The following is a 144,179-nucleotide window of genomic DNA, read 5'->3' on the forward strand; positions in this document are numbered from 1 at the left end:
TACCTTTTGATGGTTTTTAATGATGTCATAATTTATGATTTATATATTTATAATTACTCATAATAATTTATTAAATTACAATTTCTATGCATCAATTATTATTGTTTATTCATGATTTATAATTTATAATAATAAACTAATTACAAGTTTATATAATTATATCAATACAATTAAGTTGTATTGGTGTGTTGAATAATGAAGTGTGAGTTAGTTCTTAGAATCAGCAACTAGATATTTTTTCGACAACGACTACTTACACATATTATGTCTATATTATGTAATGGTATCTTTCAGTATAATTATATGAATTTGTTGGTTAATTAATAGGATGTTTAATCAAACGACATAAAATTCCGTTATCAAATAACAAAAACGACTTCTATAAACTATTAGATTTAAATGTTGGAGTTACTGTGGAGTTTTATGGAAAACAGTTTAAAATAATTGGCACTGATAGTTTCACTAGAGATTTTTTGAAGAAAAACGGCGTTGATGTACCCGAAAACTTATCAATGCCTGATGATCCTCACTTCACTAGAAGAGAAAAAGTAATACTAATATTGTTTAAAATATAAATAATGATTATAATTGTTTAATAATATGATAATTTGTTTTCTTTGCTTTTTATGTATTTTTTTACAAATAATGTATAGACACAAAATAAAAAACAATCGGTGAATAAAATAATGTCACCCGTCTATAAACAAGGATTCGATGGCATTTTAAATTTTAAAGGTTTTTGGGATGATCGTTACAATGTTGATGGTGACTTACATATTTTAGAAGTTCGTTACTTTTTGGTGGACGATACAATACAGATTGTTGAACATAATTCAGATGGCGGTTTAAAAACATTTCTCAAAAGACAAAAACTTCCAAAAGTATTAAACTGTATATAGAACTTTATAACTAATTATTGTGATGCATTGCATTTTGTTATAGGACCAAATTTATGTAAAACCACCGGGCTTTAGCGAACAAAATGATTTATTGAATGTATTGGCTATAAATTCAATGAATCAATGGTACGCTTTTGATCCTCTGGGTAATTTGAACGATGTACAAGACTCTTATTATCATTGGTCAAATTTACATGTGGGAGCTGAAATTGATGTTTATAGCCGAAAAATAGTTTTATCTAGTTGTGACGAGTTTACCAAGCAATATTATTTAGATCATGGTTTGAGTAGGTTATAAAAATGTTTTAATATAATTTTAATGTATGAAATTCTGGTACTTTAATATTTTATGTATTATGATTGTAACTGTAGATAATTTCCCATCTATTATTGAGACTCCAAAAGTTGTAGAAGAAAAAGAAAAAGAAAATGTTCAAACCATACCAGTGTGTCACGATGAAAATATTTTGAATAAACTACTTAATCATTCAAAAATTGAAGCTTTAGTTTTTAAAGCAAACATTTTACCTAAAGAACCGAACAATTTAAATCAAGAATTTATCGTAAAATGTTTTTTAAACGATCAAAGTTTGTCTGTTTCTGAAATGAAAATACAGACTGCTGGTAAGTTTAATTATCTTTATATATGTATTGGCATGTATAAACTTACTGACTTTTTGATTTTGTTTATATTATTTAGGCGCAATAGGTTGTAGATTTTTTTCAAAACGGAAAATTCCTAAAGAAAATCCAAATGAACTTAATGTAATATTTAAATTATATGTCGGTGTTAAATTAATTATAGATGGTTTTCAATTTGTGCTTGTTGATGTCGAAGATAGGACATTAAGGTTTATGATGGATCATCCAAAAGAAGTAAGTTTGCATTGTACTAATCAATTATCATGGGTTAGTTATGGTCAAAAATCCAAAACTTATTTAAATACATTTTTAACAGTTTCCTCATAGTGATGTTTATTATGTAATGAATCAAATATCAAAAGCATTACAAACTGATATAGATACGTTTCACATGAAATATTTGCAAAATAAAACTGAAATCGAAAGAAATGAATTTATCGAAATAATGCTAAACGAGTTTCCAAATTTAAGTCGTCATGGCATATTTGTTTTAGCATTACAGTACAAAAAACATGAAAAGTATAAAGAAGTATCTGAAAATTTATTCAGAAGCATTTTGCAGGATGAGTTGAAGCGAGAATTGTTTGTAGGTTTTGAGGGACTTGAAATTAATTTTAAACAAAGAAATTTGGATAAAAAGGACGGATATCTTGAACGTAGTAGTGCATTTAAAGCTTTAAAAAGTGCAAAACTACCATTTTCCACCGAAATTATAAATATGTTATTAGACAGGTAAGATTTATTATAATATATTTTTTTAAATATTTATACATAAAAATAAATCTTTATAATACATAAAATAAATTATATTTACTAGTTCATTTTACTAATTAGTAAAAACTATGTGTATAATTCTATTCATATTAAATTAATAACATATTTTAGAATTTTCATAATATAGTTTGGGCTTACAATTATTTCTTTTTTTTATAATTTGTTATTTGTAGTAAATTATTCTGGTTAAACACAATTTAATGGGCTTGTTATTTTTTTTTTTTATTATTTTAAAATCGTTCATCCTATAACGCAGGTAGTTGGTACATCATTTTGAAAATGTATTGATTTTATTTTATACGATCTTAACACCGAAAATGTAATATATTAAGTTTCAAGTATCTATATTGGTGCATGTTTTTCTAAATGTTATATTATTATTAATTATTTGTTGTAAAAGTTTTTTTAGACAAAATAATATGTCATTTTGTGCCATTTTGGCCTACTTTTTTTTATTAAATAATCCTCTTCCTGCCCGATAAAAATAAACTCTACGGTGTTTTTGAACAAATCAGTTTCCAATAAAGATTTAAAACTCAAAGTTTATATGCCATATAATTAATAATAACACAAAATATGTTTTATTTTAGATTTGTTCATCACGAGACAAATAAAGTGAATTACGTGGAATTATTGGAGTATTTAAATTATACTATAAACCCTACTCCCGGATCACAAGGTTTTTCAAAGGTAGGTAGTTCAGAATAATAAATTAGAATAAATATCACAATAAACGTATAAACCTTAAAATATATTGAAATGTTATCAATAATTTTCCCTCCAGGATATATTATTATACAGGAAGCCAAGTGAAACATTTATCAGAGTCGGCGAGTTCATCAGCGATTTACGGAAATTATTATAATAATAACAGTATATTATTATGATGTACGTTATATACGGCCATACGAGTCACCCCCACTCAATAGTTTTATTGGTTTCCAATATTGTTACGAGATCCAGTGAACTGATGACGCGTCAAACTGGTTTGTTTGGTAACCACTCAACATGTGGTGTTGCTGCGACAGTGACGTGCATTCAAGGGCGTTACGGGATGTATTGTATATTTGTGTGCAGTGTGAGAGTGACTAGTGAGTAGTGAGTGCTGAGTCGTTCATTTGAAACGTTTCGATGAGTAAGTGTTGTACTCAAATCTCAAATGAGAACTGTGTGATTTTAACTGCAACTATTTACTTTTGAATTATATTTTAAGAGTGTTTTTTAGCAAAATATTTATCTGATTATTATTGTAATTTTTTTTTTTTTAATTTTTCATAGTTAATTTTAAAGTATTTAAGATCTTGTGATAGTCTTGTTCATTTGGATAAATACAGTTTGTGCAAAATTTGTAAAATACACTTTACTTAGATGGTGGTTGTACAAGTTTAAAATCTATTGGACACATAGCGTGGATAAAAGGTAGTTATTTTAAGCTTTTAATCATATTATTGTTTTTACGCAGTATGTACCTACTTAGTTGTTACCTGTATGATAAGATACAATATTATTTGATCCATTTACTTTTCGTATATACTTAATAATAATTTGCGCTGAAAAAAAACAATATTTTTATGTAGGTACTTATTAAAATAATACTATGATTATGAATTATTAATATGAAAAAAACCTTGATAAACTGGTATTTTTAGAAGTATCTATTTCGATAAAAACTGATTATTTAGATAAAACTGAACATGATTTTTAAATGTATTAAGGTAACGGCTAATAACCAATAAATGTATTTATATAAAATATACTTCGTATTATTTCTTCTAAAGTTCTATTATAAAAGAATATTACATTTATTAATTCAAAAGAAAATAGGTAGGTACACACGTGTATATGGCTTATTTATGCATTATGTTTAAATAGTTTGTTATAATTTGAATTGGTTTTAATAATATATTCAATAAAATATTATTATTCTCAAATTTGTGAATTGTATTAATTATTTATTTATCAATTTGCACTTTAACACTATCTACCTGTAGAAGTATTGAAGATATTCTATATTTATGTTAACAAATAACAAGCTCAGTCATCACTCTATTGTGACGTCGACACGTACTTCAAAACTATAATAATCATCATATTATTATGTTTGTAATTAATTTTATAACTTTTTATTTCATAATTATCTTGTTATTAATAGAAAAAAAAAAATTAAAAAAGAAATTTATAGGTTTAAGTTAATAACTTATTGAATATTGCCGATATTGCATTAGCATTTTAAATTGAAAAATTAATATTATCAAAAAACATATTTATAGATTATATGTTTTGTTTTAAATTGTTTTTTTTTGCAAATTATAGCTTCTTATCGGTGGATATTTAAACTACTTTTTTATTGCATAAAATTACAAATTAGTTTTTTTATTTCCCCCTGCGTTTTCCTCATCTATATTAACCATAATAAACTAGCATGCTGAAATACGTATTAATTGTATCTCGAGATGGTAATAATATCTGAAGTTAAAAATTGTTAAGATTTAACGAAGCTTAAATAGTGAATATTGAATTTGTCATTCGCGTATCTACTTCACAAGAAAATAGTTACTAAACGTTATTAGATGTTTAACGTTTGTTCGTCAATAATAAAAATATACTTATTAAAACTTTTCAACAATAATATTTTGAATTAAAAGTATTATTAATACATTTTAAAACATTATATCGCACAAAGTATAACATATATATTATAATATTACACATAAGCACAGATACACAATAATATATAGTTTTTGTTATACCGACAGGTGACAATTTAAATACTCGTTTCTTGTACGCGCAACATAGTAAAACACATTCATATAGGTTGATTTAAGTTGTTCATAAATGAATAGAAATAAGGAAATGATTCTAGAGAAATTATTTTTACTTTAAAAACGTCCCTAGATGCTTTCAAAAATAATAATTGTATATGTATATATATATACTTGTTTTATATGTGTTGATATTTCAAAAGCATAGTGTTAAAAATATTTAACTATTGTAATATAGGCTATTGCTAATATTTTATTGAGGATAAATAAATAACACTAATAATACTGCTTATTGAAGGAAACATATAATAATGTAGTGTGTTATAATTTATGAATAATAGCATTGGTTTTGAATACTATGTATTTTATCCTCGGCATTATTTATAATTGTATTTATAACACCTCATAATCGTGTAAATATTTTGAAAAATATTATAAAAATAAAAATTATAGTAACCTGTAACATCAAGCACACAGATTAGTTAATATTTTTATTTACGAAATTATTTGGTGACCTAAGATATAAGTCACAACATTTTGATACCTACCTATAAATTTACTATATTGTAAGATTATTACGAGTATGCGTAGCGTATGGTTACTTTGATTTTTCTATAGAAAATGGTTGTTTTGAGAATTCATATTGAAAGTTTCTAGCATACTAAATAATATTATATATTATCTGTGTATTTTTTTAGAAATAAAGAATTATTAAAAATAAAAATTAACAGCTCTATATAAAATATTTATATGAAATGCATTTTTTAACCGAAATTAGTTTCGTGTATATTAAACATATTATTAATTTAAATGTTTTTCTCATGAAAAATATTTTATTAACCCTAATAATGGCAGAATAATAATTAATATTAAACCGAAAGCAATCAGATATCTAATCAATTTTATATTATAGATTATTTTGGTTTTTTTTTATATATTCAATATATATACTCTTTGAAAGAATGATTATGATAAGTGTTATTTTACATAATTTTCGAGAAACTAAATGGATGTATTTTTCAATTTATGAAACAATGATATTTACTATTTATCATTCACTATTCATTATTTATAAAAATTCTCTAAAATATTTTATAACCGGGGTAATTTTAATGCATTTTTATTTTGAATAATAATACTAAATGTTAAGTTATTAAATCATTAATTATTAATTTTATATTAAAATTTAAATTTCTTAAACCGTAAAACGTATGTGATACTAATGTAGGTAAATGTATCTATCATAACCATAAATAAATAAGTTCTGTACGCTATAATAATATGTACTTGTGAGTTGTAAGTGGATTGTAATACACCTATTTATTCTAAGTTTTCGAATCCGCCGTTAAAAATATGAACACACGCATCGTGTTCATTTAACCAGCGTTTTTATTCGCTTCGATGTTACCTATTATTGTTGAACAATAATATGCAATTATAAAAGTGAAACTTTATTGTTCTGCTATTTAAGCGTTTTATATAGCCGAATGCCACATAATCACAATGATAAAAATTCGTATCGGCTGGGTGACTGGTCGATTTATCATCTGGACAAATCGATAGCTGTTATTCGTTATTATTTCTCATTTTGTCACGTACCTATTTAGTAAATTGAACCCACATGCGCGCAAATCATTCAATATGGTTTAGAGTCGTGGCATCCGCGATGTCGTCCAAAACCCCTTGATTTGTTGTGGAAAATTACGTCAGATTAATAACTCTAAACTGAAATAATCAATATTGTACTTTTGCACTGTTTTCAATCAATTAATAAAATATTTTTAAATCGAAAAATAATATCAATCGATTACAATATTTATCGCGTGCGTTAGCGTACTCTTTTCAATAATCGTCAAAACTAATATACAGACATACAGTTTATGTACATACCTACTTGTTTCATGTTGAGTAGGATATTTTGATCGTACAGAGTCGTTTCCGAGTTTTTATATAAAACATAAGTGAGTTAAATGTATTAGCATTTCAATTTATCGGTTTTAAGGAATTTCCTTTTCGAAATATTTATATTTTTAATTTATGAAATGTGTAGTATATTAAAGTGTTATAATTCCAAATAATTTGTTCAGTATAATTTATAAGTATATATTAAAGACTTAAGGATTTATCGGGTATCTGTTTTAATAAAACTGTATATTATTTATAACAATTTAGATTTAGGTATAGTACCTGTAATTCTAATACATGATTTTTAAAATCTATTTTATTTTCAATTATATCGTGTTTTAATATACTATATTATTTGCATTAAAGAATTATTTAATGTAAGAAATTTAATATTAAACCTTTAATTTGAATAGCGTACAAATAAATACACTTGACACAATTATTGGATAATAACTACATTACATTATCCAAAATTTCATTAAATTTTGACGTTGGTCTACAATGATAGGGATCGAGTAAAAATTGATAAAAAATTTACTTTTATTTTATAATCAATATACACTTTGTAATGAATAGTAATGTGGTACAAGAAAAAAACAACCAGCTCACATTTTTCGTGTTCACTGTTAAATATTGGTTATTAAATCGAAAGAAAAAAACGATAGCGTTACATCTGTTTTCAATTTGGAATTATTGAAATGCTTGTGTGTTGCTACAGTAGCAGTTACAGTAATACCTACGTTAGTTGAAAAAAAAATATTGACTAACTGACTTACTATGTAAATAAAATTTTCATAGTATACCCATAAGATTAAATGAAACAAGAATAAAACTTATAAAAACACAATTATGTTACATTATATTTTAATATTAGATAACTACTTCCTATGTATTCTGTTTTAAATTCTAAGCAGGCGATTATTGTGTTAGTTTTAAATGTGGTCTTTCATAATCTTTTGAAGTAGTAAAAATGTTTTAATCTTCAACGTCGAGGGTAGTTTCTGGTAGCAAATGTTGGGATTAAAATTTAACACATCCAGTGATCCATTCAATTACGAGGTAGGTACACTCAAAACCTACTCCAGCGAACAGTGAAACCTCTCTACAGCAGACAGCATATTGGCGAATTCAAATATATTCACTAATAAGGGTTATTCACCATTACTATTTAGTATTTACTGATTTATACCTGGATATAATATGCCCACGTTATTGAAGCGTATTCGTGAACAGAGTTTTCGTTGTAATACTGAATACCTACAGAAGAGCGACTTCCCTGGCTAATTTTTTGAATTAGTTCGTATAAGATGTCTTACGTTTAATGTAAATAATACTGGTGTTATGTAATTGAAGTTGAAATTGATAGTTAAATATTTTAGCGAATTCTAGTTTTAGTAATTGTTCAGTTAATCGTGAACCGGTTGTGGTGTTCGTTTTACAATCTAATATTGTAATAATTGCTAATTATTACCAGAAGAATGTTGCTCAATCGTGTTTTTAAAATATTTAAACCTCGGGCTCTATGTTTCTTCCACGAATTCCGCAAAGAATAATAATTACCTATCGATTACTATAATTGAACATATTGTTTCTCATTTAATATATGCCCTACAACGTACGTAGGTAATACAGCGAGCCAAATACCAGGATCGTATTGATTCCCGGCGGGAAGCCTAAACATTGTTCGTGGCCGTCTAGTTCCTACGTCACTGAGGGATAATTACACACCGGACCAAATGGAATAGGTAAACCCTCATAAAACCATCAGTCTTTGTAAAACAAAATCCTTTCAAAGCGTTCGCCTTCTTTTTGATGTAGTTTCACGTATAATATTCAAGTGGGAAAACATACTTCTGCGGTAATCGTTATTAAATTTTTTCTGTTTTCTTTTTAACAATTCAGAGAATTTTCATACTCGTAATATTATATACACGATATAATATATACATGTACTCGTATTCATAGATGCCCTACGTTTATTTTGCAGCGCGCGCACTTATTATAAAATACGGTAAAATGTACGTTCGTTTACATGGACGTTATTATTGACATAATATCATAGAGTGTTACAGGTCTATTATGTACAGGGCGATTCTTTAAGCATATTAACACTTATACCCGTATTTTATTTAAATATTGAATTTATTCAAATTTTAAGCGTTCCATTATATTTTTGAATTACTTCGATTTTTATACCACTTAAATAGTGTTCCAAGACGTACTACAAAAAAAAAAAAAATCAATACCACGCTTTTTTACTATACAAATTTTTATTTATATTTTATGTAAGATTACTAAATTTGTTATTAATTACCGAATATTATTCTATTTGTAAGAATTTTAATAATTCAGAAGCTAATACAAGTCTGAATTTCTATCTAGGTAGATGCATCCAATATTTTCAATAAAATATTAAATGCTTAAACACATAGGTATTGTTATAAAAGAGTAATTCTAATTTGAAAAAATTAGTTTGTATTGTCACTGGATACTCTCAAGTATTTTTTTTAAATCTATATATTTATAACTATGAGGAGAAGGGAAGGGGTAGACAATAAGTATATTTGGTGAATCACCCTCTATATTTATTTGTATTAATTTGCTCGAGTCTCTGTTGTACCTACACAGTTATTGACGAATGCATAATGTTTTGTATTATTATTTAATAAAGTGAAAAACTATTCGTAAACCCTGCGCTTGAATACAAAATATATTTATGTTTGGCCGTCTGGTGCTATACTGATTTATTTTTATTGTTATCTCGGAAAGAATTATCATTGCGATTCAATTTGAATGGCATTATGAAAATATCACGTCGGTGTATTTTCGTAAATATTTATAAGGAGTAATAATAATTATTATTACTATTGACGCCGAAGGTTCGAGAAGACAACTGACAAACTTGATGGGAACAATACATTCATCATTTTTTGTTTATTATTATTATTATTTTATAAATTTATATCGAGGGACATGGGCACTGCGCGTACGGATAACACGAAAAAAGTCGTAAATTATCTAATCAATGTCGTTGTTGCAAAACAAAGACACACGTAAACAATACGTTGTAGGTATTCTTTGTCGTCGTGTGCTAAAATATCACACATATAATATGTATATTGTATATATATATATTATTTATTAGTATTATACGCGTATGTAGACATTAGACCTTGGTTTAGTGAATTTATAATTTGACGAAAAAAAAAGTAACGCACACCTCCGCATAATATATATAATAGGTAATAATAGCCCGTGAACGATATTATAATTGCGACTGCAGTGCTCTGTAATATTTTTTCTCGAGTTCGGTCTCTTCCGTTTACGAGACGGTAATATTTATTATTATTGCATTAACCAACCGTTGAACATGAACGACCACGTGCAGCAGAGGCGTTTTCGTTTTATTATTATTATTTTTACTTTTAATATTTGGCGCACGATGATGCAATGGACGTTTAATTCATTGACAGGGAGCAATCACCTTTAATTGACACACTTAAACTTCAACTATACTGCACCGTCAGTATGTTGTTATTATATTACGTACGTATACGCCACAAACAGGAACTATAACATCCTCGTAATATTATATAGGATAGTCGGTAGGTACTTACCAATCGGCCACACGATACAGAGCAGCGAGCACCACGCCTCCCTCCTGAGTACGGTCTAGATCGGTTTGAAATTGCATTACGATTGTGTTCGTTTAAGTTTTCGTGGAGCTAAAAACAAAAAAAAAAAAAAAATAATAAAATAACGTATAGATGGTTTACGTAGGTACTGAAAGTTTGACCGCCGCCACTCGTATGATTTTCATACCGATAAATTTTAATACTTCACGTCGCAGTATGACGACGGTCCAAATTTTAATGTACTACCACACGCATACATCATATTTTATCATAATCGTGTACGACGTGTATCATATCCGTCATTATGTCAATACACGTCTCATATTAGTCATATTATAAAAATAACAACTCGCCGTGTTTCGGTTACTACGAATCTCCAATAAATTTTCTAATTGTATGATTGGCGTTAGGAAAATACACTGGTTTGAACAACTTTTTATGGATCCATTCCTACTTATTTTCATCTTAATATCATACAGATATGCCTTGTTTTCAACGATTATTTACAAACCTCGACGGCGTAATGTTCTATAATACTTTTATTTTTTAATCTTCAGCCCGTTAGACGAGTAACAACAGCTAACAAGTGCACTGCAGTAGAGTGATGTCCAATCTATTTGTGTATACGTTAATCAGCGGTACGATGACTTATGTAGATATATGGTGATGGTTTTATTTTACGCGTAGTGTGTGTGCGTTGTACATAAATTCACTATCTGACACTATTATTGTTTCCTGTTCGAGAGAAGTGTGCATTCGATTCGTTTCAAATGTGTAACGAGTACAATATATTATCATTTATCAGTTAAAAAACTATACAACAACAAAATATTTTGTATTAGTAACACTGTTATTGTTTTTATATTATATTTGCGAACATGTCTTAATATAAGTGTCAGAAACATGCAGTTTCGTCTTCGGGATTCCTCTTATTCTCTGATTATATCGCCACAACAATAGACGGATTTTGCGTCATTTTTCGACAGGAATTAATCGTATTGTATATTCGCGCCAAACTAATATGGACGTATAATTATTAGTTGTACGAAAGTACTCATGTGTTCCAAATCAATTAAATAATTTGATTTCATAACTTGTAATACATCTAAATTGTATAGCGACACTTATCTTAAAAAAAAGTTTTAAACTAGCTGTGGATAGGGTAAAGCGTGACAAAATAAGCTTGCAAAGAACTCAGTTTAACAATTATTAACTCTAATTACTTGGCGGCGACATCGTTGCTGTTGGCGATCTGTGGTGCGTATGATGACCTCTAAGTTCCGTGTTTTTGTATTCACGACATGTGCCGTCACCTGTATCGTAATCCATGGGCGGCCACATACGCCGCCGGCTATGAATTAATATTGTGATCAGCACATCTTTCCGGCTGCGACCGTAAGTCGACCCCCACCCATATTAACCCTGGTCTACAGGGTATCTGTCTCGTCGAATTTTTCATTATAGTATTGCGACGTTATTTCTAATTTATATTATTTATGAAATACTATTTTAGAAATTTTTCACCGCGTGTCATACGGTTAACCGCAAGTCATTATTCGCAGTAATTTTCGGATCAAAACTCGAAACAAAATCAAATCATATTAGTCGTTTTCGCGTTTATTAAAAACCCGTCGATCGCCATGGCTATCGATTAATAATGTATATAAAAAGGTTAACATTTTACAAGACAGTTTACCACTACAATTACCGTTGTTGGGGGTTCAAAAAATTAAAGGAGATTCTCAAAAAAATAAGCTTCTGATAAAAGAATATGTTATATTATATTGTATTATACAGATGTGGCCCGCAAGAACAACCACACGGTGAAACACCCTATATAGTTACTTTTAATATACCACACTTCCTTTCCCTTAATCACGTATGGGCTGGGAAACACCAGACTTGAATATTAAAATGCGCCGTATGTTTACATTTGTTTTTACTCACTTTCGTCGGGCATGCATTACATACACACTCACATTTATATAATATTATATCACATTTATCACGAGACTCGATGCGCCGAGTGAAATACAAATTAAACCCGTAATGGAAGTTGAGGTTTCTTTTGAATAATTTCGTTTCATATCTTACCACTCGCACTACTCCATGCAGTATACAGATACACACACATGCACACTCGTGAATAGACACCGACGGGAACGTGAGAGCTCCCAGTGTATATACTCACGTGTTGCACGTGTAACGAGATCATAACCGGAAACGGGGAGGGTGTATAATAAATAATAGAAATCCTTTTCCCGTGCGATCTGGGGCAGCTGAAGACGCGCCCTTTAGACGCGTATGGTTCATATCGATCTAGATTTTAACGGAGATCGTCTTCCTGTTCGATTTTTTTCCTTTTTGTGTTGTTTGTCCGCGTTACGCGGATTCACATCCGTTGGCAGCGACCAAATGTTTCCAACGTGAACATTTTGTATTACTTTAATGCGTGCTGTGATTCGCAGGTATTTAACCATGGGAGCCGAATCTCAATATAGCGACACTCTCAGATCGTCCAAGAAATGCAGCAAGTTGAGGCCATTGAAGATAACCGCAGTCGGCGACGGAATGGTTGGAAAAACTTGCATGCTCATCACTTACACAACTAAGCAGTTTCCTACGGAATACGTGCCCACCGTGTAAGTGAAAACGACCTTTTTTTATAATAGTTATATTATGTAAATTTATAAACAAGCAAAGCAATTATAATGCAGTTGTAGTGGGTACATAGTATACCTACAGTTAACACGTTGATTTTATTTTAATCAGTGGTTGACAATTTATTGTAGTTGGTCATAACTTACTATATATAATATTATGTGTAAAAACACAATATTGTTGTGACTCATAATAATGTTATTTATTATTATTTTAATATTCTATTTAATATTATTGGCCTACTGGATAGTTGAAATAATCTCGGCTGTTTTAAAATGCTATTACAACTAATGCCATATTTGTGGTGTAATAATGATTAATGATTTGAATGTGTATACCAGTGTTATCTACACTTTGTTCTATATTGATAATTATATTCTTATGGAGAAAAAATAAACAGTTTAGCTGCCGTTTCATAAAAATTAAAAAGTGATATCAAAATACAATCCCACATTTGAGGTACATCCTGTTGATTACTTGTTGATCGTAAAAATGTGAAGCATATGAATTTCTATTAAAAATATAGTTTTTTAATGATCAGGCTTGTAATTTATTTATTGTTTGGATTACATTTTAGAATTTTTAGCTAAAATTATAAATATTTTATTTTCATTATTGATGCTATTGTTATCTATCACATATTCGTTACCAATAGAAAATCATTCAAAACATTTCTTGTCTTGTCGAACTGTTAAAGAAAACACTGCCTATTGCAAAAAATGCGGAGTTATTTAAAGTACATTTTTTTAATATTTAAATTTTAATAGAATTTAATAGTATTCATAATAAGTTTTAATTTCTCAATTACAAAAATCAAAATATTGTAAAGATCATTAGCTGGGACCCACTAATTGTGTTCATTATTAGTACCTATATTTTGCGACTACTTAATTGGTTTGTAAAATTTGACTATGAAATGAAAAACCTAAAGAGTAATTTTGTTACAGTTTGAGTTATTTGTTAGACGATAAGACAGATGTTAAGCTTGTGTACTTCGTGTAAGTTATCCATTGTTAAAATTAAAGTACAAACGTAGTACAATCAAAAACTATAAAGCGTGGGTACTGGGTGTGATTTTTTTGGTGATAAATTAATATATATTTGGAGAATATTCTAAAAGTTACTTAAGTTACTGTATTTAAACGTTGAAAGTACTTCGGAGAAGAACATTTTAAAATTGTTCAGTAGCTACAGAGAAAATCGCAAAAACACAATTCACAATAACCTATATTATACTATAATATAAAGGTGAATAATACAATATGTGTGAGTATTATTTATTGATGTAATTACTCCTTTTTTAATACGAGTTTGATCATATTTTTAGATTTACCAGATAAAACTGTTGCTCGTAGTAAAGTATATTATTTTCAAATTTAAAGACATCTGTCCTATTGAGCGCACCAAATAACTCTAACAACTATACGCAAGTGATGAATATTGCATTTTGTTTTATTTTGTTAACGGTTCATAGTTACCTAATAGGTTATTTATTACATTTATTCATACGATATTCTATTTTTTAATTTTTATAAACTTAAAAATAAACAGCGTAAATTATTATATTGATTTTCATGTGGCATAAGTGTTCATGAACCACGTTAATAATTAAAATATGTAGGTATTAGAGAAAGTATGTCAGAAATGAGTCATCTTATTTGTGACTAAATAATACCTGAGAAGGTTCTTTTTATTTAAATGTTAACTATAAAGCGACCTATATTAAGATTTGACGTTGTTATATTTACTTATTGTATAGCATTACCTTTAAATTGGAGAATATAAATATAAATCATATTATTTAAATTAGTTATTTAGTGTGTTAAAAGTGTGTAAACGTTGCAATACCTTTCCTTTATTTAGGTTTTCATAAATAAAAATATTTTAATTTATTTTTAAAAATGTAATATTAAGATTTAAAAAATCTATTATAAAAATATGAAAGTCTTAAATAGCTAGGTTTATATTTTATAATAGCATATTTGTATGTATTTAATTTATAATTTGTGTTTTATATTTAAATTGTATTTGTAGTTGAATTAAATTAATTTAAAATTGGTTTTAGTTTTAAACTTATAATGAGTTTAATTTTTTATTAAATTAAATTAGATGTTAAATTTCATCAAAATAAATATTTAAGATAAGTGATGGTTGCTATTGTCAAGTTCTTGTATTATGTCAACAACTTTCAAATATAATTACATTTAGTTTAGAACGTATGCTACACAAATTAGATCACATTATTGATTTCCCAATCAACTAGGCAGATATCGGTTAAAGTCTGAAAATAGTAAATAATAATGTATAATGTATACTATACGTAGCTTCCATAGGTACCTATAGTTTTATTACTTTAGTTATAACTTATAACTTTTAATATACTTGCGGACATAATGTGTTCAATGTACAATGTACTTAGAAATTCGATTAAAATTATTATTAATGTTATAGACATAATTTAAGTTGCAATAAATTATTTATGAAGCTTATCAATAATATTCATTTTTTAATTTAATAGAATATTTTTGTTTCTTTATAACTAATATGGTATAAATTATAAATCTAATTTATACATATATGAGTATAATATAATGTAATAAATTTGAGTATTATATAGACATAATGTATTAACGTGGCAATCATTTGTATCGTTATATTTTTTAATAGGGAAGGAATATCAAGATTTTTTAATAATAATAATAATAAATATTTTTAATGTATTTTAAGATTCGACAATTATGCAGAGAACATAATTATGGATGGTCAAGAATACAACATGTGTCTGTGGGATACTGCTGGCCAAGAAGATTATGAAAGACTTAGACCATTGTCTTATCCTAATGTAAGTTAAAACATTTTACTTTTTTAATATTGAAACACATTTTAAATGTATTATTGTAAATACAATTTTATTTTTCATATTTTTTTATTCATAGCTTAAGAGTTATTCACGAAAAAAAGAACGGCAAAATTTTAAAAAAAATAATCTAATTGATTACTTGAATAATTGCTCTTAACATTTTTATTATTCATAATTTTTATACACTATTCAGTTTTAAAACACATGGTTTCCGGATGAATCACATAAAAAAAAAAATGAAAACCATTATGTTATATTAATATAACGATATTATATTACAGACGGATTGTTTTCTACTTTGCTATTCAGTCGGTAGTCGAAGTTCATTCGAAAACATTGCTAGTAAATGGCATCCGGAAATTCAACACCACTGTCCGAAAATACCTGTGATATTGATCGGTAAGGCCAGATGACGAATAGTGTATTGTACCGTATGGGTGCGAATGCTGGGATATTATGTTCTATGAATTTCGAGTTGTATTTATTTGTTTTTATATACCATGGGAATTATTTAACACACGAATATTATTGAACTGATGAAAAACAAATATCATTTTTTTGATTTCCGTGTGTCAAATATTATGTAATCTCTACTTTAATTATTTTATTATTTAACCGCGATTTGGTGTTAGCTATAATAATACTTCATTTTACGTTATTATTGCATTTAGTAAGTACTGCATAAATATTGGACCTGAAATACACAAAAACTTAATAAACAAATTAAATCTATAGATTATTTAAGTTAATGGGGATAATGATATATTAATATGATCGTTATATTTTTTAATATTGAATATCCAAAACAGAAAAAACATAAATTATTTACTTAGTTTTGCTATAAGTAAATTAAAAATAAAAATAGAAATTAAATTTTGTTTATATTAGTTCAAAATAATTACGCGAAAACAAATAAACGAACATCCGGAGTCCGTACAAACACTACAAACACACAAGTGTACTCCGATCAAGAGTAGTATTTGTACCTATCTATTGTCCACGTATAACATAACATTTTAATGGTCATCTTATTTAATAGTACCTAGTGAATAATAATTAAATTCATAAAAAATAATAGTGTAATGGTTGTGCATTACAACGACGCGATTGCGGTTGGTCTATGTATAATTTATGTATTACATTTATGGTGATTTATTTGATGTATCAATACAAAATTATATCAAACACGAAACACGTGACGTATAGGTAAAAGCAGTAAAACGTTAAAATACTCAACACGATATAATATAATTTGATTACAAACTTAAATAAAATAAAAATAAAATAAATTTTAGGTTGAATAAACGGTTTAAAATATATGTAGGTACCTAGGTCTTTTATTATTTTCAATAGATCCAAACCATCAGTTTCGGTCATACGTATTTTTTGGAGAGTTTATAATGGTTATTAGTGTTATTACGATTTGTGAGATTGACACGAAATGTCGACGACAGTTCGTCATTATTATTATTATCGTCAAGTGAATTGACGACTCGCAATCTTTGCGATAATGTTCTATACGTGTTTTAATAGTTAGTTATTTATTATTATACAATATTGTTGTGCTTATTACTATTATTCAATATGTAAACAGGGAACTGGGAAATCTAAACTAGGTCGTGTCATAACTTTTAGAATATAATGTAATATTGTCTGGAAGTTTGGACACAAGTTCAATTAACCGTTATCAAATAATAATTACATTTGTAGGTACGAAAACGGATTTAAGACTGAGCCAAAACGACTGTATAACACGGAAAAAGGGCAAAAAAATGATGAAAAAGATCGGGGCCGTCAAGTACCTGGAGTGTTCAGCTCTGACTAATGAAGGGCTGGATACCATATTTATGGAATCGGTTCGCGCGGCCATCAAAAAGCCAAGACAGAACTGTTTCGCTTTCCCGTTCACCCAATGTTGTAAATAGAATACGTTCTCAGGACTCCAACATCATCCATCGTTGTTGTCGTTGTCGTCATCGTTGTCAAGTATTCGCGAGATCTCGTACCACGCTTATACTATCCTCAGTAATAATTGTTGTTTCGCTGTTGAGTGTCCTATACGCATTTTACATATATAGTATAATGTAGTTATGAAATACGGCGTTTCGTTTATTATAACTCACTTTTGGAATGTAAAATATGTGCCATAGATTGTGAATCGCCTGTAAATAATATTATATATATAATATAAAATGTATTAACGTAACGCTGTTTAAACCTATCTACCTATCTCACCATATACTATTATGACCTCGCCGCGATAATGAACCAACGAGATTTTATGTACAAGTCGTCGGCTTATTATAAACTATAGAGTATGCTTAAATATTGTTTTTTTTTTTTTTTGATAAATGTAAAAATGTATTATTATTAATTTTTTTAATTATTTTTATTTGTTTGTTTTGTCATGTGCATAATATAGTATGTATAATATCTAGTATATCTCACACTATATATCACAGTATGACACGAATATTTGATTATTATACAATTTCAGTTTTGATTAATTTGTTATTAATTATTAAACTATTTATAAAAGATGACATCGTTTGCGTTAATTACATTTCAATTTTCCCAAATAATTAAAATAATGTTTAAAAACTCATTTTGGTTTTTTCATAAACTCGTGGTTCTCTTTCAAGTTCCAACAGTCAATTGTTATATAATTATTTAAGTAGGTATGCGATTAGTAATAGTTCATTAGCTGATGATAATAATATTTCTAGAATATATTTACTTACTTGTATTCTATCAGTGTATTCCAATGCCGGTAATATTTAAATAATGCGTTGGAGGTAAGTACCTATTTCGTTTTTTTTTTTTTAATCTGTATAAAATGAGAAATCTTAGATTTGTAACTTTTAAATTATTGAATTCTTAATAATTTTTGTTATCTTTTAAAACATTTTACCGACAACCACAATTTACGATTAAAATATCTCTTAAATCGAGCGTATCTATAAGGTACGACTAACAATAATTATAGCCACGCAATCTTATCATACACAATAATTTATAAATTTAATACTTTAATGTTTAATCTTCCGCGTGTCATTGTGAAATGTCTGAATACGATAACACGTATATTGTTGTTCGTTGAACGTTTTTGATTAGGTAACAAATGATTTTCTACAATGGTTCGTTTCACTTTGAGAAATTCTTTAAGCAAGAAGATAGCTGGTTACCTAAGTGGTTGTATTTATTATAAAAATTATGTATTTTCATAACAATGGTCCAAATATAGCTTTATAATTGAGTGAATTTACGTCCTCAATCACATTTTTCGATACCTAAATATTCTAATCTTACTTGAATTTAGGATCAAATGAATTATAATTATTATCAATATTTTAATAAAAGTACAAAGCAATCTGAGCTTAAATATGGTCAAATAAACGAGCTCAAATAATAATTTCGATGGTGACCGCACGGTCGATTATTTTTTAATAATAACACATTGCATATATAGTATAGAATTATTTTGAAACATCATTTATATTCTAAAATTTTGAGAATGTGATACTGTATTTCCACTTTATTTTTTATTTTTTCATGATTCGAGAGTAGTGACCATTCAATTGACTCAGCTTATTTGCATATCCATTATACATGTTATCATGTTAACATTATTTAAATTTTTTCAAAAAATTTCAAACCTTGTGTTATAATTTATAAACGTTTGTGTACAACTGTCCAAACTTTTAGTTCTATATCAAATGAATTTTACTGTGCATTTGGTAAGCATAATAATATAAACTATTGAGAATATATATTATTATCTATAAAGAGAACTCGATGGCGTATTCATAAATTTTGATGGAAAATAACAGATTTTGAAATGATAATAACGTACCTACCTGCTGTCGCCTATGTATCATATAATTTTAAAATATTTAAATTATATAGTATACTTTATGTAAGTAGTGATACTAAATATTCTTTAAAATTAGAAATATATTTAAATGAGTTGTAACCGTTGTGAATAACAAATATTGATTCTGAATTAAATTAAAATGAAAGATAACATTATTGCATTTGTGGGTAAGTTGTTTCAATATTTTTTTTTTTAAATTTTAAATCGAAATATACAATCTATATCAGATGACATAATAAGTATATAATATGATAATAGATAAATAACATGAATATACAGAATAAAAATTGAATAAAGAAGCCACCCAATGATGATACTTTAGTGTTGATTTTAAGTTGTAAAATTAGTATTTATTTGCATGTTTTTTTTAATTTTTTTTATCTTAGATTACAATTTGTAAAAGATTTCTGCATCATTTACGTTTTAAGCGTCTAAATGGAAGGCAGCCAGGGATTGTAAGAAAGGAAAGGTTTGTAATTAAAGGATTTCAGTGGGAGGAAAGACGGTTGTGGAATCTTTTGTAAAAGTGTTTGGCTTTTTCGTGGATTATTTTTAATTTCAGGTCTGTATGGAAAGTATGGTTAGATATGTACGGGGTGGGGGGATTTATTAATTTTTTTAGGAAGGATTGAATTTTATTTATATTTGTCTTTTTTTGCACTCCCTATAGCTGTATGCTGTAAGTTTAGAATGGTTTCAGTAATGTTTTGTAGATAAGGAGTTTAATATCAGGGGAGGTATGTTTATTAGAGATTAAAGGTTTGAGAATACGAAAACGGTTGTTCAGTCTTTTTGCTCTAATGTGGTGGGCCTATGTTAATCTTTTATCTAGTGTAAGACTAAGATATTTAACTGTAGGAGAGGATGGTATTGGTATAGAGATACCTCAAGGGAAGGAGCTGGTCGTGTGTAAAGGTAGTGTGGATAGACTTACTATGATTTAATTTAAATCTCCATTTGGTTTACCAATTCTTCATGAGGTAAAATTGTTTCAATATAAAAATAAAATAAATTTATTTATACATTTAGTTAATATGTTATATGTAATATGTTTTATTACATGATATGTTATTTCTAAATAATAATTTTGTTATTGTAATAAATATTATTATTAAAACTATTTAATATGTAATAAAGGGTTGATCTGAGGCATTGAAGCGGGAAAGATTCTTTTAAATAATTCTAATAAGTAACTCTAGAGATTTGGTTCAGACCCGATCCACCAGCGTATAATTTTCTAACTACTTATTCGTTTCGCTAAAATTTTAATATTAAACAATATAACTGTGTTATAGGTTCTAGTAATATTCTATAATATATTCATGGATATTTTAATATGAATATATTTTTATTTTAAATATTAATTGTAACTGTTAATTTATCATATTATTTAATATTAAAAATTATATTTCTTAACCAGTACAATTCGTGCGTCACTACTCATTAATATTTAGATAAATGTATCTATTATAATATTAGCAAAATATGTTCTGTACACTACAATATTTATTTTAAAATAAATTACAAAATATACATTTTAAATTTTTGAGACTGTTGTTAAAAATATAATCACGTATTGTGTTTGTTTATGCTTAGCGTTTTTAATCGCTTTGATGTTACTTAACATTGTTTAATAACACAATGTAATTACAAAAATGTAATTTTGTTGTTTGACTGTAAAAGTTTCTTTAATGTTTTATGTAGTCGAATACCGTATAATATATATACCGCATATATATATATATATACCTTATATTTTTTATATGATAAAAAATCGTCATCTAGGTGACTAGACGATTTTTCATCTGATCTGAATTGATACTCGGTAGAGTTATTAATTATACTTTATCACTTTTTTATGCATCTATTTAATTAGTTAAATACCCACACGTGTGAAAATAATTAAATGTGATTAGATCTGCGGCATCCGCGACGTTGTCAAAAAACCTCTCGATTTCTTGGGAAAAATCACGTCAAATTTGTTACTTTAAACTGTAATAATAAATATTATATTTTTAAACTGTTTTTAATCAGTTAATAATATATTTTTAAATTAAAAATAACATTAATCGATTACAATATCTGTCCCATGAGTTTACGTAGTCTTTTTAATTTAATTAACATAAGCATACAATTTCATTCAATACTCGTCCAGTAAAGTTTAGCAACGTATAACTTTGCAATTATGGAAGATATAAAAACCAAACTTATAAGGTATTCTAAGTATTATTCAGTAAAATAATACAAAAAAAAAAAAACCCATACTAAATATTGAATCATTTGGAACTATACAAGCATTTTTTTAAATTCTAACTTTTGATAAAAAATGTTTACTTTTTTCAATTTAATAATAATTTGCATGATCTCTGGTTTAATTACTATGTTGTTTGATAGAATAATTAAATAGCTTTAAAATGAAAAAAATTACGTTAAAATGTTGAAAATTTTTTGAGAAACATAAATGCGTAATAGATTTGGTTTTATTTAAAAAAAGGTAAATTTTCCATAATTTGTAAAATAAAAAAGTTAGACCCCCTCTTTAAAAGTTATTTCTTCATAATTTTAGGTTTACTTTCATATGGCGTCGGCCGGTCATTTCCTTCTGGAAAACATTATATTTGTATATGCATTTAATTTTTTATTCGTGATAGTACTATACATATATATTTAAATTATTTTTATAGTTAAAATAAATTGTTCCTCTATAATTGGCTTAAACTTATAATGTGTTCAATTTTTTAATAAATTAAAATTATGTGTTACATTTCATGAAATATTTTGAATGCATAATGGTTGCTTAAATTAAATTTTGGTATGTAAAAATTTTACCAAAATCATAAAATTTAGTTTTGAGCGTCTGCGCGTATGCTAATTTGATCATGATATTGAGTTCTCGATGAATTATTGTTAGAGTTTAAAAATAGTAAATAATAACATAGACGTTATACATATAGGTTATAGATACTAATAGTTTGTTTAATTACTTTGATTTTAATGTTATGACATCATACATGAGAGATATTATGCTTTATTTTTAATATTACATTATAAGTATAATTAAATATCTTTAATAGACATTCTATTTATTTTTTTAATTTATAATTTTATTTTCTATAAAATATTTTTGTTTTTCTCTATTATTAAAATATAAATTACAAATTTAGTTGATATATTCATGTTAAGTAATATAATACAGTCATAATTTATTAACATGACAACCATTCGTAATTGGATTTTTTAATAGGGGAGGAATATCAAGTTTATTTTTGAAAACACGTGTTTACAGCTAATAATAACCATAAATATTTTTAATGTATTTTAAGATTCAAAAATTATGCAGAGAATTTAATTATGGATGGTCAAGAATACATTTGTTTCTGGAATACTGGTGGAAATAATAATTTTGAAAGAATTAGACTATTGTATTATTCTAAGATATAGTGTTTTAAATTAAAAATATGCTTAAGTGCACTTTTCATATAATATAACATGATATTATAGGCAAACCATTTTATTTTACACATTTTCGTTGTTTACGGCTTATTGAAACGAAAAAATCTTTAAAATAAATAAATGAATCTTTTAAGCAGCTCTTGAAATTGTTATTTTTCATAATATTTATATACGCTGCCTATAGTTTTGAAACACACTATGGTTTCCAGATGAACATCACAACGAAAAAAATTAAAAATATTCATAATAATATTTTATTAAATTATTACAGTAATATACTAATATATGATGATATAAATCATAATATTACTGATGGATTGTTTTTTAGTTTACTATTCAGTTGATAATCGAAAATTAATTTGAAAACATTGCCTGTAAATGGCAACCGGAATTAAATTCCACTGTCCGATAATACCTTTGATATCGATAGCTGGTAATAATATGACAAATCCTGTATGTATTTTTTGGAAGCGAATGTTTAGTTAATACTTATTAATATCTTCCATAACTTTTGAATTTTATTTATTTGTTTTTATATATTATATAGAAAATAACATCGATCCAAGTATTCAACACATGGATAATATTGATCATCATTCATTGAAATAACATATTATTTAGGTGATGAAAAACAAATATTTACCCTGTTAATTTGATTTTTATTTATCTAATATCATATAATCTCTACTTTAATTTAATTATTTAAGCGCGATATTTTGTTTGTTACACTAATATTCGATAATATATTATTATTTTGTACTGTAAGTTAGCTGTACAAATATTAGACCTGAAATGCGCAAAAAACATAATAATAATAATTGAATTTTATTTATAAACTATTTAATTTAATGGGGATAGTGATCATTAAAATATATATGGTTCTATAGTAAACATTCAAAATTAATGTAACAATACTTGTGATTAAAATAAAATAGTGGGTATATTATATAAATAGTTATAGTTTTTAGCATAAAAAATTTAAAATATTGGGTGCAAAAGAGAACTAGTGGTGAGGAGATAATAGCGGTGAACTAGCGGACAAGTACCATTACCACTAGAGTACTCATCTAGATTCGTCTCCGCTGCACTACACGTTTGCACGCATAACCCTTACCGTGATTGTGGTGTCATTTTGTGGTTGTTTACGTTCTCCAAAATCACCGCACTAGATTATAATAATCAACTTGTTGTTTTTAAAAATGATATTGTATGTTTTAAAAAAATAGATTATAAGGTCCCTTTCTCGATTCTATGAACCTTGTTATTTAGAATTAAAGCTCATAGCTAATATATAATCTTTCGCTATTTCGTTGCATTGGAATTTTTACATTATTTTATCAATATCCTTCAGCCTTCTTTGGCAAGTCAATATGTCGCGGTTCTTCATCGCATCCGGAAGTTCATGCATATACGTAATTTTAGTTCTTCAGGCCAAACGCTTTAAAATGCTCAAAATAAAAAATGAAGCTCTAAGCTATGCTAGTTTTTTGGCATTGACAATTTCGCTGGTTTCATTTTATTTTAGTTCACGTATGTTAAATTCCGTTACGTTGCAGTTGCTTGAGAATAAAACGCTCAAGATTCTGTCCTCACTTTTGACGATTTAATGAAATTCGTGAAATAGTCCTACAAGAAATTAGACAATACTTATGGTTAGGTAAATGGGAATTTACAATATCAACAAACAAAAGCTCGTGTCATTCTCATATTCTCTGCTGTACCCTTAGCAGTTTTCCATTCGTGACATCGTCTCCACAATGGTCCATTGCCCCTAGTGATAGATGGAAAATATAACAATACTTATTGCAAGGGCAACCATACATATTAAATCGATGCGGAATGTTCAAGAATTTGACAGTTATTAAATGCTGTTAACACGTGTAATGATAAATAAACTGTGTATTTTTATGCCTGATTGCATCACTTATGTTATTCGCGTGTCAATCAAAATTTAATTGCAAGTCACGTGGTCAGTGGCAATAGTAGCATAATAGACACTTCTACACTTCAAAAATAAAATAAAAAAACCATTTTGTCTTCATTGTTGTTACTGTCAATCCTCCCGTCACCTGTTCTAAGTGAGTCTTACATTAAAATATCAGGCGATGCACATGCATGTGCAGTATGGTCTTATTTGATATAGTCGTCGTTCGCATACGCAATAAAGATAGTACCTACGTGTAATAATGTTTTTAGATATTGATTTATTTAATAGTTTATTAATTTCTAACATAATCAATAGGGAGATCGTAGCTTGATTAGAACTTCCCCGTCGTTACTGTTACAGAAAAAGAATTGGTTTATGTCAAAGTCCGGCCAATCAGGTGAAATGCGGTGTTTCGTGTTCATCCGTACCATATGTAAATATCATGAGTGGAATTCAATTTTAACTTTAATGATTTGAATACACTTATGCATATTATGTCATTATTTCCCCTCAGTACCGTTACCATAAAGTGTATGTACGCGTTACCAACATTTAATGTAAGAAAATCAACGCTGACATCAAAATATACGCTATCCGTATTACACATTTACACAACGTACGCAACGGTGGTAACAAGAATACTTCCATACTTTATGAAGATGAAAAAAAAAATGGATTATGCTGTCAAGTAACTTCGCAGTAGATGATATGATGATTCGATAGCTCTTCAATCAGACATGTATCTCATTGATCGAGTAATCGCTATCCATCCCAAATAGTCGACGTGTCATTATGGTGAATACTTGAGAAAGTGAAGTTAGTGTAGTTAAGCGTCCTGTTAGCAATTTTGTTAAGGTTCCAGTGAAACATTGGGTATTCTGATATTTCTTTTAGTTTCCTATCCTAATTTTTGTTCAATATTTTTGTAAATGTATATACCACTTTATATTATTTTATGTAGTTTTTTTTTGTTTTTTTCATTGTATTTATACTTTACGATTAATCCATAAAATAAGCTCCAGTCAGATTTTTTGAAAGGTATCTACGTAATTTTAGATGAAAAATAATGTTGGATACAGAAGAAAATTAACGACGAAATGGTGGTGACGGTGAACTAATAGACATGTCTGGAATCGCTACCATGGTATCGTGTGTTCAAACTACAACCATTACCGAACTCGTGGTATCGTGTTGTTGTTTATGTTGATTATCTTTGCAAAAATGTTCGTATTCGAATTTTGGTTCGTCGTTTGTTGTTAAGTGATCGGTTACTTTGTTATGTGGTTATATTTTATGACTTAATCGTTATTTTGTCGTTCATTCACATTATCGCTATTGTTGGTGCGTCACTTACTGCCGTCAACCATCAGGTCTTCAGAAACTGTTCCTGTCTTTTATCAGTATAAGGTCATGTATAAATTGTTAGTTTTTAAAATTATATTATATTATGTTTATAGAAAATAGATTTTTAGGTGTTTCCCTATTCTATGAATATTATAATTCACAATTTAAACTTTAAAATTAGTATTAACTATAAATAGTCCATTACTATTTAGCAATTTGTTACTTCAACATATTATGCTGTTTGTATATTATTTTACTCGTATTGAACAGATTTTTTCTATTCATCAATATTCTGCAATTTTTTTATCGTAAATTAAAGGTATTGCATGAAAAATAAATAAATAATGTTGTTAACATTGGTATAAAATACTTACGTAAATACATTACTGCAAGTTTATACAAGTAATATTTGTAGCCTGCACCTATCGTATGGGTATTATTAAAGTAAAATGATTATCTTTTACAAATTTATTTAGTAAATAATAATTGCACTCAAAAAAAAATTATAGCCTAAGTGTAAAAGTTTTCTATTAAAACGACGTGAATGTAGTGGCCTGTATTCATAAATATATACATAACATAATTATAGTGATTTATCCGTTAATACTTAAGTACCTATTTTAGTCTTTGATTAATTGTTGTTGTGAATTTACCAAACATATATCAGATTTAGGTAAAACATCAGTATACTTAACATAATGGAATTTTATTATACTGAAAATGAAATTGTAAAATAAATCAGATGATTAAAAATATTTGTACCTACGTCATAATTATTTTTAACACATTCCTACTGTAAAAAATTATATATTTTTTAGAGTTCCTAACAATTTGTAAGGTCTCCCAATACTCCAACTAAAATTTTTTATTATTGTCGAGTGATTTATATATAACGATCATTGCGATCATTGTCTAAATTTTTGTGCACTATTTTGATTAACCGTTATCAAACAAATAATATTCATATGTACAAAAATTAATTTAACATAGAGCAAAAATAACTGTATAGCACCTAAAGATAGTAGAAAAATTAAGAAAAATATAGGAGTTATCAAGTAATTACAGTGTTCAGGCTGTTCAGCTTTAAAAAACTAAGGGTAGGGCACCATTTCACGGAAGTGGTCAGATTAGATCATCGAAAAGAAAAGAAAAAAAAAGAAAAGATTATGTGTTCCCATTCATCCAATGCTAAAATAGAATACATTCTTGTAATTTAAAATCATTGTAGTTGTCATCAGCATCAAACAACTGTGACGTATGTTGTCCCATGCGTATACATAGCTTCAATAAGTGTTAGTTCTGTAACATAGAGTTATACAGAGTATAAACGAATTTATAGTAATATCAGTTACTGTCGTTACTAAATATGGCGTTTTATTTATCAAAATTAAATCATTCGTAGATGGTTCTTCATAAAAAGTTTTAAAATATATAACTTAACGTAATGCTTTTTAAATGTACCCCTTTCCACCAATTGCCAAAATTATCACACGATGTAATATGAACTCGCCGCGAGTACAACCAACGAGATTTTATGCACAAGTGATCATCATATTATATCGTCGGACTATTATAATATAATATAGGGTTTGTTAAAATATTTTTTTTTTAAGCATGTAAAAGTGCATTATTATTTATTTGTTTTGTCGTGTGTACTGTGCAATGTGCATATAATTTATGTTTAATATCTAGTAGGTATATTAATTAGTATACAACACGAATACTTGAATATTTGATTACCTACTTATTACTTATTACTTATTAGATAACTAATACCTATACAATTTCAGTTTTGATTAAAGATTTTATTAATAAAAGATGGTTGCATTTTAGCATTTACATTAATTACATTTCTATTTTCCTGAATAATTAGAGTAACGTTTAAAAATTAAGTTTGGTTTTTCATGAACTCGTGATTTTTATTCGAGTTCCAACAGTCAATAGGTTAATTATTTAATCTTGTGATTAGTAGGGGAAAGCGGGTTAGTTCTGTATGAGAGGCAAAACCGTATGGTAAGTTTTTCTGAACATTGAGTCAAGATAGAAAAAAAATGATTGATGTTTATTTATCCATGACTATATGTTTATTATTTTTGATATCTATTTATTAACCTCATTTATAATAAATTCCCGTTCAAATTCTTATCATCATAAAACATATAATCACTATACATATATATATATTATAATTAAGCATTTTTATATTTCATTTTATTTGATGTAAAAAAAACTGTCAAATTACGAAAAATCAATTAAAGAATATTTAATAATATAATTTGGCGAAATAATGCTTAGACAGCGTTCTAACAGAACATTCATTTAACACTAACTTGTGAGGTCTTTGCCCTCCATACCCCTTTAATTACTTCCATAATATTTTAAATTAAATAATTTCTAATGCATATTATTTTTAACTAAGTTTTTTTTTACACTTTTAATCACTTCAAACTTTTAATTTTTTTCCTAGTTGTATTAAATAGAAAATAAAACTATTATAGGTAGAAAATTCAATTAAAAAACGTATAGGTACAATAAACAAACAAAAATATTTCGTTGTTATTTATATTTTATATTGCCTGATTGTATATCTGTGTGTTCTTTTAGGAAAATGTAATATGGGAACGCTGATTAATATCAAAAGCTAGTTTAGGAGCTAAGTTTCCACGCGTTCCCTCCCAATTCGAGCACTGATTTTACTGTTTACTTAATTACTGTTAATTTGAAGACACCTACTGTGAGGCAAAAGCATATGCTATATAGAATATTGCAAAGTGAGCCTATGGTGAATAAAAAAATGATATCAAGCATTATGTAAGCTGTTTATAATGATAATGAGTCAAATATAATTATTTTTTAATATTAAAAAAATAGTTAAGCATGAAAATTATTCTAATAGTCATAAAAATTAAAATAAATCTAAAATAAATCTTTACTCCATATTCCCCTCCCCACTGTTGCACGAAAACGCCTATGATGCTTGTGTATAATAAAAACTGTTTTATAATAGGTAAATGGACTACATAATTATTTTATAAAAGATAAATTTATTAATTTTAATTTGTGTTATTAAAATTTTTTTATTAAGTATACTATGTATCACCGATATTTCTACTATTTTAGATCATTAAACCACCATACGATTTTGCCCCAAGACTAATACGGTTTTACCTAATGTATGGAGAAAAATCGTATTTTTAAATACATTCAAAATTCGGATTTTTTTTTTTACGTTCATAAAAACATTTTTTCTCAAATAATTAAATATTATTGAAGCTAACAATATTTGTAATATAATTATGCAATCCAATTATAAATTCTTAAAATGTTGTAAGTTTTATCCCATCTTTCCACAATAGTAAATTAATGAACTGATGAAAATTAGAACTCAGAAAATATTTATTTATTTGTATTCTATCGGTGTATTCCAATGCAAGTAATATTTAAATAATTTGTTTAAGATTGGCATATATGTTGTTTTTATTATTTTTCTAAAATCAGAAATTTTTGATTCGTAATTTTTAAATGAATAAATTCTAAATAAATGTTGTTATTTTTTGAAATATTTTACTATTTTACCGACAACCATTGTCTTAAGTTAAAAATGAACTTGTGCGTACCTATAGACTATAAGGTAACAACTAACAAGTATAGCCATGAATCTTATCACATCCAATAATTTATAGGTTTAATCTTTAATCTTTCGTGTGTGATGTTAGGATAACATTTCCGAACGCTTTTGATTAACAAATGATTTCCCATGGTGATTCCTTTCACCTTTTTTTATTTTTTAAGCAAGGAAGTATAGCCGGCAGGTAAATGTATTTATTGCTAAAACGATTTTAAAGACTATTGACGAATTTTCTTATTAATGGTCCAAACAAAATCATTTACTTATATTTTAATTTCTGCGCTTCATCTAGTTTTTTTAAAATTATCTTTGCACTTAAAATTCCAAGAATGTCCAATAAGTACTCTAGTTTTAATCAAACCGTTTAAATTATTTTTTGAATGCATTATAAATCTTATGTCTTTTATAATGTAACACTGAGTTATGCAAAGGCGTTAAAGCGGGAACAAATATTTTTAATAATAATCCGATTTAAATAATAATAATAATTTACCTAATCTAATCTAAAACATGAATATTTTCAATTTGTAATATTCATAATGTTTTCTATTCATATTTGTGTTAAGCCCTAATAAAATCTTTGAACGCATTTTAAATTTTAATAGTTTTAAAATGTACGTTCTAAAATATATAAAACTAAAAAAAAAAACCATTAGTTATATAGCCATCAATACGTGATTGTTTTTAAATAAATAAATACGAATAAAATATTATAGTCAGTATTAATTACTCTAATTTTTATTGTGAACTTTCATTATCCCATTGTATGCTATATCCGCTAATATTAGTATCACACCATATAGTTATAGTGTAGTTACTGTTATTTTAAGTAAGCATATTTTTCGATGAACATTATTGCTCATAGGAATTCGTTGCATAAACAGTTTGAGTCAGAGTAAGCCTCTATCGTGTCTTTAGAGTTAGTGTAGTACTGTTAGAGCACCTCAAAGAACTACCGTTCAAGTCAGTCAAATTCTGTTTAATTCAAATACATTTAAATTTTCTTTTTTTCTTGATTATTTTGATAACATTTTACTTTGATAAGTGAAAAACGATGTATTAGTAAGTTTTTTTTCTAAATATTTGTGTTGTGGAGACAGATAAGGACTGTATTCATTTTTTTAGATTATGACATATATTTTCTCAATATAGACATTTAAGATACAAAATGAAAATTGAATATTCTTCAAATTTATATATTTCTATCATACATATTTCGTACTTACTATTTATTTACTAATAGAGTTCATACACACTCAAAGTATCTATTTAATGTTGGAAATATTACTATAGCCGAATTGATGATCGGGTGGTTTATTATAGGTACTGTATTAGCTAGTATGTAATTCACTCGATATATTTATAGAAATCCGATTATGTACCCACTTAGTATTTATTGATTACTTTTATTTTTTAAATTGATAATTTAAATGTCTTATTTGATACAATAATATGTTAAAATTTTTAGTAAAATACACTATGTTGATTTTGATGGCAAATGATGCCTGCTATGTACATAGTGAATTATTTTGATTTGTCTTATTTTCGGCAGTATTAGTATGTTTTGCTTTTGAGAAGGATTGTTTTTGTTTAACAGTGGATATACTTTAGTTACAGCTAATTTTAAATGAAAAAAGTTGCATGGTAATTATACTGCAAAATTTATAATTTTATAGAGGTTGATAAAAACAGTGACTTGATTTGGATTTACATTTACCTAAACATTGAATGATTGTACAAAGTAATGTGACTTTTAATGTTAATTTGAGGTATTGCTTTCATATAATCAGTTAACTGCACTGATAATTTTGTAACTAAAAATATTATATATTATTATTACTATTATTATATTAAATTATTTTTATTATTTTACTTTATAATTTTTTTTTGTCACAAAAAAACAATTTCATAATTACACATAGGAACACAATTATACCTTATTATTGTTCTTCTTTGAGTTAAAATTAATTAATCTCATTTTTATAATAGTTTTATATTTAAGAAGCATTATATTTGAGCTCTTAATAAGTAATTAAATATTTTAAATTACTTTTCAATGTAGTTTATGGTTTTCACATTTATATATTGGTGCGTAAAATTTCATTTATAAATATTATTAATAACTTTTTAGAATGTAATTACAAATGTTTCCAAGACTAACTTTTGTTTTAATTTAAAATTATTCACTTTCATCCAGATATTTAGTATGAAGTCAATTATATTTTTCTTCAAGATTAAGTATGTATATAATACATATATAAACATTGTAAAGGAAGTAATGAATTGAACATTTTAATTAAATATCTTTTGAGACTTTTCAAAATCAGTTTTTTATTTGCTGATTGAAAATAACACAAAAAATTACCAACCGTTTCTTGTCATAAAAAAGGAATAAAACTATTTTAAGCATTCTAAATGTATTTTCTTTTATACAAATTGCATAAAATAAAAGCTAGAAAAGTTATTCAAACATTCAAACAATCCTCGATTAAAATATAAACAACATTTTAACTTAAATTAATTTCACTGTGTAATAATAATTCATGTTTTGTAGTTTATTGTTTTCTGCCTCTACTAGATTATTCCTAAACTATAAGCAAATAGAGTAATTGTATTAACTTAAACGTAAGAGATGAAGGTAAATAGTCATAAGATTTCAGTTACGTAAATATAATACATTAATAACTAATGTGTTTCAATTGAACACATAAAATATTATTATTTATGTGCGAGACGATGAAGTAAGACTCTTATAATTTTTTTTATATTTCTCTTTATATTGAATACGATTAGAAATATTTTCACAATTGTAAAGTGTTTATAATTATTATAATATCATTAAGCTGGTTGCGGTGGCACAGTGCTCTACATTCGAAAGGATAACACTGCATGTACGATTTACGTAGGACGACGTATTGTGTTACATTATAGAGCATAAAACAGAGTAATCTAATATGGTAGGACCGCTTTTATACATAAGCCATTTTAAAGGGGACTGACAGGGATGAAGCATATATGGCGATGATGGTGGTAGTGGTTATGTCGGTGGTAGTGGTGGTGGGACAAAAGGGATTCGTGCGAAGGTGGTTGAAAATGTGAAGGGCAATACTATATGGTATATACCCGAATTGTTCATAAAATTCGTTGTACAACGTGTAGGAGAAGAATCGGCGAGGGGTATTTAATTAGCACACAAGAAGCATTTCGCTTGCGGTATTATAGAAAATGATAACTCGGTGTGTTTAAAAAATAACTAGACAAAAGTTCAAAAAGGAAAAAAACAAATACCTACTCAAGAATAATATTTATTATTTATTATGAGCATTATTTAAAATAGGTATCTTGAGACTTTATAAAACACACTTACCATATACGTTTTTCTTTTAATGTTTAAATATATGTATATTTTTAATTCGTTCAATGTAGTTATCTCATTCAGAAGGATAGTCGCGTTTTATTTTACTTTTGATATGGGTACACATTTCTAAGGTATATATTTTAAATGAATGTCTTTTAAGTTTTCACTCGTACAATAATATATATTAATTAATTTCAAAACATATATTACCTATCTTTAAAATAATGATAATATTTGCATATTGTTCAAATTTTGCACATTTTACGTAATACCATAATCATTTTAAATGTAAGTACCTCATTGTTATTAAAAATTTCTTTAGTTTTAAAACATGAATCAATAGTCTATAAAAAAAAAAAAAAAAAAAAATGTATAAGTGTAGCAGGTAATCTACTACATATGGCCAATCTACAAATTGAATATAGGTGATAAACCACGAAATATGAATTCACTTTAAGATTAAATTTGAATTGATTTTTATTGATTATTAAAAGTTATAAAAACTTGGTGTTTATGTATACATAATAAATAATTATATTCATTCACAGAGCGGGATTTAGAGTAGCTGCCTCCTAGGTCCTTATAAATATGCTAACCACTTTAGAAAAAAAATGGTATTCATTACAAGCTTGGAGTTTTAACAAATTAATCAATTGAAATAAACAATAACAAATAACACGAGAAAAACATATTTAATAATTTATAAACACAAATTTCGAATAACTTATTCGATGTAATACCAGTTTATATATAATAAACTAATAACTATTTAATAGATAGAATAATATAAGTATACAACTACTTTTAAATATTAGAGTAAAATCACATTTTATGAACTTTACAACAGTACTACTATAATAGATATGTTTAATATAACTACTAAATATTTACAAAATATGATAAATTATTACCAAATAAATTAAAAATTAAAAATTATATCACGTGCTATATGAATGCTTAATTATTAGGGTCTAACAATTTAATACATAAATGTAAATTATCAATAACTAAAAACAAGTAATAGTTTTATACATATAGTTTTCTTAAATTTATAAGAAGATTGTAACTTGTAAATATTGTAGCATAATATAATATAGTGTAATTAGTTTCGTAAATGTAAAAATATAAATATCATATTCTTTTTTTTTTTTTTTTTAATTAGCAATGAAATAACATTTTCAATATTATTGCTAGTTAAATCAATTGTTTTTGCAAAGAATAATTTTTAGTAACTTTTTATTTTTTAATTATCACATTTTAATTTAATATCAGTATACATTTCTTTTAGAATTTTTAGTTGTTCAATAGTTTAATCATAATAGTTACTACGTAGTTTATTCAGAAGACATACCTTTTTCTTAGGTACCTATGCTATTTATTATTAATTTAAAATTATTATTTATTAATGTTATCAAAAGTTTTAAATAAATATTAATAGTTAATAAAGTATTAATTACTAAACAAAACTTTTGCGAAAAGGGGAAAATGAATTATTAATTGATTTGTTGAAGTAATTGAAAGCTTTATAAATTATAATTGTTCATATACAATTATTAATTTTAGTTTGTTTTATACAAATATGAAATAATAATGGTAGATATATTACCAATTATTTGAATTGCGCATTATTATTATCAGTTTTTAATTGAATAGTTTATTATTATTTTTTTTTTTCAATATTTTAAATAGATACTTATTTTATTTTAGAACAAGCAAACAATTTTTTCCCCAATATTTATTTTTATTACTGATTATTATTTTTACTTCTGTTAATGTTTGACAGTAGGTAATAATATATTTTAATTTATACAAATATAATAATGTCCTTTGGCATCAATTTATTATAATTAATGAGTATATTTGAAGTAGTGGATTAAAATGTACCTATTTGACTACAATTTGATTTTATATTAACTTTTTGTGTCCACCTCATTTCAGTTTGTTGGAAAGTGTTTACGAAGAATACATGTTATGTCCTTAAAAAACGTATGAATGTTTATTATTTTATTCTAAAAAAATAAATATTTATTAGAATATGTTTTACGATTTGTCGATCTTGCCGGATATAGGGTGAAGACAAAAAGGATTCGTTTAAATGACATTTTTGTTTCATGATTTTTGTGTACGACTTTTTATGAAAATTTTATTGTATGCTCAGTGATTAAAATGGATACATATAACGTTGAAATAATAAAAATAATAAAAATTATCGCAATGCGTATAATTACTGTCGCCAAAATTCTAGAGAGTATAATCGGTACAGGTACACGGACGTAATTGAAACGTTCCTTATATGAAACGTTAGCGGATTGAAAAGATCACCGAAGGGTAAAGGAAAAGCCGAAAATTCTTTTTCTGCTGTTGACACCCGCCTCCCGGCCCCGAATCAATCAAAATGGGAAGAGTTGTGCTTGTGCAGGTACAGGACGACGCAATGCGGTCCTGCGTACAACCAGGGGGGAAAACACACAGCAACGTCGCCTTAGTCCGAGTGTCAGTCGTTAGCCGTCGCTCGTATCGCACCACAAACCACAAGTTCAGCACAACTTTCTACTGTAGAAACAGTGACGAGATAATTTGTTAATTTTTTTAATTTTCTCATTTTATTCGTTTCACGTTGTTTCCATTTTTAAGATTCGTTGACCAAATGAATTTCGCGCATTATTATTTTTAATGATTTAGATTAGGCCAGTGGTTGGTCGAGCATTTATCACTGATTTGTAGTTTGATGATCGAATTTACTGAGAATTTGAAAATCTGGTAAGAGATTCTATAGTGTTATAATATATTATAAATATTAGATATAAGCGTGTGTTTTAATAATTGAAATTAGCGTTATTATAGTGATACGTATTAAAAAATTACAGGTGAATGATTGGACATATATTTAATAAAATATAAAAATATCAGTTTATTTTTTTAAGTTTAAAGATACAAATTAATATCTTAGGATTTATTGCACGAGTAGACAGAAAAATGGTTAACTTTCAACATAATCTATTAATATTACGAACTCTTGAATAGATAATCATTATTTGCTTATCTTTAAGTAGTTAAAGTGCATTCGTTGAAAACTATATCGAAGTGCTCCGCTAAAACTATACTCTAATATTATCTTTGAACTATAAGTACCTATATATAAGTATACTTAATATAAAAAATGGATTGCTAATGCATCCAAAAAAACGCGATTCGTAAATTAAATATGTAATATACAGTTAATTACGGTTTTGTTTAATTAAAACAATCTACCAGTATGATTTAATTAACAAACAAAATTAAATACGCATTTATTACACATTAAGGTTCTAAAGATATGAGATAATATATTCACGATTGTATTTATATTTAGGAGTAAACAATAATTTAATTTAGAATCTAAGATAAGTGATGATGAATTTGTGTTATTGTTCAAACTTTAGAATGACACATGGAGACTTATTGGTAGTTTTAGAGTGATATACGTAGTAAAGATCTATAGTTAAGCTTCTTTTCATACGTTTTTGTAAATAAAAAAATTATTTTAATAAATAAAAAAATTAATACTATTAATGGATTTATGTGGACTAAGTAGGATTGTAATTTGTAACTTCAAGTTTAGATTTTTCTTGTATAAAACTATTTGTGACTAATTTAGCCACATAACAAATGTATTAATAAATTATATTATGTGCATAATATATTTCTAAGATTAAAAAGAAGAATAATTCTATTATAATATAATAATGAATATCTACATAAGAATATTTTATATAATATCATATAAATTATTTTCATGCATTTAATTTTTTAAATATTGACCGATTCGTAGATGATACATAATATATAATATAGAGCTTACTTTCACTACTTCTGGTTTTCGAACTTTTAAAGATTTTATTTTTACTCCATAAAATACAACATATATATAAATAATGCAATACTATGTAGCAATATATAAACATTTGTTTTTATAGGATAAATAAATACGATAATATAATACACTGAATTACATTATTTTTACATTGCGGCTGTCTGATTAAGTATAATATGAATAATCGTATGATCATTTTAAACTTTATTGTTTTTATTAAGAGTGCCTGGGAGAGCACTGTCCCAAGTAGCGATCGCAACTTAGTAATATTTATCAGTCTAGCAATAATTTCACTGCAGGACATTATTATACACTCTAAATCAGCGATCCCCACTAAGATTTTGGAAAATATTAATTTTTAAAATTAATCGTGGGTCATATGCAGTAAATCAATTTGACCTATAAAGGGGATTTCGTTTGATGTATTTTTGACCGGGTGTAAAAAATATCTAGTTCCTATTTTTTATCATAATAATGAAGGTATGAAAATAATAAGATTAGATAATTAAAATATATGATATATAATAAAATCTCAAAATAATTATTTTATTTTATTTATTTTTAAAGTACAAGATGATTTTAAAATATAAAATTCAGTTTTAATGTGGGTCATACAAAATTTGTTAAAGGACCGCGTAATGGGGACCCCTGTAGCTCTAGATCGTAAAACATATAATAAATTATTCAATTAGAACATTTTCAATTGAATATTATATTATAGCTATTAATCTATATTAAAATTCAAAATAGTAAATATTGTTAAATTATATAAGTTAAATATTAACATGATCCCACTCCATGAAAAAAATGAAAAAATAAAATGAGTTTTAAATACCTATAATTAAAGAAATAAGGAGATTTTCTGGTCACTTGGTATTTCCTTTAAATATACCTATAATCATCCTATCTACAAAGGTAGTTTTATTTCGCCGCCGTATCATTTCACTAAATTTATTAATTTAACATTAGAGTAACTGAATATCACATAAAAATTACAAATTACATACTAATTAATTATATTTATGTATAATAGTTTTCATTTCATACAATATAATAAAAAATTGCATACATCGTTGTTATAAGTATCTTTTATAAAGTTTTAATGCAAAACAAAATTACATTTCAACTTTTTTTTTATAGAATCTTTGATAATTTTATAATTATAATAATTGTTTAAAATAATATAAAAATAATAAATTACTGTCTAGAAACTTGACTGTAATTCCTGTCAGTAAGAATAAGTATAATTATTAATGAATATTAGTATTATTTATTGTGTTTAATTGAGTGATTAAAATATTGTCTTAGAAATTAATTCATTCCATCTGTGGAAGATCGTTTGTTACTTTCTCCTTAAGACAACAGTTCAAACGTAACGTATTTATTGTAAATTCATAAGTAATTGTTTTTTAAAAAAAAAAGGGCATTTCCCTTTATGTGTAGTATAGAAATATACTGAGTCTCTGCCATTATTATTTTAAAACAAAATTGCATAGATACTGATGATTTATTAAACGGTATCTGTACTGACTGTGTTGTCGACTTTGCAGTTATCGCAAGTTATCGACCACGACATACTTTAATCAATTTTATTTTTATAATTATTGGGGATTTATCAATAAATAAATTCAGATAACGTAATACTAAAATAGTTTCAATTGATAAATTTTTCACAACTATATTTTAAAACAAAAATAATTTAAGAATTATGCGGTGAAATGAAATAGTGTCAAAATGAGAAATGATCTCCACAGAATTTATTAAACATCAGTGTTACTGTGAAGGAAAGGTAATTTAAGTCAGAGCAATACTGATAAAGTATTAAATATTTGGTTTATATAGTTTTGAAGATAAAAGTGTTTGGTTATATAGAATTTAAATAACCACAGATTATCAAGCGTCCTTAATTTTTAAATCGAGTAGCTTCAATGTTTCATAATAATAATTAGATTAATTTTTATACACAACTCAATATAAATTATATGTTTTTATTGTTACCTACGTTTAATTTTACATGAAAATATAATATTTGTATAAGATAGATAATGTGATATTGTGCACAACACTCTTTATTTTAATTTCTCGTAATATTTGAAAATAACATAAATATATTGTCATCATTATATTAAATCATAATCGTTCCGTACGTACTAGTTGTGTATTAGGTATATAATATTATTACTATTACATCTCAACGAAAATATTCAACGATCCATAATTAATACATAAAAGGTATCAATCATTATGAGTTTAGAGCAAGTATTTACATTAACGATTTCGTTTCCGACATAACAATTGTATAGATGTTTCGATAACCTTTGCGTAAATCATATTATAGCCAATAGATTACAAACAATTAAAAATAAAATATTTTGACATGGCTTGTAGAGCGACTCCCAAGTTTATAGTAGGTGGGTATTCGGTAAACAGTAATAAGACATTTTGTTTTAAAAATAAATCTCTCTTGCTTCCGAAACGCTAGGCTAATGTATTGGGATGGAAACTGGCTTCTATCGAATATTATAATGTATTATATTATATTGGAAAGATACAAAGTGTACCGTCAAAGCAACGATATCGTCTGCGTGACGCAGAAAACGTCCGTTTGTCTGTGTACACGTCCATATCCATATAGATTGGTAGTAGGTAGCACCTACTTATTATACGCAGAAACGAAACTCGTCACCGTCACGCTGTACAGACAGTTTGAAATGTTATCGAATCAAGCAATTTGTAAGTAAAACTACGTGTAAACGACGTATATCTTAGGAGAATGCGATTAATCGTCAGTCAATGTATAATAAACGCTACATAGGTATCTACCTACTTACATCCATTATCGTGTATTATATTATATCGTATAATAATATATAGGTACTCGAAAAGTGCTGGCGAAATGAACATCAGAATATATAATAATATATTATATAAGATATTATAATGTATAAACGTTCGTAATGCTTGTTGGCAAATAATATTACGATACGAGATACCGAATAATAGTAATAATAATATAATATACTACACACACAAATTCTATAACGTTAAATCCATATTATTGTGTACTAGTTTGCGTACAAATGTACAATAATTTAGATAATGAGATTGTATTTCATAGTTTGTATATGATATTGTAAATATTGTATCGACTAACTATGGCGTACATTATTAGTGTAAGTGCGTATTTATAATATATACATTAATAAGTACCTATATATACATATTATCATTCATAATATACACAATCATACAGAGTAATTTACCAAGCACTATACTCATCTCCATTTTTTCCATTAATAATAAATTAATATTGAAAAAAAAATATCTAAATTTTGATATTTTTGAATATTCGATTATATTTGAAGACCATATTATTTTAAAACTCTTGAAATTTTTTACCGCTTAAAGATAATTCTGTTGTGATACAAATTTATATTCTTTAAATAAGAACACTACATTTTTGCTGTATGTAAATTAAATAAAGGATAATTTGTTTTGAAAATTGTAACTAATAATTAATAAGTATGATAGTCCTTAAAAAAAGGTTTTTCAAAGATATAATTTAGATAAAATATTGGTGCTAATATTTATTATGCTTTAACGGACTATTTTTACAAATTATAAATACATTTTGATACATTATTACTTTTTACTGTTATTTTCAAATCACTATTATCTTCCAAATGTATTATCATAGATATAATAATATACAAAGTTAAATAACTTAGAAATCATTAGTTCGAATTTTGATATTCTTCCGTTAAAATGTTTAGAAAATCATCCGCTAAATAATTTAAAATATGAAAAGGGGTTCTCAATTGAATAATAGAAGTTTATATCTCCATAAGCAGTCCAAAAATTATCAATAATTTGTAAATACGATCTTTAAGTAAATTTAAAAATTACAAATATTAGATTATTGAAGAAAAGAAGAACCATGAGTCTACTTGGTGAATCATCCTGTGTGTAAATGGTATGTGAAGTGACGTGATGTTTGTACATATCTATAACACTACAATATCATATTTTATAACTGTTTCGTTGTATTGATAAGAAAGTCGATAAATCTGTCTTTCATTAGCCACGTCAATAATTGCCTTTGCTCAATATGGGTACCTATACATATTTACGTATAATTTAATAAAATATAACATGCTTAAAAATCGAACGTAGAAGGCAATAATAATAATAAAACAATAAATATATTTCATGAGGGAGTAGACCGCTATGAAAAATATATATTTTTAGGTAATTTATAATGTATAATATGCAAAGCTTATATAATATTAAGTATTAACGGTTAAAAGAAATGACTGAAAAATATCTAAAAAGTAACTTGTATTACTATGTATGTAATCCACAACGAATGAGAATAAGTAATTACATCTTATTATACGCTTAAAATATAAATGGGTATGTTCAGTGGTGTATGTTACCGAACTTGCCTACCATTGGAAGCTTTTTAGTGTCTCTTTTAATAACTTAATATAATATTCTTTTTTCATGCAATTTCTTAAGTAATTACATGATATTAATCACTGTTTATGTATTATATATATTTTTTATAAATGCAAGAACATAATAAAACATAAAATTCAGTATTAACAAAATGTTCTTGATTGTAGAGCTATAAAATTATCAGTAATGCTATTCTAATTTATTTTTGTAGTAAACAGTTAGAACACAAGAGCTAATGATTAAATTTATCAATCGAAAATGACGTTTAAAAAGAGATTGTTTACTCTTTTTAAAAACAAAAGGATCTTACCCTGCTAGTATTAAAACATGATATGAAAATAAAAAGTTCTATGTGATTAAAACATTTTGGTAAAGAATAGTTATACATTTTTATTTGATAAATGCTTTGATAAACGGTCCACTGGTTTTTTTTTTTTTTCGGAATAATATTCAACTATAGTGTTATAAATTGAATAATTTCATTTTCAAATCATATTTAAAAATTTCACTGAAATTAATTACAGTTATTTATTTTTGTCGTTTTTTCAAACAGAACTTCATTGAAATTTTCTTAGATATTAAAAAAAAAAAAAAATCCAAGCATTGTGTTCATATTTGTTATTTTTCCCTTTATCACGGCGTTGAATATATTATATTTAAGTACATAGAATTTTATAGCAAAGTCGACCGAACAACTGTGATATTAGCGGTGGTGGTCAATGTATTAAATGGTGTATATACGATTGTACGATATATACGATTGAAGTTTTTATACTTATCGACGGTGAAAAGCAAAAACAAAAATAAATATAAAATCGTTTTAATTAGGTAATTATACTTCTGTGTAACCGAAAATATTTTAATTTCGAGTAAACCAGCACCCCTAAATTCTAATGACAAAAGTTCATTATTCCACACTTAGAATGTGCGTGTGTGTGTTTTTTATCGGTTGATGACACGTACTTGACTAGTGGTTGTCAGCATATCAAGTAAACTTGTCAGGCCAGCTCCTGTACAATAATATGTACATAGTTTATATTATATATTTTTTTCTGTTTGATTTGTTGATCAGTGATTCGAGTGACCTGAGTAATCGTCCTACTCTCACGTGATATACAATACAAACGCGTTAAATAAGTTATAAGGATGTTTTGGAAGCATGGAATGAATAGCCGCAGCGTATGGAACAAAAGCAATTAAATCGGTTTTTTTTTCGGGCGCAGCACTCGAGACGATGTCAAAAAAGCTTGGTGCGAGTAACTAGGCAGATCGCCTGTGCGATTTATACACAATATACTTATTATTTACACACACATATAACTACTTATATACTGCATCATACCTGTATATACATATATATTATACAAAAGAGACAAGAGGCGCAGACAAAACAATGTATATCGGCTTGAAACGAGCAAGTGGAGGGACATGGTACTACGATTTAAAATAAATTATCGTGTATACGACATGTTTGTTGTATACTTAAGGTGTGTGTGATTTTGCGACCAATGTATGTATGTGTTTCGAGTGGAATAACGAACTAATTATCATACTACGAGTATTTGAAATAAATAATAATATAAAAGAAGTGCACGTGGTTACACAATATATCATACTAAAATAATGTAATGTACACGCTGTACGCAACAATACAGTGATCATAACGATATTTTAATGCTCTTGGTTCCTAAGCCCGACGTATTACAGGTAGGTGATAGGTAAATATTGTGTTGTGGTAACGGCAATAAATTACGTATGTAGTAGCTTCATTTGTCCGTTTGTAGACGCCGTAATTCACCTATCACGCGAATAAAATTTCGATTCCATTTTTACATTTTCCGACGCGTATACCCAAATATTGTTGATCCGCCGTGTTGAAAGTACGTGATATATTACAATATTTTATCGTTTTTATGTTATAGGTCGACGCACGAGCGTTATCGTCGTCTGTCGGCTTCACGCGATGTTTTCACACCGCCGCTGTTTATTCTGTACAAAAATAAATAGGTACGATAATTGATGTTTAAAGATTTTTCCGAGCTTAAATAACTCTTTACCTACTTGATTTGCGCGTGAATAACATTGACAGACTTCGTCCTTATCGTATATACCGCACCAAAAACGTCTTGTAGTCATTATTATTTATATGTTAACAGTAGTAGTGATGGTGGTAGAAGGTTTTCGATGTCATCGTCATTGTAAAGCAAAAGAATATATATTTATAGTCCTACCGTTTTTTTCATTATTTTATATATATATACATTATACTCAGTGCATTTTTCTTTGAGCAAAATACCACGTAGCCCATCAAAAAAATATAAAAATATCTTTTTGCAGATTGTAAAGACGTCGACATTTCGATGTGACGGCTGAAAAACTCGAGATAGTTAGAGTGTCATCGGAAACGACACAGACGAGGTGACAGTGGTGGAGGTGGTGATTGTATATATATATATATATTATATAGTTAGTAAGACGGGACGCTAAAAATGAACGTTTTAATGCGAACGAGACGAGCTTGGTGTGAGTGTATATATATATGTGCACGTAGAAAACATGCTGTCTAAATTTATTCGGAATTTTTCCACCCCAGGAAAATACGCTCCTGTCATTAGTCCTTATCGTGTACGCGCATCTGCACAATTCGAACCGATTAAACCGAACGTTTCCGTAGAATTTCTCGGTCGGAGGCAAATAATGGCGCCAACATCTATCTGCGACAACGGTGTTGCGGTCATGTCCCGATGGACTTGACAATTTCATCGGTGTAATAATAATGATATTCGTCGTAAATTAAAACGCTGTCGCTGGTCATTGCCGGATAGCTATCCGCACGAATGCACCGAGTGAAGTTGTTGTCGTCATTAAAAAAGAAAACAACGTGACGGTTACGGCGACGGCAAACCGCGGGGATAGTTCGACACGAGACCGTTCTGAGAACGAAGCGCGGGGTCTTGGGCATTGGTAGTGCGTGGGGTAGTGCGTCGGTGGGTCGCGGAATGGGTTTGGCAAGGGGGCGCGCTGTCGGAGTGGTCGAGAATCAGTGGGGTGAGCGCGACCGGAATGTAGACGGGGCTGGTGGCGGTGGCTGACGGCTAGAGAGAGAGAGAGCGAGAGAGAAGATATTGATTTTCCCCCCGGATACGAGTACCGAGTCATTTTGATGAGATTTTTCTTTGCTTTCTCGGACTTCATACACATACCCACAAAATGAAAATGTTGTGTACAAACGATATTTCACGTCGGAGCCGGTCCGACCGTACACAAACCTATGTTTAAGAATTACACTGCATACTATCATGGACAGACGCCTACAACGCGCATTACCTCTAATAGACGAGGACGGCGGCAACGATCTATCAATATCATCTGAATTTGATACGCGAGATGGCGTTTTATTGCTATATTACAAACTGAAACAAAACTTTTGTTCGAATCGTTTCGGTCGATTAAAAATCACTTCGTGCGCGCCGACGACGCCACGCACAACGCCAACGCCGTCCGTCTCGGCGGGATTTTTCCGTCTATTCGCATATTGTATTTTAGGCTTAGGTATGTATATAACAATAATATATAACAGCAATGATGATGATAATAATAATAATAATAATAATGTAATACTTTACACTGCAGATAGTTTGCGACATAGTTTTCGAGTTATAATGTACACGTTAACATTGTTCGTGTTTCCGAAAGCGATCGTGCAGTTTTAATATGGTACATTCCACGGAATCAAAATAATAACATTCTCTAACTTTAGGGTCTTGATAAAGTCGATAAATTCTCCCAAATTGAATTGGTTTGTTAAACTATACTGTCATTAGATTAATTCCGTTCGAAATTACGTCTTAGATTAATGCGGCCCATTGAGTTGTGCGCTATATTATATTATACCTATATATTTTATACTACAGAGAAGTCGTCATGTAGGTATGCGTGTAAGCCATAATATATAATATGTTCTAAGGAAATCTTTCGTTATATTATTTTGTTGTTACAAATTACAATGTGTCTTTCGCGTCCAATCCAAATCGAACGATGGAGTTTAATTGATTGCTGCGTTCGAATTATTTAAAAGCTATACCTACTGTCGATAGGAGTCTATAGTACACGGTACTAATAATGATTAAAAGAAAAACGAATGGCGTACGGATTGCCGACAGTATTAAGTTTTATAGAGGTAATCATTTTGATTAGAAAAACCATTCGAAAAATTGTACACGTCACTCAACAATTTTTCAGCCAATGTATTTTTCATCGACCAACTCTTCGAATCTTATTCGTGCAAGAATATAATAAATGTTATTTTGTTGGTAATAATTTTAATTAATAATATAGTTCTAACTTTTAAGTATTTCAATTGTAATAATGAAATTTTAAAATTAATAATTATTGCTTACGTCTAGATTGGTTAATATATTGTATGGAATTTTTCGTATAAAATAAATTAATAATTACAGTTTTCAATTATATTTATATGGAATCTCAAATATTGTTTTTAATTTAATTTAATAATTTCTGCATTAAAAGTGTGAAATATTAGGTATGTTATATTTAAGAGTGAGTATATGAGTATAAGTATTTAAAAATTGTTCATTTTGAGTAAAATCTTTATAATTATTAATAATAATGTTACACACGACTGCAAAAAAAACATTTTTTGAAATAGTATTATACATATTTGAAATTTTTGTTTATTATTTCATGACATCAAATAAAAAATAAAAATATTCATAACTGATAAACTGAATATCATGAATACCTTAAAATATTATTCAGTTTGTTGGAATAATATAAAAAAAAGTGTACCATTTATATAAAAATACCTAACCAAATGTAGATTCTGGAAATGTTATTTATAATAATAAAAAATATCAAAATAAATGAGGTTTAAAAGTTAAATAATTTAGTAATTAAATAACATAATATAAAGCTGTCTGACTGTTTTCATTAAAAAAAAAAAAAATGTTATAAGCGTTTTAAGTTTAAATCTTACATATTATAAAAATTATTAAATTATTTTAAAATAATAAAGGCTGACATACGTTTTCTGTTGAGGATTCTTTTTCTTACATTTCAACATAAATGTATAAATTATGATTTATCATTAAATTAATATTTAAAACATAAGTTATTACTCAATGAAAATGTACAATTAATTTCAATTATACAACATGCCGGTTCCCCGGTTTTTTTTCCTTAAATTCGATATAGGCACTACGGTTTACATACATGGTACACTGCAAATGTTGTATCTATACGGTTTTTAGATTTATAATGTTATATTATCGATTATTATCGACAACGGTACAGTATTAATCTCAGTGCGAATTTCTTTAAATACAAAAAAAAAATCCCTAAAAGTTCGCTCGCCTACTCCATCATTGTATAGTGACGCTTTATAATAATATATACGCGATAACGTTAGGTATATATTAATATGAAGGTACATTGTATCTGAATTACTGCAATAATTTTATAGAATTTATCATTTGGATCGGAAAATGAAACAAACCTCGACAGTTTCTTCCATTAGTTGTGTCGATGATTGATCGATTCTTTCCATAATATATGTTTATGTGTGCTGCGCAAGATACGCGTATGTGCATATAATATTTATTTTTTTGTTTAGACATACTCCGCAGCACCAGAACGGTATACATTTTTGGTACATAATATAATAATAAATTACGTATACACTTCATTTATATATACATACATCTATCAATAACCCATTTTCACATCCTCTCGCCGTATTGCAAAACACATACACACACGAATATAATGTATGTGACATAATATTATTATTACAACTACTACGCGCGTGTATAATAATACGTGCCGGCCGTCTTCGGCGTCACGGAACATGGTACGCTGCGGCCTGGCGTCGTCGTCGTTGCACCCGCATTGCGGATAATAATATTTAGGCAAAACGTTGAACGGGCAACGCGGAGAAAATTTATATATATATAATATATACACACACCAGCCCCCTCGCCATCACTATTATATTACCAGTGTGAAGGAGGGGAATTGTTAGTGGTGCGGGTCTTAAATTTTCACCTTGAATTTCGTGTAAGTACCATAACATTCTTATATTATAGTATAATATAATATAATATATAATATATTTATGTGAACAGTGTGCAGAAATACCGAGCGTTTTCTCCTCCATTTAACCGTTTTTTAAGAGTTTTGTGTTTTTTGACCCGTGACCCCGTTTTGTGTGTGTATAATGTGTATATATATATATGTGTGTGTGTGTGTGTGTGTGTGTGTGTGTGTGTGTGTATGTGTATTATAATCACGGACATATATATAGCTTCTGCAGCAGTGTATACGTGTTTACGATATCCTTATTGTATTTAGGATATATACCTACTTGTGCATTTGCGTGCGTTTTACACTTAAACCGTATCGTTCGGGCGTGTGTACGGCTAGGCGATGGCACCGGGTACCTAATCAAAATGCCAGTATACCTAACCTGGTGTGTATCTGTGTGTGTACAGATATACTACCGTACTATTATATATATATATATATTATACCCTGCCAAGTCGAAACGCGAAGACAAGTTGCAGAAACGCGTCTTCCTTCCGGAACGCGTTGTGTGATATATTATAATATATGCGGTGGAATGGAAAGGGCGCAGCCCTTATTTAGTTATAGGTGGTTGACGAGCAGGTGGTGGTACCGTGGTGTAAGAGGAGGAGTAGTGGTAAAAAAATGCATTTTAAATCGTGCTTTGAAATTTCTAGCATAATATTATGTACTCGTGTATATACATCGCCTAATTGCCCTGTCAAGAGAAACGCGCAAAACGCTGGCACTGGCATATTGACTAAAATCGACTCGTGTGTACTTATCAGACTGGGGCTATCTTTATAGTTATATGGCATATATATAAACATGTACATATATATATTGCAAGTGCAGGTACAATGTGTGTATATGTGTGTGTGTCTTGTGTCGTGTATACGTAATATATAAATATTCAAAAACTTAATCATCGAATACTTGAAGGATCGTATGTAGTACGGTCTACATTCTATTAATATATATATATATATATAGGGAGGTATCATACGTTTTCTAGGTATATGCCGTCAGTTGAAAGTTTAACAATAATTTGATATCGTCGTCATTCAGCGCGCGGTACATTAATCAAATTGCAATTGATTTTATTACATCGTTTTTATTTTCTCTCTTTTTTTACAAACAATTTAATTATACTCGGAAATTAAATAGCACCGCTTGTCTAACTGGGTTTCTAGGTACGACACGTTAGTCCCCCATATACATTTAGATTGGGATTTATTCGATTAATTTACTTAATTGACTGATTTTGCATGACACGACCGTAAATATAGAGGCATACCTATATTATACGGCGGCTTTTTACGTCAATAATAGCGTGCATTGCCATTTCGAACACACTTGTTCAAACCATTGTGGACGTATTTTTATAGGTACTTATATTGTACATTATTGTACTTTGTATATATAGACCCTTATAAACGGGCAAACGGTTGCGTGAAATATTGGTTTCCGCAAAGAGTTTCTCAAATAATAATCATAACAAAAACCATTATTTTCTATTTACATTTATGACGGTATTAAATCGGTAATATTATATAGTTTTCAAGTTGAAAAGCTCAAAACGACCGGCTGTAGTGGCAAGTCTCATTTGTTCGTCAGATGGTGACTCGTGCAGGTATCGTGCGTTTCGACATTTACGTTGTTCTCATTCTTTAAACGAGAAAACCCGTGCATTATAATCACAGAATATACAATAGCGATTTTTCCATTTTAAATGTATTTGTGGATCTCGTAACCACGGTTCGTTGTGTTTTTTTATCATATGATAATTGTTGTAATACGCGTGACAAGAAAAAAAAAAATCTCTCTAGAAATAACGTCCTCTAGGTAATCCCACCTAGGCGACTTAAGAGGAATAAGTGTTGGGACTATATGTTGGGAAACATTTTCCACGGGGTGCTGTCGAAGGACGATTTCCCCTTTTCGGTCATTTAAATCCCATTCAATTTATTTATTGTATAACGTGTAAACACAGATTGTAAGTATAAAAATATTGTTTTCAATAAATAAACAAAAAAAAAAAAAAAAAAAAAAAAAAATAAAAAAAAAAAAAAAAAAAAAAAAAAAAAAAAAAACGACAATGTAAATAAAATAACATCAAGTAGTATTATACTACGATATTGATTTGAACCGTACGTCATCTTAATACCGGATCGACGTGAGCGTAAAATAGGTGTATATAAGTACATAACAATACATTATACCGTTACGGTATACACTTAATACGACGTGTATAATGTACAATAATATATAATGTTGTGATATAATATATTATATCGTCGGTCGGCCCCGGCGCTCGTGCCTCGTACCCACCACGATTGGGCCGGGTTTCACATGGGTTCCGATCCTCGTCACGTACACACACACACACACACACACACATGCCCACACGCGGGTACACGGCGTATAATAATAGTTGCTGCTAACTACCAGCTTCCTCATTGCATTAACGACGGCAATGATATTACGCGCATCCGAATTTATACATACAGAGTGATCCATCATTTATGCGGCTGCCATCGTTTTTGGAAAAATAAAAAATCGTTTTCTATTATGATGGTTAGTATTCCGTGGCAAAGGTTCGCGGGGTCGTCCCGCATTAAAAGTCTAGATCCATTATTCCTGAATTCTTAATCCACGCGGACGTGGAATAAAAATTATTTTTAGTCAAAAAATACAAAATTAATTTTACAATGTTAACGTTCGACGACGGTGCGTTTAGCACGTTTACGGGCGGCTGCAATACGTAAGGACGTTTTTAGCAAAGTGTTGGCCGCGGTACAACGTAATACGCGAGGTTAAACTATATAGGTGTGTAGTTCGTGTTTTTAGAAAAATTGAAAAACTCTAAAAACCACAACGGTAGAAAATAGAATTTTTTTTTTTTTTTTTTTGTAAGACTGTGGCGTTGTACAAATACTTCAAACCATAAATATATATATATATATATTTATACTGTTTTCAAAAATACAGTAATCTACTCGGAAAGTTCTGCAGTCAGTCGAATGGATCACTCCATACGTATATAATAATGTAACGCCGTGTAGCCGTCGCCCGTTCTCCCACGTCGCGAAAACATTCTTCATCCGCGAAACACTCCGCAGACACACACACACAGACGCACAGACACACACGCGCACACACACAGACACACAGACGCAGACCACATACGCACGCACGCACATCAACACATGGCAATAATTTGGCGTACCGACTTGTCTGTCCGCGGGGACGGGGACACACAAACATACATTTACTAAACACACACTCACGTACAACCGTCGAATCGATTTCCTCTCGCACACACGCGAGCGCCCTCCCGCCCGCCCGCCGCCGCCGACCGTATAATAATAATAATAATAATAATAATGCTCTTTCTCTCTCACTCTTTCTCTTACTCACTCTCTCTCACTCTCTCTCTCTCTGTGTGTGTTACGCGCCTCCGCCCATCGACGCCGTCTCCACCTCATCGCCGCTCAGAATCGTTTATCTTTGCCAGCCGTGGAATTACGCAGGCTTTTAGTGAACGATTAATCACGGTGAAGTGAAGAGGCGCTCGCGTGCAAAATGAGCCTACACCCACACACACCGCGGCGTTTCGCACGGTCGACGGGGTGGCCGCAAAATTTGTGGGCGGGGCGCTGCGGGGGGGGATGCATTCCCCGATGAAATTACGGTTGTAAGTTATGCGGTGTGTAAAACATTTTACAAATTACTACAGTAGTAGTAGTAGTAGTAGTAGTAGTAGTAGTAGTAGTAGTAGTAGTAGTAGTAGTAGTAGTAGTAGTAGTAGTAGTAAAAGTAGTAGTAGTAGTAGTAGTAGTAGTAGTAGTAGTAGTACTACTACTACTACTAGAATTGGCGGAGATGGAAAGAACAGATGGCACGAGGTAGAGAAAATGTTTTGAATAATTTTTACAAACCACATCGCTACCCTTGAAATTACAGGGATAACGTTTCGGGCAAATCAATAGTTTCCTTTTACCTATTACACTAAGACTTACGTACGCATGCAGTATGTAAACCATATTGTATTCTACTGCACCCTATACACATACCCCGGTACATGGCTATCGAGCTCAAACGTTTCGACGCGTTCGGTCCGGTCAATCGACTGTACCAATGTGTAATTTGCAATCGGTCAGAACATTCGATATTAACCGTTTTTAAGAACGACTGTTAAACGTTAGGTAGGTACGTTATTTATTACGCGTTATATATTATGCGATTTTGCTTTGTGACATTTGAAATAATTAGATGAAAATCGAACCGATATTTTACGGGCGGGAAATTGAAAACAAATATCTCTACGGTTGCATAACAAAACAGATATTCTGCCAAGTATATATTATGCCGTGGTTAAATGCCAACTCTAAATCAATCGACGAGAACTTATTGATGACTTACAAAGTTTAGAAAAAGCCTTGAAAAATTGGGCAAAATGCCTGAACTCTACTTTTAATTATTGGAAATTTATTTGGAATTAATTCCGCGCAGTTGATTGATATCATAAAAAAAAAAACTCTCGGATAGTGCGTGGGTAGTAGTTTACTTTGACATATCTGGTCCATTATACAACAATGGACTGAAATAAAGTATAACTATAGAACGATAATACATGTATACATATTTAGTGTACAATATGAATTCGTTTTTTTTTTCAGATCGCATTACGGAGCGCCTGTGTGCGTACTTATGTAATTTATACAAGCAAACGCTAAAAATATTCTGTCTTGTTATTGTTATCTGATGGACCGTTAATGATTTTTTTCGTCGTGTTCTTTGAAACGAATATTATTCAGTGCACAAGATAAAGAAAAATATAGTTTGTTTCGAATGAATGAAACGTAAATATCGTTGTATGGGGTGTTCATAAGTTCAATATATTTTAACAGATACTTAAAGTAAAAGCAATCTAAAAACGTAATCAGTTTATTACATTGTTTATGTCTGGTGTTAAATGTTAATAGATACTCGCGCGACAAGCTTGAATCATTTATTATAAAAATGAAACCAATTTGGCGATTTGATGCTGGACACGATATACATTATGAGATAAGTAGGTTGTCGTTGCGCTGACATTGGAAAATACAACGGTTTATAGTACGTTTTTCAGAGACAGAACTAACTATTTATGGGGATGATAAGTCGGATCTGAAAGGACAGATCCCTCGTTAATTTGATTTGAACTTCGACGGTTTATATTAAGAGTTTATTAGCGCTAAAACTTTATGTTTTTATTTATAGACAATGTGCGTGTAGAGGAGGACGATCGATCATGCAAGCGTAATTATTGCCAAAGCTTGATTTAATTTAAAATTGTGTGACTTGACGAAAAGTGTGTAATTTAACGCGATGCGAAGAACAAGAAATTACGATTCAAACGATTTGTCGTTCAGTGAATTTTTGATAAATAACACCAGAGACATTTCAAAATAAATCTGAGTATATATTTCTTTTAGTTTTCTGGTGCATTTAAGTTATAGTTAAATATATTTAGGTCTACCATTCACTCGGACGCCATCCAAGGGAATCTGCCTCGTAAGCTAGAGAGGAGATGGTGTCGTGATCTAAACCGTAATTAAAAATTCTAAAAAATTAAACAAATTTTATAAAGTGTCGCCATTGGGTGGTTCTTTTCACATGCGTCTCATGTCGAAAATAAAAATAACTGTATACATGCTTATTGCAAATTAAATATTGAAGATTGTTTGTTTTAAAATAAAGTTAAAAAAAAAAAAAAAAGGTTTAACATTGAAATAATTGATATGTACTACTTGCTGCCGGTGAGTAGTAAATAATTTAGAATTGGAAATACTCGAGTTTTATTGTGAAAACACAATTCATGTAGATTATATTATTATGTTAGGTTTATTTTAAATAAAAGTAAAAAAAACTAGACCAACTTTTAAAATTTAGACAGCAGGAGCTTTAATCTGGTTTTAGGTAAAAAAAAAAAATGATCATGTACTTCACTGATTAAGTGATAACATGTTATCTATAAACTTAAATTTACTTTAAAACTTATATAATATATTTAAATTAATTATTTTTGTTTAAAATAGAACTTACAATCCACAGTAATACTTATTATTTTATGGATTAATAATTTTTTTTTCTGAAAACTTTTAAACTAGATTTATGTTAAATTATTAAATGCTAACTTGTTCATTCATTTCCAGTGCAGCATTTATGGTGTTAATCAAATTATTTTTTAAATTTGTGAGTTTATTTAAAAAAATAGTTTAGATTTAATTAAAGGTTCGAAAAGAATCAGTGGTGTTAGTAGCAGCCTTGTGATAGATTAAAAAAAAAAAAAAACAAAAATTAATTATGTTGAACTGAGAAAAATAGCCAAAGTTTTTATTGGGTTTGGTTTTTCAATAGTGATGTGAACATTTTATACAGCAAGTAAAAACAATAATATTGTGTATTTTTACAATAATAAATATTTACTTGAATTATAGGTGTATGCAGTGTTTTAATTATAAAACTGACTTAAAAGTTAAAGGTACTGTCTACGCGTACAATATTTTACGATTTCGGTTGAAAAAACGTCGTGACGCGAGGTTATGCTTCGGATTATTGTCATTTCGAGACACGTAGACGCAGGACGTGGCGGTGTCTTCGGAATATAATAAATTATTGTTATTTGACTTTTGATTAACCTTTATGGTATTATATAATACTATTAGTTTGCTATACTGTCATGGTGGTTTTATTATTAGTTTTTAGTTGGTTATTATTGGTTGGAGGGATTCACCGCAATCGTCTAGCCCCGTAGTTTTACGTATATGTATTACGTACGCGACGATATATTCAATATGTTTTTATATCATGGATGTTTATAGGTACGTAATAAATGTTTTGTTTGTTCTTGATTCAAACTTAAAATATTTTACACACGATTCACAGATCCACACGACATTCAAGCTTATGTATAGAATGAGTAGTGAGTATCCTATACGATAGTAATAATGTAACAAGCGACACTTTTTGTCGTGACAGCTTATTTACTTTAATATATTGTGGCACATTTGATTTAATATGTTAATCCAGTACCTACTTATACAAAATGATTCACCAAAGATACTCACCTCATTTTTTTTTCTTTAGTAATTGATTAAGATTAAAAATCTGATTTTTGTAATTTTTAATTACACTTGAAGACTATATCTTTGAATACTTGAGATTTTTCGTAAGATTGAAAGATATAGTCCTTTAGTGATACAAACTTTTAATTTTCAAATGAGAATTCCTCTTTGTTTCTGTAAATTTTTGAGTAGATATATCTTTTAAACATTTTGATGAATTTTAATTTAAATACATACAATGGAAAAAAAAACATTTGCCCCACAATTTACAGAAAAAGAAGAGATTCTCATTTAAAAAGTATAATTTTATATTGCCAAAAGGCCATTGTTAATTAGTATAAAAAATCTCAAGTACCTATTAAAAAAAAATAGGTTTTTCAAATGTATTTAAAACTTCTAAAAATCATATTTTAAATAACTCCAATATTAAAGTAAAAAGGGGGGAGTGGGTATCCTTAATGAATTATCCGTTCATCCTTTTATAGTACGAGTATTTTTTTGAATAATAATAATAATATCTATTACTTTTGTTTGGGTGTATCGAATAATAATTGTACAACGATCTAATGGAATTGATAATGTGCCAGTTGGTAAATAAATTGTACTACAAAAATGGTCACAACAATCGTATGCCTAAGACCTCATATTTTCTGGCTTCAAAATATTCTATCCTTTCAAAATAAAAATGATAATAAAACAAATAAACACATTTAATCATTTAAAAATATTATACAAACCTATTAATTTATAACATTAAATTAGATATAATATTATTGTTACGATAATCGTAGTGATGAACTAAGCATTATCAATAAATAAAAATAAAATAAAAAATAGAGCCATTTAAATAATTTATTTTTAAATTACGGATAAATACAATGGTCAATAATTATTAACGTAAATCTTAATCCGACGAATCGATCCCGTGTACAGTATCTTATATTATAATTTCGTTCGTTGGGTTTAATACTCATGATGAGTCTATACAGTTTTACGAAAACTATCGTCAAATAATATGGTATATATAAAAATAAAATAAGCTTTTCATCAATTTTGGAATATTTGATTATTTGATATATTTTTTCTTTTGACTTAAAGTATTTGAATTTCACAGAAGTTGATTTAAAATAAATATTAATAGGTACCACTATCTTTGCAAGTTTTATAAAACAATACGTTGTGATGTTATCGAAACGAGAGTACACAAATATATTACCTAAAATGTATTTATACATCTTAAATGTCTGTTCATAAAAATATTTTAAATATAGAACTGTTTTTTAGCACGTGCAGCATTATGACATAAAATAATATTAAACTACTATCGATAATTAAATCACATGTTGATGAAATGACTATGTTATAAATTTCAAACATTATTCGATATTTTTGGCAGTTTTTTGTCATTTTATCGAAACGACAAGGAAATTACAAAACTATATAAAAAAATAAACTATAGTCTAAAATGAGTATTTAATTTCGTGCAAAAATGAAAATTTAAAACGCTTATTCCCAAAAATGAAAGTATATAAATATCAGGGAAGTGTTAAAATGTTTTTAGATTTTTATACTCCGAGGTGTGTGTTATAACTTTAAAAATAAAACTCTTAAAATTAATATTTTTAAATATCCGATTAAAACTCAATTAAATACCAAGTATTATACTCATGAATGTTGTACAAAACACACGATTGTTTAAATAAAACGTTACGAACGTTTTCTGTTGTCAAGACTCGCACCATTAATAATAATATAAAGTATGTGTTGCGTCCAATAACTGTCGTTTACACTCTATTCGAACTTTAAAATTAATTGTATCACCAAATAAATTTCTCGCGTTTAGCTTTTATCACTTAGCTAAACAGAAAAATATAAAATAAAGGGTTTTTAGTTTTTATCTTGAAACCTCGACATTAAACAAAAAGGAGGAATAGAAGAAGACGAAGAAGAAAAATAGTGATTCAATTGAAATGCAAGTATCAAAGATTCATAAGAGAATATATTACACATATATTTCATACGAAATAAAAAGAAAAAATAGACTTAAATTTATACCTTTTTTTTTCTTTAATAATATATACAGATGTTATTTCTCTACTATACTGGAACATTGCGTTATTCATATTCTCATCGTAGATGCTTACTTTTTGACGTTTACTCTTAAGAGTACATTTACTTCTCATTCATAATTTAAACCATTTCTCTCATAGTTTTTCTTATTTTTAAATACGTGAAATATTTTCCTAATTTTCATGAAAAATGTACTATGGATTACCTGTAAATCATTTTGTTTTTGTGTTGTGCAATAATAATCTGCAGCGATTTCTGTCATACAGTGTGCATTAATTGTTTGTTATCTTAAAATATTATATAGTTAATGTTTAGTGTAATTATTTAATTTTTTTTTTTTTAAATTGTATTCTGTTAACGAGTATGTCACTTTTTAGTCTGCGATCATATATTTTCACTGTAATAAAAATGAAAACATTCATGTATTTAACTAATAAAATAAAAATAGTTTATTATACCATAGTATATAAAAAACTGGAAAAAAGATATAAAATGTTAATACACGCAATATAATTAAGGCAAGGGATATTTGTTGAAATTATTAAAGAATAGTTCAAGATATTTAAATAAAGTGACTCGTGAGAAATTAAATAAGTTTTTGTTTACTGAAAATAAAGTAGGTATACTCAACACTTATATTATATTATACAGGTTTTTACATTTTATTGCCATAGGACACCATCAAAAGAGGGCAAATAAAGTTTTCCATTTCATAAATTTCAGTAATTAAGTAATTTAATTAATTTAAACGAATATATATATATATATGTGTAATACACAAAGTGTGTATACTGTATATGTACTTACAATATAGTCCCTGCGTTAATCAAAAACTATTTAAAAAGAATGCGTTGGTGGATTTATCATATTCATGTTCTGTGAACAAGACTTAAACGTCACTCACTTATTTAGTAAAATATGAATTTTATTTTTTTGAAGGATCTTGAATAAATATTCATTATTTAATTTAAATTAATTTGTGTATTTATATTATATTTTTTTTCATTTGTTTAGGTACTTAATAGCCAATAGGCAGTAAAAAAAAAAATGATTTAATTTTCAACTTTGAGTTTGAGAAAATCAGATTTATTTTGTATATTAAAGAAATCAAAATTAAATATTACTAGTATTTTTCAAAATAATTGGAAAAAAACAAATGAAAATTAAAGAAAACGGGAATTTGATGAATATGACGGAAATATATTTTTATTAATTTGACTTTCGTTTTAATCAAATTTGGTATCCTAGTGATTATCATATTGAATTTAGGTAAATTTGTTTTTATTTTATAATCAATTATATTATAGTAGATTATTTTATTGTGAAATTTATATTCACCTACTCTAAAAACAATTTAAAAAAATTTTTCTCTCATCTCAAAATTTTATTTTAAGGTTTATATAAAATAATATTTAAAATTTACGATTAGAAAATCTTTTTCATGTATTAAGAAGGAGAACTTGAAAGTGCTACATTACAAAAAAAAAAGAAGTGAATGTGACCGATTTTTTATACGTAGACGTGAATATAAACGAATTGAATTTTCAAGTGAACTTTTCGAATATTGTAAAAGGTCGCATTTAAAAAAAAAAAAATGTATAACTCATGGATTCCTATATTTTATTTAAAACGAAAGATTATACAAAAAAAATCGTTAAATATTTTAAAAAGTAAATGCTTAAGAAAATTAGAGGTTTAATGCATTTGAATCTAACCTAACCTGAAGGCATTTTGTACTTAAACCTCGAGTACATCCCTGCACTCTCAGCAGTTATTCTAAACGCTCTGTGTATAAACGGCAACCATGCCTTCTGCGACGCTCGTAAACTGTACTATTAAATCCACGATATCCGGTGAAAAATGGATCGGGCTGCTATGAAAGTTGGTAATAAAAAATAAAAGAAGAAAGAGAGAAAAAATGTAGCGTATAATAAAAGCTTTAGGTCAAGGTTTTGTTGGTGTATAATATTCAAAGTGGTTTGCACAGTTACTCACAAGACGTAGCTGTTTCACACATACAAATATTTACTGTATATAGGTACGTTTTATCGTTGCAATATCAACTGAATTTTTTTAATTAATTGTGAAATATGTCTGTTGTATTTTGACTCCTGAGAAAAAGTCCACACTCGTTTACGTTTTTCTATTCATTATGATTTTTTAATCGTGAAAATGTTAATATATCCGATGGCGCCTTAATCGATGATTAAACTTTGGTTTTATAAGAGGAATTTCATGGGATTTTAAAATTAAAAAATTAAAACTAAATACGTGTAATTATGATTTAAGACTTATATAAATGCAAAAAAAAAAAAAAAAATAATAATAAAATATATCCAATAAAATGGAATACATTGTATGGTCTATGTTATTATGTACACATTAGAATATTTTTGAAAAAGAATATTAATCAGAAATGTTCATCTATAAAATTTAATTTTTTCTTACCTTACTGTTTCTACAATATAATCGATTAAATCAAATCATAAATCTATATAATGGTTGCATACTATGAAATTTATATGTAACGACATTATGCATTATACGTTTATTAATATCATAGTTAAGATGTGTATGTAATATGTATGTTATAATAATAAAGTAACGAAAAAATAAGGTATTTTGACGAAAAGACAACCATGTACTAGATTCATATTATTATTATTTAGCTAATTCTAAATAGATGTACCTAGATTTATATTCAGGGTAAATAAGTGTAATTGACTGTACAATTATTTTCATTTGAGATTCTTTTGGTGAAAATCACGTGATATCATTAAATTTATTATATTTTCAATTTGTTTACTCCGGAGAAGTATAATAATCTGCGTTCTCTAATCATATAATGCAAATTTTTATAAATTTGATTTCTGAAATCTACGTGGGTGCATTTTGTAAATATTCTATTAAAGCTTAAAACTTTTAAGTTATAAATCCAACAATCCAACTGTGTTTGAATTATTTATTTTATTTACAATGTTAAAAGCGAAATTAATAGCCTACATGATTAATCCAACTACAAGTGATTCTCATCGACTAGTTTGAATGTATTAGCCATACAGAGAATCGGTCATTTCTTTTCTTAGTTTCTTGTACACATTTTGTCGATCTGGCTAACATACGAATGATATATAACCTAAAATCGTATATCCATGTATGTAATATTATCGTGCATGTTTACAATTTATTTCAGTGAGTCAAGCATATAAATATAATATTATATTTTGTTTGCGAAAAAAAAAATGTATAGACTTATCTATGTGATATCATCAATATAAAAAATAAACAGAGTAACAATAATAATTGGTTTATCATCGTCTTACAGAAAACGTATCAGCAGCATATATTAATAAATTATTTTAATTAATAACAAACACAATAGTTTTATAAAACCTTTTTTTATAGTAATATCTATTTAAGTTTTATTGTGTTACACGTATATAGTGACAAGTCAATAACTAACGATGGAATAAAAATAATAAATAAAAATACTGTACCGTATTTTGGAGTTTTTCATTTTTATTACGGTCTTCCCACGATTAACTAACTAGGTAGTTAGTCGCTCCCCTTACATATTATATTAAACTCGGTAGTAGGTATTTAAACACATTTTAACCAAATTATCAATTGAGAAATAATCTGTATACACCATCGTTTATGATTTTAAAATTGAATAGCCACTGTAGATTTCTTAAAGATTGTAATTTGTTATATATTTTTGTTTGTTGACCCCCTCTTCTCATCAATTGTTAAAACGAGTTCTCAGCAATTTTTGGTATTTAGATTTTCATGTGTATTGTATACGTTATATTCACATACAGTGATGAATTTTATCGATTCCTATATGATATATAATATTTTAATGTCGATTTTTAATATGCAGTTTAATTGTATTACTTTCCTTTCACAGTAATAAAATATCAAGTATCACTGCACATTTTCCACACATTGCTCTTAACGACACATAAATCATAATAATATACTAAAAAAGGTTTTTCAATCAAACATTACTTGCGTCAGTGTAAGTTTTGAAATGTTAGTTTTAAAATTTAAAGTCAGTTAAAATGCTTTATCGATAGCTATTTTAATATGATGTATACTTGTCGTTATTTACTAACATTTATAAGACTAAATACAACAATAACATAAGGCTTTTGGTTTAATTATAATATATGTTCGTTTTTTAGAAATTAATGTTATAATACGCAGTTTTAAAAATAATGATTTTAGATACAACTAGAAATATTCACCCACGCGATAGATATTTTTGATTGCGTCTACTTATTGGATTATTATGAATTTCGTTGATAAATTCATCGAAATGTTTTTAAAAATACAACATTTTATTAAAAAGTAAATAAAATATAATATTCGAAATTACATCATTAACATTTTTTAATTATAATTTAAGTCTTCTACAAAAGTTAAATTAAATCAAGTTAACTTTAAGTATTTAATATGTCTAAAATAAAAAAAAAACCACTTTAACTTGCAAAGGCAAAAATTATGATACAATAATCGTAAATGGTTTAATCTTGTGTTTTGTAAATTATGATATTTTTAATGAAAAACCAAAAACAAAATGAAAGAAGTAAAAAATGTTTACGATAATTTGTTTAAAACGTATTTTTTCTTTATATTTTACTTTTTAAATTAAATTTACAATTTGCATAGAATCAGAAATATATTTTTCATTATTACACAAAGTTGTGTAATAAAATTGTGTTCACAAATTAATTTATAACACTAAATATTTTTCACATTCTATTTTATGACGTAATGTCTAATGTTGGACATATTTTAGACAGTTTTTATAATTCTTTAAATTTACTTCATTTCAGTTATTGATAATAGTAAAATTTTGTTCAATAAATTGTGAGTAGTATTATACATAATCAATAATGAATATTTCTTACTGTTTTTACCCACTATTTAAAATATTAACAGTTAATATTGTGAACTGTACTAGTTATTCAAAAAAATAATTACTATCGATTAAATAAATTATACTACTTTAATTTATAGTTATTACAATAAAAGCCTTTAAGCGTTGTTTTCTTTAATATAAAACCAAATAACAATTGAAAAGATTAGTTTTTAAATTTATCTGCACGGTTGCAGGTAGAACCGCTGCATGAATAAAACATTTCCAGTTTCAACCACATTATCCTTTCAAAAGGAAAAAGTCAATATTTGTATTTAATTAAAAATAAGAAATAAGCAATGTCGAAAATCCTGATAACGTTGTAAATTACTATTAACAGTAAAGTAAAATATACTTTTAACTGAAAATATTATCAATCATAAGACAAAACTAAATTGAACACATCAGCATTATCTATATATATATATGTATTATAATTTACCGACAACCCGTTAAAATTATAATTCAATATTTACATAAATCGCTAAATGATTTTTCATAATGTATTTGTTATATTATAATATATAGCTAGGAAAATTATTTTAGCTCGTTAAGTTAAATTATTTTAGAAAAATGTAAGTTATATAAAGAGTTTTAAAAGTTAAATATTAATTAAGCATAAAATAATTTAACTCAGTTAGACATTAATTCAATTTTTCAAACTTAACATTTACAATCTGCCAAAGTACAAATAGTATATTAAGCTGATTTGATAGAAGTGTAAACGTATAAAACCAGAGATGTATAGTAAAAAAATTACATTTAAGATGAAAATAACAGAGGGGAAGTCATCTAATTATAGAACCTTGCCAACTTTACTGATGTTATAAATTAGTTATATTAATTTATGATAAGTTGATTGTTAAAAGGTCATGGCACTAACGTCTCTTTAAAGTTGAATTACATAGTTTTATTGTTGTGAGATTTGAAATGAATGTCTGGACGAGGTCGTAATTTTTCACAAACAATTATATACCTAGTTATAGTTGTTTTGATCCATATTAAGATTCAATAAGCATTACATGCAGAACAGTCAACAGTATTTAGTGTTTGTGATGTAATAACAATGTAAATAATAAATGTATCAAATTATTATTATATTATTTTCTATAAAAAACGAAAATTAACGTAATATTACAAACAAAATATTAATCAAATATAACATATAGAAAAAAATTAATATAACATGACTATTAATTTAACTAACTGATAAGTAACTATAGATATCGTGGACAAAAATTAACTCGTTAATTTAGTAGTTAGCTTTAAATTAAAATTAACTCATTATGTATCTAAGTAAAAAATACCCTAACTTTAAATTTTTACCTGTTAAGTACATTCTTGAAATTATATTTTACCTATAGTTTAATGTAATATACAGTCGTACGAAAACGTTTGACTTTTTAATGACGGGATGACTCCTTGTTGGCACACAGAATTCATATAAGCTATAACTACGAATACCGCTTGTGACTTATGCTGGCTTTTATATGCGTTACAAGCTCTATTATTACGTGAGTTCGTACGAGGAAACATTTCGACGTGTATTTTTTTGACCGCATTGACATTTCTCGAAAAAAAGTTCAAATGTTGGACGTCCCACTATTGACGCTAGAATTTAACCTTTTTGTGTATGCCCATTACAGCCTGCAGTACATTACGCTATATTATTAATATGTACAAGTTCAACAATATAATACTTTATTATATATTTGAGTAGTTCTTTGCATAATTATTATCACTCTGTTGCGGCGGCTACCTATATAGATTTTTTGGACGTAGAAAAATAAATGTCTAAAGTGACTTACTTTAAGCCACCGAGCTGTATTTATACGCGTAATGACAATCATGTTGACATATAATTCAATTTCAACGTTTTGTAATGGAAAATTCTAATTTTTCATTTGAACGCATTACTCTTTTGATGTTTTGTGCGCTCAAAATTATTTTGATTGGATAAAAAAAAAATAAACACTAAATTATTTTGTTTAATAATGCATTAACATCTAAAATACATTATTAATACATTTAATTGTATACCCGCGCATAATACATTTAATATGAGTTCGGAACAAAGTAAATAAACTGTTCAGATATTTTTCTTACAGAAATACTGTGAAAATATGTGACAAAATTATTTAATTTAGTATTAAATTTAATATGAGATTCTATTTACCAACTTAAAACTTATATTGAATTTGATTGATACATGGTTGATTTTGTTTTGTTTTAGTATTTAATAATGGGTCATTGGTTGTTATGGTTTGGCTACTTAGTAGCTTCAACTTATGGACTTTCATTACGCCATGCCAGGCATCAAAGTGTCGGGACACCAACGGCCGAAGAAATACTGGAACCACAAATTTTAATCGAAGACACCGATCATGTATTCAGACAACGAGCATCAGATATGTTTGCCCAAGAGCCAGAATACACAGAGAAACGAAACCTTAATCACAGACGGAGGTAAATATCAATAAAATTAAAAACCACTATGAAATGGTCAATTTATTTTTAACATATAACAGATCCGAATTTAGTGGAAACCAGAATACTGATTTCGATTCTTCCGGGGAAACTTACAATACGTACAAATCGGATGATCCACTAATAATTCATACAAATAAGGGTAAGATCAGAGGTATAACACAGGCAGCGACGACCGGAAAGTTAGTTGATGCTTGGCTAGGAATACCATATGCAAAAAAACCAATAGGTAAGTAATAGTTCATTACTGAATCAGAAAATATCCGATTCGAGTATTAAGAAATTTGCGTTTTAGGTGATCTTAGGTTTAGGCACCCTCGTCCAATTGACCGTTGGGACACAACAAACCCAGAGACGATTCTTAACTGTACTACTCCACCAAATACGTGCGTCCAAATATTCGACACGCTTTTTGGCGATTTTCCCGGTGCTACAATGTGGAATCCGAATTCCCCGGTATCAGAAGATTGCCTATATATCAACGTAGTAGTGCCAAAGCCTAGACCACAAAATGCAGCAGTAATGGTATGGATTTTTGGTGGAGGATTTTACTCCGGGTCTGCTACTTTGGATATTTATGATCCCAAAATACTTGTGTCGGAAGAAAACGTAATTTTGGTATCCATGCAGTATAGGGTCGCGTCATTAGGATTTTTATACTTTGACACTGAAGACGTTCCAGGGAACGCTGGACTTTTTGATCAGTTAATGGCTTTGCAGTGGGTTCACGAGAACATAAAATTATTTGGCGGAAATCCAAACAACGTGACACTTTTCGGTGAATCGGCCGGCGCCGTATCGGTTTCATTGCACTTACTGTCTCCATTAAGTAGAAACCTTTTTAACCAAGCCATCATGGAATCGGGATCCTCAACGGCGCCTTGGGCAATTTTGTCACGGGAAGAAAGTTTTAATAGAGGACTAAGATTAGCAAAAGCAATGGGATGTCCTAATGACAGAAAAGCCATACATAAAACAATCGAGTGTTTAAGAAAGGTGAACAGTTCAATGATGGTTGAAAAAGAATGGGACCACGTGGCTATATGTTTTTTCCCGTTCGTACCGGTAGTCGATGGCGCTTTTCTTGATGATCATCCTCAAAAGTCTCTATCGACAAATAATTTTAAAAAAACAAATATACTCATGGGTAGTAACTCTGAAGAGGGTTATTATTTTATATTTTATTATTTGACGGAGCTTTTCAAAAAGGAGGAAAATGTGATGGTGTCTCGTGAAAATTTTGTTAAAGCTATTGGACAACTTAATCCGAATGCAGATGCGGCGGTTAAATCGGCTATAGAGTTTGAATACACAGATTGGTTTAGCCCAAACGACCCAGAAAAAAATCGAAACGCTCTGGACAAAATGGTCGGCGACTATCAGTTTACGTGTAATGTCAATGAATTCGCACATAAATATGCACTTACCGGAAACAACGTGTACATGTATTACTTTAAACATCGTTCTTTAAACAACCCATGGCCAAAATGGACAGGTGTGATGCATGGTGATGAAATCAGTTATGTATTTGGAGATCCATTAAACCCAAATAAACAATACGAACCTGAAGAAATCGAACTTAGCAAGAAAATGATGAGATACTGGACAAATTTTGCAAAAACAGGGTTAGTAAGATTTTATTAATAATTCATTCATATTTTATAACATATTTTGTTTGTTTACAAAACTATAATAAAGAACGTTGAAATATCATAAAAATTTAAGCTGCAACTAAAACATTTATGATTTTTAGGATTTTCATAGCTGTGTAATGATTTTAAACCATATTTTTATTAAATATTTTTTTTTATCATATCTGTTCATTAAACACATAATATTGAATAAGATATGAAACGCTTAATTTTCGTAAAATGAATATCAGAATTTAATAAACTAATTATCAAAATGTTTGATGAGTATATTAACTGAGTTGTTTTGTAGATTTTTTCTTCTTTATTCTAATTGTATTTTTAAATATTTTAAATAAACAATTGATAAGACTTATATAGATAACATTGATAAATTTCGTAACGTTATAAGATAACTAGGTACTGTACTCATAATATATAAAAACATTAATATTTATAATGGGTTAGCATCTTAGCAATATTAAAAAAATTAAATGTTTTATACTGTTATAAATGAAAATAATAAATCTGAGTGTATTGTTATTGTACAGAAAAGTTTTTTGGCTGTTCTTTGAATTTTCCTGATTTCATTTTATTGAATACAATGCCGAGAATTTCTTAAATAATAATTGTTGTGGCATAATGCTAGCGTTATGACCTGCTACACATCGATTTTTCAAACAAAACACTTATATTGTCAGTGAAACACTCAAAACTAATTATTCTGACCCTAATAATTGCCCTTACGAGCGCTTGTTAAGTTCCGGGTCGTTGAGAAATTTACCCCGGTCACATTTTGACACTATTATATTCATTAGACAAACCACAAGTGTTTCTTTACTTTTGAATCTTCGTCATTTACAGCATAATGAGCGAATAGAACTATGACATTCGTATAATGTTTGTAACAACAAACAATAAATTCTCGTTTCACTATAATTCTTACAAAGTACTAAAGTAGACATACTCCGTAAAAATCAAACTTTGTAATTACACATGAAATAGAGAATACAACACAAAACCATTAGATCTAATATTACAAAATATATTTAATTATATAGTATTTATCCATCAAATCATCGTATCTCTATTTATAACTGTTTCATAATCATTTTAGTCTTATTATTTAACAATATACATAATATATTATATAAGCATATTATTTCTTCAACTTTATACAATATTTGCTACCTATTTAAAATAAATTAACTATACGTTAAATTTAAACTCATAATGCATTAATACGCAATACAATAAATACATGTAATTACATTTTTAAAATGTATTATCAAACAATATTACTTCCTGAACATGTATGTATTTTAAACAAATGAAAACGAATTATTAGAAGTTACTCTATATTATATGAGTTTGTTTACAGAGAGAAAATCTAAACTTATTAGTGTAAATAATAATGTTATAAAGTTTAAATAAATAAATAAATAAATATTGATATATTTTGCAACTTAACTAATTTTTATAAAAGTATTTTTTCAAAAATGTCGTTTACAGTTCTTAATTAAAATCGTTATTATGGTTTTGAAGTTATTTAACGGTTAAAACCCTCAAAGTCTCGCCCCTTACAAATGCTACAAATCATTATTTATTATTTTTTTTTTAGAAATCCAAGCAAAACACTTGAAGGATCTTGGGTCACGCCCAAGTGGCCCGTACACACAGCGTATGGAAAAGAATTTCTAACATTAGATACAAATAACACTTCTATCGGCGTTGGGCCAAGACTAGAGCAATGTGCTTTTTGGAAAAACTACGTTCCTGATCTTACAGCCATTTCAAGTAGGGTTGACCTAGATGAATTTCCTATTCGTCGATAGAAGATAAATACTCATTCGTTCACTACAAAATGCTTTTTTTTTTGTTTTTGTTTTTTCCAGAGAGTATGAAGTCTGACAAAAACTGTACAACCATAAGTGGAGGGACCAAAACTAACATGATCGAGTTATCGGTTTGGACGATTATGATGACAACTGCCGTTTTGATGTTATGAATTTCGTTTTGATTCGTCTTTTAAAAGAAAAAAAACATGAAAAAAAGTTTTTTTTTTTAAAACACACATTTGTAATAATTTCAAGCTGTTGGTAACAAAAGAATTTCGAGGACAATTCAGTCTAGGCTACCGTTGGGCTTCCAGCAGAATCGCGCGCACAAAATAAAATTCGTTTTTTTTTTCTCTAAAATTTATATAGGCCTACTAAACGGCAATATTGCGCTATAGTTGTTAGCCAATCGGCCTTCGCGTGGGACGCGCGACGTTGGCAATTTTCTCACACCGTACTTAGGCTTAAACATTTTTTTACCATGTATATAACAATTATTATTATTATTATTATTATTACTATTATACTTATTATTAAATTTATTTTTAAATGAATCTATATATATATATATATATATATATATATACATATTATATGTATGTATAACATATCATCGTGTACCTTTATAATATTGTAGGTGTAGAATGTTGGTTTAAAATTAGCCAATATCGTTCCACTTCAAAGACCTTATTTTTGTTGTGGTAAATAATAGTGGCCTATATATAATATAATATGTATATGTTATTATTGTAATTTTATTCGACCACTTGAAGAAATTTAGTTTTACACGACTTTCGCTTCCGAAAAATTCAATCATTGTTGTCCGAACAATAATAAAATAATAATTTAATCATTTGAACAATATTAATTTATTAAACCATACTCCGTAAGTGCGATAAAAAAAAAAAAAAAAAACAAAAAAAATCCAAGTACGAGATTTGCGTTTACTATAATATGCATTCGACTCTTGGCTTACGTGCGCAGGACTGTTGTCCATTGCCATAGATAAGTTATTATAGTTATTAAGATGCTTATTGTACAATTTTCGTATTGTTTTCAATGTTCTATTTGTTGTTAAGTGTTCATTCTTGTTTTACTTTAAGCTTAGTATTATTGAAAGAACAGTTAAACTGCCATCAATTTAATCGTTTCTGAGTGTAATAAAACGAAATTCAAGAACAAATATATTTTTTTCCCTCATCATGTCTTTTTTCCATTGTTTATTTTATAGATAAAATCCATATATCCATTAGTCTCATTAACAAATTTTAATTTTATTTTATTAGTAAAATTTAATTTTAAATACATTCTATTAGTGATTTAAATAAAATGAAATATTAAAATAACATATTATATTCTTATTTGTTTGTACAGGGACACATTTTGTAACATATACGGTACTAAATACATTGTAGATCGGGTGTAACCTGCTTTAAAGGAAATAAACCAGATATACAATTAGAACGCCAACGCCGCAAATGTACAATTTTATTTATTGGGAAAAAAATTTCAAGAATTATCATAGTGTTATGGCAACTATGTAAGTGTGTCTAATACGTTTTATTTAACCTGTACGTGTGTAAAATTACATTTCTATTTGAAGTTTTGATTTCGGTTGTTGGTGGACGTAGGCTAACTATTTCATTTCAAATTCCAATCGATTTCCATTCGTAGACTACCGAAATGCATACATAACATGTATTATTTTACTATACGGTTCACATGGACCGTTGCTTTTTACATTTAATCGTCGAGGATGAAATGGACATGAAATTACTTAATCTCTTTGTGCATTTTTTACCGTATCATCTATCGTCGTTAAATTTTAAAGCGCATACTCCATAAACAGTTTGTTAAATATTACATTTTCACGCGATATGTTTGTTGTTGTTTGAATATATGTATATCAAACAGCGAGACGCACGAGCAACGCGTATACCTCTATAATATATTATATACGTTATATGTATATGATGTTATGTTATGTACAAAATGTTAAATAATTTATTATGTTTTAAGCCCTGTACTCGCCGGTGGAATTATTATCGGTACGACGAATATTGCAATATTATATTACATATTCAAAGCTGGGCGAGTTAGTCATTATTTTCAACTAGTTAAAGTTAAATTACTATTTAACGTAAAAACTAATACATTTAGAATATAAGTTATTTTATGTAATTTCCCAAATTTCCAACTTGGTGAAAATATAGCTTAAGTTAGAATAAAAGTTAGGAGTCAGTATTTTTTTTATTATTATTTAAAATATAAACTTAAATAAATACGGCAATAAATGTATCTATTATATCACAAAATACTAAGTATTAATTATTATCCAGTATTCTAGTTATCAGTCACAATTAGTGTGACAGTTTTACGGTACATTCTCAATTTTGAAGTGATTATAAAAAAAACTACATTATATGGTTTTATACATATCTCAAACACAACTTATAAACACTTTAAGCGGCAACAGAAAAATTCGCGTTATCGCAGCTGTAGTGTGTGTTTTTGTTTCTATATTGCGTCACACTACTCACACTCAATAATTTTCAGCATTCGATTTAACTATAGTAATTTTATGAATTAAAACCTACTAGTAATAAGTCAGAAAGATATATATTTTAATTTTAAAAACTTGAAGTAACAAATCTCCCGGAAAACCTAACCTAACCTGGCGGTTGGCTGCAAGTGAGATACATCGTGCAAACACCACGTTATCGAATTATCGAGATTCAACTCGTTATCTACTACTGTATTAAAATTATAATGTGCGGCGAAACCATGTCGTATCGTCGGTGCACACTATACCACTACTATAATATATTATAATATAATACGTAGTATAGTCACAGTGTACCTATATTATGTCAACGTTTATAGTAATAACGGTAATATTTCACAACACGTACCTATACAATATAATATTACGGTCTGTATTTTAAGGTGATTTTAGGTCAGGTTAACGCGCGTGCGTTATCTCGTTCTCGCGTTTTACGGGTTCGCGGGCCGGGAGAACGTTCTATAACATTACTACGGGGAAAAAAATAAAATAAAATTCCGTTAGATAAAGTGTTTTGAAAACGAATGGCGTTTTTAGGCGATATAATATATCGGACGCTGATTTATGCGTTCCGACGTAGCATAACATCAATTGCGACCGCGGAAAACACCGCGCGGAAGAGCCGACTCAAAGTCAATGACGGTAGCACGCGAGACGGTGTGCTCATTTCCGCAAAACGCGATGAAATTACGACGCAACGTAATATTTCTACTCGGTAATCGTGGACTGCGCAGCCGAAATAAACCACCGCCGCGCCGTCGATGGTAGTCGAGCCGGACGGACCGGAAGAATTATGCGGTGGCTCGAAATAGACGACGTGTGCTTACAAAACGTATACCGTGCTCACGCTGTGTTTATGTGACCCGTGCGAGAGGAAGGGATGATTATGAAACACTGTTTTTGGTGGATATCATTTCCGGTTTTGTCGTTGCCACCATTAAATCAAATGTGCGTGGTAGACTTTTGGTGCACAAAAACAACACGACATGTCATCAAATAATAATATATTATCATATTGATTGACGTGAAAATAATATATACGTATGTGTCACCGCGAGTAATGTTTTAAAATTTATCCGATGGTCAGCTGCAAGCTGGTGAAATGAATACAGCACATAATAATCTGTACATGATATTATACTGTCGCTTATACCATTTAATACCTACTACCTAGTGCTTACATTACTGTCTATTGCTCAAAGGTGGGCAAGCGAGTTCATAAAAATAATTAGTTTCAGTTAAGACGAGTCAAATCAACACGCAATAATTAAATATTTCATTAATAAATTTAGACCGTTGAGTTTAAAGTTAATGTGAATAAAAATATTTACTTGATTTGATTTAAAAAAAGTTGACAATTTATTTTTGGTTAATAAATTAGTTTGTGGATAACATAAAGAGTGACAATTTTTTTTCTTACTTAATTTACAAATTTAATGCACGCTTTAGCGTATATGCCTATTTTAATTTGTACGATTATTGAATTATACACATTCCAATAAATAGTTTAATAAGTACTACTACTGTCTACTACTACTACGATAACACGTATTGTGTGTGTATTATTATATTATGTATACACATACACAATCCTGAGGAAAATGTCAATATTTGTATTTAATTAAAGGCTTGAGTTCAAACAAGACCGCCAAAACACCAATAACACAACGGCCGGCTACTATGCATATAATATTATACGACACCGGCGCCGCATGTCCGCGAGCCTTCGGTTTCATAAATTACAATACCTATACACGGAATGCCGCGCGCCGCTTTTTGTCCTCGCCGTCGTCATTTTCGTCGCCCCCGTCATTTATAATATATTATGTTACGTCTTACTAAAATATTGTACAGGTACCTATAACGCTTCGAACTCGAAAAGCGTAAACATACATATATTTTAATATGTATTTTGTGTATTGGGACCACCTTGGCGAACCCCGTCAACCTCTAGCTATACCCGCAAACCGCTTGGGTCGTATTATAAACATCGACATGATTATACATGGCAATAATTCGATACGTATATTTAAACTTAAAAAAAGGGTTAAGAATAAAATAACCCAAAAAAATCCGATCAAATGTCTTAAAAAAAAAAAAAAAAAAAAATGCCTACCCCGTACCCATAAAGTTCACAATGATAGATTTTTTTGATTATTTTAAGCCAAATTAAATAAATTGCGTTTGTAAATATATACCCCTAATATTTATATGTAATATTGTTTTACATTTAACACATACAACTCATAGAAAAATATTTTCTGAAATTTATATTTATTTAACTATTGTGTAATCGTGAAAAAAGCACTGCATTTAACACGATTTGGGTTTCTCCTTTATTTGATCGACGTTTAGCCCCTAGGCCGTGCATATCTCTATATATAGTCACCATTAAAGTATAAATCTACAATAAAAATAATTTAAAATCTTTTACGAGTCGATATGCTCTAGCACGTTTCCCGCGTACCATCCACGCATATCATTACCACGAAAAAAAAATATGTTTCAATAATAAAATAAGTTATTCCTTTTACACATGTTACAAATATAATCGTTTCAACTCGAACTGCAAAATTATATCAAAAACGTACGATGACATCGATCTCGCTGACCTAATATAATATACATAATTCAATAACCGTTTTAAACCTACACTATTAAATCGTTACATAGACCTCATAATATCTGTTATACACGCACTTATAAATTAGCGTGTTGAGCTGCAGACGATTCGTTGTACGATAGTGAACCTGTATAATGCTACCGCTGTTGTGCTGATTTACAATTTCATAGAATCGATCATAAATTTACAAATTGCACATTCTAAGTATTCATAGTATTTCAGAGCTTAACTTCCAGTTACTTTTTTTCATCCTAGCAAAATCTTCAACCGTCATAAGATCATCGACACATTTCTTGTAAACTCGACTATAACTTCTAAGTTATTGATATCAAAGAACATTCAGTAATCACTATTAATTACATAGGTATTATTGGAAAAATGTATTCACTCGTTTCATTGTCTAAAATATCTTTTTTCCCGCGTACTATAGGTACAAAATAGGTACTTATGTTTTCTTGATTATTCAAATCAAACCACGTGACATTATGAGTATTAATGTTTACCCAAGATTCGTTAATATTTAAATTTTTTAATCAGCTCATTTCATTATAAAAATTGAGACGTTTTACTGTAAGACAAATTATTCCAGTATGTATAATTGTGTATTATATTCTAACAATTCCATCGGATCCTGATAAAGTAATATTAATTTACCTGATATATTATAATATAATATTGTAATGACTTATAAAATGTTTACATACAAATGCTGGACAATTTCGTTAGTATTAGAATGTATATAATTTTTTTTTTTTTATGTTCGAAAAATGTACCTACATTAATATTAATAAGTATAAGTAGTATAACTATGACGGCGTTGATGTTTTTAATTTCAATATTTTAATGGAAACAATGGTTACATGACCTGGACCCATAATATGTGTACATATCTCCTAAACCGTTCAACGTGACGTTACGCGTGAAGCTATAGGTCGCATTGATCCGAAAAATCTGACGTCGGTCGAGGTTCCAGGAGTCATGGAATAACGATAACGGTAATTATAGTGATAATAACAACGATAATATATTTTTAATAACATTTATAACCGTATTGGCAGTAACGTATAACAACAACAACAATAATAATAACAATAATAGTATACTTTTGCGCTAGTGCTGCATTATTGCAGTGTGCCGCCGCCGCCGCAGCAGTCGTCGGCGGCGCGCGCGGATAAGCAATCGAATTCTCAGAGACGGAGTCAGTGGGCTCCGGTATACCGCGTTTGGGGGTGTAGTTGTGTTCGAGGGGTTGAACGGCTGGTTGAGAGTTGGCGAGTCGAGTGACGGGGTAAGGGGGAGGGACGCGACCGCTTTCCACCCCACGCCGTGCCGTGTGTATACGCACTCGACGGCACGCTCGGAACAGCGTTGGGGGAAGGTTAGTGTACATACACACACACACACACACACACACACACACTCTCTCTCTTTCTTTGTCTCTCTCTCTCTCTCTCGGTGGCGCGTATAGGGACATCAATACCGGTGCTCATATACAATATATGCTATGTATGTATATATATATATCTACACACACACACACACATGCACGCACGTGCATCATTCTCCGCGACGTTAGGTACATATGTGTGTATAGTGTGTACGTAAGGTATGTTTCACGTCGGCGGTTGTCACCGCGCAAATGATTTATTTTTCGTGCAATTTATTTCGTAAGAACTCGTAATATTATACGTATAGACGCGACACGTAACGCGAGGCTTTCGTGGCATTTTTCTAAACGCGGTTTCGAGTCGAAACCAGTGGCGGACAAGGAGAAAAAAACAGCCCGGGGAAATCATAGTTTTAGAGGCCCTCGGTATGCTCACGGTCCCGTATGTTAAAATAATCAGAAATCTGGGTTTTTACGTTTAATAATAATGTTACATACTCATTATTACTTATTAGATAATATTTTTTAATTTATAATCTCACAATAACAATATTAATAAATTATATATTTTATACGATCAGCGGCCCACCGGGAGATTTCCCGGTATCCCGGTCGTTCAGTCTGTCACTGGTCACTCGAAACGTATCGCTGCGGTTTTCCGTCGGAGTCGCGAAATCCAATAGCCTTGACGGTCTGCTGGATTTACCTAGCTGTACGTGCGATGATACGATATGATCAGCCGCGATATCGACATATACCGATCGATATTCGTACACGCGTAGTACTTCTGCGTGTAGTCACACATGCGATGAGGATTTCGCGGAAAACGCGTAGGTTTGAGTGTATCGCCGTCAAGTCGGCTAATCGAGAACGACTTCGCCACGTTTTAAATTTTTCCACCCCCTGACCATCGCGAATCGTACAGGAATTAGTTCAATCGTTTTCGGGTTCTACTGTCCGGTGCAAAATATTAGAAAATGGAAAAAGTCGTACTGGAGCATAATATTATGGTCTTTTTGCGATTGATTTGAAACTGAAATCCTCACATTCCCCGTGTACTTGCGGAAAACTACAAAATACGACTAGCACACCAGCTTCTATTGTATAATATTATGTACTATTTATGCGTTCCATGGTGATGCAATACGCGGAGAAAGATATTAATCACACCACTTGCATTGGGCGAATGTGAACATTAGTAGGTACCAATAACTTTTTGTGGAGTTTTTGTGCACTTTCAATAAAAATCATAAAACCAATGCGCGGAGTAACTATATTTTAAACGCGGCAACAAATAAAAAAAACAAAATAAAAGTAACTTAAATCCGTAAAAAATGAATTTAAACGATGTGTTCGCTGCAGCAGGGACCGAAACGACGAGACATCCTGTATATGTACATGATATTCACGTATACCACGGTATGTATGCGAATACACCTTATACGAACGCGTGAGAAACAGCCCTTTACACCACCGCCAAGATGGTATTTTATTAATGAGCAGACTACTATAGGTGAGTTGCTTATTATATACGACGACAGGACGGACTCGCGTGTTTTTTGTCATGCGTGTGAATTACAGACACCTACCTTTTTATTCTGTTTATTATTTCTATCGCGTATGTACACACATATATATACGTCGGTAAGAGGTTTTTTTAAAAAAATTTCCTTTGCCCATAATAAATTATTTTTTATTTGTCGGAATCACATATTTCTTCGTTATTACACTATAATGCGTATCGCTGCGTATATATATATATGAAGTATTGTGTCTACACGCATTTTTGGGTGGCAAAATTATAACAATAATATAATAATACAATATACGCAACGCTTCGTTTATACAAATGTTTTTAAAATATTTTTTCTATTTAATTTTTATTCGTACCTCATTACCTACTAATATATCACACAATGTGGGAATAAACAATATGATTCATTTACAGACCACGTTTAGATCTGGATGGTACAATACTTACTTAAATATTGTACATTTTATACAATAATATGTGTTGATTTTTTTTTTTTTTATGTGTGCTACTCATCACATTTTGAAGCAATTAAAGTATATTCAAATTTCTAACTCATACGATAGTGTATGATAAATACCCTGTATATTTTAAAAATTACAGAAAACCAAAAAAGTTTATAAAACGCACAATTTTTCGACAAAATCAATTTTGATTCGATTTAAAAAGTTAACAATCGTAAATACCTTAATATTTCTAATTTTATTATTTTCTAAATATACTTTAATTTTTAAATTATTTCATTTTATTTTTGTCATATTTAAACTACGATTTTTCCTCGAAAATTTTAGTCAGTAGTATAGTTTAATGAATATTAGTCGCTAAGTTAAACTTATCAGGGGCTCTGAAACTTTTTGGAGTTTAATATTACGCATATTATTGTTTTCTCTTAAGTTCAAATAGTTAAATTTTTAGAAATACTTAACTTTTGATACTATATTGCCGTTTTATACAACCAGGCATGTATTTAGGGAGGTGGGTAAGGTGTGTCATTATCCTCTTAGTGGAATTTTGGGAGCAATACATTTTTGTGACATTTTTTTCATGTTTAACCGATTATAATTTTAACAATGTAAAGTAACGTAAATATTTATTTTGTTTATATTATTATTTTTTTGTTGGTTTGTAGCTGGGAACTTAAAAAATGTAATAGTCGAAGTTTTTTACAAGATATTCTTTCTAATCTTTATTAATTTGAACAATTCCATGGAATCTAATTAGTGATGACAGAATTACGCATAGTTGTTAATTGTAATAAGTTATACAAATACTGCAAATTATAATACAACGCCATCGTGATACTATAATAATAATATGTTTAATGCAATAAAAATTAAAATATATTATGAGAATTTTATTTTACTTAACTCTTTGTTATTATATTAAGATTTTAATTAATTAATATTCATGTTACATCAATTTAAAAATAGGTAGATAATATTAGCATATTTATAATGTCTTTTATTGCTATAACAGTATACTACCAGAAAAATAAATCATATTTATTTTGAAAACGTCAAAAACCGATATCATCGTAATAATTTGTGGTGTAATAACAATTATTTAGGGATTTTGAGTAATTTTTTTCTAAAACTAATTCCTGTGAAAAATGATACTCAGCCTACCTCAGGTTAGCAGCTGCTGTACGACACCAAGATTAATTGACGGATGTATCTCGGTGCCGTCGTATAGTCTCATGTTTTTATTTTTATTTTTATTATTGATAAAATGCACGGTCATGGTCGTTGTCGATCCCGGAAAATAAAAATATAAACGTTTTCAGAGTATTTAAAAGAAATATGGTACGGGGGAGGGTGGAGAATACAAAAGCGATGAACTTTTTTTTACCTCTTGTATGTATATGTATACATATATATAATGATATATATGTACATATAATAATGTATAGATAAAAGTTAACGAATTTCCGATCACGTCCCATTATGCAAAATACTGAAAGCCGGTAGTCGGTCAAATACATTTTATGTATATATTTATATTCACGTTGCAGTATTTAGTATTCACCAACTGTTTTTGCACCCCTACACCCTCAAACTACCGCACACCGCCGAATGCACCTCCGCGCTCATTGTGTACACGGTTTAACTATACGCGTAAATCTGTGTGTTTAAAAAGTTTGCCCTAAAAAAAAAGCATTGTTATTAGATAAAATCTTAAAAAAAAATCACGGTTATAGTTTTGTAACGGTTTAAAAACGTCGAGCCTATTGTTATGTAGCGCGTGTGTTTCAGAGAAGACGGATTTTTAAAATATCCAATAGATCATCTAAAACCAAAGTGAAATTAAAAATGTTCGTTTAATTGCCATAAATCATGGAATTATCCTTTTCAGATCGACAATCGTTCTAGATTTAGACACTTAAATAACTGTAAATTTTCATGAAAATAAGGCACTGAATGTGATAACACATGATCTCAGAGACATTCTTTAGGAAGTAATTCAGACACGATTAGAAAAATGTTCAACCAACAAGGTAATTGTCAGCTTCCAAAATTTTCAGTCGACATTGTCCCATTCTGCTAAAAACTATTTAATAATTTTTTATTATTAAATCGGGAAATATATTGACTATAGTTTTAAAAAAAAACTTAACTTCATCTGATCTACAGCATTTTTAAAACTATTTCCTTTCTGAAGCACGAATTATTATATTTAGTACATAAGTTGTTACTAATTATACAAAAAAGTGATTAACAAATACCCAATTCCTGTACATACTGTACACAAGCACAACAATGAATAAAACTTGTTGTATATATATCTACTTTAATTTATGGTGAATATTATCTAAATGGCATTATTTTTACATTCATGACGTACATGAATAAATTTCGTTGTAATTAGGGTTGCGGAATTAACACCGATATGTACTTTGTAACCTACAAATCAAAAATGTCCATATAAATGCAAAATTTAATTCATTGTTACATGATTAAAACTTTATGGTATCAAATTTGCATTTTACTGTGAGTTAAAAATAATGCTCTTAGCTACATACCCACTGCCTTATTGAAGTTATTTAGTGAACGAGTACATAGCGTATGTCACAATACAATGATCGGGACTGGGTATCAACATGTCTAGTCATATAGCACCATAACAAGTCACACTTATACGAAATAATTACTACTATTGATCTAATTCATAAGCATATATTTACATATCATATATTCATCCAAATTTATTTTTGAACGCGATTTACCGTGACGAGTCTTAAACGTGTTACGCGTTAACGACTGTATAAGAAAAGCTAGTTTACCGATTTCTGTACACGCGTCGTATGACATAATATGTATTATAATGATGTCGTAGGTTTTTAATAATAATTTACAACTTATCGACCGTATTTTTTTTTAGAACCATCGCGGTAGTAAACGTCGGTATAGTCGTGTAGGTTGACGTTAAGCCGCGTCGGAAAAAAACTATTATGCGCAAATATGTTATAGTTTATCGCCGCAGCGTCGAACGTGAACTTTCCTTCACTCGGGGGAGTGGGGGGGGGGGCACCCGCGTAAAGGAAACACGTGTGCGTATAATATAATATACCATGTCTGCAGTGCAATTGTTTTTATTATTACCTCGCATAACAATTTGTCCGTACCTATCGATTTATATTACCTGTACGGTTATAATTTCGGTTTGTGGGGTATAGGTATATACGCGAAAATCATATCGCCGATTTTAACGGCCACGTAACGTAAAAACATTTCGGGCGAGTAACGACGAATTATTGACATATTACATTATTGCATCAATATAAACGCGCATAGCCGGTATCATATTACATTCTGCTACGAGTGTATATTATAAAATAATAACGGCGGTCGTATACAATAACGTATACATCATAATATAAATAGTAATATGTATACAGAAGCGGGCGAGTTCTCTCGATTTACGAGCGCGGCGTTCGGGTCAGTTCAATACGTTGTAATATTAAATACATATACGTATATCATATTATTATATATGCGGGTCTCTCGCTTCTGAACGACCGGAGCCCGCGGTCCCTCGTCATCCGCATTCGATTAGGGTGTGTATGTGTTCGGACGACGGGGGCGCGCGTTATATTGTATACACGGTAGGTTTAGGCATGATAATAATATTATACTTAAAGCGATCGCGAAATCGGTAAACGCGAGCGTTTGTGTTTGCGCGTACGTCGGGTCCGTTTTACCCGTAACTCTTGTACCGAGCGATTTTTTTTTTTTTTTTTTAATCCACGACACGTCGTGCTGCAATAGAATAACATTATATTATCATTACGTTTTAACGCGGCGTTTTGGATAGGCAATGCAGGTACTCGGCCGTCTCGTTTCCCGCGACGGTTGTTGTTGTTCTCCGGTAATCCCGGCACAATAACGTTGAGCAGAGTTTCCACTGCACCCGGCCCCCGCCTTGGTTCCATTTATTCGACGAGTGCGTGTCGAATAGGTATAACGAAACGTCGGGGTAACGCGTCGCCTAAAATTTGAGTATATTCGACTCCGCACGAGGCGGCTCTAACGGCGCCTAATCTAACCCGACCCGGCTTTACGACGGTACAATACGCGTGTTTACGTTTACCGATTTATTCGCTTACATTTCGTCCGTTCCGAATGTGTGACCAACGATGAATAATCTATATTGCTTTCAAATTTCATACCGCTACGACACACCACTGCACCGTCTCGCGCCGGGGCGAGCTACGCGCGTGCCGCACTGTCAGACTGCGGTTGTATTAGAATAACACTTGTTATCTTTCGACATATCGACATCCTCGTTATTTGAAAACACGGTATTCGAACATAACACGACGATTTCAGACGTACAAGCACAACTGGGAACTCAGAACTTGGTAAGGACGTAACGATTGGGGAATTCGTAGGGGTGTTATGAAAGCGTCTCGTTTATTTTCTGATCACTCTTATTCGCAATGTTCTCTATACGCACTTGTGTTGTCTTAACTTTAATGTTTTTTTTTTTTTTATCTATTTTAATTTATCGTCAAAACTTTTAATATAAATACTAAAAATATGTATACCTTGATTGATGTAAATATCACAACAGTCTTTAATATTCCGGTGTCAATGATACTCCTCGTTGATGTCGGAAACTTTTTTGTTGATTGAAAATCAATCCTGTTCATACTTAATATTATAGTTAATACGTTTATCCGAATCGTACCGTCCGTACCTACGATATAGTATTATATTATTTATATTATAGTAGATAATATTACAGCACTATGTAATATATTATGATTTGCGCTGCTATAGAAGTAATAAATAAGAAATGAGGAATGCTTGTGTTGATCGACTAGCATTATACGGATCGTAAGCATCATAAATCATAATATATACGTTCGAAAGTAAAGTACGACTTATATATTTTAGACACGACTAACAACGCAGACATGACGGTGTCCAGTACGTTTATTATTGCCTTTCTGTCCCTCTCCGTGTTCCCTTCCCCGGTTAGTTAAATATTATTATTTTTCTCCGCGTGTAGGTACTCGCGTTTACATATGAATACGTCACATTAGCGTGTCCGTATGAAATGTAATATTATATTGTGTAAGACGTACACATATGACACGAACACACGCCGCGCGGCAGACGGCTCGACTTTTATTAGATATCGTATTGTATCATATACTGCAAATTCGGGAGTGTTTTTTTTATGTGTTTTCCCTCACATCCGACTCGGAAAAACACGATGAACCGCCCGGTGCTCACACATTGCTCAACGTTCCGAAACATTTGTGCCGCGAGGACGGTTATTCGTGTTTTTCGCAACGCCTTGTGATAGCTGCACCGCGAATCGTACAAAACGTAAACATATCGACTTGTTCATAGAACGGCGACCATGCATATATTGTCGAAATGATATATACGCGAAGTGCCGAGGCCACAGACATGTACACGTATAGTATAAGTATTATAGGTTTTCCGCACGGAAAAAAACAATCAACCGGGTCCGAGTAAATAATACTTATGCAAATAAACATAGAATTAAATTTAATTATAAGACGATTAGGTATATATTTTTTCAGCCGTTTTGCGATGGTCGTCAAACGATCGGCGAGCGAAAAAAAAAAACCAAAAATTTGACTAACCATTTTGAACTCGCTTCCTCCTCATTCTCCTCTTCTCCCACTCACCGCTGCAGGAAATAGGCCCCGTCAAATCATAGAAATCACCGGACGACTAACGATCGCTGTGACTAGCCGTCTATAAATGTTCTCTTTTTCTGGCCGCGTCGACACACCGTACGTATTTCATCATAATATACGTGGGCACTACGCATTAAAATATTGTGTACAACAGTTATACTCACCCTGGAAAATGTTCGAAATCTATACATAGTAGGTCATCGTAGATACGAACAAAATATCATACTGTAGGTAGGTCGACCGTGGTATACGTTCTTGTTTTCCATTATTATAATACCGGTATTAGTATTGTAGGTATATGCTTACCTACCACAGTTATATGTGTGTATTATAGGTATACGGCCGTGCATTGAAATTGTTTTACAGTCGGGGGTTCCTTTTTTTGCCCCTTATCGATCTGAAATAAAGTCGATTTACTATTTAGCGTTCCTCCGCCGCCGCCGCCGCCGCCACCGCCGCGTATTTTATTTCGTTTTCTCGTGACAAAGGTCGGTCGCGAGGAAAAACAACCTCGCCATATATAGCTATATACCTATACGTATACTATAGCTACTATACACATTCGGCCATACGCACTTACTTATTAACAACGTGCGCGCACCGTATATCGTTTTGAAATATTTATTCGTCGTACCAGTAGGTTCTACCTATATAACATATATGTGTGCATCACGGCTAGTGGCTAATATTATTAGCCTGGAGCAGTCTCGCGAAGGACAAAAAATACGCATTGTTCAAAAAATTATAATATATATTATACATTATACATTTTCTAATTTAACAGTATACTATATTATGATGTGATATTGTAATATCATAATTTTAATGTAACCGTGTGCGATTTTTTTGTGCTAGTCGTGTTTTTGTTGTGAAGTTGTGTGTCACCCGACCAGAATTCAGTACAATATGTTAAATACTCCTCCGTTTTGCTAAAAGGTGTATTTTACATGAAGATGTATGCACGTAATAGCTGTTGTAGTGACTGTCTAATATTTCTTCGATTAAATGAAAAACAGATACTTTTAAACTATACTTAAGAATCTAACTTAATACTAGCGCTTTACATATGCATCATTAAAATTCGTTAAAAAGTATTTTTCTTTAGAAATAAGTTTTAAAAAAAATGTTTAAATTTAGTTTAGCTTTAATAATTTTGCAGATGATTTAACTAGGCATTGGTGTTACGAACCCTGCATATTTTTTGTACGGATGGAAAATGAAACTCAAACTGACCTTTATTTATTTAAATAATTCATAAGTGGTGTTGATTTAAGTGTACAATTTATGAGTATTATTTTAATTTCTTTCACGTAAATTTACATTTCAATATAGGTAATATTTTAATAATAATTTATCAAAACGAACAATAAATAGAATATCGTTAGAAGTATGTAAAAAAAATAAATATTAATTCTAACCAAACAAGTTTTAATTTAGTGTCGACTAGTCGATAGATTAGATAACCAGTTGGCGATTAGAGTAAATACCGTTGCAGACAGTTGTAGAGCCATAAATTATATTTTTCTAAAAAACTAACAACTGTAGTATAGTGTAATGTATTTATAAATTTAAACACACTATTTTTGAAATTTCGAACGTTCAGCTCCAATTCATATATTTTAATGCAGTAACCGTTTGATCTATTTTTTTTATTTTTTTCTTTCACTCGGTTTTATTCTACACTATTGTGATCGTGCATTCATGCGCATATAGTATTGCAAACAAAATTTTATTTCAATTCCGACTGTAGTATCCTAACTGCAGTTTAGGACGTTTGGGTCAAATCCATAATACAGAATGGAAACATCATGATAGAGGTTTGCTATACGTTACAAGCTGTCAATATCGTTCATCCGCCGATTATTATACCGACACAAATGCGACCACGACTGCTGTGGACATTTTTTATATAGATAAACCTGTCTAGTGCCAGTATAATAATTATTAATATCACTTTTATTATTGAATATAATTTTTTTATTTGTTGCAGTCATACGCAACGGGTCAACGATAAATAATATATTTTATATATATTATATATACAAAAATTTTGTCGTTTATACCTTGGTACATAGAAAATAATTTATTATCTGTGCACCACAACCGTATTTTAAATGCATTTTTTATTATCTACATGCAATTGACAATTGTGTAGTCTTGGATACAGCGCATTTGCGTGAGTATACAGCTTCATGCCAGGCGTAACAGATATTGTTACAGGTCATTTTTCTTTTATATTAATACGATGTATATAAAAATTAAGTAAAACCAAAAATGAATGTAGGTAGGTAATTAATATTTTTTTTTATTTTCCCGTCTACAATACTGTAGGTACTTCATTTTAGTAGTATGACAAAGTGGTTTTTAGATTTATTTTTAACCTAGTTTTTTCATTGACATTTATATTGAAATAAACATTCAAATATATTTATAAAGTTGTACAAATTAAAAATGTTAAGCATAACTAGCAATATGAAAAATTAGATATTTAGATAAATCATTGCACATTTTTTTGGACAAAAGTGGTGGTTAACAATTTATTATTTAAAGGAGACTTAACTAGAAAGTAGGATCTCTCATATGTTTAATATTATGATGCATGAATATATGATGTATTTATAAAGAATTTTATTTATTTATTTATAGCTTCCTTCAAACCGATTAAAATTTTAAAAATGAATACCTACGATTACAATGTTATACATCTTACACAATGTGTTCCAAAAAGATCAGAACATTGTTGTGTTTTAAATTTTCATGATATTTCGGATAGAATAACAAGTTACGCAGCGAGTGGAAATAAGGCAAACCCTTTCCTCATACGCCCATTATAATTTAGTAATATTCATATAAAATATAAGAAAATGTTGCTGCCAAATGGCTATCAAAGGTTATTGAATATCTATGTGTTTAGAACTGTTTTTGGATTATTTTTTCGTTCGACGAATGTCTTTTTGCATCAACGAAAATAATAGTATTAATAATATATATATTATAAAAATGTTAATAACTATATTATATCGTGGTTATGAACCATCATTCTTATATTAAGGGACCGAATTTACATGCAAACGCATATATGTATTGGAATAAGGTTTTTGAAATCTAACGAGAATTGTCTCCGATTTAGATCATTCTTATTAAAATAACACTAATTTTATTTTGCATATTTTACATTTTATTTCAATGGTTTTACCTATACCAAATGCATATTTAATGCATATAAATAGTTTTTAGTGCATATTATTATTATAGCACAAATATTAATATATTTATTTTTCGTCGTATTTTCACGTTCACAGTCACATAATTTTGATAAAATTACGACTGGTCGTTATTGCCAAAGATAAGATGGCATACTCATGTGCAACATATTATGTATAATATATTAATATATATATATCAAATTTTGTTTTAATATTTTATTAACATGCGTTAATATTTTATAGATTGAAAATAAAGAATTTTAAATGGCGAAAATTACGAAATACTTTTTAATACTTTTAAAACATTTTTATACTTTTTTTTAATACTCAATTAACTAATATACTTATTTAATAAATATAAAATATTTTCGATTCAATTTTTAGTGCATATTTAACGATAAATGCATATTTTTTAGCATATCACAGCATTTTTAGAAGCATATTTTAAGGATTTTTTTCATATATAAATCCGGTCCCTACTTATATTATAAGGTATCACGTAAAATTTTTATAGCACACCATTGCGCTATCATATTTCGTTTATCGATTATTGATTATTTCAAATCTGTTAATTAATGACGCGTGTTCTAACATACAGAGAAATACTAAGTATCACAATTTTTTTTTAGTTTTTATTATTATACAAATGTGATTACATTAAAAGTCAAAAAGAAAAATATATGCGCTCATAGGCATTATCTGGGAGGGCAAGAGGAGGAAACTTCACCTTGAGATATTTTATCGAGGAAGGCAAAGAGAGGTTTTGTCTCCCTTTAAAAGTTATTATTCAACTTCTACTTTATTATATATAAAAATAAACAGCATAATACATTATAAAATAATAAAATTAATAATAGATTTATCGTTTAAGTGTTTTATATTGAAAGAGATAAACAATTGATCAAGATACTGACGAATTTGATGAAGGTGCATCCATTCATGGTTGTCAAATTATGTTAAAATAAACTAGAAGGTAGGTATATAATATTGTAATACGTATAATTTTTAATAATTTTATTGAGTTTTATACTTTTTATCAGTTTTATAATGTAAAATAAAAAAAAATTGAGTTATTGAATAAATTACTATTTATTTAAAATTTACCAATGAATTTTTAATTTTACTACGTAATGCTCCCCCCAAAATTGATTCCAAGTTACGCCACTATAAATACTAATTGGTTATTGGGTCTGTAGACTGCTGTGATCTTCAGCTGGTGTCACAATTTTGTTGGGTATTATGAGTGCCACATTACCATATGAAAACTACTTTATTGAAAAATATGAATATTATTAATTTAAACTCAGCAAATAATAAATGTAATAATTAAAAACTGATAAAACTTATTTTGTCGATTAAAATTATTGTGTCTAGGCGACCCGGCAAATGATTTAAATGTTTCGGTGTTTTTGAACACATATTTCACACAAATAATTATTCCAATAGGTATACTGTAGCGACTTTAGTAGGTATATTACAACATAATTTTACGGGAGCAAGTTTGTCAGTATACTAACCCAGCAAAATATAAAGCTTAATGTTCTCAAAACTGTATGCAATAATAATATTTTACTCAGATAATTGGGTATAGCCGCTACATCCAATAAGTATCAAAATTTATTATGGTGTATGAAAGTTGTACTAAATTAAATAAAACAATTGTTGGTAATTCGCGTATGGTATACATATTAACAAGATAAGATGTAAAAAAAATCATCATACATTATCATCGTATTTTATACAACTAAAAAAAGTGAACCTATCTGGTAGTTGCAACAATCCCTTCAATATTATAATTTAATATTTAATATAATAAATTAATATTAAAGATAATATCGAATTAAAAACAAATTTGATAAAATATGTAGGTATAGTGTATATACTTATTGCGATTAAATCAACATGACATAACGAGGTAGTCAGCTGGGCACTAACGCCAAATTTCTTTGAATCGATCCAAGAATTGCCAAACGGTGCGAAAGTGGCACGCGTTACTTAGGCAGGTAGTAGTTTTCGGCAAAAGTTTGCTCATACATAATACGTGTTTTATTAATGATCATTATCGTTGCTCGCGGCCCGTACAACCTAGGTACGAACTTTTGTTAGCGCGACGCATAATATTGTTTAAAATCCGTACGCTATGTTTTTTTATAAAAAAACAACAATAATTATGTATTTTCAATTATGTAGTTTTTGAAGCCCGTTGGCGAAATTTATTATAAAAAAGTTTTAAGTTTATGGCGAAGTAAATAAAATAAATAAAATTTTGTTGTAATGAATATTATGCAATTTTTTTTTCATCGCTTAACTTCTACGTCTTTTATTTTAAAGTTGAAGTAGAACACCAAATACCCGTTGTACTCGTACATGCGATTATTTGATAATTTCATTTCACCTCGTCGAAGAAAAAAAAATTATCAATAGGTGACTTACGTGGACAATGGGAGCGTAGGTGAAAATATATGAAGGTTATACAGTGATGGCGTAATCAGAGAGTCATCTTTTCAAGTGTACCTATTAGCAAGACATTACCTCTTCTCCTCGACACAAGTTCCTCTTAAAAAAATGACTTAAAATATACACAAGTGATCGAATTATACGTCTAAATACATCAATCAAATTAAGATTAGTACTGACTACTGATTCGTATTGATTTGCTATAAGCAATAACCCATTGGTAGGTGCTAGGTACACCGCGACAAACAAAATAAAATTACCCAAATATTGAATCTGACATCTGTTTAGAAGTTATTATTACAAAGAGATTAATAATGCATCGATAAATTTACATTAATTACAACTCGAATATAAAATTCATAATAATATGCAAAAAAGTGTTGATATCAATGATTATAGGAAAATTATTATCTTAAACGTACCCTAAAGTTTAAAGCGTACCTTAAAGTTAAAATAAAAGTAAATATAATTATTCTTAAAAATTTTAGATTCTGGAAGAGCTAATGGTTTTACAATAATAATTTTGTTTAAATTTTCAACGAACAATAAATTCTTTGACTTCGTCAAAACGGGACATGTATTACTATGTTCTCATTTTCTGGTATTAAATTGTATCTAATTACTCAATACCTTCAGAGGTAATTTCAAGGAAAAATTTTAGTAAATTATGACAGAGATAAAACCACGATTTATTTAAATTTAATGATACTAAAATTTTTAAATATATACCAAATACATAATTTAGTAAGTATCTACTACATTTTTAATTTTTTTCTCGTAATTTTGGGTTATTAGACATTTTAAATTATAGATTTTGAAATGACCTATTTAATCGAGGCATCTATACTCAAAACCTATACTATATAGTATTTTATTTTTTAATATAAATAAATAATTATACAATTGAGAAAAAACCCTTCACGAAGCAAATACAGGAACTCAAAATTATATTAAAATAGTTTTTTTTTTTTTTTATAAATAATTCAAATATTGAATTAACCAATAAATTATAATATGACTTAATATTATAAAAAAGAATTATAATTATTATTGTTTTACAATATTTAGGTAGAAACTATTATTTTTTAATCATCTGTGATGAATTATTTAGCTCAAAATGATGTAATTATTTTAAACATAAATATTGACGAGAGACAATCATTATTATTTATTTCTACTAATCAGAGCTTTATCTGACATTGAAAAATATTTCCAAAAACAAAAATATTAGTATTATGACATAACTACGTCCAGGGACGGAGTGGCACACCGGGCAACTGAGACAATACCTAGTGGCCCGACTTGCTTATAAAGAAATGGCATGGTCTTATGATGAAAACAATTAATAATTTGTTATTTTTAGTTGACTGTTGATACAACGAAAACAAATTTACGGTGTGAACCACGAATTAAAATATTTTAGTTCGTGGTCTCAACAACTAATAAGTAGGTACCTACGCAATAACTCAATCTCTTACGTAGTTATGTCGTACATTATTATAAAATTATAACGGTAAGCCAGTAAACCACACAATCTATAAATAATCTTTCAGACAGCTTTTAATATTATGTTATGATTAAAATAATAGGTAGGTAGTTACTTAAATAAAATAACAAAATACAGGAATATGATTGTGAATGTCATAGGCTTTAATTTTTATTCAATAATACTCAATTTCGCAGATTATGTTTGTATTATCTGTGATAATAGGAATATATCCGAAAAAATTGTTATTGTAAAATAATTTATATTAAATTTTCTAAAACAAAAAGCTAAGTGTTTTACAAAATATAGGTATATAAATTTCTAGTGATATATTTGTGTAAATATAAAATAATACCTTTGTACAATTATGAAATTACTTAGAGGGAGTTTTATAATTCATATAATGGTCAAACATTTTTATGATCGATATTCGATACTACTTTATAGTTTATAATAGAAGTTAGGAAGAAATTAAAATATGTGACAATAAATTGGTAATAGCTTCTACCAATATGTAGGCCAAATAAATTGTTTTAAACTATCTGCTAATCAAATAATCAAAAAATGGTTAACACATATCAACCAATAAGACAAGAAATAAAAATAAATTAAATTTGAAAAAAAATGACTTAAAAATACCTTTTTTTTCCGGTAAGAATTGTTGAGCCACTCCACCCCTGTGATACGCCGAAGAAATACGTAGCTGTTTGACTTTTATTTAATTATTATCAAATAATAAATATTTATTTTACTAAAATTTGTATACATAATATATAATTTGTAAGAACTAGTAACTCTTAATTATATGAACGGTTCTGACCAATTAAAATAAAATCATGTAAGCACGGTTTTCTCTGGATTTTTTGTACAACTTTTATTTATGTTCTTTGTTTAGTGAAAACAGAAAACGTTTTATTTTTTAATTTTCTGATGACAGACACAACGCTTTGTATGATCTTTAATAAATAATAACCCATTACAAATTTAAACATTTTTTGTTTTTAATAAATTATGGACTAGGATGTTATAATTTTTAAATAGGTAATAGATTAAAGGAATTATTACTCTTCGAAGAATCAATTACAAATCAAATAACACATAGTTAATGTTTACATTTTATTTAATTAATTTTGTTTATCATGTACAAATATATTAAAACCATATCTACCTAAAATCACAATTTCGTATAAAAAATTGACTTAGACGTACAGTAGGTAGGATAAATATTAACAAAACTCAATATTTCACTATGCTAAGTACATAATTAACAGCATAAAATCTATAAAGTTAGAGTGCTTTTGTGTGCTAAATAATTAGTAAATCTAATCTTAGAAAGTGAATAGCAATATTGTAAAATAGGTAATCAATAAATAATAATAGATGTTCAATATATAAAACAAAATATCATAGAGTGTTTAATCTAAAAACAGTATGATTAAGATAAATTAATTATTTAATTATAAATATCAATCCAATAGGGATAAGTTTCAATTTAGGAAAAATAATAATTGAAATAATCGATACACAGAATCATTATAGATTGAAAATTGAATCCATGTAATAACTAAAACCCTTGTAGAAAACTATATTTTGACATAAGTGGCAGCCTACATACAACAAATGCTTTGACTAGCTCATAAAAAAAATACATAAGTTAATTTTTAAAAAAAGCATTTTTTTAAGACTAGAGTATTTAGGATTTTTTATTAACATTTAAAAAAATAAAAATAGTATTTAGAAGTATGGAAAAATTAAATATGTCAACAAAAAATTAAATTAGATTCATATATAAATCTTACCAAGTAAAAGATTATAATATTCTATATTATGGTTTTTGTTAATAGGTTAAAAGTATAAACACCCCATTTTGGTTTTAAATTATTTGAATTAATGAATTGCCTATACTATAAATGATATCCGGCAAATTATTTTATTTTCATTCTGACATTTTAGCCATATTAAAAACTAACTAACCACAAGTCATATTTTTATGATTAAACACTTATTACAACAATTTTATTAAAGATGTCATTAATAATACATAAATATAAATAATTTTCAGAGTAAATTCACTTTTTTCAACAACATCACCTTTATCAATTTTATCAGAAAAATATAACACAAGCTTAACTTACTCTAGATAAACTTATTAAAATAATAAATTGAAAAAAAAATACAATTTAAAAAAGTTGATAGGAACAAAAATAAATACATTTAAGAGTGTTTCACGGTAGTTTATTTTTAATATTACTAAAAATAAAATGCTTTTTTTTGTATTCATATTATAAATTGTTAAGTACAATTAAAATGCAATGGAGGTTGGTTATTAGTTCACATTTAAATATAAATTAATACATGTACCATTAATTTTAAAATTAATAAGTAATATTGTAGTTCAATGTTTATTTTTTTACAATTCCTAAGAATCATGTTTCTTATTCAATTGATTTTATTGGAATGTTTGACAAAATAATTTCTATGTATATTTATCAACTTTGTATTAAATGTATCATAGCTAATATTAATCATTAAAATAAAAAGTATTTATCACTGTATAAAAAATAAACTATAAGACACATTCTTTGAACCAAAATTGGTAGAAAATTGTTATTTTAACAGCAACACAAATCAAAATATAATTTCAAGAAAATAATTATCTAGATGTATAAATAAATTTTAAAATATTTCAAAATTTCAAAATTAACAAAAAACAGGAACTAATAATGACACTAAACTTTTAAAAGTAGTTAGGTATTTTTTGAGAAATCTTTGTTTTAAAATTATGTTCAGTCATTCTTCTAAAATACAATATTATTTTAGTAATACTTCACACATGCTCTAAATTATATCTTTTAAATATAATAAAATAATCTTCTATTTATTTATTCGTAGGTAGTTAAGTAATTTAATTTACTTAAGATTTCATGTAATATTACCCAGGTTTAGCCATCACTAATTTTTATAAGCTTAAATAATTGTTGATATAATATAAATAGCTTTGAAAAAAAAATAGTAATATTTATATAAAAAAAAAAAATATATGGTTAAATGAGAAAAATATTGAATAGGAAAAATATTTAAAATATCACAACCTGACCGTGTGTAATTATTATCAACACTAAACTTTCCTATTTTTTTTTTTTTTTTACTTTATAGTAAATGTTTTATTGTCTGCTATTTATCTATACATTTTATATTAGTTATTATTAACAATTATTTATGTTTATAAAGCTGTGAATTATGCTTGAAAGTAGCAGTAAACATGTATCAACTGATTAATTATAAGTGATCTTGAATATATTATTTTCTTAGTCTTTTGCAAACAAAATATATACGTATACAATACTTGATTAAAAGCAATTAACTTGATTATTATTATATTTTAAATATATTATTTCAGCATATATAAAATTCAATAATTTAAGTTTAGGAAATGATTTAGGACAACATATAATTTTCTATAACTTAGGAATCAAATATTTACTACAATAATTGTTTTTCACAAAAAAAAAAAAAAGATTTATACAATTTTTTTTTTAAATTTACATACAGTCAATTGAATAGAGGAACAAAACATTTCGATAAAAAAAAAGTTACGGAACTAAATAAATAAATGAAAAAAATAAAATAAAGTACTTTTATGCTTTGGTCTGATTATTAGGAGACTAGGAGTATATTAAAACTATTAGGTTGTTTTCTGTTCAACTCAAAAATATTTGAGGCTACAACATCTAGCCAATCTAGACGTGTTTATTTTGTTTCATTTTACCTTCGGAACATGTAGTAGTAGTAGATATAGTTGTAAATGTCATTCAGTCATTCAACACGTTGCATTTTGTGTTTTTATCATGTCTGAATCACTACTAGTTGATGGCTGCATATTACTCGTCTCAGTTCCCTCTGTGTTACAAAAATCAACAAAGATTAATAACTATGAAAAAATAAAATTGCGGTGGATTTATCCCCTGTTTAAAAACAGTATTATTGATCAAATCAAAACCTAGGAGCTTTAGGAACCCTAAATTATTGCATTTTTTTTTTTTTTAATACTATTATACCACAATCATATTATTGAATGTATTTATAAAAATATAATAACAATTTACGACCAATATTTAGTCATACAAATTGTTATCAAATTATTGAATTGATCCTATATCAAATAATAATTATGTTATATTAGTATGTTTCTTTATCAGTTTCAATAACATAATAACTTCATACTCGAGTACTGTATTAGAATTACAAGAGATTAAAAGTATTATATATATATATATATATATAATAAAATATACTATATAGTAATAATTATAGTTATACAAAGTAATATAATTATTATATAAATATAATTTTATATTAATTAAATTAAATATCAATTTTATTTGAATGTGTTTTCAATTTATTTCATATACATCATATACCTAATCTGTGCATTTAATTTATATTTTGGTATATACATACATTTCTATTTATCTGAGAAAAAAACATTTAGATATTGAGCAATTCGATAGTAAATAATGCAAGAATTAATGTCCAAGTGGATAATTGTATAACTATTTATTAAAGATAAAAACTTATTATGCATTATTTTTTTCTATTTTAATTTAATCAAATATCAACTACTTTACCATTTGTTGTGAGTGCTTGTAATCGGTCAGGCAAGTCAGCTGTGGACGTTAATTTGTGTTCACCTAGTATATCAGGTAATGCATTCCTTCTGCCAGTTCGTCCAGTTGTTAGAAAATCAGGACTGATATCTATGTATTGCACTTGAGTGACATCTTTATCTTGATTACTTGTCATTTCTGCAGCTACCATTCTCAATGCTACACATAGTTTAAACCACTATTAAAGCAACATTATTAGAACACTTTGAAATATGAAATATGTATGGTTGTAAAAAAAAAAACCAACTACCCATATCCTTGATGGATAATTATACGTTTAGAGACCAAGATATTTATTTATTTATTTTACATAAAAGCATATATATGCTTTTTATGAACTTTTAATACACAAAATGGGATTAACATTGTATTTAAAGAGAAAAAAGTAGAAAGCAATCCAATATGGACATGATATTATTTACTCACAACTATCAATCGAACAAACAAAATTTTATGTAAGAATATTAATAGTATTGCACCTAGAATTTTAAAAACTAAATATTTTATCATTATATCAGATTAAAAGCAACATCTAATCCAACAATATTCTAAACAGAATAATAGTACTCAGTCTTGTCTGTGTCGTCCAAATGAATTTCAAATAGCTTGTCATTTTACCAATGACATCTATCATTAATCATGCTAAAAAACCAAATCTGAACACTCAAAACGTTCAAATAAAATGGACAATCACACAAGTTAAGTAAGCCATAGAGGCACAAGTCGACATGGAACAAGTAACACGTAGGCAAGACAGATTCACCTGATTTATTAAATACATTTTTGCGGTGCTTGCGGAGCGTTATGGACTTGTCACACAGACCGTTGTCGGCTGACTCTGGCGTCATAGTATCGCCACACGAAGGCACTTGCATCGTTTGACGACAATCAAGGAGCACTGTCAGCAGACAGACAACAGACGATGGCGAGGTGTCGGTTGCACATTGTGTGCTCCACCAGCCGTCCAACGACGACCGTATCGCTATTGGTCTCAGCCCTAATCAACGTCTGAACGTAATCTCGAGGTGAAAAGGCCAACGCGCGGGTCGGGCCTAAAGATAATGACGGCGAGTCACGCGCGGGAGCGCATCACTCGATCGACGGTAGTAGGGGAAATAGAATAAAAAACAACCAAAGAATATTATATGTATACAAAAAAAAAGCGAAACGTTGTAATATTATTAAATGCGACGACAACGACGACAACGATTACCTATAATAATTAATAACTGTACGACAACCGGCAATTTACAAAAGAGGCGGCAGCACCTCCGCTCGACCGTCCGTTGCGCATTACTGTAACTTTATACAATACCATTGTCGTTATACGAGCGAGTAACAGCCTCGTCGGCATTGTAAAATATACGTTGTTATTATCATTATAATTATTGTAAAAACATATTTTATTATCATCGCGGCCGTCGCCGAAACGCTCCCAATTCGCAGCTGCGTTACTCACCGCTATGACTTAGCCGGCGTGCGTGTGTTGCGGGGGCCACAACGTCTTAACGGCGACACATTTTTCGTGCGTGCGCCGCCGCGTTCTCGGGATTTGTGTAAGGTCGATGATGGGCGCGTTCGTTCGTCACTCGACGGTCCCCGCAGAGTCCTTCCACGTTCTGTACCGAAGACTCGGAATCGCAGCGGCGACGACGACGACGACGTTTTCAACGCGACTTGAAAAGAGTCGAGACGCGGACAGGCGAATGCGAAACGAGATATTTCGAGATAATATTATTATTATTTTTGTTGATATTATCGCACACCCGTTATCAGCGAACACAGTAGTAGTCGCAGTGGTGTATAGTTAGCAGCTCGGGTTACGATCTATTACCGTACAGATCTCGTACAATACCTATAGGTTACGAGGAAGGGATGCTGTATAAGACGTTCGCCAATTTTATTTGTGACCGGTGCCGCGCGAATCCGTAACGATTTATAAGACCGACATCGTCCGATAAATCAATACTGATCACTAAAAGACAGTAGACACTCGCGAGTCACAAATGTCGTCGCTGTCGTCGTCCGTGTGATAAATGATAGGTAATGTCATAATATTGGGGTCGGTGGCGCGCGCGCAAGTACGTCACGTCGGGTGGTACGCGCAGGGCTATGACGTACTTTACCCGCCAGGACGATAATAATATTGTCGTCGTCGCAGCTGATATCGATGTCTGGGGGGGGGGGGGGGCTGGGTCTTATTTTTTTTTTTGTTTTAGTTTATTCCTGTGGACCGGATGAACCACGACTTGAGATAATAATTACGTCCTCAATGTAATAAAATCGCACAGATTTCTATGCGTCTTCTATATTCTTGTGTTATAATATTTTGTCTATATAACAAGTGTATAAATGTATAATCATAATTCATAATGACTGTACAGTACAAAGGGTAAGTAGTCCAATCTAACATCACCCCAGCAATTATTGAAAAACGTCCCGAGGGCCGATAACGGAAAGTCTGCACGGCTTAACTGCCACTGATACGCCTCAGTCGTTGACTTTTGCTTGTCACGCAAACCGAGCATAGCAATAATACCTGTATAGAAATAAATAGCTACTATTAATATTTACCTTTCAATAATTCTCTATCACGCACCTTACCTTCAGTTACCATTCAAGTGTACCTACCTATTGAAGACAATTTGTATAAAATAATTAATTTCGAATAGAGCTTTAAAATAAACTGTTCGAGCGAGCTACTAGCGTATCTTGAAAAATATAAAAATCAAAGGAAAAATGGTGGAAGCAGGCACCTATCACTTTAAAATTTAAAAACAAGTAATAAAATTGTCAATTGTCTATAAATAGTTTAGAAACATTCAGAGTGAAAATTAGGTAAAGGCATTTAGTGAAAATATTAAGTTTTTACAGTTATTCGTTTTTTAATTATACCTAATAAAAATAAAATAAATCAATTTTTTTTAAACTATTTTCGCGTAGGTAAATATTACCGTTTTTTCCTTAATTTTTTTTTGTTTTTACCGAAAGTAAAGAATAATATTGGAATTTTAACTATTGAATCCTCTCTTTAAAAAAGTACCAACTAGATCCAAAGGTGATCACAGAGAGAAAAACACTCATTGCTCATTGTAAAATCAATAAATTCTCACTCCGCTCAATATTTAAAATGATATTTTTATTTTTCAATTAAAAATATTAATATTTTTAAATATTTTAGAAAAATAATATGTAAATCGTATTTTTATTTTTATTTTAAGAAAATTTGCTCATACAGTGAAAATTATTATTTTTAATTATTTAAAAATTACCATTGTTTATTATTATATACCTAGTCAATAACACGCATTATACTAAAATAAATATATTCATCACTTCATTCAGAATCTAAAATGCAAACATTTATTAAAAGAGCAAGGAATGAATTAAGATGCTTCCCCCCGCAGGTAAATGCATTTAAAAATATGAAAATAGGTTAATAAATAATGAAGACAAAATAAATGAACATTAATAGGTTAAAAACAATGGAATAAAAGCCAAAAGGGCCCGTAAGCAAATATATTAAAAAAAAATTAAAAAATGTAATTAAGAGGACGTCATACCCGCATGTGTTATCTCCGTCTTACACACGTACAACATGGACAAAACGCATTAATACAATTTCAATTTTGATCCTAGAGTAAATATAACTATTATAAAATTGAATTTTGACAATATTTTTGAGGGCAAGACGTTATAGGTATATATCGTTGCAGAGCACTGAGCAGTACCTAAAGCAAAAAAAGCATTTTCAAATTTCATAATTGAACATGTTGTAAGTTGTAACATGACATACACTTCCATACCATTCTGCTATATTTTAAGTCAATCCATAAAAATAGGTAAGCAAATGTTTTAAGCCCCTAGCCCTGATTATGAGTATATTACCTGAGAAGCATCGTTCAAATCTCGAGATACTTCAATAATTTTCATACGGATTCAGATCCATGACTATTGACTGCCAAGAAGTAACCATACTTTTTATGGGCAGGAGCCAGGAGTCAATACGGTAGGTTAGGTATCGAACTATAATTTATAAGTACCTACACAATGAAAAACTCTTTTTTTATATTATTATTATATTGTTAGGTACTTTTTAATGATAAACGATGACAAAAACATCGCATGGATTATTTAATTATCGATAATTATTATAAATAATGTATTACAGTATTAGCTATTAAATTTGGTAATTTTGTATAGGTGTATATTGGTATAACTGTATTGTTAAGCGTTGGCCTAAATAGGTATTTATTATTGTCAGTAGGTACCTACATACATGGCGTTGATTTCACAGGAGAAATTGCCCCAGCACTTTGATTTTAAGGGGGGTATAGCCCTCATAGGTACTTCAATTAAACGTAAAAATAGATGGTATTTTGCTTTTGTATATAAAAATTATTTGATTATTAGTATAGTATTTATAGCTAATAAGCGTTGACATGAAAATGTTCATCAAAACGCATTATATATTGTCTAAATATGGCTAGAGATAAAATACCATCACGATTATGACTTGGTTAAGTAAAATCATCGTTTATGATTTTAAATTACCTGTAATGAAATCGATTATAAGCAGGTATGACAGTTTACACGTGTGCTAATATATTTAAGATTAGTATCAACATTTGAAATTCAAATACCCTCCCCCAAATGTATGTAGCTTTATCTTACCTTATTTATTCATTTTTTAAAACGTATGTAGTATTAAATTTTCAAACCATAAGTATAAAATAAATTAAGTGAACTTTCCACTTAATCTAAAAATCTTCATGTCATTGATGAATTTCATGAAAATTCAAATTCAAATACTTATAAAAAAAATAGTAATTATGTATTTTTGATGTTACAATAAACTTTTTTTTATATTTATATAATAAAGAGACAAAACTAAATAAACTTTTTTTGTTAACTAGACAAATGTTTAAAAATCAAAATACATTTATTAAGAAAAAATATATTGTTTGTCAAGTATTAACATTGATTTGGCTTAAACATAGGTCAAAAACTAACAAACTAATTTAAGAGTACTATAACCTTACATTGATTCATTGAAACATAAAAACAATTTCATTGATTACAAATTATTCAAAAGCTATACCTACATTCCCATAACAACATATATTTGAATCTGTATAAAATAATCAAAAAGAATAATATTAGAACCCTTAGATTAGTTTTTTTTTACAACTTTAAAATTTAAATTAATTGTAAAAATAAATTTGTTTTATGAGTACATAAAAAACACATTAGAAATAATCATACTCGAAGTCCCACTTTAATTGATTTAACAAATATTATAAATGTAAAAATAAATAAAAATAATATAATTATTTAGTACTAGTCAATATTTTTAGTTAAACATAATTAGAAAAATAAAAGTAAACAATCAATGTCAATTACTTATTTGCAAGTATACTATTCAACACACTTAAATTTGTTGAATGGATAAATATCTAAAAAGATATGAACAAAATGTTACAACAATTAAAAATTCAAATTATATGGATCAAATGGGAATACAATTAACTTATACAATTTAATTTAAATTTAAAAATAATTGAATGAGGTATTATTATTGAATTAAAAATAGAAATAAATATTTTTGTTTTACTCAGAATCATCATCATCATCATCATCATCATCATCATCCTCTTCATCATCATCATTGTCATCACCTTCAGATGAAGAATTTTCTTCATCCTCCGACGCACTAGAATCATTATTTCCAGTTAAAAATTCAGGTTTTCTCAACTGTAAATATAATTGCAAATCTTCTTCGGAAAGAGATCTTAAGAACACTTTCAAATTTTTCATATACTCTTTTTTAAGAGCTTTAAGCTCGTTTTCATACGCAAGTTGTTTTTTTCCATTTTTTTTGTTCCAATCTTCCAAACTTGTAATTGGATGTTTTTCATTAGGTTCCAATTTACTTCTGTATAATTCAAATGCATTTTTAAAAGGTACTGGTTTTGGTTCATTTTTGAACGTTTTAGTTTTTGAGTTATACTGTGAAGTACCTTTTTTCTTAAGTTTTTCCTTGGGTTTTTCTGAAATGACTTCTCTAGCATTAATTCTAGGTACAACTTTTGGCTCCGGTTTTTTAGGTTTTATTTTGTTTTTAGCCATTTCCAATTGTTGTTCATTTTCTGGTAGTGTTTTTAAATATGCATCAAATTCAGTTTTATATCGTTCAGTTATAACTTTCAACTTGTCTGAATACATTTGCCGCTCTTCATTAGAAAAAGCTTTCCATTTCTTAGCCAATAATGCCATTCTTTCTTTAGGAGGGACACCATCTAATGCATTACTTTGTAACATTTCTTTAGAGAAAAGACCATAATTATTGACCGGAGGTTTTTTTGGTTTCCCTGATTGGGAATCCAAAATATTTCTATCACCTTTAGTTAATGCACTTTTTGTAGGCATAGTGAAAGCAGGATCATTTTTATGGTCTTCTTTTAGATTGCTTAAATATGTCTGTTCTCGTTCATTTGCCAATTTAATCCATTTTGACTTTTTCTTTTCTGACATACCTTCCCATTTTTCTTTCAATTGGTTTTGAAATTCAACTTTATCAACATTACCTGATTCTAAATTTGAAGATTTCGATTCCATAAAAATTTGAAATGGAGTTTTAGGTTTATTTGATTCTTTAACTTTGAAACCTATATTTGTTTTGTCAACCAATTCAATATATTCAGTCTTTAATTTTTGTGCTCTATCAACTAATGTTTGTTTTTTATCAGGGGATAATTTATTATATTTTTCAGCAATAATTTGTGTCAACTGGGGTAATTTTAAATCTGGATGTTTTTTTTTGTATTTTTGAAGAAGTTCTGTGTAAAATAACATGTATGCAGTTCTAGGTTTTTGTAATCTATTTGTTTTTGAACGATATGTATCAATGCCTTTAGTTTCCAATAAATTTCTAGCATCATTAATAAGATCACCTATAGTTTTAAATGTTCTAAGCTGATCTTGAATAGCTAACCAAGTGGATTGACATTCATCTTTACTATAACTATCAAATTGAATTTTATCCCAATCTAGTTTTGTAAATCGACTTCGAAATGTTTGATTGTCATTCTTAGGAAGTGCCAACTCCATTTTAGATAACAGTTTTTGAATGTCATCTTGAGGCCAACGGCTAATAGTTGGATTTTCATTTTTTACTTCATTATTTAATCCATTATCATGATCAGATTGTTCATCAGAATCTTCAGAAGATGAAGAGGAAGAAGCAGGTTTTTTTTCTGCTATGCTTTTTCTTTTTTTGTCAGTGCTTTGGAGAGCATTAATTGATTTTCTTTTACGATCTAAGCCCATTTTCACCTGGAAACAATAATAAAGATTACATGACGTATTAATAAACATTAAAAAACAGCTTTGAATTTTGTTAATTTGTTTTTTTTTTTTTTTTTTTAAAGATAAGTTTATTTTGAATAGTTTTTCTTATTATTATTGAAATACATAATTACAATTTATACATTTGTTTGTGCATTAAGTAATTTTTTATACTAGATTAAATAATGTGAAATAACATGGTGGGAAAGCACTCAGTAGTACTATCAAACGGGTCAAATAAGCAAGTCTCCAGGCTTATTTTAAATGGATTTATTAATATTTGTTATCAATCAAATTAAAAATAATAATAATAATATAAATTTGAAATGACTGGCCAAACAATGCTGTATTTAGAACATTTTTTAATAGTAAGTACCTACTTACTTATTCTATAATAATACATCAGTATGGTATGAATTATTATTAGATAATAAATTATTAATAAAAACTGTTTTAGTGGACTTAATTGTTATTATTTTTATTATTTAATATTTTAGTAATAGGTAGAAAGGTCATAAAAAGCAGCTTAACAAAATGTTCTCCCAAAGGTAGACAATTTGTTAATGTGGGGTACAGGCAAGTCACTGTAGCCATCATTAAACAGATCTGTGAAAATTATTGAGACAGATTCATGTTGTTGATAGCATGGATACCATATATCAAAATACAAGATAGGTTATACTGAATGTAAATTTGATATGTTAAATGTTTGTAAGATATACACACACAACACACCTGGTGTGGCGTCTTTTTAACGTTATATATTAATATTTAACTATTGCTTTCAAAAAAAAAATAAAATATTAAAGTAAATGTGAATTTATTGAACAACTCTTACACATAGATATAAGATAGGCATTAGGCAGTCTTAGTGTTCGTCCCAAACGTTGTAACCTAATCTAAGTTGACTTATTCATTTCTGCAATATTCTTACATTATATGTCTAGTAGAAATGAATTCAGTTTGTTTTTTAATGAAACAAATTTAAGTATCATAATATATGATAGAAATACATTTGTTCAAAAAGTATCATTTAAGGTAATATCTGAAACAGGTAAAATGACGAATTCCACTACATCGATATATTTAGGCAATATCCAAACAAAGTTTGTAAAATGAGTTTAAAGATTATAATAATAATAAATAATAAATATGGAGTATAGATGTAGAATCAACAAATTAATGTTCAACATAATTGTATGTATTTAAATAACATAAAAATTTTTGAATAGCTTATATTCAAATAAGTTCTCTTTTTATTTTTATGTTTAGCCCTTTCACACAGTATATATATTTTTTTTTAAGAAAATAAAACACAAAAAAACAGATGCAATTATATAAGTAAATTCAAAACTTTAGACCTTACTTAAAATGATTAAGTTTAATTATTCAAACAAATATTATTATCTTTTTCTCTTAATATTAAACAACTTTTGTCTTATGTTTGAGATAAGTAATACCAGTCGATTGATTTTAAAAGTCTCATGTCAGGCCTCTATATCCTGTTATCTTAATTTATTATATTTGTTGAATTATGAATTGTAAAATAAAAACTCAATAATTTAAAAACTTTGGAATAAACTAAAATAATTTAATGATAATTAATTTCCAGAGAATTTGTATTGGAGTTGAGATTTTAAATAATATGCTTGGAATGTTCCAGTTGTTTTATAGTAAAAGCTATTGAAAGATTTGAATTTCAATATAGATAAATATATTTATTAATTTATTCAGATTACGTGTACATATAGCACAATGTAATATTTGTGGTAACAAAGCCTCTTCATGAATGTACCAAAAAGTACAAATTTAAAATATTCATTTTTAGTTTATTAATTATACAACAAGTATAAGCCAAAAAATAAAAAGTACATATATATACATAGTTTAAATGTTACTAATACTAACAAAAATTAAAATTATTAAATACAGGTTTGGTAAATATAATGTACAATCTTAAGTTATAAATAACTAAATAAATATACAAGCGACGAGGAATTAGTTGAAATGTATCTCTTACTAATTGTATATACTGATAACATGACCATTGCAGTAAATCTACATGTGTTAAACAAGTATGTTCTTTTGCAAGTCAGAGTATAATACAATAAAATAATTTTGAAATAGGTATATTTATTTTCCCAAGCTTTAAATACAAGTTAACAAGATTTTTAAGCAATTACATAAACTAACTAGTCTTGTTAAATATTTACTTAAAGAAAACTTAGCATTAAATTTATAAAGATTAAGATTTTTTATTAAAAAAGTATTGTATTAAAAGTAATTTCATAAGCAAAAAATATTCTCAATTAGTTATTACTAATAGTCTGTAATTTAAAAATAATTTTATTATTTTAGTTCTTATTGTATTTAATTTTTTAATGTGTATAAATTAAAGTAGGTATATAAGTATAATTTTGAAAATATACCTAGATACCTGATTGAATGTTTCTAGTTGTCTTATTAAGATGAAATTAGATTTTTAATGTTGGTACTATTATAATTGACAGTATAATTTATTTGACCATAGAAAAGTTTTTAAAAGCAGAGTTTAAATATCTAGTTATTAGTCATTTCTAGTGAAAATTGTTACCTGGGTGGGCAATCCATTTATAGTAAGTTGAATATGACACCAGTGCAGTTTTTTTTAAGGTGTAATTCACTTAGGTGTAAGGAATTTTTCAAGTAATATCAATATTAAACTATATAGTGCAAATAATACTATTATCTACTGATTTTATATTAAGTTGTTAGAAAATTTTATAAAAACATCTCAAACATTAAGTACCTATTTTCTAAGATCACCTCATATAAGATCTTGTAGATAATATGAACTTCCCTCAAATTTTAATAATTCATGTTTTAACTTCAAACATAATTTTCTGACTTCTATAGTTATAATAAAATCAGTGTAAAAATTAAATAGGTACTTATAAGAAAAAGATTTCATTAGTCATAACGTACAATTTTTTTATTTTATTATTTAAACCTAGTTTAAAGATAAAAGTTGGTAAGGAAGGTAAGATATATTGAAAATGTAAATAAAAACTACAACGGTGACAGTTATAAAAAGTATTTTACTAAAAAAAAAACACTTCTTATTATTTTGTTTTAAGAACCATTTTTAAGTCTTGACAGACCATTATATTGTATATTATACTGAACTCAAAACCACTGAATAGTCTGCTTGTCAGTTTCATCATTAACACTAAAGCATCCTAGTCAACATATACATAATAGTTAGGTATCATGAAATTAATATTTAGCTATGATGAATGTAATATTAAAAATGTATATTTAATGCGTTATCTTACAAAACTATGGCTCATATTATGAAAAATTATATTATCATAAACATTACTCTGATGGGATATTGATAAAACAAGTGTTTTAGAATGTCTGAAGGAAAAATAAAAATTGTTGGTTAAGGTTTGCCTACAGCACTCAACGAGTATATGAACTATTTTACTTAAAAAATTTACTTTTTTACATAAGGTAAGGGATAATAAGCTTTGTCATAGTAGGGGCCTGATCATGAACCAGACTGAGCGAATGATAAATATTGTCAACCATTAAACACACCTTTACGGTTACAGACGACGGGATATCAACAAAACACGCATCACAATTCACACTATTCAATATTAATTTAAAAAAATATTCGTTTTCGATTTTAGGGCTTTATAGTGAATAGCAAAGTTATACTTCTAAAAACATATAATATATTGCAATATTAACGAACAAAACGTAATCGTTGAGTCTTAAACAAAAAAAATGTTCGACTTGGAACCGTTACATAAATAACATAATGATAAAATAATTTTACTTACGTTTGTTTCGTACTATTCAACATAGAAACCAATGATCCAATTAGTCACGATTGATTCGCCAACAGAAAAGCAGGAAAACAATGGTAGCGAGGATGTATGAATGAAGTATGGTCGAACTCGTTCAACGTAAGTAGAACCAAAAATTCCGTTACAAAATGCTTATGTCGTCAATGCCTCATTGCATCCTAACCGCGTAAAATTGTTGGGTAACGAGTACACGCTTGTGTGTACTATGTTGTAGATTTTTGTTGATAAAGCAGCAATTTGATATTTTGTTTACACCGTATGGCCATGGAAGAAACGATGATATGGCTTACCGAATATCGTTAATTCATGACGTAGTATGCGCGCCAAAATATATCTGACATGATACATAATAATATTATCTAATCTAAATTATTTTAATAACGAGGGTCAAATTATTGTCTTTTGTACCCGTCCCGTTTATCCACTAGTTTTGGTAATTTGGTCTTCATCTGTTCACTCGTTCACGATTTTGCAACCGGTTTGTTACTTATCAATTTATCATTGATGCCAGATTGCAGACTTTGAATTTGTGTTTTAAGTGCGGCACAAATGCACAATATAGAAAACCTTATATAATAATTTTTGACTTAAGTTTAATTCGGCCGGAAATCCATTTTAATTTCAAAGGTGCTATTTCAATTATAATTCAAATATTTTTTTAATAGGTGATAACTTATAACTGAAGGTGTAAAGTAGTTATAGTAAAGTACCTAATTATTTATTATTAGCACTTAGCAGTGTACTACGTAAATGATTCAAGTGTAACAAAAACAGGTAATATTATTTTATTCAAAATCAAACCCAATATAGGAAATGTAATATACACAGGTAGCTGCACAAAATTTCAATAATTTTTTTTTTTATATTTTAACTTTAATGCCATAAAAATATATAACTATATAGGTACGAAGCTTATTGTAAATAATAGATTAGTGTCTAACCGAAATGATTCTTACTTTATTTATTAAAACTGTGTGTGTGTTTTGGTAAAATAAAATGTAGTAAGTAGGTACCTACTTTAATTATGATATTTTTATGTTCGTATTTTTTTTAATTAATGTGGGCTAAAACGTCGCTGTTTTTTAAAACAGATTATTTATATGTTCGTTCACAGTTATTATTTATATTTGTTTATTCCTCTAGACTCTCAATACATACCATAACTATAAATGGGTAGAACACGATTGCGTACGTTTGTCCTTTTTGGCAACACGATTGTGTATGTTTGTAGATGAGTTAAAAGTACCCTTAAGAAAAAATAAATAAACACGATTGCGTATGAAATTGTATGCAACGTTGTCAATTTTAAGTTTTTCATCGTATTAATAAATAATATAATATAAAATAATAATAATATAAAAAATATTGAATAAATTTAAAGTTCTAAAATAATTAATAAAAAAAGTTAATGGTAAAAAAGTAATTAATAAATAAGTAAGATTAAATTTCGATTCCTTGACATCTATAGCCTACTACTTTTAAATATTGAGTTACATTTTTATGGATTTTTTTATACTCATCATAATCCTTTATGGTGCTTTGGATTCTGTTTAAGTCTTTTTTTGCCATTTTCTTCACTCTCCCATTATTAACCGATTGTATAATCGCTCTGGTTTAGAAATATCTATATAATATTATCTCTGTAATTGTACGACGTTGCATCAGCGTAATCGACCTATTTACTTAATCTAAGAATTTACAATTTACTTGATAATTCGATTGACAAAAATATAATTTCAAATATAAGACAAATTTTAGAAAAATAAAATGTTTAATTTGACTTCTCTGTATCATGAAACACATTTTTAGTTTACTCTGCTATTTTTTAAGCATCTCATAAGAAATATACAAATGCTATAAAATCCCAACCCTGGTCATATATACCGGTATGAAAATTGGCAACAGCGCTTAAAATTTCGTACGCAATCGTTTAGTTAAAAATCAGGTAAAATCGTACGCAATCGTGTACCTAAAAAAGGTATCGCCGATAACGAACGTACGCAATCGTGTTTTACCCCTATAAATATTATTATTATCATCATAATCATCATGATAAAAGCGATAACAGATTACTAATGTTCATTTACTACTCACACATACACATAGCCAAAATGTTCACGTCAAACAAATTGCATAAATATTACTTCTAAAAATATGATACGCTGGAGCCCCCTCAATACAAATGTTTAATTAGTGTTTTTTTTTTATCTAAATGAACGCCTCAAAAACATAATTAATGCTTTGCTATTGAATAATGTTATGTACTTTTTTTATAATATGTAATGATTAAGATAACGTAAGTTAATTAATCAAATTCAATGAAGTTTATAATATTAGGTATTTAGCTATAATTACATATGATGGGTAATTGATACTTTTTTTTAGTGTTGAGTCGAACCCTGATTCTTAAAAACAAATCAAACTTGAACCGAATTTTAAAATTTTTTTGAATCCAAATTGAACAGAACCTAAAAATATTTTAAGTCGTACTTGAACTCAAAAAAAAATGTTTTATCATGCACAAATTAAATTAACCATAATTACAATTATATTTTGAGTGTATTGCATTAGTACGTAAATAATTACATTTTAAATCGTCCAATGAATAAAAAATAAATAATCAAATATTTTTTTTTACATTATCTAAAGATAAATATATTAGAACAGTCATCGCACAATTACAGACAAATCATTTTAAATAAAATTACAATAATTTGAATAATTATATAGTTTATTATTTGTGTTAATACATAGGTTTATTTTATGCATATTAAAAAAAAAAAAGTATTAAAATTAAAATTAATTTATTTCTTGATGTTATAGAAGAACTTCTCCTTATTTATACAATTAATACTCTGTAATTGTTTTAATATTCAACGTTTTTTGATACCTACTAGTAAATTTTGTTTCGCATTATAGTCATATCTTTCTCTCATTCTCTCTCTCTTTCTCTGCTTTGGTTCCAACCTTTAAGATCATACTGCTAATTACAAATTTTGCCATTTGTTCCTGTCTTATGGAATGTCGAACGTCCCTTCATGGCTCCATATGATTCATGATCCTATTGTTTTAATATTTTTCTTAATGCAGTTTTCCCACTTTAACCTGGGCTTCTTAAAGGTAATTTATCTATAAGATCTATAATCACATTTTTAACTTAGGAGTGTCATTTCGAATTTTTGAAAGGTATGCTAACAAGGCTAATAAAACTTTTCAGTAGGCCAATATGTTATATACTATAGTTATTATAAAAAAAATTTTTATTAATATAATAATTTACTATGATATCAATATTGTATATACCTAATAATACTAAGTTAAAACCTATATTATTTTATTTAAAATGTAATTATTTATATTTTAGACACTATAGAAAATAAAACAAACCCTGAAATTTTTTAACAAAAACATATGTAGCACTGAGTGATTTTCAGTATTTTTAAATTCTATCTTTGATAAAAGGGATTACAAAATGGTTGCATTCGTCTGTGAAAATTCAGTAATTTTTAACATTCGAAACAAACCTAAGTTAAAAATTAAAAATGTATGACAATATAAATAATTATTCATTATAAATTTGTAAGAAATATAAAATATAAAAATTATTCTAACTTTTTGGCTACAATATTGCAAGTTTTTTTGATATCTTGAGTGTTAAATAATACACAATAAATGGAAAATCAGATAAAAATAAACTAATTATTATTTATTTCAATTAAAAAAAAAAAATAATATATTTAAGCAATTAGGCATTTTTTAGTAAATTTTCAATAAAATTCAATGCAAAATCCGTTAAAAAAAAAATAAATAAATAAATAAAAAATAGGACTTGGTATCAGATTCTGTTTTGCGTCCTTTAAAATTTATCATCTAGGGCCTAGGCAATTGCCTATACTGCTTATACGTTAATTTGGTCTTGCCGATGCTTGAGATTTGAGACTAATTATATATAAAAAAATATAAATGGTTTTTGTCCAGCGCGCAGAAAAATTAGTCAGGCTAAATTGCATCTTGATAAATTTAAGGTATGCATAAGCATACCCTGCAATACCTAACCTTAATTGATGCCCCTGGTTTAACTAGGGTTATTTATGCTAGGTGTGGTCCGCTCACGTCAGTCTTCTTTTTGTAATATTTTATTATGTTAGGTATTTGAAATTGCGTTTGGAGCTTATAATTGTACAATTTTCTCCATTAGTTCTTCGGTTTTTCATATTACATATGTTTCAGAATCGAGTAGAACAATAAGTCGTAATATCATGTACATTCCTATTTTTAATTTGTTGAGAGGGTCTTAGATTTTAGAACTTTTTCATTATAGTCACACTACCCTAATACATTTAAGCTTACATTTAATTCCCAGAAAGTATTTTAGTTATAAAATTATTAAATGTCACAGCCTATTTTCAAAGAAGATAAATTGTCATCGTAATGAAAATACTGTTTATCGACATCAGCCACAACCGTTTTTCTGATTACTTATTTGTATAGCTAATAGGCGTATATTTGACAAAAACATATTGTACAAATCCCTCCACAATCATAGTATATTATATTGAAATAAATATATACAAATAAATTAAATCGAAAAAAAAATTAATTCTTATTTCTTGATGTAATAATGAGAAAATAAAGCAAAATAAATAAAAAATATAGTAGTTAAAAATAAGGCAAAAAAGGGAAGGAGATGCGGCCGGACTGACACAAGGGACACAAGCCTTGTATGTAAGTCTGGTATTAATAATTATTGAATATACTTGTTCTCGTATTATTACCTTCCTCCTGTTCTTCGGAAGGCTCTCGAGATCGTGATTCGAGAATATGATCAAATACACCGTTACACAAATTAGATAGTAAAAGAATCTGTACTAACAATAAGTATTTTAGACAATATGCATCTTACCTGATTCGTCGCAATGAATACTATAAGTACGTTCCTCGGAGAAAGATGCAAGAAGACACAAATTACGATACGACTTAAAAAAAACTTAAGTTTAAATAAGAAAAACAACTCTGATTTAACTTATAAAAAAAGAAGTTCAGCTATCGTTCACAGAATCTTGTAGGTAAGGTGTGTGGTGGTTTTTGAGTAGAGCTCCTGCTCGCTTGTCTGGTGCGCCTACACTGGTGAGAGAAGACGACGTGGTCAAAACAGCCAGAGCCGCAGGAAGCTCCAACAAAGGTCTTCACGTCCTTAGAGAAATCGGCTTTCTCCTCGACGACGGAGAGCTTCATTGGACCATCCCTTGTCTCTGGCGCCACACGAAAATAGATCACACGCTTTGCGCCATATTGTCGCAATAACGTGTGAGTTCCTACGTGACCAAATAATGTAAATCGTTTCTCTTTTCAATGATCAATAGGGATTATCTATTTTTATTGAGGGCTATTTGCGTGTTATAACTTTACCGTTATTTATTTAATGAAATTATAAAATATACAATAAATTATTATGTGTGAGCATATCATAACATTGATTTCAATAAAATATTTTAAAACTTTATTTTTATTTTTTACATTTTATAAATAATTACATCTATCAGGTAGAAAAAGTTAATATTATACATGCTATATTATATATTATTATGGTAAACAGCAATAAAAATAAATATTTATCATTTTCGTGAAAATAATTACAAAACGATATTTTAGTTATTTTTAAATACATTTTTTTTTTATAAATAATAGGTAACACATACGTATTCCAAACGTACTAACCAAACTTTCCAAATAAACCTTACACAAAAAAAAACCTACTGTTCCTATCCACAGCTAATGGCCTTAGTTGTCGGGCTTAAAATAAGATCAATAAAAAAAAAATAAAAAAAATAGGTACATTATTATGTTTCTTATCTGTATCATTTCTAAAAACAATAACATAACGGAATTTTGTCAGGTCATGGTGTGAGTGATCTGACCCATAGTTTTGCTAATGTTTATGTATTTTATAATATATATAAGATATAACTAATTAATACTGTATGAAAATCGAGTTATTTCAATTTCTCAAGTATCAAAAATTCTATTACATATTTTCATTAAATTAATGAACAAAATGTGCATTATTTTATTGTATTATTCATTTTACGAATTTCTTGGTACTATTTTGACGTAACAACCGTCGACAAATTTAAGTGTCGTTAAAAACATTACTCTTAGGTGTTTTGGTGTGGGGCATCTGTCCGAAGGAGAAAATATATTTTTTCGCACAAGTGTCGATAAAACGGTTTTCATTTGGAGCATGCCATATTTGATTCCGATACAGTTCCTGTATCCCGCACTAAATGGTATAAATGTATATGGATGTCGGCTGCGACACGTGTCTGGTAAGAAGTTGTCTGGATTAAACTGTTCTGGATCAGTGTAGTACTGCGTACTCGATTGTAAAAATAGTGGACTGATCATTATCGTTGAACCTTAATAATTTGAATTTAATTTTTGATATAAGTTATCTTAAAATATTAAATTTAGTAGTTAAGTACTAAATTACCGGCTGGACATAAATATTCTCCGATTTTCATCTCCTCATCTAAACTTCTACCGAACACAGGTAAAGAAGGGAAAATTCGTAGTGTCTCTTTGATCACTCGTTCTAGATATTCCATTTGTTGTAAATCTTCATATGTTGGTGATCTATTCTGATCGCCAATCAAAAATATCGATTGCAGTTCCTCAAACACCTATAACTTAAAGAAATAACTATGATTTAAGTAAACAAAGTTGTGGACATAAATAATTGGCTTAATATATTTGCCTTGTTCTGTACATCTGGATGATGAGCTAACATAAAAATTGCACATGCATTGGCCATAGCAGTAGTTTCTTGTCCTCCTAAAATGAATATTAACTGTAATTTAACTTGAATGCAAATAAATATAAACATTTTTTATTTATACTTGAGAATATTCTGTTATAAGAAAAATCATCTCATTTAATTCATTAAGTTGAGAAAATTTTCATGATTAAATTAGATAGGCGGTCGTGGCATATAAATAATAAATATATTTTTAACACATGAAAACTAATAAGATAAAATATTATAAAGTTAATAATTATCGATTTAAAGTTTTTTAAAGAATCATTATGAAATTTATATTAGATAATACTATAATAATTTATAATTATACTGTTTAGAAGTTGATTCTACTAAAAATTTTCATCAATAGTTGAAAAAATTAATTTGGTGTTTTGAACGTTTGTGCAAGCTATTATACAACAAACAAGTACTAAATATGTTTATTAATTTATTTTTTTGTATTCACCAATCATGATGGTTACAAGTTCATCTCGTATTTGTTCATGTGACATTTCATGATAGTTTCCTAATAAAATTTCTATAACCGTTTTGGTTTTTCGACAAATATCTTCATCATCAAATTCTGTTTTTTTATTATTCGCATTTTGGTTCAATTCATTGAGTTTTTTATTAATTATTTCATCTGTAAAATCGTTTATGATTTTTTGACTTTGATTGTGTTTTTGATTAACTGATGAAAGTCGGAATAATGTTTTGCTCAAATACCACGGATGTGAAATTCTATATTCCCATGCCTAAAATAATAGCTTGTGAATGATATTTAAAATAAATAAATAATAATACAACCATAACAACATTTTCTTACAATCATGGCTGTTTGTAAATTTTCCACAAATCGATGACGACCACCATTTTGAGCATTAAATTTTACTCCTAGTGCAGTTTTACCGATCATTTCCATTGTAGCCATACTAATAGGAACACTTATATCACATTCATTTGATTTAAAATCATATTTTTGTTTCAGTATGTCATTGAGGACATTAGATTCTTCGTAAAATATAGGTATAAATGATTTTATAATTTTAAAATTAAAGCCTCCGGATACCATTTTCCTAAAATAAAATATAAAAAATTACAATTTATTTTTTAGTTTTATGTAAAGTCATTATAGTCTATAATAATTAATCGTATTTTACTTAATATGAAATATATCATACGTTTGTGTTTATAATTTTACCATTATGTACTGTATTCTATGCTTAAAATAAATTAAAGTTTACCTATTACTTTTCCATTTTTTTATGTCATCGATTGAAAATATTCCCTGGCCCATAATGGATTCTTGTAAAACCAAGTATTCTTTAGATTTCTTTTGCAATTTTGGATTTGTAAGGACAAATTCTATATCTTCAGGTCGTGTAAGTACAATATATAGGTTGTTTAAGATCCATACTTTAAATAAAGACTTTTCAAATCTAGAAAATGTTCAAAAGTTTCGTTATTAAATTAATTTATGCATTAATATTGGTTAAGTATGTGTGGAACGATGGTGGGATAAAGTCAATGCAGATTTAAGAGTGGTAGACGGAGCAGCAAGCTTTGAGACTGCTACTGATCGTAATAGGCGGAGGAACTTGGTAGAAGTTAGAAGCTGTAAAATACCTCAATGGTCCCCAAAGAAAAAAAAAGAAAAGTATTTGTAGAATTATAGGGTTTACTTAGATTTTTATTTTAAAAGAATTAGATATTTTTATTGCATTGTCACTAAAAAATAAATACAATTATATAATAATATGACTTAGTTATGAACTTATGAAATTTCAATTTACATATACAAATTTAATGTTATATAATATGGTGTACTAAGGTTATAAAGGGTGTTATAAAGACTTACTTTTGGTATACTTTTAATCCATTTGTGATAATTTTTTCTGGTCCTTGTAGAAATAATGGTAGCATGCCAATAAAAATCGAACCATCGGGACCTGGTATTTTGTTTGCCAATATTCTTTTTCTTCTACCTTCTAATCGTAGTATCATGACTACTACTAATATAATTATCAGTGAAATAACAGTAAAGTACCACATTTTTGATGCGTTTAAATCTATTACCTAAAAAAATATTTTAATTTAATAGGTATAATTACTCTGCACTCTGCAGTAGTTAAGAAAATACATTCTATTTATTATTATATACCTAATATAGATATATACTTTAATACAATATACAGTGAAACCTTTACTATGACAGACACCTCCTAATAGCGGACTCTCCGAATACGGACATTATTTTTAATTTTATTTAAAAACAATACGTATTCACATTCATATGTAATCTCATAATAATGTAATTACGACAATTAACTCGTTATGGGACGATAAAATAACGACGAATTCGGTTATCAGTGAAACACTCATGGTGATGGTTCTCTATCAAATAAAAAGTTTACAAGGCGTTTTGTCTACTGTAAAGAATGTAAGTTATTTCATTAATATAGGTAAAAAGCAGTACTATTTTTACTTCTGTTGTAACTTAAGCGAATTATATTTCTATTAAGATTGCACAGAGACGATGTAATTATAAACAGATAAAGCTCACCGATTATTTCTCACAAAAATAATTTAAAAAATACTTGTACTTAATTAAAAAATATATATGTAATTATTGACTGTAAAAATATAATTAAATAATAATATTTAATTAATAATAATTTGCAATAAATAATAATATTATACAACATATACATACATACATAGTAGGTATGTACATTATTTAATTTTATTTTACGCTTTATGAATTTCAAAAATGTATCCATTCTGAAACGGAAAAAATTTCAGTGACCAAGAGTGTCCGCTATTCAGAGGTTTCATTGTATAATATTATTTAAAAAAGGAGTTTTCCTTCTAATAAACGAATATTTGAAAATCCTTAGTAGAAATATACGTGTAGAAGGCAATTCATTTTAATATATATTATGTAGCATCTCAATAAATTATAGACAATCCTACTGATACTGTATATTATATATATATATACTATAAATGTTATTGAAAAATTCACTTAATTATTGTTACCATTGCTAGTATGGATATTTTGCTAAATATCAAATACATATTAACATAATTACCTATGTAAAATGTGTGTCATCTACTTATATATGTATCGTTGGCAGAAATATAAGGTTATTGCTATGGATTATTAAACAAATAAAATAGCACCTAATAAATACATGCAGTAGTTTAATAAAATGCATTATCAAAAATATTTATTAAGTGTATAATTAAATCAAATATTCAGTATAAATTATATTTTGAATAAATAAATAATTTGAAAAAATTTATTTACATTGTTAAATTTGTAAATAATTATTTTTTTTAAAATTAATTTATCGATTTATCTATATATTAATTTCTAAATCATATATTACTATTATTACTATAAGATTTTAATTTTTTTTTCTAAATCCAATAACTAAGTTCATTAGCTGTGAATATGAACAGTTGATTTTTTTGTGTAAGGTTTGTTTAGTAAGGTTGGAACACGTGTATGAATTTAAATTTTTATTTAATATTATATTAAAAATTATACTATATTATACAGTATACATCTATTTCTTATATTGTTTAGCTATACGCCATATATATTTAACCAGTTACATTTTCTTTGTTTGTAAATGTAGTAGAAGATTCATAATGTAAATAAATAACAATGGTCTTATAAATTTACAATATTGAATTTCAACCGTTTTGTTTAGTTACTAGTAGACTTTATTTATATAATATAATATAAATGGTGCATAATTCGTAGAATTTATGGATGTTGATGAGTGTGTAATAAAAAATAATACTATTTTGTCAGAAATTTAAACCATTGTAAATATTATTATTTGATTTATAAATAATTTTAAAGAATACTTCAATTTTAATAAATATCTATAAGATGTATAATTATTTTAAATTTTTGATCAAAGCAAATAAATTATTAATTTAACAAACATTTTTCTGCAATATTCAATACTTAAATTTGGTTAAAAGTTTGACGATTAATTGAAAATTTCCATAAATTATACATTAAGTTCAAGGATGTCATGAGGGAGGGGTTACACCCTCTACTTAGCAATGTTTGATTTTTAGTTGGCAGAATGAAATGAAAAGTAATTTAGTATAAAGTTCCCAAACATTTAAATCGGAAAAGCAAAGCATAAAAAAAATGGTCATCAAATTAAAAAACTAGATACATCCATCATGTTATTGTGCCAAAATTTAAATAATTTCCAAAATAGGTAGTGCCATAAAAAGTTTGAGAACCTCTGATTTAGTAGCTAACAAAAATTTGGTAATTCAAGTTTTAGTCGGCAATTTTGAAGATTACACCCCCTATGATTTTTCTTAGATCGTCCCTGAATAAGGTTATGAAAATTACTAATAATAACATTACAATATAATATTGTAGACTGATTTTGTAGTGATAAATATTTTTATTAATTTATAATAAAATCATAATATTAGTTTTAGTAGATTATATAATTTATATGAATTATTAATGCTTAAAACTATATTGGTCTTAATTAATTTATTAGAAATTTACTAGGTAATTCAAATACATACATTATTTTCATTTTTCGATTTTTGATTATTGAGAGTTTAATATTATTTGTTTAAGAACTATTTGGAGTAGAAAGGTCACGTCTGGAGAGTTGACAACAGTATTGTCAAGACGGTTGGTACTTGAAACAAATTAAACAGAAAAAGACCAAAAGACCAAGTGGTAGATTGAAACAGTGGTTGGCGGCGATTGTCGTTTGCGCATTACTATTATTAATTTTGACCTTTTTTGTAAAACAGTTAAGAATTGTTTGATTTTTCGGTTATACATTATTTACGTATCAGCCGTTTAAAAGATCTTACATCATTTGCGCATCAATATTATTTAACAATAGAACTAAAACAAAAGTGTATGTCCAAAAGCGCTAGTTATTTTTAACTTTGATTTTAAAAATTGTACATCTCCAAATTTACTCTTGTAACACCCAATTTTCAAATATTGTATAGATATTTTTGTTTTAAATATATTATAATAGGTAATATTATGATGCATAATATTGTGATAATATTATATACGTAATTTGCAATAACGCAACTAAGATGTGCGATTGACTAATCGATTTTTATCGCAAAAGTATATGAAACGAGATAATAAAATACTGGATAGTAAAACGTAGAGATACTGTCAAAACGTATCTACGGCTTTACGAGACAAACGAGATGTGAACATTATAATATTATTATATTGTAATTTTAACTTTTGAATAAATGTAAGAATGAGTTAAAAAATTGAAAATTCAAATTGTGGAAAAGATGGAATAATTCTCCAAAAGTATTTTTATACAGAAAGAACAATTCTAAATACATGTGAGATCGTATTTATGTGTTCGAAATGTTATTATTTTCAATTCACTTTTACTCGAACTAATGTATATTTTGTATTTTAACTATGACTGTAATGTGCTAACAAAAGTGTTCATTTCAATATGTGTATTATTTATATGATTATTACTACAATTTAATTTATTTTTAATTATTTGTATCTAGTTATAACATATGATTTATGAAAATCATTAAATTTTCAATCAAAAATTATTTTTTATACCATTATATTGTTCAGCATGTTAATGCGCAATTGATGCGTGATAACTTAGTGCAAGTAAAACGGATGATGCGCAAACGATAATTATTAGCATTGATGCGCAAATGATGTACGGCTGTGGTTGGATACAGTCATAAGAGATATTAACGAGCTGAGACCAGATTGGAACGAAAACGTGAACTGTGTGTACAATAAAGAGAAATGGAAGAATTTAGTATTGACAGAAAAGGACTTAAATAGCCTGTAATGGTTAAAAAAAAAAATAATAAATAAATAACTATTTGTATTTTACAATATTGAATATAGATTGTAAAAATAAATATATTGATAAAATAATACAGTAAGTCCTCGTTTAACGTCGAGGTTAGGTTCCTAGCAAACACGACGTTAACCGAAAAATGTTAAGATAAGTCCATTTTATTAAATTTTATAGGAAACGAAAAAAACTTCCTACAAATTTGTAAATGAACCAAATATTAAAAATGTTGTCATTATATGTGTAAAAATAACCAAATAAAATAATTTCATTCAATGATCATACTTTATTCAGATAAATAATTAATAAAAACTAAAACATTTTGATAAATAGGTATATTTTCAATGATTGCAATAATAAGTTATGTCCAATTTTAATTTTTTTTACCTGATTATTGTGCCGGATACAATATCTAAACTCTATTACAAACGAAGTTTTACTGAAACTGTTGCAGTGTTAAACGAAACACAAGTATTTATACTTCTATGACTCAATGATGAAACAACGCTAAATGAGGTGTCGTTAAACGAGGACTTATTGTATGTTTAAAATTAATCAAATTCAAAATAAATCATATAATTTATATATTGGATGTAAAATGAAAACAACAATATCAAATGTTGTAAGTTTAGAAAAGTACTTATTTTTATGTTATAACTTATAATTATTTAAGAAATAACTTTTTTTTTATAATATTCTTGAAAATTGTATCTATTATTATTCTTTTTTATAAATTTTTAAAATATACAATAATATATATTAATTTAGTATAATAATTAGGGTTAGGATGTTTATGCATTAAAAAATAGTTAAATATGCATGAAAAATTTGAAAAATATGCATTCAAAATTAAAGAATTGTGGACAAAAAAATACAATAAATATATAGAGATAAATTTAATTATTAATAGAATAAAAACAAATGGTCGGTACTATCGTATTGTATGCGCTATCGTTATTGTTTACTAAGTTTTTGAATTTTCTCATTAAGTATATAAAATTAATTAAAATATATAAAAAAAAAAATACATTTAAAAAAGAGTTGTATTGAATAATTATATTGTGGTTTATTTTGAATATTTTGTTGTAAAACTTCGTCTATTTGGTGTTAATATGTTTTTGAATCTATTAGAGTTTGTAAAATACTTTGAAAAATACAGATAATTAAACTTATATTAGGTTTAGTTTATAAAACATAAAATTACGGTATTTTTCAGCATTTTGTATTGAAAACCGTCAATTATGTGCTTAAAAACAGAAAAACACAAATTATACATTTATTAATAAAAAATGGTAAAATAGGTATGCAATAATATGCATAATATAATTTTGATATTTTGATACCATGAAAAACATTTCTATATAAGAATAGAAGCTATCGGACAACATAAAAAATATGCAAAATCATAAACAATCCAACCCTAATAATAATAAATAGTAACATAAATGACACCTAACTTATGGTTTTGAAACAATAATTAATAACCTACCTACAAAGGTCATTAATTAACTTACTGCTAATAAATATTCTTATATTTTAAACTATAAACAATTGATTTTTACATTTTAATTAAATAAATACTTTATTATTATTTAGCCATTAAAAATGTGAAATATTAATAATCATTAATAAAATATTAAGTCTATAACTTCAACTCCACAACACATTTTTCCAAATGTTAAACTTACACTTTTGAATGATTTATTTGAAATTATTAATTATTTTTAATATTATTGGAATACGATATCTACAACAATGAAACTTGGTCAATTAAGTCGATTTATATTTAATACACGTATCTGATTAGTTAAATAAGGCGTTATAGACGACAAATAAATCTACTTTGTTCTTAATTTTTTATTATTTTGAAAGTTTAATTTGATTTAAAACGAGTCAATCATTTAAATCAAATTATTTGAAAAAAAAAAAACCGTTAGGTACTTAATTTCGTGTTTTTAAATTTGCTATTAACTAATTAATTAATTAATTATGATTATTGTAAAATTGTAATAAATTAAATTACCAAGAGAAGATTCAATAATTTAATTTCAACATTTAATCATTTTAGTTTTACTTTTTAGGAATGTCAATAATATTCAAATATATAGGTAACGGTCGAATTATAATTTTAATTTTAAAGATAATATATAATATACCATAATATACCGAGGTTTATGATGGTGACGCATACGCCCACCAGTAATTTCGTATTAAATTATATTTGGTTTCTTAAATTTTAATTGAACGTTTCCTCGATCAAAATATTGTGTTAAGCATCGTAAAAGAAAACTCTTCTCTTTTACACGAAAGAGCCATTTCGTCATGGTACGAATTTCTTATCGTATATGTTATTGTACCAACGTTCGGTTGTGCGCTTGTGTGTGGACATAATATTATTTATTATTGTGAAAATTCGTTAGAACGTGCCGCTGAGCCTATAGTGGGTTATTTATACTAGTGTTGCTATAATTTGATCAGTATAGTATCCGCTCTTACTGTAATTCCGCAACGATATTTATTACACATATACGTTCACGATGGTGAAAATAATATAACATTTTTTAACAACGCTACGATTATGTGGCGTATTACATCGATTTATTATCATAATTGCAAAACGAAATTTCCAGTCAAATAATAAAATCGCGCACTTTGCTTTTTATCTATTCTATACTCTTTTAATAATCCTTAGTAGTCGCGGTGTCTATATGTTATGTTCTTATAATATGTTACTATCACAGTGTTTCAACATTTTTGTCACAGGAGCCGCAAGAATGTTTGTACACACATTTTGTACGTTTATTTTGTTGTTATACAATATGTTATATACTAGCTGGGGTTGCAAAAATTGTACGTTGCAGAGTGCAGGTGAATTGCGGATTTCCGACTTCTCCGAAACCATTTATTGTAAAATATAAAAAATATTGCATTCGATGTGAAACGTTGTAGACCGAGTATTATTCACAGTAGGTATGGTAATAATTAAGATCTTATACCGTTTCTTAGCATATTATCATCGCGATTTAAAGCAGCGGTTCAGTTTAAGCCAACTGCCTATACTTGCATTGCGCGTATCTAAGTATTATATTGTTAGTGGTAGGTAGGTGCTACTACCAATAGTTTAGGTTTAAGCTTTTGCACACTGCAGTGAATAGTTATAATATGCATATTGATATAATTCAATTTTTAACGGAGAATTTTAACTGTATAATATAAAGGGCGTTTCACTACTTCTAATGATTAATATTATATTCAAGACATAATATTTAACAGTTAAAATTATCGAAATCAATTGTATGTTTTCATGTCTCTTTAAGTTCCGAAGAGCGAGCAATAAATTGATTTAGTTTTGTATAAATATTTAAAAAATTGAAGTATCCACTTAAATATCTATATTTGTTTTTAAATTATTAAAAAAGTAAGTTTTAAAATTTAAGCAGGTTTTGGGCATATGTGTTGGGTTTATATTTAGTAAGCGATTATTTCATAAACGAGGATAAATATGATGATGTGATATGTGATCCATACCAACGTATAATATTTATTTATTTTTTAATATATATTAGATTTTGAAAACGTTTAATGTGAGTTTTTTTTTTGTTTCATCCATTTTCCCCACCCCCTTTTCCTTAGTTCGTCACGTATCTTATTATTTAATATTAAATCTATTTCATACACAATAACGAAATGGAATTCAAACCCGGAAAAAATTAATTATTACGTGTGTGTATTACTAACTTGGACACGGGAACTAAGCACGCAGATTTTATTTCTACATAGGTATTAGACAGTGTTTTACTGTATATTACCGAAACTCTCCTATTTTCTTTGTGTATTATATTTGGTCAAATCTTCGTGTGACGCTAAAAAAATAGCTACTCTGAAAACACAGCATAATATGACATTACCTAATTTCGTTTTTCCTCTCATGTGCCATATAGTTAGTTCAGCATACAAAACGTCGACAGGTTATCGAATGTCGATGTATAAAAGGAAATGGGTGTATAGTAAATATAAATTATTTTACTCCCAACTTCAGTTTTAAAAATCTTAAGCATTATTTTATTCAACTAAAAAAAAATATTTCATTTTGAATTCGAAGAAGAAAAAGAAGAAATTTTTTTTGTGACCTTATAATTGTATATAATTTTAATTGTTATAGACACTACATATATTTTATAGTCTAAATCAAATTTAAAGTTATAAAATAAATTATTATCTTGCTGTTATTAATATAAAAAATAATTTATTAGTAACTATTATTAATACTGTTTTACCATCTAATGGAATTTAGTTATTGTTAAAATACAATTAGATATTTAAAGTGGAATTTTTCAAATAAGATTTTGATAATTTGTATTAAAGACTTTTGAATATTGTATAAAATATTCAGGTTTATTATTTGAAAAAATAAAGGTTAAAACCTATAAATTTTCTATTCATTTATACGAAAAAAATAATGACTTAATGACATCTAATTTGTTAGATATAATTTTAAATATTAAGTGGCATAATTATCTGAAATACTTGAAATACCTGAAATTGAATTTGATTTTTAATTAAAATAATAGTTCTATTTTTCTACAAAATAATTTTTTTCTATTTATATAGGTATCACAATTTTTTTTACATACAACTTCTTAAAGTTAAATAATCAAATACATTTTTATAAAATTCATATAGCTTAAAATATAATATAATAAAAAATTACATTTTTCATATTATTTACTTAGCGAGTGGAGAAACAATTTATTATATAGTGAATAGTATTTTTCGATCGTGTCAGTCACGATAAATTGAGTTAACGTATGTACTCGATGTAAGCCCGCCCGCAGAGGGGGGGGCGGGGAGGGCCATGGCCCCCTGCTAATTAAGATATTACCTAATTTTTATTGCATTTATTTGCATTTTATATAGCGTCTTGGAGGGCGATAAGGAGGACTAATAACTGATAAGGTGACACTTGCAATATTAAAATAAATAAATAATTTTTTTTACGATGTGATATAAAAAACAGAATTTATGGTAAGTGTATTATTTTTCGCTGGCCCCCCTAAGAAAAATTTCTGCGGGTGGCCTTGACTCGATGTACATATGTATATAATTATTAAGTAATAGTTTTTAACCAAGTCAAATTTACAATTTAAGTAGTATTTGTAGAAACACAATTTGAAAAAAAAATAATATATTGATTAGAAGTTATGCTTCTTAGTTTATAAAAATGTATGAAAACGAAGGTTTTATTGTTTTGAAAAATGTGTATTAGTTGTTAAACCTAATAAAATTCTTAATGCTAATTTTAATTCCAGTCAATTAGATATAAGTACTCATTTACTTTATCAATATTTAATAAAAAATTACTTTTAAAGATAAACTATAAAACCTGAAAACTTATAATGTATTTTAGGTCTAACTAGTTGTTTGTTGTAGAGTAATGAACAATTTTATTCACGCTTATGATATGTCAAAATATATATGTGCAATGAAAAGAGATTAGGTTCTATAAATTTCGTATTACAATTTTCAAAATTTAAAGCTAATCTATGTAATATGTTATGAGAATACTATTTTGCTAACAGTATTTTAAGTTTGGTTTTTTTTTCTTTAACGTGTTTTTGTCAATTTATATTAATTTATGAATATATTATTATGTACTCTAAAGTAACTTAAACTAACTTATTTAATAAATTATGATTTACCTTTAGTATGCGTGTATACATTTTCGTAGTTCACTACACTTCACACAAGACCGAATAACAAGTAGCATATACTACGTAAGAACGAACAGTAATGTAATTGGACCTCAATAATAGCTCACTTATATTATATTTTCCCTTCCCTTGACAGTTTGATTTTGTCTGTTTAGTATATATTGTATACATATATAAACACACACACACACACACACACACACATAAATATTATATTTCTACTTGTATTATGTTTATAAGTATACATATCCATAATTATTTAAACAATTAATATGGTTCATATTTTTTTCTTTTGTTTAGTTATTTTCCACTATATAGATACATTCATTTTATTTTTTTATAATCACTTTAGCTGTTTTGAATCGAAAGAGTTAAAAATATCACGGCAGACGGGTATATTTCTATTGACGACCTAATTAGATATTTTTATTTAATTTTCTTAAAATGTTGAGTTGTACATAGATTCCTCTGCAATAATACTCAACATTAACCAGCAACCAGTACTGATAACTACAAATATCCAAAATTAAAAATATCAATTTAATGGTTTCATTAGTACAAACCTATGTAAATTTAATAAATGTGCAGTACTTAACCGAATTAAAAATGAAATACTGGTTCGATAATTTTCAACCACCATAATGAGGTGTTCGAATAAAATTTGTCCATACTTAATTTTTATTATTTTTTTTTCAATAGGTATTACTTTATCACTAAGATATAAATTATAATAATAATTTTATTATTTTGTTTGCACTTGGTGCGGCGCATTACTACAGACTTCAACTTCTATTATATAGGAAAATTTGAGCATCACGAAACCCCTTGGCTGGTTACTAAGAAGAGTAAAAACTACTTTCAATGTATTTACCTATATTAAAAATTAAGTATTATTTACCAATAATATTTTAATGTATTAAGTTAAAAGTTATTTTCTTTGTGTATCTGTATTCAATGATCACAATAAGCAATAATTGTAATAGCCCGATTCTAATCATTGGTTAGTTTTTGTGTGCTTTAAAATAATTAAAACCAATACATTTTACAAATTTTAATGAGGTATTTATAAAATATGTTTGTTATTTTTTTAAACTAATTTTAACTTAATTTCTAACAAATATTTATAACTATAATTAGCTAGTTAATGAAGTTGAGTTTATTATATTTTGACGGATATAGATTTTAATTATCTAGTTAAGTAAAATATTATTGAGTTCTAACTTTTAATTTAACCTTTTAATAAAAGTAATGTAAAAGCATGTAAATATATTTTACTTTTGTAGTTAGATCTTACATGTAATTAATATGTAATCATTATTACATATATATATATATATATGTATACATGTTTGCTAAATTAAATTTTTTTAAATAGATTTGGTAAAAAATTGAGCATGTTTTGTTGTAATATCTTACCTCCACTTTTCATTTCTATAGTACTAATCGTTTTATTTTTAATTAAATTAATCCTGTGTACTTTATTATATTATGCATAGTTAGTATAAAATATAGTTAATAATAAAGTGGCAGTGACGAACGGTACTTAAATAATTTAGAAGAGTTCGGCGAAAGGTATTATAAAACGATAAACGTATTTTAATGTAATTTAAGAAAATTTAAGATATTAGGATTTTACTTGGTTATTTATTTTATATATTTAACCAATGTAGTTCTGAGAAGGTTTTTCATGATTAACAATAATATAACAGAAGAACTTTTCCGAATCAATTTATCACTGTCATCAATTAATATATTCTATCATAATTTGCTTGTAAACATTGTCAACTTTGAATCTGATATGAATAATTTCATATTATTATAATACATTAAAATAAACATTTTGAGCATGTGAAACGTAATTTACGAATTTTACTCTGTTTTACGTTAATTAATAAGCTACCAGGAGAAAAAGATTGCCAATTTTAGTAAGTTTTACAATCGTTATCATCAAGGAGTAGGTATTGTGCACAGAGATCTTAAAGATAACTTAAATAAAATATAATGATTTCAGTGATTATTTCTTAAAATATGTGTACACTATACAATAAGAGAATCAAAATTTCGATCACTTAAATTACAGAACTCTGGAAAATTGTGACTCTGTGATACGCGCGGTCACATATCATAGTATCCTCAGTGTCTTGGCAAATGACAGGTATTTATAAAGACAGTAAATTATTGTCTCTATTGTGAGCGTTTTGATCATACCTACATCGTAATTAATTTATTACAATCTATAATATTGTCATTGTGTGTGCTATTTTGAGTATTCTATAGTGTTAACCATTTTGTCGGGTATGTAAACATCATATAGTGCGCTTAAGTGATTTATATATTATGTATTGTGTATTTTATGCGTACAATATTATTATAATTAAATGTTTATTGTTCCTAACCAGGAATCACGAAACGGAGCGTCGTTTTAAACAATGATGTAATCATTGACATCATAATAACATCCCCGTTCGTTTTGTTATATTTAATTCACTGAAATCTGAATAATTTGACCATTGAAATAAAAAAAATAATTATAATAATAATCTATAGATAAATATCTACTTATATTAAATAATGAACTATTTTAAAACCATTTTAGTAATTATTATCGTTATTTTTATTTCAGCATAATTTAATAGATACAAATGTTAACGTGAAGAAAATTAGAGTTATTTAGTTGATACATAAATTAAAAAATTAATAGCTTGTATCTTATAAACAGAATTTCTAGGTATGTATAATTTGTTTTAAAATTAAATTTCCATACCATTGAAATTATATGAAATAATTTATAAATAGAGGCAGACATATTTAAACTACAAATGATATAATATTATTTAAAATCAACATATATTTTACGTATAATCAAATTGGAAATATGTGTAAATATTTATACTTATAATTACACATATCGAAATTTATAATTTAAACGATACACACTTTTTGATCAAAGTCATTAATTATTTTAATAATTATTGATTTTTCTTACATGTTATTTTATTTATATCATTGGACATTGTTTATTGTCTATTAGTATTATAGATGAATGAATTTAACATAAACATTTTCTTAGAACTTTTACATCAAATTCTAAATTATTAAATATTGTTTCCATCATGTAATTAGTGGAAATTCTTTAACTATTTAGTGCTGTGTAATTTTACACAGCACTAAATAGTTTTTGTGTAAATATTAATTGTTTTATTAGTACATCCCAAGACTCAAACACGTCATACCATGATATAATAGTATCGAATATTACACATTCTATGTATATATTTAACTTATAATTAACTTACGAGTATTTATGTAAATTATTTTTACACATCCACTCATGGATATGTTAGATAAATTTCGATAGTTTATTTTGATTCATTCCAATTGTATTAGACATTAAATAGATGTATTTCATGAATATTTTACGTTTTTAATAATGATGCAAGTATTGAGTTAATAAACAGATTAATGTGGCCTAAAAACATTTACCTTGTGTAATTCTATAATCTTTGACATAAGAACAATTAATTTAATAAAATCCAATAGTAATTAATTTATTGTTGCCTGTTATTTAAGCAACTATAATAAACCAATTTAATGTACATAGATTTTAAATCCAAATTCTTTAAGCTTTTGTGATAATATTTGTCATTTGATTAAAATAAATGTCTTTTACGAGACTTTTAAAAAAAGTATTGTAAAGCTTCAATCCATTGAATTTTTTTTTTTATTGATCACAATACACTTAGCTACAACGGCCATTAGCTATAACCAATAATATTTTTTGATCTAGCTTTTTATGTAAAATTAATAAATTTGATTTTTTAAAGAAAAATTATAGAGTTTGATTAATTTTTAGGTCGGTCCTTGAGAGCCATCGCCTGACACCTCAAAAAAGGGATTTTGAACAATTTTGTTTAACTAAAAGTAGTTAATTTGTTATAATTTGTAAGTTTGTTGTTTCAAATTATGTATAAATATATACGTTTATAACGACTTATAATACGTGAATGATATTGTTCTAAATATTAATTTGAACACTTGTAAATACGATTAAAATATAGATTTGGACGATTTGGTAATAGATACGTGGAAATCCACTGATTTGTGCATCGCTATTGTTAATTTTAACCTTTTTTGTAAAACAGTTAAGCATCGTTCGATTTTTTGGTTATACATTATTTACATATCAGCCGTTTAAAAGATCTTACATCATTTGCGCATCAATATTATTTAACAATAAACTAAAACAAAAGTGTATGTCCAAAAGCGCTAGTTATTTTTAACTTTGATTTTAAAAATTGTACATCTCCAAATTTACTCTTGTAACACCCAATTTTCAAATATTGTATAGATATTTTTGTTTTAAATATATTATAATAGGTAATATTATGATGCATAATATTGTGATAATATTATATACGTAATTTGCAATAACGCAACTAAGATGTGCGATTGACTAATCGATTTTTATCGCAAAAGTATATGAAACGAGATAACAAAATACTGGATAGTAAAACGTAGAGATACTGTCGAAACGTATCTACGGCTTTACGAGACAAACGAGATGTGAACATTATAATATTATTATATTGTAATTTTAACTTTTGAATAAATGTAAGAATGAGTTAAAAAATTGATAATTCAAATTGTGGAAAAGATGGAATAATTCTCCAAAAGTATTTTTATACGGAAAGAACAATTCTAAATACATGTGAGATCGTATTTATGTGTTCGAAATGTTATTATTTTCAATTCACTTTTACTCGAACTAATGTATATTTTGTATTTTAACTATGACTGTAATGTGCTAACAAAAGTGTTCATTTCAATATGTGTATTATTTATATGATTATTACTACAGTTCAATTTATTTTTAATTATTTGTATCTAGTTATAACATATGATTTATGAAAATCATTAAATTTTCAATCAAAAATTATTTTTTTATACCATTATATTGTTCAGCATGTTAATGCGCAATTGATGTGTGATAATTTGGTGCAAGTAAAAAGGATGATGCGCAAACGATAACTATTAGTGCTGATGCGCAAATGATGTACTATATTTTGGCATAGGTAAACAGACGATGCGCAAATGTTGTATATAAATCATATTTTAATTAAATAAATCCCTTATTCTCAGTAAGGTTAAGTTAGGTTAGGTACCTACTACTGAGCAAATAAACTCAAAATATATAATATACTTTGCGTTTTTGTCATACATTTCATAAAATTCTTTAATTAAATATCTGTAAAATTCAATAATGTACTTTACCTGTAAAATTATATACATATATGGGGAGCTACAATTTTTAATGTCGGGGATAGTGTGTTAATTGAATAAACTGAAAAATTTTGTTTGGCGAATAAACTAATAAGTAATAATAATTAGAGCAGTTAGAATTTTTTTAATTTGTTTTAAATTATATTTAAGTAATTCGGTATTCCTTATTTAACCCGTCGTTGGTGACGTTATTTTTATAACACCGTTAGTGATATGTGTTAGCAAAATTCTCACCTATTAAAAATTAAAATACACGTATGAGCCTACAAATTTATACATCGCGGTATTCATAAATATCAATATTGAACTGCTAAAGCATAATATAAAACAATATAATGAGATAATAATAAAATAATATAATAAAATGATAATAAAATAACTAGATAATACGGTAAAGCGATCAGCGACGTGCTAGCCAACGCTAAAATATACGTTATTATTACATGTACGGCAACATTGAACTTCAATAACTTTGTTAGTGTATTTATAACATTTAATGTTTTTCCGTATTTATTTTCGTGAATAACTCAATGAAGCATTTGTATAATATTATAACGATCGAATGAAATATAAACCAATGGTTCTAAAAAGTAAAAATACTAAATATGTGAGCGAAATGCTCATATCGTCACCAACGACGGATTTTAAAAACTTGTTTAATGATTAAAAATTGAAAAATCTGAATTTAAAGCTCTTCATTGTAAATTGTAATTTACCTACTTACTAATTAAATGTACCTACACATTTTGTTTTAATTTTGAAAAAGTTTTAAAAATTTTATTTTTAAAAAAGATATTAATTTCTAGAAAAAAAATATATCTATATTTTTTTTTATCTATGCTATCGCAGCCTCATGGTTTTTCCTATACATTTACAAAATATATTTTGGTATTCCAATTATTCCAGATATGTAATTTATACAATAAAATAATGTTTTAATCTAGGGTTTACTGTAGATTTATTGCAAGTTATATGATTATATTTTGGATTGGTTATTAATTTATTATCGAGATAGTAATATCTATAGTAGGTAATTTAAAAGAACGATTTAAAAATTTACTTCAAAACTATAAAGGTTAAATTATGGTTTAAATAAACTATAAATCTTGACTTAATATCAATTTTAGTCATTTGTCGAATTTAAGTAAAAAATAAATCGAGACGGTCGGATCTTCTTACAGTTTTATCTATTATTTATTTTTAGATTTTACACGCCAATAAGGTTAGGTTAGGTTTACGTGAAGTAAATTCTAAACTGTTTTCTCATGGTATCTCTTTCTATATTCTATGTATTATTATATTAACTACCGTCAACGATTGATGTACATTGATGATGGTTAAATATTGCTCGTATCTAAACAGTTATTTGTGTGTGTTTTATCTCAAGTTTTGTATGTATGCGTATTGAGAAATAACTAAAAAATTACTATAACGATATATTAAAATATTTCACAAATCTAGGTTCCAGTAAAATAAAATTGCTCCGAAAATGTGTTGTTGTTTCAAGAAGCTATGAAACGAGAATTGCTTAAAACTGTATCTCGTATACATTAACATTTATAGTAAAGTTTTTAAATGTATTTAAATTTAACGTAACATAATAATAGTATTATACATAGTACTAGTATCATTAATACTTAATAGTATAATTAGTAATTACTAAAAAAAAAAAATGTTTATTTGTAAGTATTATTATACTATCTTGTTAATTTTACTAACTGTTTACAGAGCGTAAAGTACGCGTAGGCACCTACAAAGTTAGCTTAGTCTACGTAAAAATAAACATCGATACTGATTACGTTAGCAGTATACTATACATAAACGCATAATAATAACTCCTTCATAAAAACTTCAGTCACGCATTTGTAGCGTAACGTTTATTCAACAGTCGTTAAGCCAAATGGGTAATATTTCTTGTTTAAGGATACAGGTACCTAATATACAATATCTTATAATGATACGATATTTCGTATTAGCTTAGGCTTGGTAAATGTTATGTTTTGTAAGGACACGCCGTGAACATCATCTGTACATCCGAATTATACTTTTATGACGGTCAAATCGGTTATTACAAAGCAAAATGTAAACATTTGAGTCATGGAACGTTTTTTGAGTTCACAGAATTCGTGACAAAAGTTATTAATTTCAGTGGACGATTGTTCAATCATGGTTTGACGTTAGTCGTTAATTGTGACGTCCAAATAGTATCCATTTTTGTTTTTTTTTTAGCTAATGACGGACAAAATCATGGTATTTTGAGCATTTACCTGTATTTTTGTCTAATCTATTTTGTTTGACGTTTTTACTACAGCCAACTGTTGTATATTTACAATATACATATAAATTAAAATGCAGTTGAACGACCATCTCTTGTGAGTTTCAGTGGTCAATTATTAACGTGTTGTCGTGTTCCCCGATGGTTCAAGGATAGTTGTCGTATTAGGTATTATTATTATCATCAATGATGAATGACGATGTGTTACCATCATAATCACAATCATAATCAATATCAAAAATTAAAAATAGTTTTTTCATATGTATTATTTTGGTTCTTTAAGTTTGGTTTTTATAAGTCAGTCTTCAAATTATTACCTGGGATAGATGTGATTTTGATAAATAGTCCTGCTGTAGTTAAATAATTTAATTACTCATCAAACTATTTCACACTTTTCTTTAACAAATAATGAAAATAATATGATAAAAATAAGTTACGTAATAAGTATTAGCCTAACTTATATGAACAAAAAATTACAGTTTTAACTGTTATAAGATATTTTATGATTCACTGAAATTAAAAAAAAAAAATTGGGAGACTCAGTCCCTTCCTAAATCTATTATCAATTATCATACGTTTAATAGTGTGATAATTTTATCATTATATTATGATGATAACTACAATATTATCATTGTCCTCTCGATGACAGTCGACAGACTTTAATTATCTTTATTCTTTTAGATTATCGTGATATGTATTTGATATTTTGATCGCAACTATTATACATTTTACTATCATTTTGTGGAATAAACTAAGAAATTGATGATGATCGGTGATTAGACCTATTTTCTAAGATATCAATCTTATGTAATATATTAGCATGATATTCTGTAGAGTAAGTTGGATAAAAAAAAATATAGCTTAATCTAACCTAGATTAAAGTAAAGTTGTACTATATTAAATATTAATGTATATTGTCGCTGCGTAATATGTTACATTTACTGGCCGTAGGTCATAGTTATTATCTATAATGAAATAACTATATTTTTTTTCATAATATTTTTAATAATATTATAATGTTATGCTTCTATAAATATCATTTAACCTGTATTCTCCCCACCCCCGCCCGTTTTAAAAGTTTTTGATTTTCAACCAGTGATCTAGTTTAGAGAATTCGTTCAATGTTCCTGTATAATTAATTTAATTTTGTAGGTATAAATAATTAGCTTCTAGCCTTTTGGCTATCAACATTTTTAATATTGCAATTTTTTTCGTATCATAATTTAAAACGCTTTGTTTGAATTTATTTTTTATAGCTAATATAATTTTTTTGATGTCCTCAGAGGACTTAAACCACCAGGGGGTATTTGACCACCATCTTCCCGTTTTTCGTTTTAAATACACTTCTGTTCAACTTACGCTTTAGCACAGAGGGCCGTTAAATTGCTACAATTTAAACTTCAGACAAAACATTGCTGTAGAGACTCAAAAATGATTCACTATGAATATTTTGGTTACTGCAGTGCCGAGTGAAATGACAAGACTTTAAAAAGTCGTACGAATTATTATTATTTTTATTTTATTTTTAGTTTTTTTGAATACATTTGAAAACGGTTTATGTATTATATATAAAAGTATATATCATTACTACGACACATTTCGATATTTTATTCAAACGCAGATCATTGTATTTCATTTCTATTTTTTTTTTTCGTTGGTTAAATAAATATCACAAAAACCTAGGTACTACCTGCGCATTTTTGTTTATATGTATTCAATTCGTATCTCATCATCGTTTGTATAATAAACACATTTTTTTTTTTAAACGATTTATTCTATTTGTTTTGATAAAAAAAAAACCAGTATTTTTCTCTCTACATGGGTATATTTTCTAAAGCGAGTATTTTAGCCAGATATTTACGTACCACATTATGATGACTATGAGTAATGAAGTACCTTGATGATTTATATTTTAAGAAAATATTTTAGTATTAAGTTGATTTATGTCATTAATAAAGATTTGTGCTTATGTATAATTTAGTATTGATGTGTTCTAGAGCTAAAATTTAACCAATAATCATATTAATCGCTTTATAAATACCTGCTTCCGTAACAGCCCATTTATAGGCTATAATTTTTTAGTAATTTTATTTATCTATAAGACAAATGATTGTTACTTATCTATACACTATTTTATTCCATTAGGTTATGCGTTTAGCTTCCAATGTTAAACAAGTAACAACACACTGTATAGTAAATAACATTTTCGTATCTGTACGTGTGAAGATTAAGTTCATTTCACCGTGTTTTTAAGTGTACAAGTAAAATACTACACATTCAAAGTACAATATTTATTTTTGTTTATTTATGCCAAGTTCCAAAAACACTTCGTTGAAAATGTAACTCCATGAGCGTGCATTATTGTGTTGTGTACATATTGACAGTTGCATATCTAGAAAATCAGAACTGTATCTTACAGGCTATATAGATAGGTTTTGCGCGCGTGTGTGTGTATGAAAGATTGATAGGGAGGGTTGGAAGCATTGGAGTATATAATATACTATATGTATATTATGTGAGGCGGAGTTTACATTTTCGTATTATATTATTATTAGGGCCTAGATCCTAGAAACCCATGAATAAAGCTTTTAATTTATGAAAATTATGCAAATAAAAAAAATCACCTTGGTACTAATTAATCACACCTACTTCAGTTTCAATAATATAATAATTTTATCAGTTATCACCATATAATAGAAATATAAAATCAAATAGGTGTATACATATAATAATTTATACGTGTAACTTATAAGCATGGCATTTTTTTTTTTTTTAATAAATATTATTTAGTTATAAAATTTATAAATAAGTATATAAAAAAATTCAAAATGTATTAGATGTTATATAGTATAGTTAAAAATAGTTTGAACTATGAGTACATTGTTATTTATAGTTATAAAATTGAGAATATCAGCTCTAAGTTAAATTATTATTTATTCAAGGTTTTCAAATTTATAATTACTACGGTTATCTATCGTAGTATAGTCGTACTTTTGTACTTAAAAAACACTTATTTCAATGACAATATGTAAGATACAAAATTTACTCATATTTAAACTGATTGCTCTTCGCAATTTAACCAATTTAATTTATTTTTCGGTTAGCTTATTATTCATTAATCTAGATTAGGTTATTCATGGTTTTTTAACAGCACATTTGCAAATATATGAGTCTTACGAAAAACATTTAATTATTATTGCAATAAATAAAAATTAAATAACACTATAAAATGTAATTGAATTTCAATTATTTGATTAAATATGTACCTTGTGTATTTATATTTATTGTAAAATATGCAATTAATATGAATTTTCCCAGAAATATGCAACAACATGGAAGTATAAGTTTGAAATTTAGAATTCACACATTTTAAAACATATCAATTTTTAAATGAAATTGTTCAAAACCAATTATATTTATTATATTTACACTTTCATGATATAATAAGTTCATGCTAAATTCGTAAAATTTAATATATAATACCTAGATATGCAAAATTCAAAGATAAATATAATAATAAAATTGTTACAATTTATTTACATTGGTAATTATTGACAAGTAATTATTGAAATTAATTTATGGCATAGGTTTTTAAGAGAAAATAATATTAAATCCACGAGTGCATTGGACTCTTTATCAAAATGTAATCCTGATTTTTATAAAAATGTTTATACCTTATTGCACATTCTTGTTGTTCTCCCTGTTACATCATGTGAAGCAGAAAGGACCTTCTCATTACTCAAGAGAATTAAAAACTATTTAAGGAACTCTATTTTTGAAAATAGATTGAACGGGTTGGCTAATATACATCGAGAGGTCCCAGTTACAGTGGAAGAAGCTATAAATATATTAATTGAAGAAAAGCGGCGCTTGGATTTTACGCTATAAATACGCTATAACTATATCATAATTTAACTGGCATAATAATAATAATTAATTGACATACATTTTAAATAATATAATGTTGTTTATTAAGCAATAAAATGTATGTATTATTTAAGAAAAGAACAGAAAAAATAGTATATAGTAAATTTTTTTGGACCTCCCCCTCTTGAATAAATCCTGGTTGCGTCACTGGTATATACTATAAAGATAGGTATCTCTCAATATGTGTATTTTTCATTGCCAAACCATAAAATCTTTGTTATTATGTTCATTTGTGGTATTCTGTAAATACGTTTTTAACCCATACAATGTGAAAAATATTGTTCATTTTTTGCTGCAGTTGTAATACACGCAAGTGAAAGCGTAGCTAAAATATTTGGTGATTTGAAAGGACGTGAAAAAATGGATCATCGCATCGGCGAAGAGCGTCGTGAACGGTTATTTCTCTGGAAAATCTCGAGTTTCTGTAAATTTATTGAGTAACTGTGATTTTATTTCATCCATTACAGCTTTTAAAACACAATATTATATTGTTATATATATATATATATATATATATACACAACCTGGAATTTCATGTGGGTATGTTTCCAATAGCCATTTTATACTTTTATTTTTGCTACATTTAATATTATATTAATCGATATTCAAGTTAATAGTTTTAATATTTACAACGTTAGATAAAAACAATAAAAATCAATCAAAATAATCGATTTTCATAAAACAATAATAATTATTAATATTCATACATGATGAAGAAAAGTTAAAGTTTGCAAATTATGTTTTTTTAACATTCTGTTTACACTCGCTAATCACACATTTTTGAAAAATTATTTGTGTTATACTGACTTACGTGTACATGCTACAATATTGCTAGAGTTACGATCAGCTTTACTGTTGGCCACCTACGCTTCAACCAGACCAGACATTATGTTTTATTTGGTAAAATTCTATCAAATGAGCGGCTGTACTTGAAATGTTTGCTTACACAATATGAGTTGCTGAAATTAATGTTGATTGTCTTGTAACAATAAGTTTAAAAAAAAATAAATGTTAACAATTTAGTAAAAAAGCAACGGGTGGTTTTTCATTCCACCTTATTTCCGTCCATGGTGATAGTGCCATATAATAAATTTATTACTCTATTATAACTGATTGCACTATTTGTGCACAAAAGTATATGTGAATCATGTTGATAAAGAAATCTAATGGTAGTTTCAATAAAGTGCTCATAAAGTAATATAAACAAAAAAAAAAAAAAATTGAATCCAATTATTTATGTATTCGATTCAGAGGCTAAATATTAAAATTTATAATACAATATAATAATATAGCCTACACTAGGTATCATATAGGTACTACTACTACTACTACTAATAATAATAATAATAAAAGAATGTATATAATATATAGAAATAATACAATGCATAATTATTATGTATACACGTTTTTTTACGTGTTTTTGTGTAAAATTCTACAATTATTTTTATCTGATTATTGAACTCAATGACATTTCTGTAATTTTTGTGTATTATTATTATCATTTAATATGTTTTGTGACAACTGAAGTACCTACTTACTTTTTAAGTTAAATAACAATTATTGATATATTATAAAAAAAAAAATATTAAGTATTATTTATAGTCATAATGTTATTTATAGTAACTAATATATAGTATTACTACTATTTCTAATAACTATGAGTTATTACTTAATTATCTAATATTATTGATTAATTTATGGTAGTTATTTAAACAAGATTAACATTATAATAAATAATATACTTATTATTTTGTGTATAAACTTGTGAAGTTGCGAAACATCATTTATTGTATTTTATACCACTAGATCGCACTGATATTATTTATTGAAATCTAGTACGAAATTAAAAATATTGGTATTTGAACCGGAAAACCTTTTCGAAACCCTATTTCGATTTCTTTAGAAACTTAGACTGTAACCGGTACTTATAATTAATGTTATAGAATTTTTAGGGGTTTTTTTTTTTTTTTATCGGTTCCAATTTGAATTAATGATTTTATATATTTATGCAATAATAATTGATTCATTCATTTTGGTTGATGTTATTAATGCATTTATGTATTATTTGTAATTTTCTATTATAAAACTATCAAAGTAAAAATATATAAATAATAAGTATTGTTATCTCACCCGTGGTCCGTCAAGTATACACCTAATTTATTATTAAAATTTATGAAACTATTTATAAACATATAGATATTTCTGGCCAGGTGGCACTGCTGGGAGCCTTCCTTTTAATGTTACTTTATGTCAAATTACGCATGTCAACACATTTACTCATTATACCTTGTCTCGTATAGATTGTAAATATATTTTAAATAAATATAGATTAAAAAAAAAAGATGTATAGATGCATTTAATATAATATTATACTTTCTAAATAATAAATAAATAAATAATTTCTAAATATATTTCTAATTAAAATAAAATAATCATAATGGGAAGTAATGAATAATTTATACATTATCGAAAAATAAAATGTACAACTTTTTAACGTTATTTTCAATATTATTCGAATAAAATAATTAAAAACATTAAATAATATTTTAATATATTGTACAATATTTGGTATTGCATTTGTTTCAACTTATACAATTTGAGCTTAAAATTCATAAGGGCGGCTGACAGACTGACAGTTATAGCATAAGTTAATTAAGAAACTAGATACTGTATAAAATGGATAATTACTAATTTCAGTGTTTTTAATCTATAAAGACAGCTATTATTTGGATCTTATTATTTTTTTATAACATACATGATTTTGTACTTGATTTTTTTTTTCACCTATTTAAATATATATGCTTCTAAGCATATTGGGTTTAGCAGTATTAGAATTTTATACTGATATTTTAAAAACTGGAATCGAAAAACAAATTTTTTTTTTCAAGAACCAAATTATAACCAAAATCAAAAGAAATCATTAAGATTCCAAGCCGTGATTGACATAATATCTTTCATGCATATCATTTAATATTTCAAATTGAGAAAATTATGATATAAATTATAATTGAGGGTTTTTGTTATTATGAATTGCTTGTAGATAATAATTAATCAATTTTTATTAACTCAATTTTTCATTTATATTTTGAACATAAAAAATAATACCTTTTCCTTAAAACTTGTTTCTCGACAAATTCTATAAAAACAGTTAAAGAGAAAAAATAATCATATTTTTAATTTAAGTAATACGTGACTAATGGAACTATAATTAATGTGGCTTTTATAAAACGGACGTCTGAAATAATATTTTTACTTTATAAACTATAGTGTGGTGTAAAGCTATAAATCATTGTATGATTTAAAAAATAATCAAGAACGCAAAAAAAATTTTAGATGACGGAGTGACCCGTTGATTGCTAAGTGGGAAAAGTTGGCGAGGGATTCCAAAAATATGTTATATCAAAATTCAAAATTAGTCGCCTGGACCAATTGTGGATTCAGTTCTGTTATTCAGAACAAATGTCAAATCGCTTCCATGAGAATAATTGAATGTTTAAACAATACATAATTAACTCAGTCTTTTATATTTTAAGTTACTTTAATATCATACTTATTATTAGTAACGAAAAACTCGTTTAATTTATATTAATCTTTAAAATCTGTTATAAGAATGTTGCTATGTGATCGCAAGAACAAAGAATTTTTATATAAAAAATATACACTTTTGCAAAGAGCAACCAATTAATCATATTTTTCCGTAGAACTTTCAAAAGTGTTAGGTAAGAATTATTATTATTATTTTTTTTTATTCAAAAGATATAGGTGCCTACATCGCCGTCTGGCTCAGCTGCTTCTGTACCCAAGGTGTTTGTTTTCACTAGTTTCTGACTACATCGCCTCTTTTACAACGTTAAATATTAAAATGCTCAATATTCTCTATTTATATGACCTGAATGATACTGATCAATCATTTTATACAAAAATTTAAAGTAAAAATAATTTCTATAGTATCGGCCTTATATTTTTTGACGTTTTCTAATTGGTATTCTGAAAATCAAATTTTCTTTTTCTACTTCATAATTAAAATATAAATAATTTCGGTTCACATTCAGAATACACAATAATATTACGGAGAGTGATAAATTAAAAAGCGATCTTGCTATATGATAATCATAAGATGTTCGACATTTTTTGTCTGCTTTCTATTTTTTAGAATATTTTAATCAATATTTTTTCGTACTTATACTCGTACATTTAAAACAATAATTGTATCTATTCATCTGTATTGTGTGTGTAAACTTTTATTGATCGTTATAAACCATTATAATATGTATAAACGTATACACAGAGAATAACGACATAATACTTATATCAACCCAAAGTGAAATAATAATTAGTTAAAGATAATTATCCGATTATGTCACGTAATTGTCACTCTATTAATTATACTTTAGGTACACATAGTTTATTAGTGTGTCGCTCATATATTATGATTGCCATCAAAAACGCGCACGTGTTGCGTTTGTAAGATAATATTAATAAAAAATAAATAAATCAATTGATCACAAAATAAAAATATATTTCAAGTTATGCCAATAGAATTATATTATAACCGTACAAATTGTGTAGATTCCTGCAGTACATTTATTATTTTTAACATAAATATTATTAAATTATTATACTTATACGTCAATGTTAGTCGTATCCAATATATCAGTTTATCAGGATTCGATCCTGCGCGGTTTTTTAACATTTTTAAATGATATTATAGATTATTTTAATATTATGCCTTATTGTACCTTAGTTTATTTAATTATTATTTCACTTTTGGCTCACTTGAAAAGTGAAATTATAAACCATATGGAAGTCAATACAAAGAGATACGTGTGGATAAAAATGAATTATTCAAGTTAATTTATAGATACGTTAACTTATAATTGTGTACAGAACATAATGCACTTGCGGTATTAATAATCAGGGAGGTATGAATTTCTCAAAGGCACGAGTGCGTCTTTGTGTCTTTAAAGTATGAATTGTTTTAACTAAGTTTGGAGTTTTTCATCTTTTATATATTTTGTACTAATTTAGGTTTCCCTCGTTTAGTAGATATGTAAAATAACACATATTTTCAAAAAACAAAATACAATTTGAAAGAAAACAATTTTTGACGGATAATAATTTTCAATATTTATTTATTTTTCAAGGAATACTATATTTTTCTTGGAACGATTATCTAATTGATATCATTTGACGGTTAGGCGGTATAGTGTAGTAGAAATAGTAAAATGTCATACTATTTTAAATAAATAATACTTTTGAAATTTAAAATAGAAAAAATTCCTAATTGTTTTATTCAAATAAAAGGTGGAATCGGACTGAGGTTAACCAATTATTACAACTATTATACAGTAAAATAAAAAAAAATAAATAATATTCTTAGCATTTACTTTTTTAGAATACTTATGTATTAAATATTAATTAGTAATTTGTAATTAAAAATATTATCTATAAGATAAATTTATTATTTATTATTAATAATACTCAATATTTCATAAAAATTATAACAAATAGTGAAGTGTGATGAAATTATATAGGTATCTACCGTGTTATTTTGTAGCAGTAATTTAAATACTTATATATTTTAATTTACAATATTGTAACTACAATTTTTTTCATTTATAAATATATTATTAATTTTTCGTGAAAAAGAATGAAAAACAAGTCTATTTGGTGTTTTTAAAAGATCATATCTTGATTTTCTTAATATTCTCCAGGCGCAAAGAAAAACTTGAGGTGACCGTAAAAACTCTCTGCTGAGGAACTATCAACGAATTTATTTCGTTCAATAATAATTATTGTTTTGAAATTTATAAATGTGTAATAAAATATAATATAGTATCAGTATCTCGTACTGAGATACGCACAGTGAAACGAATGATCAATATCTTTATTAGTAAGTACCTATTGATCCCTTTACAACTTTTACATAATATTGTGATGGAAATGATTTTAAAATTGACTTTCTACGCAGCCAGAAAGTATAAGTCATACGCCAATCTGAACAATTAATTTTACGGCATTAAAGCTATAAATGCGAGTACGTTAAATTATTGTACATACCTTTATTAAGAATATTTGTACGCATATTGATTAATAAAAACACATTTCTTTTTTTTTTTTTTTAAACAGATATATGAATATATAGGTATTTTTTCACCAGAAATGTCTATTGATAATAACATGCTATTCTATTAAAACTAAATACCAAAAATTCTATTATTAACTGTTTGACTTTCGATTTATAACAAATTTACTTATATTTTGCCATTTAATGATATTAATGTCGAAGTGAAAGAATAAATAATTAAAGATATGCAATAAAATTTATCTCAATTTACTATTATTAAGACATACCTATCTGTCTTTCATTTTAAATTACTTATAGTTAATTGATAGTATCTACCAATCATAAAAATCAGTTTGATGTATTGATGTCCAAGCTGTTATAATAGAAATCCTGATGAATTTCAATATTTAAAATTTTTGAGTGGCATATTCAAGGCTTGTGTAATCCTCGTTTTTGTTTTGTAATAATAGTTCGTTCGTAAAAATGGCCGTTTCCTCGGTATATATCTGTAATGCGCACGCGTCTTTCTAATAAGTTATAATTACTATAATTATTTACTTAATTACATTACTATGTTTCAAAGCTGTGCGTTTACAGTGGTCATTGTATATAACTCACGCCTTGTCATTTTCTATAATATTACGATGATCACAACTGAAAAAAAATTCCGAGGTTACGTGCCGGAATAATAATAGAGTATTGTAATATAGTGTAGCAGCACTCGAATCGTATTTCGAGGATTTATGAATTATATTTTAAATTCAGACAGTTAGATTATTTGTTATTAATTATCAATTATTAATTAAATTGTTTTCACCGTGAATATGCGATGCGTTGTAATCTTTACATAATGAGTGCCTATATATTTATAAAATATTATATAATTTTTTCCATTTTCAAAATTATTTTGAAAATCGTTTTCTTAGATTTATAAGTTTTGTTTATACTCTATAGCTACTATTAATTTGTATTTAAATATGTACTTGATTTTAGCTCAATAATTGTATCCATCCATTAAAATATACAATAAATGCAAATTTATAAAACTCATTTTAATAATCAAAATATATCAGGTCCGGACGCAATTTACAATCATCTACAATTACGTAAAATATTATATTATATCGTTAAAATTTTACTTGACTTTATCATTTACCGTTGAAGGTAATGTCAGCTGTGGATTTTAATTCTATACGATCGTAAACGGATACACTACCGGTTTCCTAAATATTAATATATTATCATATTCTGTAGTGACCTCCACTGAGCATTAAACGATCTTCCAGTTTTTGTCTACTCGTGAGGTTATGCCGTAATTTAAATTTGACGTCAATCAAAAATCTGCACCCTTAAAAAATCGGAAAAGTCTTAGTACAACACACATATACATTAAATGTATTGTCCGCAGGTTCACCATGAAAAATAAATCACTCTGTATATGGCGCACGGGTGTCGTTGGCGGAGATGGATTTGCGATGCGCTAAAATGTACGAAATAGACTTTATACATATTATGTTGTATAGCCGACAGTCCCGTCGACAGCTGAAAGGGCGACGCGTGTAACAGATAAATCCGTAGAGAAAAAAAAATTACACCTAACAAAAACAGAACAAAACTGTATCTTACAAAACGTTCACATTGGCGTTGATACGGACGACGACGATTTTAATGGTACTGGTGGTCGCCAGAGAGATAATTTTTCGCTCCACGCCACCAGAGACAATCCAACATCTGCTCCGACTAAATTATAAAATATATGGTTTTTTTTTTAACTTTAAACATGCAATTCTTTGAAAAGTATTGAATATTTTTAGTTGAACGGAGTTGTGAACAAAAAATTCATGGGGTATCACTGTATCACTCCAGTTCTTAATTAGGAGTGCTCTTGTATAATTATCTATCTCATAAAGGTGACTTAATCCGAATGCATCTCGCTAATTTGTATTCAATACTTTTTTGGTAAATATTTTAAATATAAGTTTCAAGGTTTATAATATAATACTATATATAGTATCACATTTATAAAAATAAAATAAAAATTATTCACTTAGGTATTCCTTAAGTATAATAAATTTCAGTTTATATTTTTAAAACTATTCATTATAGTACATTGAAATACAAAATGTATTATTACATTTATATTAAATATTATATACTCTTAGACTTTTAAATATTGCCGTTTTGATACCTTATCGTTGAAACTGTATATATATTTATACATTTACGCTTGTGTATTAATTTTGGGTTTAGCCTGTCGTGTGATTAATTACAAATATTTAGTATTTTAGAGTAGTAATAATTGCACTTAGATACATTCATGAGGAGGCTGTACTACATTGAATACCACTCTGCCCTTTTTGTCCGTGTAATCCAAATAAGACAAGGAATATACACATTGAAATCCAAATCTTTCCATAGCTTTTGCTGTAAAATAACTTGAGCACTCCGCGTACAACATTTGATGCCCCAAATCTAGTGCCAGCTCTCTAGAAATAAAAATTATAACTTTTTAAGGGTGTTCAATTGATAATTCATAGTTTAATGACCTAGTATTCGTACATACTTGTATACAATATAAAAACCAATTAAAATCTAGAGAATTGGGTTATTCGTAAATAAAAATTAATTAAAATTTAATTGTGAAAGAGCTATAATAAATCAATTGAAAAAAAAAACTTTGGAGTTAATATTTAGTAAATGAAATGTAAGTGCCAATAATTCATATCAAATATAACATGATCCAAATTTATAAGGAACTTGATTGATTTTAGGTCATTTAGATGA

General features: G+C 27.6%; 6 protein-coding genes and 1 pseudogene across 8 annotated transcripts in view; 3 read left to right on the forward strand and 4 right to left on the reverse strand.

Annotated features, from left to right (window-relative positions):
- Window positions 1–3,684, forward strand: part of LOC112602654 (EF-hand domain-containing family member C2-like) — a 6,442-nt gene extending 2,758 nt beyond the window's left edge. Inside the window, exons 4-12 of the mRNA XM_025350847.1 lie at window positions 328–548; window positions 654–881; window positions 943–1,186; window positions 1,272–1,523; window positions 1,600–1,775; window positions 1,858–2,273; window positions 2,906–3,005; window positions 3,100–3,450; window positions 3,594–3,684. Of these exons, the coding sequence (XP_025206632.1) occupies window positions 328–548; window positions 654–881; window positions 943–1,186; window positions 1,272–1,523; window positions 1,600–1,775; window positions 1,858–2,273; window positions 2,906–3,005; window positions 3,100–3,180 (1,718 nt within the window). The 3' untranslated portion in view covers window positions 3,181–3,450; window positions 3,594–3,684. The remainder of the gene's footprint in view (window positions 1–327; window positions 549–653; window positions 882–942; window positions 1,187–1,271; window positions 1,524–1,599; window positions 1,776–1,857; window positions 2,274–2,905; window positions 3,006–3,099; window positions 3,451–3,593) is intronic.
- On the forward strand, window positions 3,568–18,616 carry LOC112602655 (ras-like GTP-binding protein RhoL). The gene is made up of 5 exons (XM_025350848.1): window positions 3,568–3,734; window positions 13,086–13,259; window positions 16,006–16,120; window positions 16,420–16,537; window positions 17,849–18,616. Exons 2-5 carry the CDS (start codon window positions 13,096–13,098, stop codon window positions 18,061–18,063), a joined length of 612 nt encoding a protein of 203 aa, XP_025206633.1. The 5' UTR covers window positions 3,568–3,734; window positions 13,086–13,095; the 3' UTR covers window positions 18,064–18,616.
- A 17,585-nt stretch (window positions 18,617–36,201) lies between these two features.
- LOC112602765 (acetylcholinesterase-like) lies at window positions 36,202–68,707 on the forward strand. 2 transcript variants are annotated; one of them, XM_025351075.1, is made up of 6 exons: window positions 36,202–36,482; window positions 64,454–64,686; window positions 64,749–64,936; window positions 65,003–66,332; window positions 67,957–68,132; window positions 68,231–68,706. In XM_025351075.1, the coding sequence occupies exons 2-6, from the start codon at window positions 64,463–64,465 to the stop codon at window positions 68,341–68,343; spliced, it is 2,031 nt and encodes a 676-aa protein (XP_025206860.1). In that variant the 5' UTR covers window positions 36,202–36,482; window positions 64,454–64,462; the 3' UTR covers window positions 68,344–68,706. The 2 variants fall into 2 exon arrangements, with proteins under 2 accessions (XP_025206860.1, XP_025206861.1); XM_025351076.1 differs by lacking the exon at window positions 36,202–36,482 and adding an exon at window positions 51,747–51,823 and having other exon boundaries at window positions 68,231–68,707.
- A 24,609-nt stretch (window positions 68,708–93,316) lies between these two features.
- On the reverse strand, window positions 93,317–95,714 carry LOC112602530 (cAMP-dependent protein kinase inhibitor beta-like). 2 transcript variants are annotated; one of them, XM_025350646.1, is made up of 3 exons: window positions 95,032–95,714; window positions 94,230–94,427; window positions 93,317–93,501 (listed from the first exon to the last, which is right to left on the reverse strand). In XM_025350646.1, exons 1-3 carry the CDS (start codon window positions 95,141–95,143, stop codon window positions 93,422–93,424), a joined length of 390 nt encoding a protein of 129 aa, XP_025206431.1. In that variant the 5' UTR covers window positions 95,144–95,714; the 3' UTR covers window positions 93,317–93,421. The 2 variants fall into 2 exon arrangements, with proteins under 2 accessions (XP_025206431.1, XP_025206432.1); XM_025350647.1 differs by having other exon boundaries at window positions 94,230–94,446; window positions 95,032–95,146.
- Window positions 95,715–99,866: 4,152 nt separating this feature from the next.
- On the reverse strand, window positions 99,867–105,678 carry LOC112602726 (nucleolar transcription factor 1-A-like). The gene is made up of 2 exons (XM_025350961.1): window positions 105,446–105,678; window positions 99,867–101,603 (listed from the first exon to the last, which is right to left on the reverse strand). The coding sequence occupies exon 2, from the start codon at window positions 101,595–101,597 to the stop codon at window positions 99,879–99,881; it is 1,719 nt and encodes a 572-aa protein (XP_025206746.1). The 5' UTR covers window positions 101,598–101,603; window positions 105,446–105,678; the 3' UTR covers window positions 99,867–99,878.
- A 5,440-nt stretch (window positions 105,679–111,118) lies between these two features.
- Window positions 111,119–123,917, reverse strand: LOC112602533 (cytochrome P450 4C1-like). The gene is made up of 8 exons (XM_025350650.1): window positions 123,835–123,917; window positions 114,127–114,344; window positions 113,513–113,707; window positions 113,095–113,344; window positions 112,735–113,023; window positions 112,227–112,303; window positions 111,963–112,152; window positions 111,119–111,888 (listed from the first exon to the last, which is right to left on the reverse strand). The coding sequence occupies exons 1-8, from the start codon at window positions 123,853–123,855 to the stop codon at window positions 111,557–111,559; spliced, it is 1,572 nt and encodes a 523-aa protein (XP_025206435.1). The 5' UTR covers window positions 123,856–123,917; the 3' UTR covers window positions 111,119–111,556.
- Window positions 123,918–143,642: 19,725 nt separating this feature from the next.
- Window positions 143,643–144,179, reverse strand: part of LOC112602493 — a 9,194-nt pseudogene continuing 8,657 nt past the window's right edge.

This window comes from Melanaphis sacchari, unplaced genomic scaffold (assembly GCF_002803265.2).
Source record: "Melanaphis sacchari strain LSU unplaced genomic scaffold, SCAv2.0 Contig8_pilon_pilon, whole genome shotgun sequence".
Lineage (NCBI taxonomy): Eukaryota > Metazoa > Arthropoda > Insecta > Hemiptera > Aphididae > Melanaphis > Melanaphis sacchari.

Excerpts from the sequence above, each read along its gene's own strand:
- LOC112602655 (XM_025350848.1), top strand. The coding sequence starts at position 13,096 with ATGGGAGCCGAATCTCAATATAGCGACACTCTCAGATCGTCCAAGAAA. Across the intron at positions 16,121-16,419 it reads GACCATTGTCTTATCCTAAT|ACGGATTGTTTTCTACTTTG; the intron begins GTAAGTTAAAAC and ends ATTATATTACAG. Across the intron at positions 16,538-17,848 it reads AATACCTGTGATATTGATCG|GTACGAAAACGGATTTAAGA; the intron begins GTAAGGCCAGAT and ends TTACATTTGTAG.
- LOC112602765 (XM_025351075.1), top strand. The coding sequence starts at position 64,463 with ATGGGTCATTGGTTGTTATGGTTTGGCTACTTAGTAGCTTCAACTTAT. Across the intron at positions 64,687-64,748 it reads AACCTTAATCACAGACGGAG|ATCCGAATTTAGTGGAAACC; the intron begins GTAAATATCAAT and ends AACATATAACAG. Across the intron at positions 64,937-65,002 it reads ATATGCAAAAAAACCAATAG|GTGATCTTAGGTTTAGGCAC; the intron begins GTAAGTAATAGT and ends TTTGCGTTTTAG.
- LOC112602530 (XM_025350646.1), bottom strand. The coding sequence starts at position 95,143 with ATGCAAGTGCCTTCGTGTGGCGATACTATGACGCCAGAGTCAGCCGAC. Across the intron at positions 94,428-95,031 it reads AAATGTATTTAATAAATCAG|CATTGAGAATGGTAGCTGCA; the intron begins GTGAATCTGTCT and ends AACTATGTGTAG. Across the intron at positions 93,502-94,229 it reads ACAAGCACTCACAACAAATG|AGGGAACTGAGACGAGTAAT; the intron begins GTAAAGTAGTTG and ends TTTGTAACACAG.
- LOC112602726 (XM_025350961.1), bottom strand. The coding sequence starts at position 101,597 with ATGGGCTTAGATCGTAAAAGAAAATCAATTAATGCTCTCCAAAGCACT.
- LOC112602533 (XM_025350650.1), bottom strand. The coding sequence starts at position 123,855 with ATGTATACACGCATACTAAAG. Across the intron at positions 114,345-123,834 it reads TGTATACACGCATACTAAAG|GTAATAGATTTAAACGCATC; the intron begins GTAAATCATAAT and ends ATATTTTTTTAG. Across the intron at positions 111,889-111,962 it reads AGAATATTTATGTCCAGCCG|GTTCAACGATAATGATCAGT; the intron begins GTAATTTAGTAC and ends CAAATTATTAAG.